General features: G+C 31.3%; 5 protein-coding genes and 2 long non-coding RNA genes across 10 annotated transcripts in view; 2 read left to right on the top strand and 5 right to left on the bottom strand.

Annotated features, from left to right (window-relative positions):
• Positions 1-6,051, bottom strand: part of LOC143045853 (NAD-dependent protein deacetylase-like) — an 18,790-nt gene extending 12,739 nt beyond the window's left edge. The window contains exons 1-4 of one of the 2 annotated variants that reach the window (XM_076218651.1): positions 5,934-6,051; positions 5,633-5,733; positions 2,932-3,156; positions 138-377 (exon numbers count right to left, since the gene is read on the bottom strand). In XM_076218651.1, the coding sequence (XP_076074766.1) occupies positions 138-377; positions 2,932-3,049 (358 nt within the window). In that variant the 5' untranslated portion in view covers positions 3,050-3,156; positions 5,633-5,733; positions 5,934-6,051. Of the gene's footprint in view, positions 1-137; positions 378-2,931; positions 3,157-5,576; positions 5,734-5,933 lie in introns of those variants that run through there. The other variant, XM_076218652.1, reaches the window with a different exon arrangement.
• Positions 6,052-31,253: 25,202 nt separating this feature from the next.
• Positions 31,254-72,696, top strand: LOC143045852 (uncharacterized). Its single transcript, XM_076218650.1, has 5 exons — positions 31,254-31,434; positions 54,388-54,648; positions 56,268-56,385; positions 68,785-68,933; positions 70,300-72,696. The coding sequence occupies exons 2-5, from the start codon at positions 54,440-54,442 to the stop codon at positions 70,331-70,333; spliced, it is 510 nt and encodes a 169-aa protein (XP_076074765.1). The 5' UTR covers positions 31,254-31,434; positions 54,388-54,439; the 3' UTR covers positions 70,334-72,696.
• Positions 72,697-88,597: 15,901 nt separating this feature from the next.
• On the bottom strand, positions 88,598-97,285 carry LOC143045851 (uncharacterized). The gene is made up of 9 exons (XM_076218649.1): positions 97,125-97,285; positions 96,131-96,309; positions 95,516-95,581; positions 94,793-94,898; positions 94,483-94,598; positions 94,050-94,147; positions 92,006-92,091; positions 91,533-91,569; positions 88,598-89,290 (listed from the first exon to the last, which is right to left on the bottom strand). Exons 1-9 carry the CDS (start codon positions 97,161-97,163, stop codon positions 89,196-89,198), a joined length of 822 nt encoding a protein of 273 aa, XP_076074764.1. The 5' UTR covers positions 97,164-97,285; the 3' UTR covers positions 88,598-89,195.
• A 4,238-nt stretch (positions 97,286-101,523) lies between these two features.
• Positions 101,524-103,579, bottom strand: LOC143047039 (orexin receptor type 2-like). The gene has a single exon (XM_076220026.1). It carries the CDS (start codon positions 103,574-103,576, stop codon positions 102,542-102,544), a length of 1,035 nt encoding a protein of 344 aa, XP_076076141.1. The 5' UTR covers positions 103,577-103,579; the 3' UTR covers positions 101,524-102,541.
• A 4,807-nt stretch (positions 103,580-108,386) lies between these two features.
• LOC143045848 (AP-4 complex accessory subunit Tepsin-like) lies at positions 108,387-126,311 on the top strand. 3 transcript variants are annotated; one of them, XM_076218647.1, is made up of 13 exons: positions 108,387-108,433; positions 110,242-110,350; positions 111,029-111,101; positions 111,957-112,048; positions 112,452-112,545; positions 114,886-114,953; positions 115,491-115,581; positions 118,200-118,271; positions 122,172-122,354; positions 123,712-123,829; positions 124,483-124,672; positions 125,150-125,284; positions 126,130-126,311. In XM_076218647.1, the coding sequence occupies exons 2-13, from the start codon at positions 110,324-110,326 to the stop codon at positions 126,208-126,210; spliced, it is 1,224 nt and encodes a 407-aa protein (XP_076074762.1). In that variant the 5' UTR covers positions 108,387-108,433; positions 110,242-110,323; the 3' UTR covers positions 126,211-126,311. The 3 variants fall into 3 exon arrangements, with proteins under 3 accessions (XP_076074762.1, XP_076074760.1, XP_076074763.1); XM_076218645.1 differs by having other exon boundaries at positions 122,172-122,366; XM_076218648.1 differs by lacking the exons at positions 108,387-108,433; positions 111,029-111,101; positions 111,957-112,048 and having other exon boundaries at positions 122,172-122,366.
• A 372-nt stretch (positions 126,312-126,683) lies between these two features.
• Positions 126,684-128,159, bottom strand: LOC143045849 (uncharacterized). The gene is made up of 2 exons (XR_012969034.1): positions 128,041-128,159; positions 126,684-126,990 (listed from the first exon to the last, which is right to left on the bottom strand). It is a non-coding gene; the product is annotated as an uncharacterized LOC143045849 (long non-coding RNA).
• Positions 128,160-130,493: 2,334 nt separating this feature from the next.
• On the bottom strand, positions 130,494-132,113 carry LOC143045850 (uncharacterized). Its single transcript, XR_012969035.1, has 3 exons — positions 132,020-132,113; positions 131,031-131,185; positions 130,494-130,656 (listed from the first exon to the last, which is right to left on the bottom strand). It is a non-coding gene; the product is annotated as an uncharacterized LOC143045850 (long non-coding RNA).
• Between the last annotated feature and the right edge of the window lie 1,772 nt (positions 132,114-133,885).

Below are 133,885 nucleotides of genomic sequence, written 5' to 3'. Positions count from 1 at the left end.
TAGCAGCATGGCTGCCTTGGTCAATACAGACGAACAAAGGCTATATTCAGGCCGAATTGTTTCTAAACAAGCCTGATGGAAGTGTTATACCCCCTCCCACATAAAAGCGGATGTTACCTAAAAAAATATTTTTTTACCTGTGAAACCTATGCAATAAGCTGAATCTCTTAACAATGCAGCGATACGTAAAGCCTCTTTTTGAAAACATTCTTCTGAATCATGAAACTCTGCTGTTTGTTCTGCTTCATATATCAAGTCTTTTTCTTTCTTGCATAACTTAATGTTTGGAGTTGTACCCTGAGCAAGGTCACACACTCTCTGCCAACACGTCATATGGAAAAACGCAGAGCCATCACCTGTCCAATCTACCACCATTCCTTTCAGAAAAAGATGAATGAAATAAGTGTTAAAATCTAAACATATATCTTTATTATGTCTTCATCATTTTTGATTTTGGTCCAGAAGTAGGTCTCTTTTATGTAACTTTATTTATTGTAATATACGGATTTTTTGAAAATTTTATTTTGAACTGCATATTATAAAAAATAAATGGTTAACTATCTATAAACTCATGAAAGATGTCAGGCTCATCATTTTGTATCCCGGACGTGCTTTTTGTCCACTGTTACAAACCCTCATACAAACCAATACAAATTTGAAGCTATAATTTCGGATATTGCAAGTCACAGACTTTTCAAGCCAGTCCGCATTGGAAAAGATGAAAAAAAGAAAAGATCTTTCCTTAATCTTTCCTTTGCCAACAAAGGTCTCGATGGCGTCAACTTAGGCAATATCCTTCATTATAAATTAGTTCAATCGAAAATACCTCCTTATTTCAAAGACCAGTCTGTACCAATCATTTCTTATACCTATACCAAACATATTGCAACTAAAATTTTCAATTATAAACACGTTTTGCAGGATCTCGATATTGACGACTTCAAGTCTAAACCTCCTGATTGCACTTCCCAGTGCTAGTTCCCAATTCACATATAATCCTGCTGGCCACGTTATTACCGGTGACCTCAACATTGTTAATAACACTTCTCTACAAAATGTGTTATCAAAAGGTCCGAAATATCGTGAGCCTAAATCCATCAATTGGAAATACAACTTTAAAATTTGGATGGATTCAGTTGAGAATTATGCCAGGCAATGGGTTAAGAAGGAAGACGTAGACACTCTTTCCGAATGGATTAAGACAGTAAGGTCGTTGATACAAATCAGAATTAAGAAACTGAATGGGTCTAACAATGCCCATGCTACGTCAATCTTTAAAGACCCAAATTTAGCAAAAATTATTAACATCTATTTTATCAGCAATCAAAGACGGGCTTCAAATTTATTGTGAAACTGCCTATTCTAGAGGTGGCGTGAATCAGATGTGGATACTTAAAAATTCCAAAGATCTTTTAGAGTACATACAATCTAACTCTCTTTCATCTTGTAACAGTATTAAAACATTTGACTTTTCTACTCTTTACACAAGTAACTAAAGGACAAATTGAAAGAGTTGGTATTGCTTTGCTTCATAAAAAAGAATGGCCAACGTAGATATAAGTATCTTGTCTTAGGGAGGGATAAATCCTACTTTGTAAAGGATCACTCTGATTCAAACCAAAAATTCTCTGAAACTGATATTATCAAGATGCTTGATCTCTTGATTGAAAACATATTTATTACGTTCGGAGGACGTGTTTTTCAACAGACTGTCGACATTCCAATGGGAACAAACTGTGCCCCTCTACTTGCCGACTTGTTTCTTTCTTATTATGAGGCTGACTTCATACAGGAACTTCTTAGGAAGAAAGATAAGAAGTTAGCAATATCCTTTAACTCTACTTTCCGCTATATAGATGATGTTCTTTCACTAAATAATTCAAAATTTGGTGACTATGTGGAAAGCATCTATCCCATCGGGCTAGAGATAAAGGATACTACAGATACAGTTAAGTCGGCCTCATATCTTGACTTACATCTAGAAATTGACAATGAGGGTCGGTTGAAAACAAAACTTTACGACAAAAGAGATGATTTCAGCTTTCCAATTGTGAACTTTCCATTTCTAAGTAGCAACATTCCAGCAGCACCTGCATACGGGGTATATATCTCCAAATTGATACGATATTCCCGTGCTTGCATTTCCTATCATGATTTTCTTGATAGAGAGTTGCTGCTCACAAGGAAGCTATTAAACCAAGAGTTCCAAATGGTGAAGTTGAAATCATCCCTTCGTAAATTTTACGGACGCCATCACGAGTTGGTTGACCGTTATGGAATAACCGTTTCACAAATGATATCGGATATGTTCCTTACGTCGTAACTACAATCCCCTTCCCTTTCATGAATGTGACATACCGAATTAGACTATTTACCTGATTTGTTATCACATAAGCATCACGACGGGTGCTACATGTGGAGCAGGATCTGTTTACCCTTCCGGAGCACATGAGATCACCCCTAGTTTTTTGGTGGGGTTCGTGTTGTTTATTCTTTAGTTTTCTATGTTGTGTCAAGTGTGCTGCTGTTTGTTTGTCTTTTTCATTTTTAGCCATGGCGTTGTCAGTTCGTTTTAGATTTATGAGTTTGACTGTCCCTTTGGTATCTTTCGTCCCCCTTTGTCTTCCGACGCTTGAATAAAAAAAGTTGAAAGAACAAATAAAGTACGAAGTTGAAGTGCATTGACGACCCCAAATTTCGAATAATATGGAAATACAGCTAAGGTAATCTATTCCTAGGAAAGAAAATCCATAGTATTTTAAAAATTTTCAAAGTTTCCTAACAGTTATCTAATAATTATAACAGTACATAATAGTGATCAATCGTCATCTTCGACCGAAAAAAATAGTTTTGAAAATGTATAAAATGTCTTTTTGTATAAGTCTGTATAAACATGATTTTAAAGATTGACATTTTTTTAAAGTGTTATACCTTTTCTTTTTGATTTAGGAACGTGGAATCCCCTTACGTCAACTCTAGCTGACCATGGGGGTATAACGTGTCCTTGATCACAGTTTGTAAATGAACATATGATATTTTCTGATGTCATTGTCGTAGCTATTTCCTCTCCTGGGAATTTATGAAATTCAAAGAGATTTCTCACAAAATAGATATATTAGCAGTTTATATCTGATATTCTTGTTGATACTGTTACATCTGAAACAAGAAATTACACCTTATTATAATAAGGTTACAATAGTTGTAAAATAAATAATTCATTTTCTTTATAATAATTTTAGTACTTAACGGAAAAGTTGATCATGTCATAGTACAATTTAGTCATTATGAAAATTATATTCAATATCAAGAGTTATAAAGATGATTATTATCTTTAATTGGGAATATAAAATATATATCCATTGGGTAATAGAAACAGTCCTTCTGCTGAAATAATTGACTTCTGAAATAACTTTAAAGGTAAGGTTGCACAACCAGAACTACAAAACTGTATATAAATTAAGGCAATTATAGTTAACCGATGTTCAAATATCGGTAAATCATTTAAATAGAAATAAAGTAAGGTAACGCAGAACAATTGAGGGAATCGCATGAACTGCAAAATGATCGAGAACAGGTGCGTCGACAACGTACACTTATCCTAGTATGGATGAATTACCCCCCATTCCAATGCACACTGAGTTCAAAGCCACACTATCATTAAAATTACAGACTGGAATACCGCGAAAACATGTTGCTAGTGAGAAGAGACACGGACACAATCTATCGTTCACCAATTATTTATGGTGAAAGTAAAACTCATGTTTTATCAATTTTAATCGTTCTTCCTCATAACTCTGTTGAAGCACAGTTTTTGTGAAAAAGAACACACATACTAATGAAGTTCATATAGTGTGAACATACACGAGCTTATCTTATCAATTGGGACATTAAACGTATTACGATGGAACAACGGGTATATATGTTAACTATGGTGGCCGGTTAAGGCCATTTCGCGTTTTCGCTTTTTTGAGTTTTTGCCCTTCATATTTTCAAGGGCGAAAACGCGAAAACACGAAGTCGAAAACACGGAAATGCGAAGTCGAAAAGGCTAAATATTTTTTCTTTAAGATTTCGCGTTTTCCACTTCTCGATTTCGTGTTTTCGCCTTTTCGCGTTTTCGCTTTTTCGCGTTTTCGCCTTTTTCCGCGATTTCGCCTTTTCGAGATTTCGCCTTTTCGCTTTTTCGCGTTTTCGGATTTTTCGCGATTTCGCCTTTTCGCCTTTACGCCTTTTCGCGATTTCGCCTTTTCGCGATATACATTTTATTATAACATAACATTTTAAATATAATTGGAGACAAGACTACAAAGTATAAGTCATTCAAATGATTGTCATATAAATTTCATATCTGTGATGTACTTCAAATATTTGCATAAACTAGACAATTCCTTTACATATCTTTGCTAAGATCAGCTTACCACAGTTTTGAGGCAATGTCTGGGATAGTCCAAAGACTAATGACCCCTGGAGCAAACTGAAGAGAAATTTTGAACTAAATTTCTGGATTCCATTTCAGAATCTTTCATAATAATGGCCAATACAGTCAAATCATACAATAACTGCCAATCATGCTGTTGCCTCAATCCCTTAAAATCTGACAAAGTCAAAAGATGAAGCTAGTAATATACATCATTTGTCCCTTACTTTTACACAATTAAGGTTGATTTTTATAGCGCGCAAAAGTGACTAAAACCCTCAAAATCCTAGCTGAAACCCTGCAAAGAGGATCATAAGGCATGTCATAAGATATTCTAGTATCTTATGACAGGTCTTAGGATAGCTTCGAGAAACCGTCCCAAGTTTTATTTGACAAACATCTTATCTCCACAATGTATTTAATTCTAAACTTTTTTCACACAAGCTAATTCAGATATTGAAAAATTTAGATTCACAAAAAGAGCATAAAATGAAAGATTATGTATCTTAAGTAACCATGGCGATAATAATGATTAATTTCATTTATTTTAAAATGTCCAAAATATAACTTAAGCAAATTGTATATTCAAAGGTATTTTATACAAACACATCTGTTTTTAAATTTGTTCAGTCACCAAAGAATGTAAAGTTGAAAATATCTAAAATACGTCACAGATATGAAATTTATATGACTATCAAAATGTATATCGCGAAAAGGCGAAATCACGAAAAGGCGAAATCGCGACGAGTCGAAAAGGCGAAATCGCGACGAGTCGAAAAGGCGAAATCGCGAAAAGACGAAAAGGCGAATTCGCGAAAACGCGAAAATGCGAAAACGCGTTTTCGCGTTATAGAATATGAAGGGCGAAAACGCGAAAACGCGAAATGGCCTTAACTGGCCACCATAGTTAACTAACTAAACTCTTCATACATTACAGAATTAAAATTTTGTACACCAGACGCGAGTTACGTTTACTAATGACTCGCAAGTTAAGCTCGAATCAAACAAGGTACATCAAGTACGTAATTGAAGAGCATTGACAACCAAAGATTCCGAATGAGTTTGAAAAATACAGCTTTAGAAAACTAGTCCTGGGGTAGGAAATCTTTAGTTTTGTTTTGTTTTGTAAATATCTATTAATTTATAATTATGACCATACCAATATTAATTCATGTCAATGCAGAATAGATGAATGCTGTGGTGGTACGAACTTACTGTGCTCACTTCACATACGCTTGTGGTCATGCACCTCCTTCTTTTCTAAATATTTCTGTTTTCGCATCTCACATTTTTTAAAGTGAATATTTTATATTATTCTACAATGATAAGAACAACAGCACATTAGCTAAAATTAAGATATTACAGATAATTGGAGAAAAATAAAAACCACTGAAATGCGTTCAAATATTTAAAAAAAATGTCATTTCGTGATGTACAATTAATTACTTATCTGACGCGCTGTATGATAGTTTGCACAATGACGACCTATAATATAAGGTAATTTCATATAATTTACATTTTAAATATCGACTAGCCTGCTTAATCCAGTATCAGTTCCCGTCAAGTTACGTGCAATTTTGCCGGTTTCCTACTTTTATAGTCTGACTTATCCTTAGCCACTCCCCATTTCTTATACATTCTTTTTAGCGTATAACATAAACTATTTATAGCTACAACCAGGAAACGACATTTATGATTATTAAAATACAGTATACAGACACACCGCGACAATATCCGAAATTGATCTAGGAAATCCCCATATAAATCAAAATAGACAAATCATAATTCCTATTTATAAATATTGTTTTGCGTCTTAATTTGACAACAGCACGTGATTCATCACCCAACGTTATAGATCATTATAATATTAGCCGGCAATAGTGTTCTATAATGCAATGATTCTCTATAATTTTAATTTAATTTAGCATCGTCTGCACTCATTGATGATTTCCCTTTTTTATGCCCACCTACGATAGTAGAGGGCATTATGTTTTCTGGTCTGTGCGTCCGTTCGTCCGTCCGTCCGTTCGCCCCACTTCAGTTTAAAGTTTTTGGTCAAGGTAGTTTTTGATGAAGTTAAAGTCCAATCAACTTGAAACTTAGTACACATGTTCCCCATGATATGATCTTTCTAATTGTAATGCCAAATTAAAGTATTGACCCCAATTTCATGGTCTACTGAACAAAGAAAAGATAGTGCGAAGCTCAGGTTGAAACTTAGTACACATGTTCCCCATGATATGATCTTTCTAATTCTAATGCCAAAATAAAGTATTGACCCCAATTTCATGGTCCACTGAACAAAGAAAAAGATAGTGCGAAGCTCCGGTTAAAGTTTTGGTTAAAGTTTATGGTCAAGGTAGTTTTTGATCTAGTTGAAGTCCAATCAACTTGAATATTAGTATACATGTTCCCTATAATATGATCTTTCTAATTTTAATGCCAAATTTAAGTATTGACCCCAATTTCACGGTCCACTGAACATGTAAAATAATAGTGCAAGTGGGGCATCCGTGTACTGTGGACACATTCTTGCTTAACACTTCAATATTTCTTGTGACAACTGCATACACATATGATCATATATAATCATCTTGTAAAATCATTATAACTAACAAAAAATAAAAGCATATATATAATCATATCACTAGACATGCTAACGCTATTGTGAAATTTTATGCCCAAAGATTAGGTTAATATGCTTAGCTAAAGTATCATAATTTGTTCACTAGCAAACATAGAAAAAAAAAAGAATGTGTCCATAGTACACGTATGCCAACTCGAACTATCATTTTCCATGCTCGGTGGACCGTGAAATTAGGGTCAAAACTTTCATTTGTAATTAAAATTAGAAACACCATATCATAGGGAACATGTGTACTAAGTTTCAAGTTGATGTGACTTCAACTTCATCAAAAACTACCTTGACCAAAAACTTTAACCAAAATTTTAACCTGAACTTCGAACTATCATTTTATATGTTAAGTTGACCGTGAAATTGGGGTAAAAACTATAATTTTGCATACAAATTAGAAAGATCATATCATAGGGAACATGTGTACTAAGTTTCAAGTTGGTTGGAATTCAACTTCATCAAAAACTACCTTGACCAAAAACTTTAACCTGAAGCGGGACAAAATGACGGATGGACGAACAGACGGACGAAGGAACGAACGAACGGACACACAGACCAGAAAACATAATGCCCCTCTACTATCGTAGGTGGGGGCATGATAAACCTAGGAAGCAATTGCCCCCTTTTTTACGTACATGTATAAGTTATAGTAGACGAACTTGAAAGAGACGTACTATCTCATAACCTTTTATGAGTTCATATATTCAACCATTTGGTAAATAAAGGCAACAGTAGTATACCGCTGTTCAAAACTCATAAATCCATGGACAAAAAACAAAATCGGGATAACAAACTAAAACCGAGGGAAACGCATTAAATATAAGAGGAGAACAACGACATAACACTAAAATGTAACACATATAGACAAAATCCCACGAGAATAACAAATATAACATATATATATAACATCAAAACCAAATACATGAATTTGGGATAGACAAGTACCGTGACACGTCTTATCGCAATGTGAATTTACACTAAAAAATAACAGAAAACAAACGACACAACGAAACGTATAATGTAATACACACAGAAACGAACTATAATATAACAATGACCATATTCCTGACTTGGTACAGGGCATTTTTAAAGGAAAAAATGGTGGGTTGAACCTGGTTTTGTGGCATGCCAAACCTCGCACTTTTATGGCCATGTGAAATATAACATCAAAATGACAACACAGGACTACAATATAAATAAATTGGAGAACACAATTGACAAAGAATCACACGAACAACAGCCAACAAAAGGCAACAAGTTCAAAATTTTAATACGCCAGAAGTGTATTTTGTCCACACAAGACCTATGTGTGACGAACAGATACAAAAGTTTGAAAGCCGAAACGAGTACAAAGTTGAACAGCATCGAGGACCAAAAGATCAAAAAGGTTGTGCCAAAAACGGCAAGGGTTTTCCGTTAAGTTACCAGAAAATCCCTATAATTTAGAGTAATTTATACTTTTGCAAACAGTAAATTTAATAAAATGAATATTCAAAAGATGTACATGATAAAGCTGAAGTATTAACTAATTACAGGAAACAACTGAAATACATTTACATAACCAGACATTTGAAACACAAAAGTAGACACATCCGAATACGTTTAAACCTCTACGCCAAGTGACGTCCTATTTGAAACTGAAAAATGACGAAAAAATGACGTCATTAGAATTAGTAAAACAGAGCATCAAAAAATGAAAAATGACGAAAAAATGACGTCATTAGAATTGGGATTAATTTAAGATTATATATTAGAACTAAATACTGATATTGCATTTAATAACAAAGCACATTTTAATTCTTATTAATATAAAACTGAGGTAGCAATTAACTATATTATAAAACTATGTCAGGTTTGTTATGAATCTAACTTCAAACGTAAAATATCGTACTGATTACTTTGAACGAAATCAAATCTGATAAATGAAGGCGGTGATTAATTTTCTTTACCATAACACAGAAATATAATAGAAAAGACGTCAACACATTTGACAAAATCCGATGAGAATTACAAATATAACATTAAACATTTAAACTAAATACATGAATTTGGGATGTATAAGTACCGTACCACGTCTTATAGTAATGCGAGTTCACACTCGGCAAAACAGTCACAATCGGGAATAAGTCACGTTTGGTAATTAAAAGATTAGACGACATTACGTCATGGTAACATACGGTTCATTTATGGTTTACGAGTCGTTAGTTAGCAAATGTTTAGTCAATAATGTTTTTCTATCCTTGTGGTATGTACAGATACAATGGAATTTTGCAAATTTTAAATTTGAAACTGTTTGATTATATCAGTACTTTTGAAATATATTATCTGTACTTAGAACACCAACACATTATGTTTGCTACTTCTGTTTTATTTTCCTGCAGTTGTTATTTCCCTAACACGTGGATCATTTTAATGATAAACATCCTTCTTACAAGTGTTCTATTGTTTTCTTCCACTTGTCTAATATAATGTAAAATATCTATTTACACTTAATTTTCAATCGTTTAGTCCATGATTACAACCAACATTTCATCTATTTTGTTGTTTGAACATAGTATTATATATGAATATTATGTTATGATTGCCAATGAGACAACCAAAGTTCAAATGAAGTGAAAGTTAACAATTGTATGCAACCGTACTGCCTTCAACTATGAGAAAAATACATACCGTATGGTCGGCTTTAAAGGGCACCGACTTGCAAAATATGAAAACTAACGACCTTATTTATAACAAAACTATTTTCGAAAAACAGAAATGACATGAACCAATGACAGCCACTTAACTAAAAGCATCGGAAGAGGCACACCGGGGATATGGCATGGTTTAATATGTTTGTAAGCGCTCAAAACTTAACATGGTCTGTATTATTGCAGAATAAAGTTCTATTGAAAGGGGAATTATTTCATCAGAAATCAAATACCTCGCCAATATCATTGTTTATCACTATATTCACTCAAAATAAGACATTGCCAATATATGTATACTGACATGGTAAAATGTTGGAAATATGTGAAAGGTAAAATCACAAAAATACCAAACTGCGAGGAAAATTAAAAACGGATAATCCCTAATCATATGGCGAAATCAAAAGCACATACACACCAAACCAGGAACATATATACTGTTCCCAGATCAAACCAATTGATAACAATTGTCATATTCCTGATTTGTTACAGGCATTTTCTTATGTAAAAAATTGTCAATTTAACCTGGTTTTATAGATAGGTCAACCTCTCACTTGTATAACAATCGCATAAAAATTTCATTATAATGACAACGATGTGTGGACAAAACAAAAAGACACAATATGTATCAAATATGTTTTAATCTTAATGGCTACAAGAACAAACACATATTCAACAAAAAAAAAAAAAAAAAAAACAAAAAAAAAAAACACACACACAAATAGACATACAGACAAAGCACATTAGCAACAATGGAAGACAAGGTTTTTGGTTATCTGTTCTTTTGTTTGTGTGTATTTTTATTTTTTTTTAGGCAACAGTTTTTTTTTTTTTTTTGAACTTGTGTCGTCTTGTCGACCATTTGTACCTGAAACGTTTTTTAGAAATCAAAACAAAATGTTTTATCACATATATTTTGGTGTAAAATAGATTTCAAATCTAGTTTAATGATAGAAAAAGAAAACTGTTCCCGCCTATCTTGCACGGCTATATATAATTTGAATAAAAAATTCTTATATTTCAGTAAATTTATGTCGTGAAATTAAAATTGAATTGGCATGATGACGCAAATGGTCTGGATCCTTTTGTAGTTTATGCATTTCCATTAATTTGATTGTCTGTTCTTAATCGATTAATGAAATTAGAACATCAGTGAACTGCGGTCGCTTTAATTTGCCACGTATACCTTGAGTTTTACACAGTAGTTGGTATTTTTTTTTTGTAATTTGACCACTCCTGTTGCTTTTTAGTATGATTAAAGGTATTTACAATTTTACATCAGCGGAACGGACAAGTTAACTGGTATCATTGCTTATGTCACGACCATAAGGTAGGTATTGGTGCTGATAGACGATAATTTTAAGAGAATAACATCTATAAACTACCACTGCTAGGTTCTGACATGATTTACATATATATTTACTATTTATGAGTAAATTAATAGTTAATAATAAATTATATTGTTCATTAACTAAGCCTTTAATTCACGCAATAAAAATTTTCCGTAGACGATTTTGTCTATTAGAATTTTATAGAAGTTTTTTTTTTTCTGTCTCGTTTGGAAAGTTAAGTGTAGTAACAATAGTCTGACTGATGGAATCAAGTTTGTTTAATCCAAAATTTGATTCTTTTATCAGAATTATCTCCCTTTTAATGAAAAAGAAAAAAAAACAATAACATTTTGGAAAAATATCAAGCGATATGCAATATGCTCTAAAATAGAGTGTAAGAGTGTAATTATTCAAGATATTTCAAAAGTTGTGAACATGTAAAAAAACCCTGAAGATAATACAAAACACGGGAACGATGTAACGCCGTGGAATACTTGAGCTATACCATTAACATAGAATCTAGGAAACTAAAAAAGTATTGTACTAAATTGTCAAACATAAAATTTGTTAAAAGTTCGGTGCAGTGGTCACACGAGAATTTATTGGTTAATTGGCAACAGCTGACAGCACTAAAAAGTAAATCATGTGTTTGTTTTCTTGACTTTTCTCTTCCTAATTGGGTTACGAGATTTGAACATTAGTAAACTACTGTCGCCTTAATATACACAAAACGGTTTAAACGGTTGTTATCCAGTACGTTAAACATTATAAAACAAAACACATAGCTCTCGGATAATAGAGCAGATTATTTTCGAGGGTAACAATATGCTTTATCACTCTCACAGCTTTGTATCATTTAATCTGTTGTATTGAATGTTCTGTAATTACTAACTTACAAATTTCAAACTCAAAGTAATAAACAATGATGTCTTCTACATAACAACTATCCGTATTTGATAAAGTGCACATTCGATGAAGCGTCTCCATGAAGGGTAAAATAGTATTAAGCCATGAGATAGTTTATATAAATAACGCATAACTAAGAGGGTGATAGAGCAGATTGTAACCCCGAGAAAACATTGTCAACTGAGGCGAAGCCAAGGTTGAAATTGTAGCAATTGGCTCTATCACCTTTTCAGATATTTGTTATCTAATTTATCATAACGAATGTTCTGTGATTACTATCTCTATTAAAATTCAAATTCCATTTCTTTTAATCTAGATTTTAAAAAATGTATACCCTTTCATATATTACGTAGGTTAAAAAGTTACCTTTTCCCATGTTGTTTGGGTTTCGTGTTAAAAGTGGAATACAAATTTGTTAAAAGAGAAAACATTTTTTGATAAAAACACAGCCATATTGAGAAATATCAACAGAGATGACAGACGAAAAGAAGTTATGGGAAGTTATGGGAACTTTATTGACCTTATTATATATTTCTGAAAGTTTTCCCGACCTATTCACATATTTTCAAGCTTGAAAAGGTGGCCTATTCCAGCAGCACATCCTATCAACTTGTATATATGTTTTTAGGGAGATATATCGGTATAATATTCATTTTGTTTTGTTCGTACTGGTCCTCAGATATGATATCTATAATTCATCTCAGAGAGACATATTTTGGGTACGTGTGTCTGACGTATCAAATTATTATCTTGGTACCTTTGATATCTATTTACACCATTGGGTCGGTGCCACTGCTGGTGAACGTTTCGTCCCCCAGTAGACAACACTTCGGTGTTGATATGAATCTCAGTTATATGGTCATTTCTATAAATTTCCATTTACAAAACAATAACTTTTTCGAAAAACCAAGGATTTTCTTATCCCAGGAATAGATTACCTTAGCCGTAATTGGCACATCTTTGTGGAATTTTGAGTCCTCAATGCTCTTCAACTTTTTGCTTACTTTTTCTGAAACTGATATTATCAAGATGCTTGATTTCTTGATTGACAACATATTTGTTACGTTCGGAGGACGTGTTTTTCAACAGACTGTCGGCATTCCAATGGGAACAAACTGTGCCCCTCTACTTGCCGACTTGTTTCTTTATTATTATGAGGCTGACTTCATGCAGGAACTTCTTAGGAAGAAAGATAAGAAGTTAGCAATATCCTTTAACTCTACTTTTCGCTATATAGATGATGTTCTTTCACTAAATAATTCAAAATTTGGTGACTATGTGGAACGCATCTATCCAATCGAGATAGAGATAAAGGATACTACAGATACAGTTAAGTCGGCCTCATATCTTGACTTACATCTAGAAATGGACAATGAGGGTCGGTTGAAAACAAAACTTTACGACAAAAGAGATGATTTCAGCTTTCCAATTGTGAACTTTCCATTTCTAAGTAGCAACATTCCAGCAGCACCTGCATACTGGGTATATATCTCCAAATTGATACGATATTCCCGTGCTTGCATTTCCTATCATTATTTTCTTGATAGAGGGTTGCTGCTCACAAGAAAGCTATTAAACCAAGAGTTCCAAATGGTGCAGTTGAAATCATCCCTTCGTAAATTTTACGGACGCCATCACGAGTTGGTTGACCGTTATGGAATAACCGTTTCACAAATGATATCGGATATGTTCCTTACGTCGTAACAACAATCCCCTTCCCTTTCATGAATGTGACCTACTGAATTAGACTATTTACCTGATTTGTTATCACATAAGCAACACGACGGGTGCCGCATGTGGAGCAGGATCTGCTTACCCTTCCGGAGCACCTGAGATCACCCCTAGTTTTTTGGTGGGGTTCGTGTTGTTTATTCTTTAGTTTTCTATGTTGTGTCGTGTGTGCTGTTTGTTTGTCTTTTTCATTTTTAGCCATGGCGTTGTCAGTTCGTTTTAGATTTATGAGTTTGACTGTCCCTTTGGTATCTTTCGTCCCCCTTTGTCTTCCGACGCTTGAATAAAAAAAGTTGAAAGAACAAATAAAGTACGAAGTTGAAGTGCATTGATGACCCCAAGTTTCGAATAATATGGAAATACAGCTAAGGTAATCTATTCCTAGGAAAGAAAATCCATAGTATTTTAAAAATTTAAGTTTCCTAACAGTTATCTAACAATTATAACAGCACATAATAGTGATCAATCGTCATCTTCGACTTGACTGTCCCTTTGGTATCTTTCGTCCCTCTTTTACTTGTTTGGCTTTATAACTATTTTGATCTTAGAGCCACTGATGAGTCTTATGTACTTGAAACGCGCGTCTCGCGTATCAACTTACAATCCTGGTAACTATTTACAAGGATATACACACACATGGATAGCAGCGCAATTAAATTCTGAGGAAGACCCAAAGACAGGAGACGAGTAGTACAAACTTTTAGTATAAATTTTAACTCTGAGAAGTCCGGGGCATATAAATGTTGACAATATTTGAATAAAATAGTAGTGCACATATACTTTTCATTCTAGGTTATAATCATTTATGAAACATATCATAATTAAAGTAGCACATAGGAATTCCTATGGGAAATTGCATTATCTATATTTACAGATTATAAAAAAAAATCTTTAACTCTGATTTCATATAGAAGTAATTAGAAAATATTAATATGGTAAATGGTATTTTGCAATGCCAACTTTAGAAATTGACCGGAGTGCAGAATTTTCAAAGAAGCATTAAAAAGATAACCAAATAAGACTGATTTATGATTTTTGCATGACGTCCTGTGACAAATAACTAAAAAAAATTGTAAAATAACAAAAATACCGCACTCCGAGGAAAATACTAAACGGAAAGACCTTAAGCAAATGGCAAAGTCCAAAGCTTAAATACATCAAACAAATGAGTATCAACTGTCATATTCATGTCTTGGTACAGGAATTTAATAGCAAGCCAGTTATTAAAATTAAAAAATAATTTCAAATTTCAAAGCACTTATAACAGTAATAAAAAGATAATTTGTTTGGATATAAATAATAAGTGAAGAGACATTTTTTATTCTTTTAGTGCATCATTGATGTCGTCACAGAAAAGTCATTGCCCTATTCCAATTGTGATCCATTACAGATCAAACAAAGTTAAACGAAATTGACGTTCCCTGCAATTTAATTTTGTTATTGCTTCTCAAAAAGTAATTGAACATTTGTTTTTCATTTAGTATATTTAATTGATTGTTAAACTCGACCTACTTAATCAAAGGAAACATTCAACAAAATATTGTTTTATAGAAATATTGAATTTCAAAGAGGTCGACATGAGTTCAAACGTCCATATACAATGTATCCCATTCCTTATGTCAGCGTTAGGCACACACAAACACCATGCACATACTCACTAAAATAGGATAGAAAATGAAAAAAATCACTCCATTTTCTACGAACATCGTGTAACTGCTTCATAAACAGTCTAGGAAAACATGATCTTGTGAAAAGCAAAAGAACACTGTACCGACAATATTTAGGACAATGTTTTCCTAACGGAATATTTTTGTTGTTAGGACTGATAGAAACGTTAATTTGTTCCCAATAAAATAATTATTTTTAATTAGGATCCATGTGAAGGAGAACATACATATGTAAAGCAGCATCAAGATCGAGTAAAACCAATAACACGTACGTGGGTACAATATCTCAAGATTGTTTTTATGTAAAATGGCTTGATTAATCATTAAAGTGATAGGGAATGAGTTCACCTTTGAATTCTGATTCCGAAACCTGGCAAGTCTTACATATATGTTATAAAAATTACAAATGTAAGAAAGATTCATAGTACGTTAAACAAATTAAAGGTCGGGTTTTTTTTTATTTCATTCCAGGATTTAAGATTACATAGCTGAAATCGGATCGACATAATTTAAATTATATAGATTACCACTTTTATTTTTGTCCATCTGATGAGTTAAGCCTTTATCAACTGATTTTTATAGTTCTTATGTAGTACTGTTATACCACTGTCCTAGGTTAGGGGGAGGGTTGGGATCCCGCTAACATGTTTAACCCCGCCACATTATTTATGTATGTGCCTGTCCCAAGTCAGGAGCCTGTAATTCAGTGGTTGTCGTTTGTTTATGTGGTACACATTTGTTTTTCGTTCATTTTTTAACATAAATAAGGCCGTTAGTTTTCTCGTTTGAATTGTTTTACATTGTCTTATCGGGGACTTTTATAGCTGACTATGCGGTATGGGGTTGCTCATTGTTGAAGGCCGTACGGTGACCTATAGTTGTTAATGTCTGTGTCATTTTGGTCTTTTGTGGATAGTTGTCTCATTGGCAATCACACCACATCTTCTTTTTATACCTCAAGAATTTGGTTAGATTCATTTTTCTTAGTTTCTAGTTTTCTATGTTGTGTCTTGTGTACTATAATTTGTCTGCTTGTCGTTTTCTTTTTTTAGCCATGGCGTTGTCAGTTTATTTTCGATCTATGAATTTGAATGTCCCTATTGAACCTTCGCCTCTCTTTTGTATCTAAAGAGGAACATATGACAAGGTCACTTTTCCACCGCTCAATATTTTTTATTTATTTTTCCTTACTTGCCTTAGGCATTTAACTTCTAAAATTTAGTGCAAAACTGCAAAAACTTAAACAAAATTGTAATCTCAACATTGTTTAGGCTTTACTATTGTTTAGCCTTGAATTTGAACCTATCGTACTTACAAATGATAATGCATAACTTTCAATTTCGATTAGATGGATTCAATCTTTCGCATTACATGACAACGTGACTTTTGTAGATGTCGATTTCCAAATACCTTTGCCTGGTAAACCATTCGTAAAGTAAAAGTTTGATCAAATGCATAACAATATTCGATATTTCAATTTCATGAGACATGAAGTATCTTCGTAAGAAGATAAAAATGTTCAAAGCGTAATGAAAATCGATTCTTCATCAAGAAATAACTATTAGTTAATTACATTGCCTCATGGAATTATATGCTATTTTGAAACTATGTTGTACTGTTAAGAATTTGATGTTCAAATAGTTTTTTTTTAATCAAACAAATGTTATTTACCGTTCGCCTGTAAATGGACATTCAGGTGCTTTTCGATTCAAATATACAACTTTGTATGTAATTGTAAAATTCTTGCTATTATTGTCAATCAAACGGATATATAATAATAATAATAATAAATTCTTTATTTAAAGAGGGTAAACTCAGTTAGTTACAATATCATTCTTAGACAAATACGAAACGCGTTTAACTATTCAGAGTTGTCGGTCATTATGCTTTTAATAGATTAATTGAGGTTATATGAATAAGGTTTTGTTTTTAAAAGATTTTTGTTTAGCCAATAAAATTGAAACTCCTTGATGAAAAATAATTTTCATAAAAAAGAACATTAAGTTTGGCACCAAAATACTTTTCATTCGTATTCTAGATACATTCTTTTAAAAATTCTTAACGGCAACATACAGAGTTTAATCTATTTACAACTATTCTATCTTAAAATATATAGAAAACAAAATAATACATCAATTTGGAGAATTGGTAAGGTATAAACACCAAATGGTACAATTTGGTACCCTATAAGATACAACTTGTTCGAGATTGAACAATCAAACTTGATAAACTGCAACATCTACACATCCGTTACTTTATAACAGAAGTAATTCTATGTTAGAAACTTCAACCTCTAACATCTTCGTACCGCGATGAGGTTTTCGACTATCTTGACTGCTAACAAATGACAACCAACAATATATCGAATCTGCTTTTAAACGACTATATGCTGTTGTCGTACATTTCCTGAAAATGAAGTGTTTTCCTAAGACCTTCATTGCTTATATTGAAGTTACCATTAAATACTATATTATATGTATATTATAGGTGACCTTATGATAATCTGTCAAACATATTGTTCCTTTTGACATTTTATCTTATCATAAATAAACACTTAAATAAAGCTTAAGCTGAAAGGAAGACCATTAATTTAACCTACTTAAATGCATCAGATTCTCATTTCGGCAGCTAATATATTTTAATTGATGCTGAGATATTAACCGTTAAAAAGTATGAACATGCTGACTATGCGGTATGGGCTTTGCTCATTGTTGAAGGCCGTACGGTGACCTATAGTTGTTAATGTCTGTGTCATTTTGGTCTATTGTGGACAGTTGTCTCATTTGCAATTATACCACATATTCTTTTTTATCTGTATAGTCAAAACTTTACAAAGATTAAAAGCTTTGTATTGGGATGAAAGTTCTTGAAAGATACTTGCTGTTAACTCACTATCCTAATTTTGCTTTTTCACTACACAATAATGACACTGGTGATTGTTCCATCTTCTATCAGGTTCATGAATTAAATTCCTTTTTGCTAATGTGCTTACTATCATATTTTTTTTTATCATCATGCAAGAATGAATAAAGGCAAAAGTAGTGTACCGCTGTTCAAAAGTCATAAATAGATTGAGAGAAAACAAATCCGGGTAACAATCTGAAACCGAGTGAAACACTCTGGTTATAGGTTTATCTTCATTCAAGTTCAAGAATTAAATGCAAAGGATGCATAGAACTAGGAATGTATATATCAAAAGTCAATAAAGATGAAGAACACAACGTACAGCAGATAGTCAGCCGAAAAAAAGTGAACATTCAGGATGCAAAAGTTTATCAGATAAAACTTTGTTTTATCAATTAAGTATCTAATTGAATATGATATCTAAAGCAATTTTTGCAAATAATTACTTACATTAAATTTGAAATAAGAGACTAAACATTCAACCAGAATCAGAATGCGTCCATACGTGAGAAAGCGTATTTTGACTTTGTATTTCAAAATATTTGTTCATTCAATGGGATCTAATTGAAATGTTAATTGGATGGAGAAGATAGAAAAATAAAACCCATTTAAGTGTGTATCACACAGTGTTTAAAGAAATATCCCATAATAGATATATCCAAGACGAAGTCAATCCTTTAAAATTATGTATCGAGGACTTATTCTATAGATAAGAAAAATGGCAAGAAATTACCTAGCTGGCAGTAAAACACAAATAGACCAATTCAGGGTGGTCTGTAAGAGAGACGAAAAATAAAAAAAGGGATATTAAAAAAAGTCGGAAAAAAAAATTGACAATACCTTGCAAAAAAAGTAAAAAGACAAAAACGAAAAACAACAGTCTACAAAACTCAGCATAGAAAAGAACTAACATAGCAAAATAAAGATCCTGCTCCACATGTGACACAGAGTGGCAGGTTGGACAAGAGCGCATGATGCAATTTTAAGTTCATGATATGTTGAAATCTGAAATTGAAAAAAAAAAACACTTTATAAAGGAATTTTTGAGATTCACCTTCAGAAATATTTCTATCCTAAATAATTTCCAAGCCAAAAAAAATGACTGCCTATACACTTGAGAGATATGGGTTAAAGGAGGGTCTATAAGAATAACAAAAAACGTAACCAAATTTATACAATTAAGCTTGTATCATATTTTTGGAAAAAGTGTACACTAAAATCTCATTGAATACATTTAATGGAAAAAGAGTTATACACACTTCTTAGTAAAATTAACATCGTAAATAAAGGCAACAGTAGTATACCGCTGTTCAAAACTCATAAATCTATGGACAAAAAACAAAATCGGGGTAACAAACTAAAACTGAGGGAAACGCATTGAATATTAGAGGAGAACAACGACACAACATTAAAATGTAACACACACAGCAACGGACTAAGCATTAGACAACATCCGATGAGAATAACCAATATAACATCAAAACCAAATACATGAATTTGGGATGAATGAATGAATTTAAATGTGTCCGTCCAGAGTATATTTACACGAAATTTTGGGTAAAACTGTCATTTGTCAAAAAAATCACCAGATCCTTCTGAAATTCAAAAACGACTACGATGTTTAAAAGGACTCACAAAGTCTTTATAGGTTAAAATCGTTCAATATAATACCGGAATATATATATTCCCATTCTGTAAAAAAAGAAGGTTAATATTTTTCAAAATAAAATTTCATGAAAAAAATATGATATAAACTTTTAAAGGATACTATTTCATTTTTTTGTAACATGTGGCAGAGTTATCTTGCACCCATTGAACATTGATTAACTAAATATAATCACTTAACTTTACATCCCTGTATCTTCATTCAAAATATATTTTATATAAGTTCTTTGTCATAATTACAGACACGTGGAGTTTGATGACTATTAAGAACTATATACCCGGTAATTGAATCGTATCAAGGTCACCACGCCATTACGTTAACCTCCGCTTTCTTTAAAAATCGGATCTTTCCTATGAAATTTACCACCGGCTATCAGATCATTAATTGGCTTTCTTTAATGTAAATAAAGATGATCGATAATGCTTGCAATGCCTAGAAAGAAATTTAATTGCCGTCTTAATCAGAAGAAACAATAAAAGGATTCTTACTAATGAAAGTAAGCTATTAAAGGAATAAAATGTTTATAGGAAAACATATTTTCCAAGTCATTACTCGAAATCATTTAAGTCAGGTTGAATATATTCTAGGTTTGTATAAACTAAAACTTACACTATGTTTATTCCATTCTTCGTACAAATTTAAGAAAAGGATATGCAACTTTATATGGACGAAAAATTTCAAAGGTATTAGGAGTAATCAAAACTATAAATCGAACAATACAGGGAACTATATGAAACCCATGAATTTAAAAAAAAAAAGGTCCTAGACCTAATAACCTAAAGTATATGAAGTAGAAATATCTATACGATATAATGTGTATATCCCTAAAGGAAATAGAGAAAAGGATGTGAAATATATGACAATAATTTATTGATATTAAATACATGATTGTGATAACATGAACATATTATATTAATCCCAACGTTCATATGAAGTATATGAACGGTTTAATATTTCATTAATTATTCCTTTTCAAATGATTATATATATATATATATAGTATACAGGTTGCGTTATGTAAGAGTGTATGGCAACTATATGACTTTTTGTCATTTAAGCGTCATTATGATGTAACAACGTTGTCTGTGTGTTTCAAACTTATGACATTGAATATCCATTTGGTATTTTTCGCCTCTCTTTTAATGCAAAATAAAAGGTTTTCACAGTAAGAGTATCCATGTAAAGAGTTATCAAAGGTACCAGGATTATAATTTATTACGCCAGACGTGCGTTTCGTCTACATAAGACTCATCAGTGACGCTCAGATCAAAATAGTTATAAAGCCAAACAAGTACAGGTTATGCTATGCTTTCACTTACTTAAACATCAAATGTCAAATTATTTTGTTCTGTAATGTGTCAAATTATGGGCATATTTTAATATGATATGAACTTGAAAAAATAGACTTTATTTAAGCCATAACTTGGTTGTCTATAGTGCCTAACAAGATTTTGTGAGGGAATTCGATGTTTGCTATACCACTGTTCATTTCAACGCACGTTATTACATTACCACTATACCAATCGAAATGAAATTTTTTGCAGTGTTTTGAGAAATGATTTTACTTTGTAGTCACGTATTGTTTGTGAAACATTTTATGCTTTAAAAGCATGAATTTTCTGTATAAAGTCAATAATTATGTGGACTTTTAGAGCCCAAACTTTGTTTTGCCTTAAATACATATATGAAAGTTCCGAAAACTTTACCAACACAGAACGACATGTTTATTGAAATGATAGCAAAACTTTTGGTTGACAAATTTTTATTCGTTATTGCAAAAAAATTAACTTTGAATATCTTACATTTTCTCCCTACCCAGTTTACCCCTATTACTTATTTTGATGTGGACCGGTCATTGTTATTGAAAATTACGCAATTTGATTGGACTAAATTATTACAGTTTACCTCCAAACTGTTTATGCTTTTCATACATGACTATTGATTAAATCAGAACGTGCATGAATGTGACAGTAACTAAAATGACCTTCAAACTGGACATTGGATGAGTCCATGTTATGTTTATCAATGAAAGTATAGGTAAGAATTGCCAATTCTCCTATTTTCACAATTTGTCTCCAAATACACAGTAGATAGATTATTTTTTAATAGGCAATTGCGGAGAAAAACAGAAAAAGTTTACAAATAAGAAGTTTATTCCAATCAAAAAGTCATTTTTCGAAGAGAAATGCCAAAATACATTTTACGCACGGCTACGCTAGGTAAAAATATTATTTATCTTACAAAAAATATCATTTTTCAGTCTCATAGGAACATACTAATTACAATTAATCCCAAACTAAAGAAGCCAAGAAATAAAGTCAAAATATGTCCGATTTACCTATTTTGGGACCCATAAAGTGAATACGATCGTTTTGAGGTCAATTTCGTCTACCTCACAAAATCTTGTTAGGCACTATAAGTGACAATTCATTTGATGTAGATAACATCAATTTGTCTCGAAGTATTTTAGGTTCATTTTAAATTATCTCAAAAGAAAGATATCTGGGTCCATCGAACTTTTTGGGCTTTTATTGCATTACATAAAGTATTGATTTGCTCATATTCGAATGCAATCTGGTGACCTGCAATTGTTCACAGATTTGACATTTGGCTTTAATGGAAAATTATTTCCATTTCACATCTTCGTACTGTTCAAACAATATGAATATTTCAATTTAATGATCTTCTATTTGACAAAGCGTTTTCCCTTTTTATACGGCAAATAAAGGAATAAGTTTGGGAAAATCTTTGTTTCTTCCATTAAGCTATTACTGAAGCAAGACACCAAAGAAAAAGAAAAAAAAAAGAAAAATCAAACGTCGTCAACAGAAGATAAAACAAAGAAAGACTAACTAAGCCTTTAAACCGTTCGACTCAAATGAACGACTTCAAACTGGGATATATGACAAAAGTGATGAGTAACAATTGTCAACTTTCCATATTTCAGCAATTAAAAAAGAGGGACGAAAGATACCAAAGGGACAGTCAAACATACATACCCTCTGTCCCTTTACTCACAAGCAACATACTATTGCGATCCTTAACCGTTGTACACAAGAATAAGTGTCTCTTCATCAAATTGCCGATTGTATCATATTTTCTATTGTGTCCTATTCCCCGAAAACATCCTTCTCCCTAACGTGGCATTTGACAAATATAGCATAGAGGCTGATACACGTATGTTTACCCTTTCTGACACATTCTAGCTCCATCCTTTTAAAATTCATTTAATTCCATGATTTTTGTTTTGTATACTATGAGCGTTAAATATATACCGAAGTGTTATTTAAACCCATCAATCGAACTTACAATGCCATGTCAAAAATACTTAAAACGAAAAAGACCACAGAGAAGACTTTATCCAGTTCTAAAGGCGAACGATAAGAAGTAGAAGAAGGTATGTATTGGATCCGTGTGTTTATAATTAAAAGGCAACAGTAGTAAACCGATTCATGATCTTATGTCAGTGAAAATTTTGTCATGATAAAATTATTTTATATGGACGAGAATTCCATTGTTTGATCCTGAAAGTCTTGGAATATTTTGTTTGAAATTAAGCAACGTATTTAATCAAATTCAATGGTTGGCAATAATTAGTCCAATTAGGTCCGTGCGTCGGGTTACTTACTTATGTCATTTCATTGAAAATCTCTTAATACGAAATAGAAGATGAATTTCGGTCTCTTTAGGTAGTGATCTTATAAAAACTCAATTTTCAAACAGCCTCCAAAGAGATTTTTTTCAACCCAAACTAGGTAACCGGATGTGTTAAAATTCATTTACACAAGGTCGATTTCTATTGAATGCAGCTGATAAATTACCTTCATTTGTATCTTCTTGGTAGACTTATTATAATTGAACATTTTAAACTACTGTTACCAAATTTATTAATACGAAGAACATACTTGAATAAAATAGTAATAAAACTTTAAAGAATTCGATAACACACCATACATTTTATCTTAATAATACAGAAATTACGTTATAAATTTATAGGACAAGTTTTCAATAATTATCAATGAGGTCAATTGCCTGCCATTTTTGGCATAGCATATTTGAAAGATATGATATTATATTCAATATTCATTTATGCCGTAGTCACATGGGGATTTTTCATAAAATGTATATAAATGGTTTCAAATCGAAATATATCAATCGCATTCAAGGCTATTTTGAACAAATTAAAGACCCCCTGCCCCTATTAAACTAACTTTATTTCTAACAACTTTGTTACTTTGTTTGCTAATGCAATATCTTAATCAATGTTTTATTCTTTTCTTATTTGCAGAAAATGAAGTAAGTTATTATATATGTATATTTAATTAAAATAGACCGATGACAATTCTCGGCTTTTATGGAAATACTACCCCATCAATTTGGCAGACTTATTACTGTATTATACCTACAAAAAAAAATCACAAAAACAAACTGAACTCCGTGGACTATTTAAACCGTAAAGTCCCTAATCAAATGGCAAAATCAAAAGCTCAAACACATCACACGAATGGATAACAACTTTCAAATTCCTAACTTGATACAGACATAAGAAAACGATGGATTAAACCTTGTTTAGAAATAGCCAAACCTCTCCCATGTACTGGCATCATTGCATCTTTGGTGTCTATATTATTGTTCAGTAGGCGAAAGGAAAAATATTGATCATCTATTTGCATCCTCTCTGTTAGAGTAACATTGCCTGAAGGATTAAAATTGAGAATGGAAATGGGGAATGTGTCAAAGAGACAACAACCCGAGTTTATCAACTTCCTCGTTCTGTGATAACACTTGCTATGGAATTCTTCATATTAATCCAACAACTGTATGTAAGGAGTCTTCTGGAATACCTATCCTACCAAGCTCTAAATCATTCTTTTAAAAGTTAGCATATCAACAATATCTTTTAAGATATTCTTTTTTATATATATCATTTTGGTTCCTTGCCATATATACACACGTTCTGTAGCTGTTTTCAAGTGTCGAGAAAGTAAGTTGAAATGTTTTGAACAATAAAAGCTTATAACAAAAATACCGAACTCCAAAGAAAGTTCAAAAAGGAAAGTCAATAAAAACAAATTAAATCCAATCATAAATCAACAGAACACTGCAAAATTCCTGACATTTTTCTTTTCGGTTAAACTGAGATTTTTAGCTAGCCCCCGCCCTCCCCAATACACACTTGTGTAACAGTTGTATGTAGTTTCTTTTGTGTATTGACAAGGTGAGCGAGCAACCAAAACAGACATAATAGGTTAACAACAGACATTTTCCACGTCAACTGGTATTTTTATCCATCGGATGAGTAAAGCCTTTTCAACTGATTTTTATAGTTCGTTCTTATGTTGTACTGTTATATCACTAACATGTTTAACCCGGCAATATTCTGTATTTATGTGCCTGTCCCAAGCCAGGAGCCTGTTATTTATTGGTTGTAGTTTGTTTATGTGTTACATATTTGTTTTTCGTTCATTTTTTGTACATAAATTAGGCCATTAGTTTTCTCGTTTGAATTGTTTTACATTGTCATTCCGTTGACTTTTATAGCTGACTATGCGGTATGGGCTTTGCTCATTTTTGAAGGCTGTACGGTGACCTATAGTAGTTAATTACTGTGTCATTTTGGTCTCTTGTGGAGAGTTGTCTCATTGGCAATCATACCACATATTCTTTTTGATATAAAATATTAATTCGACTATAATTGGTATCCAGCAGCCAAAAATGTAAAATCATACATCATAGTCAAGCAAAACAAGTTACTAAATAAACAAACATACAAAGACGCCAGCAAAAATATACGGTGACCTATAGTTGTTAATTTCTGTGTCATTTTGATCTCTTGTGGACAGTTGTCTCATTGGCAATCATACCACACCTTCTTTTTTATATAGACAGTACATTTGACATGGTAAATTATAAATTATGTTCAGTCTTTCAGATAATTTGAGTATTTGAAGTTCAGTACTGGTCACATAATTAGCTTGCTGTCAATTATGATCTGTTAGGTCTATTATATTAAACATTCCTATAAAAACACTAGCCTTGGCTCGCCACAAAACCAAGTTCAATCCACCTTTTTTTACTTAAGGTAGATTCATGGTATACCGACATCTTGGATTGTACAATCACAGTACAAAATCGGTCTAGTTATTTGCCCAAATCAGCAAATTTGGAAACAGATTTGTAATTCAATGGTTACACTGTTTATTTATATAAAAAATAACTTGTTAATTTATTGTATTAATGAAAATATTTTAACAAATATCAAACTTTTTGATTTTTAAAATATTTTTTCAAATGAGCCATTTAAGGGGAGATAACTCTTTTAGACAAAATTTATACTGGGCTAGTAGGGACTTTTTTTATTTTTACTTGTGGCAAGAAAACAAATTCGGTGACACCATGTTTTCTTTTTATTTTCTTAAAACATATTATGAAACCTATCTTCTCACAATTTATTTCAAAATTCTATCTCATAGAATGTTTTTTATGCAATCTTATGTGTTTTTTCATGAACAAACTAACCAAATTTAGGCAATTTTCAACGACTCATAGCTTGAAAAATAGCACGTGACCCATACTTTTTATGATATTTTTGAAAAAAGCATAGTAAAATCTTCATTTTGGCAAATTATAAGAAAATTCTGTCTCAAAAAACATTTACTTATGGTTTACCTTAAAATGTCCCGTACCAAGTCATGGAAATTGCAATTGTTATTTTATAGTTCATGTCTTTGTATATTGCATTGTTGTTGCACTTCAGTGTTTCTGTTTCATGGTTTCCCTCTTATAGTTGATGTGTGTCCCTCCGTTTAAGTTTGTTACTCGGATTTTTTTTTCACGCAATCGATCTATGACTTTCAAACAGCGGTATACTACTGTTGTCTTTATTCTGATTGTTAAGTACCTTTTATTCACTTGCACGAAAAAACGATACGCTAGATTGTCTGAAAGGGTACTGAATATAACTGGGTTGACTGAAAGCAAAAGCTCTGAGCAGTTCTGAAATATTTGCCTACAGATGATATTAGGACCAAAAGTGCTCGTTTAAAACTTAAATTCATTTACTAGTGAACGCAAAAGCATTGAAATTAGAAACACCAATAAACAATCCACAAAACGAAAAAAGGAAAAGATCTTACATTTCCTTTACTAAAACACTCATAAAAAGTAAAATCACAAAAGTACTGAACTTAGAGAGGAAAATCTAATCGAAAAGTCAATAGTCACATGACAAAATCAAATATCAAAACACATCATAAACGAATGGTCAAGAACTGTCATATTCCTGACTTGGTACAGGCATTTTCAAATGTATAAAATGGTGGATTAAACCTGGTTTTATAGCACTAAACCTCTCACTTTGAAGACTATCTTATCAAATTCCCTTATATTTACAATGCGTGAACTAAACAGACATAATAAATAAAATAGTCAAAATATGGGTACAGCAGTCATCATCGTGTATCAATTTTAAAAGGAACAATTTAACAGAACACAAAAACATATATATACAAACACATTCATTGATTCGCGTGTCTGACGTCAGAAAATTTTATACGTCACATATAACATATATATAACACCTAGTTATATCACTGAACACAAACTCATGGGTACCGATCCTGCTCTTTATTTGTGAAACACATATTATGTGTCAAACCTAGTTATTTCACTGAAAACAAACTAACGGGTTCTGATCTTGCTCCTTATTTGTGAAACCTATAAAGAAGGATTAAGGACGGAATGTAATTACATACAGGATACTCATTATTCTCAATATATTGAAGTGAAAAAATATTTTGTAGAAAAAGTCCTATGCATATAATATGTAAATATTTTAAAAGAACATAATGATTTTTTTACTTTAAACGTATTCTATTTCAATAATTCATGTAGATGTAAATACAGTAATACATTAATACACAAGGATTTTTTTGGAAAGCTTTTTTCGGTTATCGCATGAGATGAACTGTAATGTTCATACCGATTAAATGTCTGTAGGCTTATAAAGTAGACGATATCGTTTAAACACATCATAAATATACAAATATGATAGATTTGCTTTACCATTATTTTATTGTTTTCACTTATTTTATTCTATACTTGCTCTTGTGTTATCACCAACATATTTGATTTATTTTTAAAGAAAAATATTTAATTATATCAAATGATCAGTGTATTAGCAATCATAATGATAATATTTTCGATAGTTTTATTGCATTTATAGTTTAGACAGGCAAAAAACGAAAAACAAAGGTAACTATTTTTTTTCTAAATCATTAAAACAAATTTATGGTTGTAATAAGTAATATTGAGAATGGAAATGGGAAATGTGTCAAAGAAACAACAAGCCGACCAAAAAGCAGACAACAACCGAAGGCCACCAATGGATAAAAGGCATATATTTGAAAAGAAAAAAAAAACAATTGACAAAGTAATTGCAAAGTCGGAACCCTTTCATTTATCACGTATGGTAATGTCACTTTCTAGTGTATTTCGCGAAGACCATAGGAAACAAACAGAATTCGAGGGCAAGATTCATATCTTATTCCCACAAATATAATTTTTTTATAAAATGTCTAGCTTTTAAACAATGGTTTCAAAAAGTGACATTTTGTGATTAACTGTTTTTAAAACGTTGAATTTTTGAAAATACAAAAGATTATTTTTACTTCAGTAATAGATAACTCATCGTTAACAGAAAACACTTTCGGAATTTTGGATTCTCAACTCCTCAGCTTTGTACATTATATGGATTTTTTTTAACTTATTTAACTCGAGCGTCACCGATGAGTCTTTTGTTGACGAAACTCGTGTCTGACATTAACATGTTTAATCTTTGTATCTATGATGAGTTTACTGTGACAATTAAGTATGGAACATTTACTGTCCTGATATTTTGACTGTCTGGCTGCAATTAACCGAAATCTACAGATTAGAATCGTTGAAGATAGATTAATCAGTCGGAATTTCCATCAAAAGAAACCCGATTTTGCAAAGATGATTAGAAAAAGAACTGGAAATTAATGACATGATTTGCATAAAAGGATTACTACAACTATTGGATAATCTACTCTAAGCATGATATAAACATGCCGTGATATGGTAGATAACAAATTTCCCTTTGTACTCGAAAATCACATTAGGATTTTATGGCTGTAAAGGTTTTACGTAAGCGGAGATAGTACGTAGCTTTAGATGATACGTACATTGTTTTTTCATCCACTGAGACAATCAATAAAAAGAAGTTTTTCCGTTGTAATAAAGATGTTCTTACATTTTAGCCTTGTTGACATATGTAATAATGATGGGGCAATCAATATCTGCTTTAGCTTTGAAGAAAATTGTAAATAAATGGCAATTTTTATATTTGTACCATTACGAACTATTCTAATAATTCTCAAAAGATGTAGTATGCTCCCCAATGAGACAACTTTTATATATACAGACGCAAAATGAACTGACTTACTGTTATGGATATTATGTTTTACAAATCACGTATAATGAGGGATAGTAAAACCATTATTTACGATAACATGGAATATTATCCCAGTTAGGGCAACCAGTCCGGTACCCACGAATGTAGTTCTTTAAAAAATATATATATAACTTTTGGTATAAATTGTGTAGTGTTATTATTTCACTAGTTCTGTAACTGAATGTAGATTTATTTGAATGGGTAGGCTTTCTAGTTTGAATTTCTGTAAAATTGATTGATTTAAACGTAATCTGGCGTCAGTACATAGAGTAAATTGCCTAAATTCTAGCCTTTATTTTTCTCCGGAAGTAGACCGACTGACCCTGTTGTCAATAAAAACAATTTTTTGCAATGGAATGCCGGTCATGAGGCACTGAGATTGTACTCAGACACTTCAAAAGGAATTCCTAACATAAACAAGAAGTCCAAAGCTTGCTATCAAAATTATTTATTGAACAGGACCCTATGTCGGTTAAAAGCTCATTAGAATTTATGTTTGTCTATGTTTGTATACCTTGCCGACTCTAAATAAAGCTTATTTATTTATTTATTATTATGTATTTACTCTGATTTTCAATGCGTTCCAATGGGGCAAATAATTGGGTTCCCGTTCCACATCATGTACTTCTTTCTTTAGGTTATATTTTTTTTCTTTTTCGAAGTAAAAATATTCAAGTAGAGGATCGTATCATATCTAAAAATCAATATATATACAATCTTAGATAGGTTGCTTGTATGTTTACTGTTTGTTTTGGAGACGCATAAAGGGAAGCTAGAAAACTAAGAGTTCAAAGTGATGAATTTGAAATCATTTCTTCGAAAATTCATGGGCACCATCAGAATTAGGTTGACCATTATTTGATATCAATTTAAAAAAAAATACGACGTCTATGTTTCAATTGTCAAAACAAAAATTCCATCCTGTTTCCTCAAGAATCCATTTTATCACTACTACAAAATTAAGTATGTACCGTTTGTTTGTTTGTTTGAGCGTTTATATTTCTGTAATTCGTATTTATAGCTGCTAAAATAAAAAAAAAAAAAAAGCAAAATTAAAGATAAGTTTTGAAACATTTGGTTTTGTGCATCTCCTTTTTTATTCGTTTTTTTTTTTTTTTTTTTTTATTTTTTAGATTTGAATGGTCTTAATCATATCATGACAAAGTATGATACGCATTGGGTTTGAGTAACTGCTCTATCAGTGAATGGATTTTTCAGAAATTTAAAACGGGGAATATTTGATTAAATATCTGCCGACAATTTTGTTTTGCTAACGTTTTCATTGCTTTCCAAATTGAACTAAGAGTATATACTAGATATTGACCAGAAAAGGTGCTTCAGATTGGAAAAGTTCAGTTAAATAGGAAGCAGTTATATTTTTAATATTTCGTTCATAATACACTCATCATAGATACCAGGATTGATATTTTAATATAAGATCTTACACTCAACATAATATTCCAGGTTTACACACTTAACTTGGATAAAAGTCTTCACAAATCATGAATCGAAAATAACAAAATAGTAATTATCAGGAATTAAAATCTTCGAAAAAACAAAATTGTGCTCAAATACATTTCAAGTATTGCAGTAAAATGGGATTACTCCTATTTGTTTAAACACTATACATTTTGTTGCCTTAACCTAATAAAAAAAAAAGTAATATATACTTTAATAGAAAAAAATCTCAGAGAGCTAACAAAATGACTTTTATTGATAATTAAAAGCTGCAACGGATATTTAAATGTCGCCTAGAATGTTGTCACGTGTGATTTGTATTGTTTCCATGCCGATCGATTCCACCTTATTTACATGTTATAACATCCATTGATCTAGTTCCCTGCTTCAAATAGTGGATACCAGCAATAAGGTTAATTTGTTATTATAACAGTCATATGAACAGCAGAGGAAGAAAAAAAAGTAACAAATTGAAAATTTAGTGAACACAGGGCGTTGACTATTATTGGAGGAACAAATATATGCTGGCAAGATTCAGTTGGGACAATAGATGTAATGTAAGTAAACATATTTTTATATTTTTGTAAATCTTTATTGTTTATTTTTATCTTTTATTAGACAATTGTTTGCCGTGAACATTTCATTGTGTACATGTCTAATTGGTCAATGATTTTTTGTAATGGTTATATATTATGTTGTTATCAACAGAAAAAAAGTAAGAACGGGAACATTTAGCTTTATTAAAAACAATGTTTGAAGAAGAACCAGCTTAATTGTCTTTTACTATCTCAATCAGTTTGTTTTGAAACAAACAACTTCTTTGAAAATTTTTGTTACCGAAAGAGAAAATAAATATAAATAAATGACGTTTACTCATATCGTTAATCTTTTGAAGTAATAACCGACAACTCTCAAAGTCAATTTCAAAAAGTTGTTAAAACATAATTGAAAGTGAATATTAAACATAAAAACTTTCCCCACAACCATTTTTTTTTGTCAAAAGTATCAAAAATAAAACCGGCAAGTATATTTTTCAGAAAAAAAAAATCATTGAAATCGAATGAATTCGAATGTTTAAGATATTTTTGCAGTGATAGAAACTGAAACCAAAGTGACTATTTAAAATATCCTTTGTATGAATAGTTTTAAGAGTATTTTGATTTTGGCATTGACATATCTTACCATTGATTTTTGATAAGCATCACAATTTGTCAAACGTTACAATGTTGTTGTATATTGAAACATAAACTGGTTCATCTTATTATCAGAAGTATGACATAATGTTGTAAGTTATTCTCTAATAACATAAAGACTTACAATTCTGTGAATGTTAGTTAACATTAGAATCACTCTTTTCAAATAACTTGGGTTGTAAATTAGAAATGACTGACTCAAATCAATCATGCGACGAAATATATATATATATATCTGGTGTACTAAAAAAATATTGACACCGTATGTTTGTGACATAACATCGTGGCCACAAGTTAACTTTTTTTTCTGTTTAGTATTAAATTTATATTAAGATCCATTTTGTTACATCTCGTGATCAATTTTATTTGGCAATCGCCAATGGCAGTCAGCAGGGTTAAAGAACATCAGTTGTTCGACTTGTTAGTCAAATGCGTTTTGTTTAAATATACTTTTTCAATTTTTTGGTTTTTGGAAAATGTTGTTTGTGCTGTTTTTAGACCCTTCTACAACGAAATTTGTTTTACATGCACACGTATAAAAATTGCGGTTTTTATCCAACGCAATCATAGGGTTTGAACGTAGTTTTCAATTTAGACTCGTTTATATATATATATGTATGTATCTAATTTTATGTTTTGATAAATATGCTTTATTTGCTTATTTTGCATTGAATATTTATCTAGATACTTATCAAATCATATATTATAGGTTGCTAAATTTTTTGCCAGACTAGCGTGTCGTCTTCAAGAAACTCATCAGAGGCGCTAGAAAAAAAAAACACAAATGGTCGAATAAAATATGAAGTTTACTAGGTTTATATTTTTTTTCGTCAGATTTACATCTGTAAACAGCTGGAAAGTCATATCAAATACGAAAATGAAGAGCGCTAAAAAATTAAAAAATCCAAAAACTTGGGGGAAATAAGGCTAATATATTTTTCATTAGGGATAGAAAAACCTTAATGTTTAAAAAAAATCAACAATTTATGAACAGTTTTTTTACAGGAAAATAAACGTTTCATTGATTTTTCATGTCAACACAAATGTGCTGACTACTGAGGTGGTGATACCCTCGGGAACAAATAGTCTACTGTTGTAGCAGTGGCAACGATGAAGTGGATGTAAAAACTAACCTAAGATACCAGGTTTATAATTTTTGTAAGCAAGGCGCGTTTTATCTACAGAAGACTTTTCAGTGACGCGTGATTGATAACAGTTGGTAGGCCAAACCCAATGCTAATAAATATTTTAAAGCATGTGTGTATTGTTGTGTGTTTATTTTTTCTGCATTGGCTAGCCTAGAGATATAGGGGGAGGAATGAGATGTAACAAAAACATGTGTAAGCCCGCCGCATTTTTGCGCCTGTCCCAAATCAGGAGCCTTTGTTAGTCTTACATATTTTTTTAATTTTAGTTTCTTTTACATATATAGAATTTTAGTATGACTTCAATTGTCACTGAACTAGAATACATTTTTGTTTCGGGGCCAGGTGAAGCATTGCCATGTCCGTTCTAAATCTTATGCATTAGCTGTACCGCGACTGGTTGGGTGTTTAATGTAATACCTTAAACAACATGATTACAATATGAATCAAAAGTCATCTTAGTCTATCATTTGTATTTCACTGAATGAAAATATTAGGACAATTGACTGGCTGTTGTGATCAAAATCTGTAACACACGTTGTATAGGTTAAATTGTAAAATATATATTCGAAACATTATGTGCACCTTTTTTATTTGTTGATTAAAAATTCTCACACAAAATGTCTGTATTCGTATAACATTTACAAAATATAGGTTATAATTTTAGCTAACCCTATTTTTTATTTTGAAAGTGTGTCTATTCCTTGAAGATTTTTTAGGACATTTAACTCCTAAAGTTTCTGCGAATTTATTTATCACTGCCTTTCAAATCTCTAGGTATGAGCGTTCCTGCTGATGAATTAGGGAAAGGGTGTCGGATGCACAACAATTGTAAAGTGTAATTTTCATTTTATGGAATTCAAACTGACTGTAATGAACGTAATTCGAGGAACTTTAATAGCTACGTGAACATGTCGACATATTACACGTAATCAATTCTTATAAAGTGGTAACATGGTCAATATAAAACTAGTGTCATGATTTGAAACAAAGGTTTTGCCCTGACAAATAGAAACAAAACAGACTACAATTATTTAAACTTATTACTCAGTTATATTTGCTTACAATTAGTGGAGACGGATTAAACGTCACAATAGCTTGTCACTTCAGTTCCATATTAATCTATAATGCAGTAATACTGGTTTTTCCAACAGAGTATTGCTTCACCTTCAATATCGATTTTCTATATTTATAATTAATAAGAACTGTTACATTTCATAGGAACATATGATAGGTGAACTTATATACAGCAGTATATGGATTACATATACATATTTACAAACGGGTGCTTCCGTTGACATCTCAACCGGTCTCTACATATACATATTGAATTTGATTCCCCGTTTAACATAATAAATTGAAATTCCATTATTATCTTAAATAGTTAAATACATAACTAAACTATTCATTGATATCCAGGTTATTACATTTTTTTTTCATTACGGAACAGCAACATGTCTTATTTTTAACGGATAGATCATTGCGTATTTACACTTAATCCGTTGGAGTTGTATTGTCTGATTTTTTTGGTCTCTGAGAATATGGTTGCCTTAAAGGTGAGATTTAAAATGAGGCGATGTCGTATGAAAGCAAATTAGACAACTGTCAATTAGAGTCTAAATCACGTAGATTTTAGCAACTATATGTCGTTGTACGGGCTTTAACAGTGATCGTGATCAAAACCCATGCACAGTCAGTTAAAGAATGCGCCGAAATGTTTTTATCGATTTTTGAGATTTGAACAACGATACTTCAATAATTTCAATACAGTACACAAGTTAAACAATGCATTTATATTCTTTACTTTAAATCAATTAAACATTTTCTTTCAATCATTTCTCACATTCTTTGAGTCTGCTCGATTATTTATTTAAATATATAATAAGTTTCGTGTTAATTTGCACCAGCAACTAAATTATAAATGTGCTAGTCTTTGTCGCTTACTTATCTATTTTATTGCATATTCGTTCTGAATAACTCCTAGTAAGCTTCACACTTACGCCAGTAGTACACAATGCCTTAATATATACAATCAGTTGAGAAATAAAAAAAAAGGTTAAGGTGATATGGGTGTCTTTCGCCATCTTGGATTGTAAAAAACAGAGAACCTAAGGTCCATATTTTCTATCAAGTTAGCAAAATGTTATGCAGGAATGCAGATATTTAATTTGAATTTCATTGAAAAGAACAGATTTATACGAATATAACTTATAGATAATAATATTTTTACAAGTGTAGATTTTTTTTGGTCGTTTTTAAATGTTTTTTTAAAATGACATTTAAAGGGGAGATAACTCTGAAAAAGTGCATTGTCTGAAGAAATCTACATGGATTTTTCCTATTTGTATTTTAGCCGGAAAAAACGTACGGTGACCCTATCTTTTCTTTTGATATTCTCAAAGCATTGTCTGAAAGATACCTTTTCCTAATTTAATTTACAATTCTATCATTTTGTTTAGTTTCTAATCACAAAATGGTGTTTTTTTCCTGTATAATCCATACACAATGTGTCATTTTGTCATAACCTGTAGCTTGAGAAAATGCGCGGTGACCTATCTTTTTTTATTATATTTTTGAACATATATCAATAAATACTACGTTTTGGCAAAGTACAAACACATTCTATCATTTTTATTTTAGACTCCCATACCACCTTAAGTTAACTTCATCACGAATCCTCAAATCCGAAAACGGTAAGCCAATGATGTATACTTAAGTACTTGACAACGCGACGAGCTATTTGACAAAATGGTGCTATAAAACACAGCTTTATACTGCTTTTAGGAAAAGGTTCTTTCTGCATTGAACATAGAAACTATACTTTTCATATGTACATTGATCAGGTATGTAAGATATACATTCATCATCAGATGCTTAACAAAGTATTTTTCTGTAAAAGTTTCACTTCAATGATGCAGAAAATTAATTTACATGTTTTTAATTTATTAGTGGTGGTGCTCCAAATGTGTTATGTAATGTTTTGTTAGCACGCCCTCTGCCATTCTTTGTTTGATAGTCTACGATCAAAACGTCTTGTTCATCAATATATGTCTAAATTTTCCAAGGAACATTATTTCAGATTATTGCTACGAAGTCTGATCTTTTATCTTGTAATTTATTTATTTCTACATAAAGACATCCATTAGTCATTTTGTTATAAGAAAATATTTTAATAAAGGAACACTAATAGAATATCTCCCAAGGGTATTCTATTTCATATTTATTATAGAGTTTTTAAAATACATACATCGTGAAAAGAATGGGTTGATTAAAGATATTACAGAGAGTTTTCGCTTGAGATTTGACTAACATTTCGCCAAATGTTCTCTTTAAGAACTTCTCAAACATGATAATAAAGTTGAATGATTTACTAATTAATGACTTAATAGTTAAAAAATAAAAGGTCGATAACCGGCTTGCTAAGGAATGTTCTTTTACAGACATGGCGAATACATTTTGAAAAGAGAATGGAAAGATAGTCATAACACGTGATCGATATGATATCCGATATGTGATATTCTTAAAATGAATATCCACTGATATTATTTCTATCGGGTCAGTAGTTTGTTCAAAATCACAATATTGAAACAGTACAATAATTTGTTGAAAATAACTGAATAAGATTATGAGTTACACTTAAACGTGGTCCGGTTGTTGTCTTTTTTCATTTTCCCCATTTCCATTTTTAATTTTTAGAATTTATTAATTAAGTTTTCAAAGCTAATTTGTAGCTTCTTACGTGTTTTGATTAAACCGGCAATTAACATAAATTTGATAAAAAGAGAGAGAAGAAAACACATTCCTATTTTTATTATCATACAAACATATTACGTTTGTGTCAAAATGAAATACAAACATGATATATTAAAGAAATAACAGTTCTATAATAGATGAACACATGGGGACAAAAATGTAAAAAGACTCATCCCACCGTTATAAAGACTATTTTTTTTTAAAAGGACCAATATTTTTTTTAAATGTCCCATAGTAAACGGGGGTTATCACTCCTTTTACCTAATATTCTTAAGTAAAAGACATAAAAAGTAAAATAACAAAAATACTGATCTCCTAGAAAAAAATTCAAAACGGAAAGTCAAACACATCAACAGAAACGAACTAAAAAAAGAGATGTGGTACATAACAAAAAATGTGATAGTGGTAATAAATGAGAAGATGGAAGAACAAGCCAAAAGACAAAAATTAATAACAGTTAAAAAAAAGGAAGGACGTAACGATACAATTAATTTTAAAACTCATTTTTGTTCAGTTAAATGTAAGATATTTTTTTGGGATATATGTTATTAAATTGAGATTGTAATAAATGGCTTATTTCACAGATTTTATAAGTTTTTTTTTTAAATAACTTCAGCATGTCAAACTTGACGCTTTGTTGGACATTTTTTAATTCAGCAAAAGCCTTAACTTTGATTGTTGCTGACAAAAATTCGAAGTCAGGAACACTATTATCTAATGAGTTTGTGAAATATATAATTTTGAAATAAGGAGAGGTGGTATAAAAGCTAATAAAACAACTATCCAAGTTCAAATGAAGTTAATGTAAGCAACTAAAGACAACCGCGAACAACGAGAATAACCCATATCGTATAGTCGGCTATTAAAGGCATCGACATGAAAAATTTGGAACATTTAAATCCAGAAAACTAACGGCCTAATTTATAACAAAACATTTTACGAAAACCAAACCACTCAACTTCAGGATTTTGACTTTGAACTGTCACATAAGGAATGTTACTGGGTTTAGCATGTTTGTGAGCACTAAGTCTGTTTCTAGGCCTTTATTACAATTCTTGATTGACAATATTTGTATATTCCGAATGCATACTGGATGTTTTACGGAGGGAACAAACCTAGTGAGCGCTACACCATCTCCCTAATTAAGGACAGGGGTATTATAGCACAACATAAGAACAAACTATGAAAATCAGTTGAAAAGTGGTTATATCATCGGATCGACACAAAGCAGAAAAACTTCATATACACAAAATACAGACCGGACGTTACAGGATATTTATCCATCCTTTATCCCTAACAGCAAAACAGACAGAAAGTACAGATCTGAGAGTACTTGCAGTTACTGATAGCTGTTTCAGAGACAACTACAACTAATAAAAAAATCAAGTAAATAAGATAAAACTATCATTTAGAACATATCAACCATCCAAAATATGGATTTAATGTAAAGACGCCATTAACAGTCATAGAAAAAAGGACTTTGTTTGATGCCAAAATATAGGTATCGACTAATTGTAGTACCGTAGTGAAAATGTGTATAACAATGAATAATATTTAGTTTGGTTATAATTTACTAATACAAAAATCATTATTAATACCAATAACAAAAATAATCAATCCGATGATTTTTTTAAATATTCATTTACTGTTTATGTTGTATGCAAAATCTAACAAAAGACACACATTTAGAGCTCTTTGATCTTCAATTCTAATCAATATTATTTATAAAATAAATAAAAACTTTATATTTTGGTTTGCAAAATATTTTAAATATATACAGCAATCATAAACATAAAATACAATTACACAAAACCAGATACACATACGAAAAACAAAGCATATCTAGGTATAAGCTGTATATATAAACCACAAACACATATGACACAGAATAAAAAGTCAATTCAGATTCTAGAATGAAATCAAATTTGTGAATAATTTTTTTGGTCTATTAAATCTTAATATGAATCGAAAACACTAAAATTATCAAAACGATTTTGGGCCTCCTGAAGTAAATACTTAATCATCAGCCTGGTATCTTTTTTGAGTTTATTCTATATAGGTGTAGGAAGATGTGGTATGAGTGCCAATTAGACAACTCTCTATCAAAGCTATAAAGGGCCCCAAAATTACAAATGTAAAACCATTCAAACGGGAAAACCAACAGTCTAATCTATATAAAAAAAAAAAACGAGAAACAAGAAACATTACATAAACAAACGACAATTACTGTGCATCATATTCCTGAATAAGGACAGGTGCAAATATTTGCAGCGGGATTAAACGTTTTAATCCTTTATGACTTTATATAGTTTCATCTCAAAGAGATCTATTATCAACAATTCATATTCTATAAATCAATGACTACATTAAATATAAAAGAATTGTAACAGTTATCAGTCTATGGAAGAAGCGAATCGATCAAAAACTTTTCTTATATCAACGAGTTGCATTATGGGAAATTTCAGACGAATGTTAGCATTTGTACGAAGAAAGGCAGATTTCTCAGTATAAAGTAATAACTCAATTCTTAAAACAGGGTGACACTTAACACGACATACGTCTGTGTATAATTTCCATGAACTATTGTATGTAATAACAAACAAGATGTATTTAAACGAGAAAATTGAATTGTTGAATAAATGAAACATAAATGCACGATTTATCATTTGTAGATGTACACATTCAATAAATATCATGTAGCAAATTCAGTGGAATGCAATTGAGATGAATTCAATTGTTTGCTAAGCCAAAATCACCTATAAGTCAAAGATACTGCTATATTTTATTATATCAAAGCGATGTTTGTCTTATATCATAGCGATATTTTTTTAGTATCAAAAATTTATGAATGCGATTCTTTTCAAATGTAACTGCTATAGTTTTCTAATATAAAATGAATACGATGACACGTCACAATGCATGTCAAGAAAACCACAAACATAATCACAAACTTAGTTCATGACCGGCTTAATGTTTGAGGATCAATATCACTAAAATTTCGTACCTGTAACAAAATTAACGCTTACATGAACTTATCATTTCGAAAATGTTGCTTGACCTTATTGATAGTTGAAAGTGTTAACAACCTGTTCAGTCTATTGTTTTCAATCACATCGTTTAACCGACTAATTCTATTTGAAGTGATGATGCAATGGCGGAATTTAAATGCGGTTGTAAATAGTCTACCGACCTATTAGATTCTAATATAGGTCGAGTTGCGGATTCGGGGGGGGGGGGGGGGGGTCCGGGGGTTTGAAACCCCCTTTTTTTGGCCGATCCATGCATTTGAAGTGGGACATATGGTTGGAACCCCCTTTTGAAAACGGCTGGATACGCCCTTGAGGTCACACTGCTATAGCCTATCCACATGGGTAATATCGAAAACAAAAGATATCATTACTTAAAAGAAAAAAAAACATTTATTCAGCTCCAAATAACAATGTATATTCAAATGGTAAAATAAATATTCCAAACAAATTAAAATGTACAAATGCTGATGTCCCGAACTTTGAAGATACCAACTGAGTAGCCTCAGACTATAAATTGAACAACTTCAGATACAACGAAAATCAAAAATCTTGTCAAACAGAAAATGTATTTATTATTAACATAGAAAAAAAATATTGAGATGGAAAACAGTTCTTTTTGGCTATCAAAGACTTTCCCGTTGGTAAATTGATATCTCTATGAACATAATCATCTCGCCGCGTGGACGCTCTTTTACATCGTGATGACCGTGATCATACGTGAACATTTCTTAGTGCAATATAACAATTCGTATCGCTTGTTATAAATTTATTTCTTCAATGAATACTAAAAAAAATGTTAAGAAAACAAATAGATAAGATGTAAATGTCTGTTGACGTTAGAAATGTGTATATATCTTTTCTATCTATACTACTAAAATTACGAGGTCCAATTTGTCAGCCGTCATCACGTAAAAACGACGAATCAAAGAATTCAACTTTATATATAACTAATATAGTACAAAGGTGTAGATTAAAAATTACACCACTCCAGGCCCTTTTGTTTTCCACGTAATTAATATTGCCAATAATTAAGAAGTTCCGGGTCGAGTCCGATACCGATACCAATAGTATATTCACAAGTTACCGATTACCTTATCTGTACGTTCCGCATCTGACAGGTGCACCACCAAACGGTGTATTCAGGATTAATATGCTATATAGTATTACACGGGTCATAATCACAGGGTTGACACTACTTAATTGTCAAATTGTTACCTATTGTAGTATTTTAATCAGTTAAACTTTCTAAGATAACAATACAAATCTATAATACTAAAATTACGAGGTCCAATTTGTCAGCCGTCATCACGTAAAAACGACGAATCAAAAAATTCAACTTTATATATAACTAATATAGTACAAAGGTGTAGTTTAAAAATTACACCACTCCAGGCCCTTTTGTTTTCCACGTAATTAATATTGCCAATAATTAAGAAGTTCCGGATCGAGTCCGATACCGATACCAATAGTATATTCACCTGTTACCGATTACCTTATCTGTACGTTCCGCATCTGACAGGCGCACCACCAAACGGTGTATTCAGGATTAATATGCTATATAGTATTACACGGGTCATAATCACACGGTTGACACTACTTAATTGTCAAATTGTTACCTATTGTAGTATTTTAATCAGTTAGACTTTCTGAGATAACAATACGAATACTAAAAATCTGGACTAAAATAAGGCGTATAGGTACAGTTTTCAATTTGTTAGCGGGCATGACGTAAAACAGCGAATCAAAGAATTCAACTTTATTTATAACTAATATAGGACAATGCTGTTGATTAAAAAGTACTCCATTCCAGGACCTTTTGTTTTCCAAATAATTAATATTATCAATAATTGATAAGTTCCAGTTCGACGGGTTCAAACAGAAAGATTTGAAAGCAGAGAAAACTGTGTATCTTATAATCGGCATGACTTTATCAGATGACAATACTAATACTAAAATAAGGCTTGCGCATAGTTATATACTTTAATTCAGTCACGTACCCGCGATATCACGGGTGTGTTCTAGTATTTATAAATTTAGATCGTTCAGTGCTGTTTATTTTGTAATTTTAGTGACGTAATCTTTCTTGTACCATCATAACTGTCGTTACCGTTAAAGCTTTAGAAGTGTGCTAGTTCATAAATGCACTTTACAACATGACGTTTTTGGAGGACTAAAAAGCAGTTATTTATAAGGGGGAATTTTAAAGATTTATAGATATAAGAAGATGGTGCATGAGTTCGAATGAAACAACTTTCCATCAAAGTAATAATTTGTTTCAAGTAAACCATTATAGATCAAAGTAGGGCCTTAAACACGAAGCCTTGGCTAACAGCGAACACCACGCTATATAGGAACCAAAAACTTACTAGTGTTAAACCATTCAAACAGGAAACCAACGGTCTAATTTGTATAAAAAAAGGAGATTCAAAAGTACAGGACAGATTTTGTCGAATCAATCTGAACGAGGACAGTACGATTCATCTTTGTCACAAGTTAGTTTCATTTTTATCAGTAAAGAAAGTCTTCCATGCGTGCTTGCGAGCATATCAGATATATATTATTTCGGTGCGTTCATTATAAAATTTGCTAAATGTTATATATGTGAACAATAATTTTGATACTTAGCCATCGGTACAGGAATTTTCAAATTTTGAAAATGGTGGATTGAACCTGGTTTTATAGCGCTAAACCTCTCACGTGTATGACATCCTCATCAAATTCTGACATATTTACAACGATGCGTGAACAAAAAAGACATATCATTTTGGTCTCTTGTGGATATAAAGTAAAATCACAAAAATACTGAAATCAGAGGAAAATCAATTCGGAAAGTCCATAATCACATGGCAAAATCAAATAACAAAACGCAAGAAAAACGAATGGACAAGAACTGTCATATTCCTGACTTGGTACAGGCATTTTCAAATGTAGAAAATGGTGGATTGAACCTGGTTTTATAGCTAGCTAAACCTCTCACTTGTATGACAGTCGTATATCACATTCCATTATATTGTCACCGATGCTTGAAATAGGGGTACATTAGTCAACATTGTGTTATCTTTTTAATCACTATAAAAACAACAAATGTAACGAAGAAGCACACATCAAATTAACATCCTCATTTTGATTATATTATACGATTTTATTTGTCTATGTAAAATGCACCCATCAAGGAAAGAGGGTTTTGAGTACTAGTGTAAAATTGCGCGTTTGAAATTCGCACAGGTAGACATGAAATAATTTTGTCGTTCAAAGTATGACGGGATGCATAAATACAGTCACGCAAAATAGATATAACAAAAACTGACTAAACAGTATAAAGTAATAATAAATAAAATAATAGTGTGGTTCAAAGTATGACGGGATACATAAGTACAGAGTCACGTCAAATGTATATCACAAAAAAGTTGGTTAACAGTAAAAGTACTATTAATAAATAAAATAATTTTGTCATTCAAAGTATGACAAGATACATAGGTACTGAGTCACATAATAAAATAATTTTGTCGTTAAAAGTATGATGGGATACATAAGCACAGAGTTAAGTCTCATTGGCAATCATACCACATCTTCTTTTTTAAATATATTAAGTACTAATATTGATATAACAAAAACACCGCTATGATATTTTAAAAGTATCGCATTGATATTAGAACTAATAGCATTTGTATATTTATGTATATAAGAAAAACACAGCACTTCAAATTTTACACGGACATAAACGTTTGCTTCTAACTAACTTCTGAATGTATATTTAGACTCAATTGTTGTTTATATTTGAACAATAAGATTTAAAGATAGTATTTTCGTAATTTTTCGTTGCCCAAAACAAGATTTTCCGAATGGAATGTCTGCATATTTACAATTGATATTAGACAATTTCGCTATGTAATATAAGAAAAGTTTTTATCGATTCGCTTCTTCAATAGACTGGTTATTTATATACGTTTCCGAATAATGCAAACCGACAAAGAAAGACAAAGAATGATACAAGAGTATAGACCGATAATCGTGCAATTTCTATGAAATATTGAGTCATTACAATAAAAGGCCACATCTTTCCCCATAGGATGATGTCAATTTATGAGCTAGTTTTATAATGTCAAAAGTAGATTAGTAGATTTAATGACGTTGTAATGTAAGTTGCTTTTGTTTGATTCAATATAAAATGATAAGAAGATATTGCCCCATAAAACATAATTAAGTACAACTCCGATGACAAAAACTATTTGTATACCTTATTTACCAAACTAAAAGTACTATTAGTCGACTGAAAATTTCAGTCATGTTGACAAGTTTGGAAATCTTGTTTTTTGATCCTTTTCTAATAAAAAGTATTTCTCTTCTCTATTAATAACGGAATACAATGCAAACAACGGATGCAAATATGTCTTCTCGTATGAAAGTTATTGTTTCGAAAAAGTATTGAAATATTGTGCATTTACGTAAAACATGCAAAAAGTAAAATAAAATAATACCGAACGCTGCAGAAAATGCAAAACAGAAAGTCCTTAATAAAATGACAATTTCAAAATCTCAAACACATCAAACGAACGGATAATAACAAATTTCAAACAGAAAAGTAATTTATGAAGATATCTTTTTCTTTACAAATTTCGATAGTGCAAATAAAACTAGACTATGTATGGCCATAAGTAGTATCACCCGTTAAAAAGAATATTAAACTTAACTGCTGTGGTATATTTGATATCAGTTGTATATACCGATGAAGGTTTAATAACTTAATAGTCGGTGCTTCAGTACTGGCTTTATTCATGAAAACTACTTATACAAGTGAGAGGTTTAGCTAGCTATAAATCCAGGTTCAATCCACAATTTTCTACCTAAGAAAATGCCTGTGCTAAGTCAGGAATATGACAATTGTTATTAATTTGTTTAATATATTTGAGCTTTTGATTTTGCCATTTGATTAGGGACTTTCAGTTTTAAATTTTCCTCGGAGTTCAGTATAGTTGTGATTTTACTTCATATACATTGCTCGTTTTTTAATTGAGAAATGATAAAGAAACTAACTCAATCCGATTTAAAACTATTTCTGATCATATGAGGTAGAATAAAAATGATTGATAATTGTGTCCTAAAAATGGAAGAAAAATCCTGACTATTGTTACCGTCGCGTGTCAAAGAGTTGAAATCAAAATAAACGTATGCAATCAAATTAACAAAACGTGAAACAGTACAGTTAAAAATGATAGCGTACAGGTTGGCATTATCAATAAGTGTTACCAGTGCAAAGGAAAGACAGAATTAAAGCATTGCCAATCTGTTCTATCTTAAGGCTACCAATGATAGAATTAATTCTTCTGTATCTAATCTCTCATCAAGACTAAATTGGCAGTCTGTGTATGGATTCGAACCGTCTTTTTTGTCTAAATGTGATTTTGTCAAGAAAAAGTGGATTATTGTTTCGTTAATCTTAACATTCTTGACAAAAAACGCTTTACAAGTCAGACTACGTAGGTGTAATGATCTGCTGAACTGTATCAACTATACCTCATATGAATACTAAGGTTATATACAGGTATCATTGAAAAATTGTTAAATTAAACTGCCGCTACATTGATCAGGCTGTTACACATCGGTCGAAGTAAAACTGAACCAAGGGGACATAAGATAATAAGGCAACAGTAGTTTATTAATGTTCAAGAGTTGTAAATCTGTTTAGAAGAGACCAATCAAGGTTTAAAAAAAATAACTAAAGGAATACGGAATAACAAGATACAGGGGTACGAACTATAAAAAATAAAGAATATAAAAAAAGATCTAGAATAATGTGTAAAAGATTAATAATATAGAAGAAAAGAACAAATGATAGGATTTTATGTACATACAAGACATGTATCGTAACATAACATTTCAGGGTTAGGTAAACAAAAGGTAAAATAACCAATTTTACCGAACTCTTAGGAAAATATAGAACGGAAAGTCCTTCATAAGATCTTTTAAGATATCAAAACCAAAAGCTCAAATACGAGCTAACGAGTGGAAAACAACTGTTATATTCCTGATTTGGTACATAAATTTCCTAATGTAAAAATAGTGGATTAAACCTGGTTTTATAGCTAGCTAAACTTTTCACTTGTATGACAGTCGCATACAATATCATTATATTGACAACAATGTGAGAGCAAGACAAACAGACAAAAAAGTGGAAAATCGAAAATATAAAACAATGCAGAGGATGTAAATAGCATTATTCAATACGACAGACGCGCATTTCGTCTGAATAATACTCATCAGTGACGCTCAGATAAAAAAAATATGAATTCAAACAAAACGTTCAAAAAAGAATCAATCATGACGAGTAAATTATGTGCGAATTTGTAAGGTTATGTGCATGTGCTATAATGGATATACACAATATGCTGAGATTGAATTCCATTTATCATTCTTCAAAATTAGCAAATGAAGCAAAAAAATGTACAACAGCAATTGCACTTAACAAAAACCGCTCGCTTAATGACGTTGACACTTATATTTACTTTCTTCTGGGTCATTCAAAACAAATAGTAAATTGAAAAAGTTACCACTGTAAAGTTCTTTTTATACCCACTGATGGTAATTATTATTATAATTTTTTTAATTCATTATTGCTAAAATGAAACTTCAAACATATGCAGATTTAAGATGCAGTCGGTTGCTGTAGCTCACTTTTGCGCTATTGTTTACAAATGGAATATTGACGAACCAGAAAAAAAAATATTCATCCCTTAGAGAAATGATTTTTATTCATTAGCAGTGTCGGTCACATAGAAATAATTTGATTGCAAACTGATATTTATGTAAATTACTATGACAATACATTCTTGTATTTCTAAAATGTGCTGTAATCAATGCTTTCTAAACAGTATTTGTCGTGTTGACACGGATGTAATTCATTTATGGACTATATGTAAAGATGTGATAGATTTTATAATGAGACAGTAACCAATTATGTATAAAATGGAAAACGTCGCACAGATTTACGTAACTGTGCAATATCCTTCATAACATATTAAAAAGAAAATAAAAGCATTGTCAGGGATACTTCTAGAATACAATTTTGATATAACACTTAACGAGTAGTTTCTGAGACAGCAATTTCCATTCAGAAAAAAATATTGACATACTTGAATACCTATCAATCGGAATGTAACCACCATTGAGAATACTGGAATATTGATTATAAAGTCCAGTTCATTTTTATGCTATTAGAATATTACATTTTTTCTTCATTCGTTCATTCTTGGCGATTAAAAGGAATAATTGATATGCGAAATTGTTTTATCCATGGTATTTTTTCGGGTTCGGTTGATGACACGACGATTTAGGGAACCTAGCTAAATTTATTAAATACATCTTTGTCATTACAATTTCTAATTTATTATAAAGAATGGAATTCGTTATTACGTGGTTCTTAATCTTCCACTAGAAATCTATTTGTGTATTAAACAAATTGTTCCGACGTGCTTTCAAATTTGTGAACATGCAATCTGACATAACCATATGCAGCAAATGTTGCAATTTAATTTCCATAGACTTTTCTATTTCTTTTAACATATTATATTTCCCTTTCTTGTTACAAAAACCCATTGATTCAAAATGTCAATTTGAGATTACATTGCAATAAAAAAAAATCTATAGCTTATTATTTAGTAAAGATAAATTTCTTTTATCTCATAACCGATATGTTTTTGCAAAGACAACTTTCAATAGATCATTTACTTTACGTGACTTAATGGAACATTTTCGTATTCGCAGAATCCTGATATATATTCAAGAATACTGCATGTATATTCAGCAGCGATTACAGTGAAACCATATTGCTCTATCTTAAGAGTTGTGTTTTTTTCAATCGCATCTTGCACTTTTTCCACAAAGATGGAATTGAATTTCATTTTTATAAATAAAGATAAGTGACTTCTCGTTGAGAATTAGACGTGCCTACAAAACATTCTCGATAAATTTGGTTGAATTTCCCTAGAAAGTTCTGATTCAGAAAACACAAAAAAGATCGATCATAAACAGCTTTAAAAAAACACAATTATCGTAAAATGACACTTAACATCAGCTTTTACTGATAGAATAAAGAAAGTTACATGATTAGATAAATTAGGAAAACAAAAGGTTTAATCCATCAGGTTATAACTGTGAAAAAAGAAATCAATGTTACTATTGTTATTGTTGACATTGTATAATAAATGGGCATTAATAAAAGCATGATATAGCCTCAACAGTTGGCCTTTCCAAGATCGATATCAACATGTTCTCATGGGTCATACTGGGGACATTTATAAATAAAAAATACAGACTATAGGATCAGTTAATTATAGAAGGTAAGAACTCTTTTGGATTTATTTGTTTTGAACAAACAAACTTAGAGAAATATATATTAGTAATTATCTAAATATATTTAAGATTTGTGCTGTTTAAAATATCTTAGCTTACTTCTGTAATCCCTTTTAACAAAAGCCAAGGTTGATAAACGTTTCTTATACATTTGACAATATAGATATATACACGAAGAACACCGAATAAGTATAAGAGATTTTATTAAATGGTTGGATTTTTGGTTACTTTTTTTTTAGTGAACACAATGTTTGATAGGTAACATGATGTTTTTAAGAGGACAATCATTTGATGTTCTGCAGTAGGAGGAGGAAAGAGGGGTGAGGTGTCTTGACAGAATATTCAAAACTGTTGCTTGAAGGGCTTACATACTTGGTTTTTTTTAAACAGTTAAATATTTCATATTGCTGGGCACATGTTCTTGTAAATACCCGATTAAATACTTATTGCATGCTACACTAATGGGTTATCTCTAGTTTATCTTTTGTGTTATCAATTTTGAAATACTGAATAAAATAAAATCCTATTTTCAACGAATATTAAATTGTCTTATATACATTTGAGGATAAGATTGGTAATTGATTTGTTTACAATCATCGTTAAATATTTTAATTAACTGTTGAATATTTAAGCTTCTTACACATAAGAACTATTGTCGTTGTTTCTAAAATTCAATACATAATTAACTAAGAACAGTCGTACAAATGAATACCTTCAAGGTTGTTAAGTCTAATAAAGCAATTCCATATACAATACACTAGTTTAATTTGATTCAAATAGGACCGTCAAACACAACATTGTTGAAGGTCTAAAGGTTAATTCAGCCGTCAGAATGACAATAGGCAGACTGGGAAAGGCTCACTTGTACAACAAACTTAGATATAAAATTGTAGTCATTAAGGTCTTTCTCCTACGTAAGGAGCGGCCTTATTGTTTATTGTGCTTTTTTTAACCTTGAAATGATTGTTCACTGAACATATATATTACTTTCTAATGCATAGATGCTAAACTATAGTTTATTCAGTTGTAAAGATATTGATTTTTGTCTTTTTCTTGGAATGAAATATTAGTTATTATACAATCATAACAGAATAGCAGATACCTGTATTATACTTTATTCAAAACAAGACGATTCGAGACGACTACATCTGATTTACAAAGAAGTGATTAATAATTATTTTATCATTTCATTTCTTCTTATAATAGTTATCAAAGGTACCAGGATTATAATTTGATACGCCAGACGCGCGTTTCGTCTACATAAGACTCATCAGTGACGCTCAGATCAAAATAGTTATATAAAGCCAAAAAAGTACAATGTTAAAGAGCATTGAGGACCCAAAATTCCAAAAAGGTGTATCAAATACAGCTAAGGTTATCTTTTCCTGCAAGATTATTTATGTTTTTGATTAAACAGGAAAAATTGTCATTATTTTATAATTTTCCAGATACAGTAACACTTTCAGAAGATGTTTAATTGTTATGGATTTAAAATTAAATCTTTATTGGGTTTATATACAAATCATAGATACCAGGAATGCAGGATTGAAAATAAACATATATATTTGCACCAGACGCACGTTTGGTGTTCATAACACTCAACAGTGACTCTCGAATCAAAAAGTGTTAAAAAGGCAAATAAAGTACGAAGTTAAAGAGCATTGAGAACCAAAAACTACTGACAGTTTTGCTAAATACAGCTTAGTTTATGTTTTCAAATTGATACTTTATAACTTTTAAATGGCAATATAAATCCCTATAATATCTCTCTTTTTCTGTTTTTTCATGCCACAAACTAAACTGATAAATAATAACACTTCTATGGAAAGTCATTTATATTTTCCATTGATATAATTGTTCTATCAAAGAGATCTGTCAAACACAACAGGTTAATGTTTTGGTATACATTGTATCGTCAGAATGACAGATGGCTTACTGGTATTGTTATTGTAGATATGAAATTGATAAAGCTATAGGGTTGTTTCCATTGACATGAATATTTTTACTGAATACATATACTATATTGGAATCAATAAGTCATAAACTACAAATTGTGATTTTACTAATAAGATATGGTGTTTGTTTTTCTTTTTCTTAGAATCATGTTAATTCCGAAACATGATATGAAAACAGAAATCTTTTCAATGTTGTATTAATGTCAACCTTAATCCTCGTTTTTTAATCAGTCATAAGTAGAAATATTGAAAAGGACAAATACAAACAAATTAGAGATAAGGGGTCGTTGAAATATCAGCGTTTGAAAAACATATCTATTTATGCAATGCTATTTATGAATAACTTCTCTGAGTTTATAAAAATGTATCTGATTTGCAGAACGGATATCCTTGCATTCATGTAATAAATACTTTAAAAGCTGCTTGTTGAGTATGCAAGTATTTAGGTAAATGTTTGGAGTATTTTGCTCTATTGCCATATATCTACTATTTAACATTAAATAACAAAAAATGTAAAAAAAAATCAACCCTCACGGTATCAACATCTTTAATACCTGACAACTGACACTTCCTGTAATCTCTTAATATAAATGGAAATGTCCAGTGTCTCTATGATCAACAAAATTTCTGTGTGTGTTTTTTTTTTTTTTTTTTTTTTTAAGAAATTGAAAATAGGAAAAGAATATTTAATTGGTATCTAATCAAAAATCAAAAGCTTGCTACATTATGTTTTACAATAGCCATTTAATAGAAAAATAAAAATACACGCGTACATATCTATTAACCCTAACTTATGTATATCTATAGGAAAGCTGTGCTGTCCATCGAATAAATCTATACCATTTCATCTCAAGGATACATATTTAGCCCGGTCAATAACATTGTTGAGAGTGGCTGAGTACATATGGAACATTTGATCCAATTTATTTTTCTATTTAAGTAGAAATGTCTTCTAGTTACAAATGGAGATAAACTACACTTCTAAATCGCAAAAAGAAGTATTCACTATAATGTCAAAAGCTTCTACAATAACAGTTGTATTTACTTGCGCTGTTTAATTTCTTCAAATGCTTTTTTTTTTATCTTTCTAATTAGATTCCATTGATAAATATACTAATTCACGTATTAGATAACACTGAATTCATTTCATAATACTTTTTAAAGGTTGTCACTGAGACCGTTTGTAGTTTGCCTGTTTATTAACGTCAGTTTTTAATGAAACCACACATTTGCCTCATTTAAAGAATGTCACTGTTTAAACTTCTTCAAATATTTATTTATTTTTGTTTGTTTATAAATAGGGTAAAAATTGACACAACACGCTTAATAATTTCATGCGTCCGAAGCACTGATATACCACCATCAGGAGCGTTAAATATAATTGCACTTTAGATGATGTTCTGTTGAGATCATTGTGGATTTTGATGACTAAGATTAATAGATTTGGCTTGCCTTCCAAAACCTTTGTTCTCAAAATTGTTATATATGGATAACGAAACAAATACTTTGAAAATGCTTGCATTCAAACCGCTTTCAATTTGTGCATTTATGTTTTTATTAGAAATGCACCTTTGTAATGATTTTGAAGCCAGCATTGAACATGCAACGTTATGAACTTTGTGACTTAAAATGACATAAATCAAATACTAGTAGCCAATTCATCTTGTTATTATAGTTTGATTAAAATTTTTGTAGTGGTCAATTAATTCCTACAATTTTTGTTCAAATATTGATGGGGTTGTTATCATTTATAACCCTATGGTATCATATGTAGAGAAATACTGCTTATCCTATGCAGGTAATATCATATCTATATTTCTAAAGACATATATAGTATAAAACATGATGAATTTTAATGTATGACATCGTTAATGACAGAAATTGTGCCATGCAATAGTATACAGTTATTTAATATGTAACTATGCAATAGATCAAATTCTATGTCCCGAGGTATGAAGATCAGCTCACTGTTCTATTACCCGAAGCCAACGCCTGAGGGCAATAGAACAATGAGCTGATCTTCATACCGAGGGAAATATATTCTGATCTATTGCACTGTTACACATTCAATAACTGTTTCATTATTTAATACATACTGAATCAGTTCTAACAAATTCTTAGAAATAAAACACATGACAGTAACAACTATATTAATTATAATGTTTAAGGAGCATACATGTACAACCAATACTTTAGAAGTTCAATAAAACGAACAAGAAATCAGGATCTTTCAATGTCGAACACTTTCTTTCTTGGAGACCCTTTCAAAGTCATTGAATCATATGCATTTTTTTTTAATTTCTAGCGTCCCTATTCTCAAGTAAATAATTTAAGTCTCCATCATCAACATTTGCAAACCGCTCGATCGTGGAATTTTTTGCAGACAATTTAAACAACAAACCGAAGAACGTTTAAAAAACCCAATTTGATGGACAACATGAATACCTTTCAACTAATCAGATTTCAGAATAAAAGATCATAACAGGTCAGTGCAATAGACTGCACACAGGTGCAATAGAACGATAATTTTCAGTGCAATAGACCTTGGAACAAAAAAATGGCAGAAAAATAGCAAATAATATAGAAATAGTAATAAAACAGTAAATACTCTTTATTAGGTAATAAAATAAAATGTCGTATTGTAGTAAATACCAAGACTGGTAACACGACAAAAACAAGTAAGCATTCCAGAAGACGCAAAGGATCATTGACGGTGATCAGTGACAGACTAAATATCAAAAGATTGCACTCGTAAATTCCAGTATTTCTTACTCGTAACTCTGCATGGTTTAGTTTTTGTTTTAAAAATATATCTCTATTAAAAAAATCACTATAATGAGAATATAAAAGTGTCAATATTTCTTTATTACAATATCAATTATTCTTCTTATTGAATATGGCATGGTAACTATGATTTTCTAAACCCGTTTTATAATTGTTTCTAATTTTATTGTCGTCAACGCTCCATGCCTCGTTAGGTACATTCTAATTGTGTACTAAGTAACAAAGTTGTCGCTATGTATGCTTTCCTATAATACCTATTTACACTTCCAACATGGTGAGATCCTCACCACATCATCAATTTAAAATAAGTGATTGTTCTTCGGGCCTAAGTGCCATGATTCCATTATCTCGTGCTACATAATTAACCGTAATTACATCAATAAATGTCAATTACGTTATACAATTGCTTTTCGATTTTTTCGCTTTATATAAGTACAATAAATCGTGCTAAGATTTTCCATGGGCAAATAGTATTCTATAAACAGGTGCACCATAGAGATTAAGTTCACTGCAATGGAAATATTTCTCTTTTAGTGATTTCTAATACCTTTATCACATATATTTTGTTTGTCAATGGATGGTTCAGTTTGAATAAAAGACGAATTAGTATTGAATATGAAACGAATTGATATTATGCGAATTGCAACAAAAGGCTCCTTTCTTTCACCCAAACTAGACCATTCATTGACAAGCAAAATATCGGTGACATTGTTAAAAAAAATCCTATGAGATTATTGTCAACTTAATCTCTATGGTGCTATATAATAATAATGATACCTGTTCAGAATATATAAGAATAGCTAAAAAAAGGGGGGGTGCAAATCAATAACTTTTTTTTTCCAACTACCTTTTACTGCAATTCATATAATATCAATGCTGACTTTTTTCATATTAATACGGATTTGCTTTAACCAAAAAATTGAGCAAACCAATTTATCTACACTCCGCGATGTAATTTTTAAAAATACAATTTCAAAACAAAGAAGTCGAAATTTATTTATACAGTTTCCTTTTTTGAGCACAAAAACGGACATTGTTTCATACATGTATTTAGATACTTTGATTTGGTTTATCGCAAACACTTTGCTCCTAATAAATGAGTGAAGTTCTGAATATAAGTTTCGAAAACTTTATTTCAACATTATATCCAATAACCAAAAAATACTAGGACATCTTAACTAAGAGAATACAGTACTTTTTTGTGGTTTAAAATGTATGATTAGTCATAAAATATTTAGATTTTTTCTTTCAATATTTTTCTTAGTTCTTGTTCTGATGAATCTTTGTGTTTATTTTTTTCAGAATGGATCATTCTTTAAAGGATCTGAATACATGATACCGCTATAGCCTGAAAATGAGACCGGCAGTTATTGCCAGCGTTGCCCGGAACCGGAAGGGGCAAGGGGCAAAACGTATCCGGTTGATGTCTCCGCAGTTTTCAGGAAGGAGATTTATTGTGATGATATTTGTTGGAACATTAATTTTTGCCCCCGGTGTTGCAATGACAATATTAGGCATAAATAATGATGAGGATATTGATAATTTGTCTCCAGCACATGGCGTGTAAGTATGAATTGAAAAAAACATTCCCTCATCCTGAAATATAAATTAAATTTATCATTTATTCATTCAACCCCACTGGTGTATAACTGTGCATTAAATTGAAAAGAAAAACGTTATGTATTTCACTGTGCTTTTGTTCATGAACTTAAGTCTGAGAAAAAATCAACTGTACCTATAAAATAAACAATAAGCAGCAATGGCAAAAAAAAACCAAGGAAAACTTAAAAGATAGAAAATTAAAATACAATTACGAAAGATTTTCGTTACATTATTCAGTAAACAGTTATCAAACGTACCAGGCTTATAATTAAATACGGTCCAGACGCCCGTTTCGTCTTCATCAGACTCATCAGTTATGCTCAGATCAAAATAGTAAGAAAGCCAAACAAGTACAATGTTGAATCATTGTCAATCATTATCTCTTTATTTTTACAACATTTTGCATTTTGATTTTCCCATATTAATCTTAGAAACGTTTAACTACGTTCAAACCGATGATTTACAAGGCAGTTAAGACGATGTAACATAAGCCGTTGTACTTTCCGCCTCTGTGACGTCAAATATCATGTTTTTGTCTGGTTTGGTTAGTGTTCTGGGAATAGTTGTCATTTATCCTTCAACAATCCTTTAACAGTGAATTGATAGTTAAAAAAATGAACTAGGTCATAATCAGAGTAGTATGCAATGAGATGCATTTTAAACAATAATCCTTGTGAAGTTTGATGTGTTTAAGCTTTTGATTTTGTAGAAACTTTCCGTTTCGAATTATCCTAAGAGTTCAGTATTTTTTGTGATTTTACTTTTTATTCAAATTTTGGATTAAAAAAATGTAGTCAAATAGAAAATATTCCTAAATACAATCGGAAAGTCTTTTATCAAATGGCAAAATCAAATGATAAAACGCATCAAACGAATGGACAACAACTGTCATATTCCTGACTTGGTGCAGGCATTTTCAAATGTAAATAATGGTAGATTGAACCTGGTTTTATAGCGCTAAACCTCTCACTTGTTGGAAAGTCGCATCAAATTCCATTATATTTAAAACGTTGCTTGAACAATACAGACATAATAGGTAAAATAGTCAAAATATGGGTACAGCAGTCATCTCTGAGTCACAATCTCACAACAAACAAATATTTAACAAAAAGCACAAAAAGCATCTATCAAATTTAAAAACCACATTCACTGCTTCGCGTGTATGACGTCAGAAAATGTAAACGTCACTTAGGAAGAAATATAGAATAATTTTGTCGTTCAAACTATTTTCAAGAATTATAATTTCACATCGGGAATAATACTATATACAGGGTTAAGAAAAAAACAAAAATTATGTTACAACTAATTTCAGAAACAAAAACTGGTGTCAAACATTTCTACCTGTCGATAATTATATAGATATAGTTCTTGATGTTCCAGACGTGTTTGTTTACGACCATGTCCATTTTGTGTTTTTTAGGATTTTAAATTTTATTTCCTAATTCTATTGAACAACTAGTTTGACTTTTTAATTATTGTGGTTGTGTTAAAACACAAACTTTTATTATACATGTATCATTACATTTCTAGATAACAGCACCGTCATATGTTTTTACGTAATGACAACTTAATTATTTCAGGCTATATAAAGTAATAGGTCCTGCGGCTTGTGGTATAGGGATCTGTGTCTTAATTGCAGCTGTTATGTATTATTTTTGTTATGGTTTGGCAAATACTACAAGGCCTCGTCATCAATCGGTAAGTTATGTTCTAGTTTGTTATAACTTAAACCCGGAATAGGAAAACAGTCTGAGACCTTGACAGAGATTTCAAAAGTTTTGTAAACAGGAAATTTATAAAAATGACCTCATAATTGATATTCATGTCAACACCGAAGAGCTGATTACTGGGCTGGTGATACTCTTGGGGACAAAACGTCCACCAGCAGTGGCATCGATCCAGTGGTGTAAATAGTAAATACCAGGATTATAATTTAGTACGCGCGTTTTGTCTTCATAAGACTCATCAGTGACGCTCATATCAAAATATTTATAAACCCAAACAAGTACAAAGTTAGAGAGCATAGAGGATCCAAAATTCCAAAAAGTTGTGCCAAAACATACTATTAAAAAGTAAATTAACAAAAATACCGAACTCCAAGGAAAATTCAAAACAGAAAGTCACTTACTAAATGGAAAAATCAAAATCAAACACATAAAACGAATGGAAAACAACTGTCCTATTCCTTACTCAAACTTGTAGAAAATAGTTGATAAAACCTCCTTTAAAGCTAGCCAATACTCTCACTTGTATAACAGTCTAATAAAATTTCATTATATTGACAACAACGTGTGAACAAAACAAACAGACATAATAGTTTAAACCTAAGTGTACATTAGTCAACATTGTGTTATAATCCCAATCACGATAAAAACAAACAAATATTTTAACAAAGAAAAACGAAATGCCACGGCATATAGAAAAACACATAAGCCGAAATAAAAGACAAGAAAGCAAAAATTTACCATAGGCATGGCCTAATAACACAATGATGGAATGTATACTGAGTCATGCCAATGGGATAGTACCTAAAATAAATTATACAGTAATGGTAGTAATTAACAAAGACAATGAAAAGAACACTATAACACATAATATAGATGACAAGCAACGTCAATATCTTTTATCTATACTTTAAGACCTTCATGTATTATTTGTGAAGTTGTAATATTTATCAAAATGGTCTTGATATATTTCGATAAACTTTTAGATAAAGGACGAGCTTTTTAAAAAACCAAATACGCATTAGTCTAAAACTGCAGAAGAAATGTCATATATTGAGATTTAAGGGGGAGGGATTTCTTAGTAGTACATATATTATATAGATATATTTGTTTAATTACACAAATATGATATGTTTATTCAAAAAGTTCAGTGTCCATGACAAGTGACTCATATATAGCCTTCATCAAGTACGCTCCAGAAAAATTGAAAAGACAAATAAATGTTAGGAGAACATCAAAACTATAAAGACATAAACATAATACCCAAAATAATTATAGCGGTTAACTTTGCCTCACGAAGTTTCCATTTTAGTTCAAATTCATAAAGCTGATAATGTGTACTCATTAGTATTTCAAAAATAAGATGTGGTACGTACGTTTGCCAAATGAGACAACTTTCCACCAGAGACCAAATGACAAGCAAGACAATTTTTTAAATGACAGTTTATAAGTTTCATCTGAAGTGTTTTTCTTGTTTTCCCTTCATCGGGAATGCTCAAACCTTAACTATCGAAAGTCAAAAAAGAAGTGTTAAGAATTGTATGACCAAAAGGGACATTAAAAGAGTAGTTCATCTTCCATAAACTTTTTGTTAGTGAAATGGAACTCTGATTTTTTTTTTTTTTTGATTTTTCAATTTCGTTATTTATCAACAAGAAACTTAAAAAATGTATGTTATAAAGTATGTCAGTACGAAAGCACTCATTACTGAGCTAATGATACCCTCGTGGACTGGCTGTTTAGCATCGACTTAGTGCTAGGAAATGAAATTAACACTTTATAAATTTCGAAGCGGTAGAGATAATATAAATCTATGAAATGTTATATTAGTACCATAACTCACAGTGATTTGTAATCGTGCAATCTTTATCGGATCTATCCTACTTACAAGGTGGGGTCTTAATATATTCTACAATTACATAATCGGTTTGTCTGGAGATCTATATTTTAAATCATGTCTGAAATTCTTTAGGGAAAATAAAGCATGACAGACATTAAGATATATGGTAAATAAAGTTTAACTCTACGATCAGATAAGATAGGATTTTCAGATTATATTTGTGCTTTCAAATTGACGGGATCACCATATGTTTACGTATAATCCGGCAAAAGGTTGTGCATTGTGTTAGAAATTTAAACTCACAGCTCTCAAGAGTCTTTGGGTGTTAACGTGGTAAATTTAAAGTACAACTGATTTTATATTTTACAGCTGTTCTATAAAAGCATGCAAAGCAAACCTTTGATCAACTTGATTGCTATGTTTGCTTGGAAGTTTGCAAACAATCGATAGGCAGAGATTCTGGTTACTTATATATTGGGATTTTATTGGACAATAAAAATTGACATGAAATGACTCAAACAGTCTACCTACATGTTGTTTACAAACATCCAAATAAACATATCAAACAAGTTGATCAAATGTTTGCTTTGCAATCTTTTATAGAAGAAATGTTACTATTTCTTTTAGCCTTTCATTACAAATTTGTTCAGTGAACCATACAGCAAGAAAAACAAAAACTGTACAAACAATTAATATGATTTGTGACACATTTTATAAATACTGCGTTTGAAAACGTTCAATATTAATGACAGATCAGTATGAATGTTTGTACTTTAACCATTTATTTCCATGGTAAAACGCAACCTTATTTTTCATTTTTCTGACGTAAGTCTTTCAGTAGAAGGAGATGTTGCATATGACAAAATCCAAACAATATTGAAAAAAAAAACCACTGACATAAAAGTGAACAACAATCTACGAGTGTCCAACAAATATAAAAAGCTTTAAATCGCGTCCTTCCCCTTCTAGAAGAGTTGACAAAAATTATCAATTGCCATCCCCAACAAATTTCAACCACTGAAAAAGTTCCATTTAATCGACATCATAGTTAACCTGAGTAAATATAATGTATTTCAATCACTTAAAGGAGAAGATATTAGATCGATATTATCGAGAACAAATTATTGTTATAATATTTATCGAGAACGCCTGTCAATAAATGACAGACAATAGAAAATCGATCGATTTCATCGACATTATATTTTGTCACCACGATCCATGTTATCGAGAACACCTGTTAGTCAATCATTAACAAACATTGATGAATCGATCGATTATGTCGAGAACATTCTCAAACAATTAAAAAAATAAAAATGATCGATATTATCGAGAATATCATATTTTGACAATAAACGGTGCATATCATCGGAAACACTGGTCAATCATTTACAAAATATAGTAACTCTATCGATATTATAGATTACACTTTCGCTCAAAATTGAATTAAGTTATACCTATTTTTGATAAGAAAATTAACTTTAAATTGTTCAAAACTTCGAAGTACAAAATGTATATCTATAAACCAATGTGTTCATTTCCGAAAGATTTGGTGTGGCTGCTATTTTGAATTTTATGTTGGCATCCACATGGGGAAGTCAATAATCGTAGCATCATTTCTACATATTACCCTTAATCGTTGTATTTTCAATAAAGCCACGCGATGAATTAAATTCTACTATTACAGTAATCATTGTTACCAATTCAGATTCTAAATTATAAACTGTAAGGAAACCCATTTGTCATCATCCATGTGAAGTAGTCCTACTGCCTCAGTCTGCGCAGTGGTATTCAAAAGTATAACTTTTTCACGACATTCCCATGATCTTATCCAGATTTTAAAATTATTGACCGCCGTTTCGGTCGCCAGCTTGCATTTTGAAACGTTATCACAACTTTGAAATATTACCATAAACATGATAAAAGGATTATTCAAATGATAAGAAAATTGAACTTGTAAGTTCTCTATTCATTTTTTCCACCCTCCATTGGTTGATTTGTTTTTGTTCTTTTGAATATGAAACTGAAACTGAAATTTCAGTGATCGGGATACGTTATAACTAGTCCTGAATTTTACAAAAATACAAGTTTTAACATACAGAGATATCCATAATATAAAAAAAAAATAGTATAGTGAAATTGAAATCATGAAAGAGACGGATTAAAAATCCCATGCATCAAAACCATTTAATAAGGATTTTCTTAAGATATTATGACATGAACACCATTACACAACTTTTCAATTTGAATTTGTACTAATTTCGAGAAAACACGTTGATCAGTCCTAAACTGACAACCGAGCTGCAAATTGCTTATGAATAATATATCGACATACTTGTTGACATTTAATGCATGACAAAACTGAATTCTCTTGTGATATGTAAATGCACATTATTATAGTCTGTTATGTTTAGAATTATCTTGTCAGCAACTCTCGTTAAAAACCCATTTTTTGCAAAGGCATGAAAGCTGGTCTTAAACATCATTTAAAGTATATTAATATGAATAATGGAAATCATTTTTGAAGTAAATCATGCCAATTTTGTGTTGAAACATGAAAAATAAAAGATACAAATGTTTTATCAAAATATGCTTTACACAGCGTCGATGGTTATGAAACCCTTTTTGTCGACAGCACTTACATAACTATATTGATCGTATTATTATAAATTGAAATTAATAAAAACAACATCTACCATAGATATTTCCAAGCAGACCGATATTTAAAAAATATGTGTTAATGATACTGAAATTGTACTTAGATTTTCAACCAAAAAGATAGCTAAGAATAGTCCTGACGACATTCCGGGAAGGTGTTTCTATGGACTTTGTTGTTCATGTATCAGAAAACACCATGATCCAGACATTGTAGACCACGTTAATGACAGGAAACACCGAATCTGTTTCTCTTGTTATATTTTGTCGTCATAGAAAATGCATCGTTAGTTCTGCGAAATATTAAAGATTTAATTACATTTCTGCATGATTTTGATATGTTTGCCGATCCAAATATACATGTAAAAAGCTATCAGTTCGAATAATCGGGATTTATAGATAATCATCTTTGATTAAAACGCCTTTTAACATATTCTATTTTATAACAATATTATTCCCGTTTCCGATTTTAGTCATAACCCAGTTCCCATAATATAAGCATTTTATTCCTGTTTTTTTTTCAATCCATGGAGTTATGTTTTAAAAAAAATGAACGACTCGCTGACTTTCGGGGCGATCAAAAGCTTGAAACGTTTGTAACACTTGTTGATATTTTGACCTCTAGTTTTTGTCGTTTTACTTTCTCAATACGACGGATGCTTCACTTTCTTTGAAACAAATTTACTTTTGCTTTTATGAAGTCGCCTGATATAAAAAAAAAAAAATTAAAATGAAATAATTGATAAGAAAAAATAACAGTCAAAGGAAATTGAAAAAGTTAAGAAAATTTTAAAACAAAATCAAAAGACCTGTGAGAGAGCATCCTTATACTGATTTAATCCATCAATTTGTAACGTTTTCTTGCTGTCTAATGAACAAACATTCCCCATCTCCTTTTGTTCATGTTAAAATCTTGACATTGAAATGTTATACAGAAGTAAAGCATAATGTATATTTTAGTGAACGCGATAATTCAGGCTGAACCGCTCTAGTATCTTGTTTATTTGGTAGTAGTCATCTGTACTGGATAACTCATGAGGCAGTTAAAGGAAGTTGAATGAGGACAACTACCACGTCACTTATTCAGAAAAGGTGATTACTGCCTTAAACTGCCTCGTAGGTAATCCAGAACAGTTGAAAACTGTCAAAAATAAACATAACCTATCATGTCAAGGTTACAGATCCTGTTCAGCCTTAATTATCGAGTGTTGATCAGGAAAGGTGTCATCTGTCTCATGATTTGTCATGGAAAGATGACAACAGCCTCAAGACTTATCAAGTTAAAAAGACATATATATTAAGGATAACAACTATCTTATGACTTATACAATAAAAACGACAACTACCACATGACTTGACTGGATACTAGTAAGTCATGTAACAGTTGACATCTTTCCTTTATAAGTCATGTCACAGTTGACATCTTTCCTTTATAAGTCATGTCACGTTGACATATTTCCTGTATAAGTCATGTCACAGTTTGACATCTTTCCTTTATAAGTTATGCTGTCGTACTAAATTATAATCCTGGTACCTTTGATAACTATTTAAACCACTGGGTCGATGCCACTGCTGGCGGACGTTTCTTCCCTGAGGGTATCACCAGCCCAGTAGTCAACACTTCGGTGTTGACATGAATATCAATTATGTGGTCATTTTTATAAATTTCCTGTTTACAAAACTTTGAATTTTTCGAAAAAACTAAGGACTTTCTTATCCCAGGCATAGATTACCTTAGCCGAATTTGGCACAACTTTTGGGGATTTTGGATCCTCAATGCTCTGCAACTTTGTACTTGCTTGGCTTTATAAATATTTTGATATGAGCGTCACTGATGAGTCTTATGTAGACGAAACGCGCGTCTGGCGTACTGAATTATAATCCTGGTACCTTTGATAACTATTATGTGGCAGTTGCCATCTTTACTGGATAATTATAACCTAACTGGTACCAATTTTTCTACACCAGAAGAGCATTTCGACAATCAATGTCTCTTTAGTGATGCTTGAGGCCAAAATATTTCAAATTTTAAGCTTATTGAAAGTATAAAGAGCTATAAAACAAAAACGACTAACAAGTATGCCAAAGCCGGGCAAGGAATCTGAGGTCGATTTCACAAAAAAAACTTACGCCTAAGATTTATCTTAAGTATACTGAATTGTTCATGACTTTCGACAAATCTTAGTCGTAAGTTGTTTTGTGAAATCGACTCCAGAGTTTTTAATGTAACAGTTGACATGTTTCCTGTATGAGTCATGTGGTAGTTGAAATCTTTACTGGATAAATCATGTGGCAGTTGACATCTTTACTGGATAAGTCATGTGGCAGTTGTTATCTTTTCTAGTAAAGACATTCGGAAGTCATCGTACTGAATAGCTTCTTTGACAGTCATTTATAGTTACACAGTCACCAGGAGTTGATTATTTTCTATTTTGTTCATTGTGAAATATAACTCAACATATTTAAAACTATTTTACAATGTCAATGCGATATTTTTAAGCAAAAGAAAGATACATTCGCAAAGTACCGATTAGATTTTAAAATTCACTTGAAGCACGCAACGAATTTAGCTAAGATTACGATGTTGATAATGTACAAATCAAAGTAATAAATACAGACTGATTTTATTGGTTTTCTTGCGTTTTATTGTTATTAAAGTGTTTTATATAACGGTTAGTTGTAATGACAGATGTAATAACCTGAATGGAAAATAACGACTTTTAATATTTCTGATAGCATAAATAATCTACTATTTCCTCTCCCATGTATTCCGTGTTATTATACAATATAATTAACTGCCTCCGCTCTTATACAATTTAATAATGTGCCTCCATTTATTCTTATACAATACAATTATGTGCCTCATTTTCTTTAGTTATACAAGATAATTATGTGCCTCCGTTTTTTTAGACTTCAGTTATTCAACTTATTATAACTAGTTCTTTGTTCTGGGTCGATGCCACTGCTGGTGGAGTTTTTATCACCAGCCAAGTAGTCAAAATTTCTGTGTTGCTTGAGTTATCATTGATATTGTCATAACTATAAATAAATTGTTTACAAAACTTTGAATTTTTTAAATTACAAAGGCTTTGCTACCTCAGGTATATATACCCTAGCTTTATTTTGCAAAACTTTGATGAATTTTAGGTCCTTAATGCTCTTAAACTTCGTACTTTAAGTTGCCTTTTTAACTTTTTTTTATTTTTTATTCTCAGGGTCCCTGATGAATCTTTTGTAGACAAAACGAGCGTCTGGCACAAATATAAAATTTCAATCCTAGTTTCTATGATGAGTTTATATACAATAAAATTATGTGTCTCCATACTGTGATGATAATACATTACCGATTTCTTACCTTGTGAAGCCTCGCAAAAAATATATTTTACAATTATACGTATACATTTATCAATGGCGATTTTGATATTGAAAACAAAAATTTTTGGCTAGTCACAAAACCAGGTTCAACCCACCATTTTTTTCTCAAGGTGTTACCAAACACTTTCACTAAAATTAATTTGGCTCGTTTAATTTTCATAAAATTTTGTCAAAGTATTTACTTTGAGACTTCATTAAAAATATAAAAATTAAATTTTTTTTGAACCAACTGTTTTGTCAGAAAAAAATACACTGGTTATATAGCAATTTGACAAAAACCAATTTTGATCATTGAGAAGCTTAATATTCCTTTTACAACACAACGTAATTAAAACGTTTAGCTTACTTTACAGAGTTATCTCCCTGTAGTGTTAGGTACCACCTTAAAATGTCCTGGAAATGACCATTATCATACTGTAGTTCGTTTCTGTGTGTGTTGCATATAAGTGATTCTGTTGTGTCGTTGTTCTCCTCTTATATTTCATATGTTTCTTTCAGTTTTATTTTGTGACTCGGATTTGTTTTTTTCTCAATCGATTGATGAATTTCAAACAGGGTATACTACTGTTTCCTTTATTTTATTCTTGAAACTATGAAATTTGAGGTCCTGTTATTATATTTGTTGTGGTCAGATTGATGCAGGTTACATTAGCACAAGACCTAGAGGTTTTGAGATTTTCTTTAGGGACAGAAATGTCGAGAAACAAAGAAGGTTGCATTAAAGTGTTCGATTATTGTATTGACTATTTCAAAAGTTACTTCAGGTATTTTAAAACTTTTCTGGTGTGTTCAAAGTTCTTTGGAAGTCTCGGGTAAACCATGATCGTTAACTTATCTTTTTTAACAGTTCACAACTATTGATATGATAACTCATGTATTGTAAGTGATGGAACTTATATAAAAAAATACACTTACTGCATAAATATGCACAATTTTTATTTAACGTCCTCAGCAATTTCCTCGATAATATTGATGTTTATTCTGGAAATTAATTAATTCATGAATGAATTTAAGGTCAACTATAAAACGCCACTCAGATTTTAAAAAAATACTAATAAAATCCTTTCCCAGACATCGATTTTGTTGTTTTTGATGATACTCTTCATATTTAAGAATAAACAATTAATGACATAGCTAAAAGGATAAAATTATCTTAAATCCTTCAGGGTTATTTTTCATGTGAATCATTCAAAAATAAGTTATATAACGGCTAACATCAGTCATTAGCTTCAAAAACTAATATAGATGGTTACTATTTTGATAAATAACCGTAAATATAAAAAGAAAGTACACGAATCCCGGGAGACATCAATACAATCATCAACCAAAATGAAGACCGGAAATTAAAGAATTCCATAGTGGATTTAAAAGATAGTATGTAGGTAGTATCATCTGTATTAGAGATGAATCCTAATTGAATTATATTTTTTTTCTCGGTTATTCGCTTTATATATCCTTTATTGAAACAATGACATTCAAGTTTGAATCGCATTAAATATAAAAAAAAAAAATCAGTTACAATTATTTCATTAAAATATTCAATTTCTACAGTAATATTTAGAATATGTCTTTAAAAGTCATAATATTCCTTTATATTTGAACAGTGAGCAAAACATTACACAAACACCGTCTATTCCTCAAATATATCTCAAAACAATATTGAAGAAAGGGTCTCATATCTAGCTACTGATGTCTAATTTAGAATATATTTTAACGCAGCCACACCAATAATGGTCAACTGAAAATTACCACTTTAATTTTGTTTAGTCTTTTATTGAAATATAAATCTTCGTATCATTTGGGTATTTCAGTGCTTTTTAAAAACAGTCAACTAAATGTATAGCGCGGGAAAAAAAAGACCTTTCAAGGTTTGAGTTCAGAAAAAATATACTGGATTATGCTGTTCATATACCAGAAATAAAAAAGTCTTCACGCGCCTTTTAGTGATCAGTATCAACACACATAAGAAAATGCCTGTACCAAGTCAGGAATATGACAGTTGTTATCTGTTCGTTTCATTTTACCATTTGATGAGAGACTGTCCTTGTTGAATTTTCCTCCGAGATCAGTATTTTTGTGAATTTACTTTATAGGATGAAAAAAACTTATCTATGAATAATGTTGGGAATGACTGTTTAATTTTGAACCGAAAGTAAATATTTTGACAGTAATGTCATCTTGAGTCCGTGGAAAAATCGAATGAGTTCTGCCATTCAGAAGTCACTACAAAATAAACTCATCATAGATACCAGTGTAGAATTTTTATATTTGCGCCAGACGAGCGTTTTGTCTACAAAAGACTCATCAGTCATACTCGAATAGAAAATAGTTAAAACGGTCAATTAAAGTATATGAGTTTTTAAAGTCAACATTTGTGTGTTCTGCCTCATTGTATTTTTTTTTTTTTGGGGAACAGAAACATGTTCGCTTGCATTTTTTACCGCTGTCTTATGACTTTGTGTTTGTCTAATGTGTGCACAATCGTAACTTATTGACCAAGAATGGTTGAGATGTTACGATTGATTTTTCTCACACACTGTAGGTCTACAACACGACCAAAACACAGCTAGCCCATATAATCATTTGTGGTTGTCCTATTGTTACCTCATATCATAATATTTAATTATGTATACTTTAAAGAATCGTAAGCTTTTATCGCCTAACCTGTTGGTACTTGTAATATTTTGTTCACATTATGAAAATATAATCTATGATGTATTATGTATAGGTTGTTCATAACCATCCTAATATCTGTACCTTGTCGTACAGCGAACAGGTTTGTAAATGTTCAGTATAGTGGAAGGGTGACATTCTAATCTTACTGATTATTCCTGTGTTTGTATTATATAAAATTTTGTCCTTTGCATGATGGAAATTCCTCATTATTCATTCCAAGTAAATTTTCCCTTGTGGATGATTTAGAGCATGCCATTTATAATTGATAAATTTTCATAATAGTTGAACTAGAGTCATGATTATGGTTGGTTTATTTTATCATCATGTTTATAACTTTGAATTTAATATTGAGCAACATGAAGTTTTACGTTAAATATTACAGGTAAACATGTTATGCAAGTAAAAATTTAACTAAGAATTTTCTTTTCCCAGGAATAGATTAGCTGTATTAGGCACAACATTATAGGAAATTTTAGGTCCTCAATTCTCTTCAACTTTGTACTTGTTTGGCTTTATATCTATTTTGCTCATAGCGCATCTGGTGTATTAAATTAGAATCCTGGTACCTTTGATGACTATATTAGACATACTCTCGAAATAAGTTATCCTTTTTTATTTCATGGCCATATCTTAAAAACATTTTATTTTAACCAAAAGAATCATTCAATACATGAATTCAGCAGACATTCTGATTGGAGTATCTCTGTTCGTTAAAATTATCATTATATCTTATACTTGGCTTGTAAAGAGCAATTTGGGAATGACTATTCGATATGAGGGGGGGGGGGGGAGTGTAATTGGAAAGTAATAGTCTGGGCTGGTAGGAGTTGGAAATGAATTTTTTAGCACAAGATAAGGTAAAATGAATATTATAGAACACAAAATGCCATGAAAATGAATAGTCCTTCAGAAAATATCAAATGCTCATCCCCTTATGTTGTGGTTGTGTAGAAGTTTACCCTTAGGGATTTTTAAAATGCCAAACAATATCTTTATTTCAATAAATGTTATAGCATGTCTGGGTTTGGTATTTTGATCAAAGTTACATTTCATCAAATCATGTCTAAAAATACCTCATAAACGATACTATGCTATAAACTTACACGGCAGACACGCGTTTCGTAATTAAAATGCAACATTTTGATTATTAAAATATTTGTTCTTCTTATTTAAATGGCTTTGAAACTTGAGAATGTGGGAGTTTGACCTTTCCAAACTGTATGAGAAACAAAAAAGAAGAACAAAGAGTTATGTAGTAGTTGCATGGTAAAGATATAAATGGCTTTTGGTATGGTATAAACTTTGAAAAAAAAAATCATGCCGTGTAGTGATGATAAAAATTATTTTCTATCTGTTTATGAGAAAGCTAATTCTTAAGTCTCAAACTGTGTACAAACGTGTTGCATTTAAACATAAGCCCACGCTGACTGGAAATACAAAAATCATTCAAAGAACAGAAAACTAATAATATGATAATAAGGCTGTCCAAAACCCAGAGTGAGTTTTGTAAGCAGGAATAGAAGTGTCAAGGGTCCGTGTTGAAGGCCGTACTTTCACCTATAATTGTTTCTTCTATACATTAAGACTTGGGTGTAGAGTTGCTGATTGGCACTCACACCACATCTTCTTCTTATTTATACTCTGTGTTATATACGTTTTATAGCCAAATAAGTTTTATGCATTGAGTAAGACACCTAATAAAATTTTATTTTCTTTCCCTATCTATTGTATATTTATTTTTTGGTAATTATATATGTATAGTTCAGTTTACTATGAATTTAATTATTTATACCTGGATATTATTTCGTTTATTGTGTTGCTTTTTTTCAGACAACTTCCTCCGGAAGTCACCATAATCGTCAATCGTCCCATTCCAGTAGTCATAGCCATAGTCATAGCCACCCACAACAGGATGCCTTAATAGAAAACGAGAAACAACACCGACATAAACAACATCGTCATCATCATAGTAAACAAAAGTAAATATAAATTATATCAAATAATTTATTGGGAGAGAGAGAAAAAAACGGCATTAAAAGCAGCATCGTCAACAATGCAAACACAAGGAATTATTAGTTTGCTTTGTCGATTGTATTGTTTTGAAAACTTCACAAACCAGCACTAGACAAATCTTCAACACAAATGAATTTAGGTATAGATAGCATCAAAATAGGGGAGGTTTACATAAGGCTAGAATTGGCGCTTAGATTTGTTTTAAATTAGGCCAAAATATCACAAATTTCATACAGCTATAACAACGATGAAAGGTAATGTTTAGGGGATAAAACGGGATCTGAGCTGCAGGATCCATACTAACGTTTAACGTTACATATCAGGAGCTTTGGAGCCAATGCTATTACCCTACTTTGTGTGGATTTGCCTATCAGTTCATAAGCTTAACCAAGAACAGATTTTTTTAACATACTACAATAAGTATGCAAAAAAACTATCAAGTAAATATATTTGTTAGATAAGCTTACACAATAAGAGAGTAAAACTTTCGTTTAATTTAATATTTTAATTGGTTTTAATCCTTTGGTTGAATAATTGTGTACGAGAATGTATGATATATGATGTATCAAAATACAATTATTGAATCAATGATATAATACACTGCTGATACTTAAATAATTATTTCTCTGTTTTCAGAAGCATCCAAACAACCTTTCTGACTGAAATGATTTATAACAAACCTTTATAAAATTGTCCGATTATAGATTTTGTAATTATAAAGAAACAAAAGTTTCAACTCCCTCAGGCAAGTTGACCTCAGATGGATTTGACTATTTTTACTCCTTTTTTGGTCATAAAGCTCTTCGCATGTTTCGATTCTTATACATTCTTGGCAACCAAATATTCGGCTTTTAGCGTTGACCGATGAATATAAATCTGGAAAAGCACTTTCGACGCATAAAATTTACAATGAGTTTTTTTCCATTCCTGACTAATACATAAAATCTGACATACTTCAAATTAATTACGTTCGTAGAGCTTTTTCTTGGATAATCTTCCATAGAAATTCCCTGGCTCAGAAGTTTTTAAAATATGCAAGAATTATATGAGAAACAGATTTATAAAAAGAAACCTAAACACCAGAAGGTCGCACGAGTTAAGTAAGAAAATCTAAAAAGACGTTATAGGTAAAAATGTACATTGGCTAAAAAATCAAATTTGACATAGACACATTGTGTGCTTAGCTTTGTCAGAGGAGAGTAATAAAGTTTACATTGCGTTATTGTAAAACAAATGTAAAAATGTAATAAACCAAGAGATTTGTAAGTCATAGAAATTAAAGTTTTCATCTATATTTCATTATTGATCTGCTAATCTTTATTTTTTTTTTAGAAAAGTTACCCAGGAAGAAACCAATGAATGTTGACCTTCGAACAAAGTTGAAAAACAATTGATGAATTGAAACATTTTGACTAAAACAACGATGAACTCTATTTGAAGAAGAGACAAAAACATGTGAAAACTATTGAATAGCCGAGTTGTATGTTTTAGCAGTGAGGATTTAACTTCATCCAATTTTTTTTATGAATTTAACCGTCATTGACTATATGCAAAAGGATTACATGTCAGAGATGTGTGTCAATGTAAGGATATCTGCAAATGGCGGGAAATTTGTAATAAGAAGAGTTTATGTGACTACTATACTCAAGAACTCAAATTTAATCATTTCGCATTGGTTGTGTTGTAGAACGAAAACAGACCGTTGGACTAATGTTTTTAAAATGTTAACATTGATGTTAAACAGCTTAATGACTGTGTTTGATATATTTTCTTAATTGTTTGTGGAGCTTTTGTCAAAAACCTGTAAATATATCAAAATCAACAACAGAACATAGATTTCCAAATGTAATTTGATTGTATGGTGAGACTTACAGATGTTGTAAGATTGTCTTGTTGTTCAGAGTGAATGTTATTTTTATAAGGTTGATTGAAAATTTGATATTTGAGTGTTGTGTAATTAGTTAACTTTTTTGAAAAATATAAATATCAATAACACATTTTGTGGAAGATCCTAATCGATAATACTGTTGGACTGTAATGTAAAGTGAAAAAATGTATGATTTCCGAGCACAGGTTCAACACGTGATTCTTGGAAGACCTCCGTCAGGCTAGTTTCCTACCAAAAGTTTTCATACATGATATAATGTATATAATTGAGAGGACAAAATTCGCTGGAAAATAAAACAGGCAAAAAGTCCAATTGTTTGCAGGAGATGCATCCTTTTAGCGTAACTACACTATTTCATGAATTCGAAAAAAAAAATTACTGGGCTGATGGTACACCAGTGGACTGATGTCACCAACTGTGGTACATTCCTAGTGTTGTTGACACACTAGAAGAAAAGAAAAAAATATGTTTGTTTGCATGTGTGTCAATCGACCAATAATTGACTTTATATACATACTGATATGTACTTACCGAAGGGGTAACACTCTGTACATTTAGATCGCAAAACTACTCTATCAATTATCAAAGAAAGTACAATCTTACTAACAATACATTGAATTGAAATCTTAAAATTATCATATCCACGAGTATATTAAACAAATTACAGTGAACAAATCTGCAAAATCAACAATAGTTTACGACTGTTCAAATAAACGTTCGTCAAGTATTGGTATCTGATCGTGTTAATTCTTGATCCGATCGGGAATGTTCTTGTTAACTGTTAGTAATAATCTTGACAAAACCTTCATTCGACAAGCACTGTAGAGGACATATAACCGAGTGTCAGAACTTATGACGACATTGTATCTTTACAAACGTTAAACCATGCAAACATTACTAGCTTATCGCTTAGACATAATATTATATTTTTTAATATAATATTACCAGCTTGTCATAAATATATGTAGGGCTTTGAGATGCGATGGTCACGCTGAAGTTCGATAGTGGCGCAGTGTGATGGTCCTGCCGCTGATGTGGGATTGTCTATAAAAGATACGTGATGGCTAGTTGAAATATTCAGATGTTTAATTATTCCGTTTATTATGAGAACAGTTATCATTTGGTCTTTTATTAGTTAGAATTTACTAGTGAATACCAACATTCAAAAATTTCTCCAGTTGCAATAACAACAAATTTGTTCCTTGTTCTTATTAACTGCATCCGTATAGATTTCCGCGTATTTTGTTCAGTTCTGACTAATCAAGTTATATTTGCATTTCAAATAATTGTAACTGTCATTGCAATAAGTACTCATTAAAAAGGAAAATTAACCTTTTATTTTGCGTTCATAGAGGTAAATATCTAAACGATTGTATGAACTATACTAAATAATTGATGTTTGATTGAAGCTATTTACAAAGGACACTACAAAATAACATTATAGACTGGAATTACTCTCGATGTTCTAAGCAACGTCCAACAAACAATTGACTTCTTCATTGAAACGTGAACAGTGGTTTATGTAATCCATAGCAATTTAGCGTTAAAACCATCGCAACTCGGCGTAGAAATCAACACGATAGCGTCACAATCTCACCATCGCACTTCAGCGTGACCAACAACGCACTTCAGCGTCAACCATTGCACTTCAGCGTGACCGTCGTGCTTTGGACTACCATGGCGATTTATAGAGTCCTATATATATATGCAGTGCAATGAGGATATCGTTATCAGCCGTGGTTACAGAGGCTTTAACAAACTACTATTGTAAATTGAAAATAATATCTACTTGAGGTAAATAACTACTTTGAGGTATATTATATCATAAAGTGTATATGTTATGTCTTTTTCAATATCACACTCCGTATCAACCCTCTCCCAATATAATACCTCGAGTTGAGCTCTTGAGTTGTTGGGGAGGTGCCTCTGTGACACTTTCCCAACATCTCCTTGTATTTGTTTTTTTTTAATCAATTCTAAAATAGAGCTAACCTTTCATGACTGTGTTATGATAAAACTAATGACAAAGCTTCAAAATGAAGTTTAATTGAAAATGTATTTTATGAAATTATGACAGACACTAAATGTTAAATAATACTATATTAGTCTTGAAAGGTATCTCTCAAGAATCAGTTACTCGGCTCTGGCCTGATTCATTATGGCACCCTCAACGGAGTTGGGGTGACATATTGTTATTCTACGTTTCTTTTTTTTCTTATTATTATTATTATTTTTTTTCTTGCAACAAATTTTGTCCAGGTGATTTCTCGAAATCCAATGGACCAATGTTGATGGAACTCTACTATAGTAAGGACCCCCAGTTGCAGAGTTGCAGGAAGCATGGAATGGTTCAAGATGGCTACCGTTTCCATGGAAACAGAACAAATGTGAAAAAATCCAGTTTTTTGTTTTGGTGAACTGTTTGGATATGCTTTATCTCAGAATCATTATATGTTGATACAATGTAGGTGCCCACTATATACAGGTGTTGGATGATTTTGGTGATCATTGGAACTACTATGTTGCCATGGAAACTACACCAAAAATTTCAAATTTCTCAAAATGCTCCAAACTTCAGGAAACTTCACAGTAACGATGAGCAACATTGGAAGATGTGGAATTTGGCGTTGGAATTTCCAAAATATCTGTTGTTACCTTGGAAACAATGCAAAAAGGTCAAAACTTTGAATTTTCACAGAACATTCTAGAACATCAATGTTAAATTTATTCTAGAGACATTAAATGGTATATGATTATGGAGGGAAAAAATAGCAGCAGGGGTATGTCTTTGGAATATTCAAAATGGCCGCCGTTACCATGGAAACAGCAAAAATATCCAATATTTCAAAATGCTTCAAACTTAATGAAACTTTGCAAAAATGTTACTAGACATCTGTAGATGCACTATTTGACTTTGGAATTTTCAAATTGGCTGCTGCTCACCTGGCAATGGGGGAAGGGTGCCATCTGTTATTGCTAGCAATTACAAATCTAGTTGCATATATTTTCATGCATTCAAAGTTGTTATTGTGTAATTTTAATAAATAACAAGGTTCAAACTCTCTCAAGTACAGTTTACCTAAAACAATCTTAGTTTTGTTTTATCCTGGCAACACTGTAAACAACTTTTTCGCTCTAAAGGTATATGCATAAGTAATATATAAGCTACGTTCATTTTATGTTCAGCTTGTCTTGAGGTTTCTCTAATCTGTTTACTACACAAACACACAATTCCAATCACATGGTGAACTATAACGAATATTCAGAAACTTTACAGCAACACTGACTGGCGTTGTCAGTTTATTTTCAATCTATGAGTTTGACTGTCCCTCTGGTATATTTCGTCCCTCTTTTTTGGACGATACAGTTTCAAATCAACACAAACGTCCGTGTTTCATTGCATAAAATAGTTAAACCACAAAAAGAAATAAACCTAAGGAAAATTCAAAAAGGAATTAGAAAATAACAACTGTAATATTCCAGACTTTGTACAGCATTTTCTTATTTAGAAAATGGTGGATTAAACCAGGTTTGAAAGCTAGATAAACCTCTCACTTGTATGACTGTTGCATCAATTCCGTTATATAAACAACGATGTGTGAACAAAACATACCGACATAAAAGGTAAAAATGCCAAAAATATGAGTACAACAATCAACGTTGTGTTATAGTATTAATCACTATAAATTAAAACAAGAAAATATGTTACAAAGAAGCACACAATGATATATAGACCAAGTGTATTAGCAAAATAAATGAAAGACAAGAATACAAACAAAAAACAATATAATACAATGACACAATGACGGCATGTATAAGTACAGATAAAAGTAAAGTCACAAAAATACCGAACTACGAGGAAAATTCAAAAAAGAAAGTCCCTAATGAAATGGAAAAATCAAAAGCTCAAACACATCAAACGAATGGATAACAGCGGTCTCTATAATCAAAGTAAGGAAATGGGGATACTTAAGAAAATCGTTATATATATATATATATAGTGTTGCTGTTTAAATGTTCTCCGTTCGACGTGTGTTTTGTACATTTGACATTTTAAAAGAATGAAATCCAACGCTATTGATAGTTTGGTTTTACATGAATTATAAAATGAAAATCTGTATGTTCATAAAATAAGTAACCATCATTGTAATGTTTTGCCTCTACCTAGGATTGCTGTCTTGAAACAAGACATACACATATCAGAAAATTGTTTTTCTCTTTTTATTGAAAAAAAATGTTATATTTAAGGATAGTGTAATACTATGGTTGGGTCGTTCATCAGGATTTTCCGTTCAATATTTCCTCTCAAAAGCAAGTGGGTTTCGATAAAACAAGGTCAATAATAATTTCTTACAAGCGAATCGCTTCTGTCTTTTTTTTCTGTTTATTGAATATCGAAGTGACCACGACTATAATTTTACCATATGTATTTAGAAGAATACGAGCTGGCTATCATTATCTACAACTTTTCAAAAATCAATAGGAGGATGTTAGGAAAATCTACATACGGTCTTGAGTCTTGAGTACCGAATACCACTCTAACCTTTCATTTCAGTATTGGTCATAGCAATTGAATGTTTCTAGTAACAGACCACCATCCTTGAATTTTTTCTAATTATAGCAAACAAAGGCACTTGTATCTGAACAATAGTACCAGGATTATAATTTAATACGCCAGACGCCTGTTTCGTTATTTATTTTTCAGAGATAAGTACCTGTGATAACTAAGGAAGTTATCAACATCTTCTTTTATAACAAAATGTCATTAAATGAAGTTAGATATCATGCATTTACCATGCTTATCATTAACATATGATTAAATTAACGGAAGACCCGGCCTCCCCTTCCTGAAATATTTAAAACTATCAGTCTTTATTGACAATAATATCTTGTTGATTTGGGTCAGACATAAGAAATACCTAATCAGTTATTTCAACATGCAGTTTTGCGTATGAATAAAATGGAATGTTTGGTTCTAGCCCATTGATCAGAACTTCTGTGTTGACATGAACTATCATGGAGATGTCATAATTAATTTATAACTTAACTGTTTACATATCTTTGAATTTTTGAAATACTAAGGCTTTTCTACCTCATGAATAGATTACCTAAGCTGTATTTGGCAAAACTTTGAAGAATCGTTGTCCCTCAATGCTCTATATTAATAACTTTGTTCTTTATTTGGCCTTTTCAACTTTTTTTATACGAGTATCACTGGTGAGTCTTTTGTAGATGAAACGCGCATCTGGCGCATATACAAAATTTCAATCCTAGTATCTATGATGAATTTATTTCCTCAGTGATTTGGGTCAGACATAATTAAGAACCATTTGTTTGATTCATCTAGTTGTTTGAGATTTTAGCATTCCCATTTTTAATTTCAATAAGTAAATAAATAAAGATACACTAAAGAACATATATTGCCGTATTTTGCAACTTGGTTGCATATTTAACCTTCACCATTCTCGTTTTGTATGTTCATTGACTTGATGGTAAACACAATACGTTTTTAGTCCTAAATATCAAGAAAACAGGCGTGCACACGCTTTTTACATATAGTCTGTTTAATTGATCATGTATGATTTAATGTTCATTGTCATTAAGACAAAGGTTTTATTAGTATCAGACAATCTCAACATATTATGATGATTCAGTTTAAAGAGATCGAAGTCAGATTAACTCCGTCAATAGGACATGCACACCTTACAATCAAATAAAGTTGATCTACTGCTTAAAGTGTGTGTAAAACTGAGTAACTTGACCACCAAAATAAATGTCATCGACAGAAGTAGTATGAAGATGATGTCAATATATATATAAGAAGATATGTCAATAAGACAACTCTCCATCCAAGTATGTCCTAATATAAGGCATCTATATACAAGGTTAAATGCACTTATTTTCCACCTTTTGAAAATATAAAGCTTTATACAAATAGTTTATTGGAATTCCAACGTCACTCATTCTGTATATTTCGTCATAGCCAAGACAAAATAAAACAGTGCATAATAATCTAAACAATAAACACTATATAAAATCAAACGCTTAAAGAAAAAGCTTGAGTCATGACTTCATTTGGCCAGTTTGTATAAAATTATATAAACAGTTAATTTAGGGCAAAAAAATATTAACATGGTGCATTTAAATTCCAACAAGAGATTCCCAATGGCAAATTTGAGTCTTGATTTACATTATATTTTTTTGTTTGTGTCTTGATTTGCTTTCTTTCTAGCAGGATTTTAATCTTGCTTCTTATTTCTGCTTATACATTTGCTATGTTTTTGAGTGTGTCTTTGCTATTAGGTATGCTTTCACTATACTGCATGTGGATAGGTTTTATTGTTTCCTTTTATCGTGCTTGTGTTTAGACAAACTCCACTTTATTTAGAATTTTTAGGTTTTTGTTTTGAGAGTCACTTGTATGTCTTTTGTAGACGAAATGCGCGTGTAGAGTACGAATTGATAACTCTAGTATTTTTTTATGATTTTCTTTTTTTACGTACGAAAAAGAAATGTTTATAACAAAAATAAATGCATATATTCAACATTTTTAAGCCTACAAATTGCAGAAATTTTACTGGTCCCAATTGGAATTAAATCTTTTCCAAGCAACATTTATCAATAGTATTAAAAATGCAATGTCTATTTTTCTCTCTCTCTACAAATGCATGAACGGAACTATAAAGCAAACATCTTGTTTCCCATCCCTGATAAGATCTGAGCTAAAAGCAAACACAGATAAATTACCGGTATTAAAATTTACGGTAGCAATGTTATTGCACCAGATGATGCGCATTTCCACAATTAATGTTTCCTTAGTGATACTTGAAGCTAAAATGAAACCAAATCTCCACTGTATTAATTATTAAGATCACAGTTGTAGGAGTACAGTATGTACAAAGTTGATCATTCTATTTGTTTAACACATCGAATACGTACTCAACTATTATATTTGCAATACTGACAAAGAGCCAAATCCCAATTTTAACGCAAGAGAAGGTTACAAAAGTACCCTTTGTTTTTTAATCAAGTCGTCAGCATTATGTAAACGTGATCCCATAAAATCTTATGCTACCCCGTTATTGTGTGATATTGAATGGACTAGTCGGTCAACAAATGAACTTTTTCTCTTTGATTTTTATATGGATTTTTATATGTATTTTGTTCCAGTAAGTGAATGAGTCACAATATAATACTCTCTTCTGTGCATCTTATGTTGCAATAATGGTACGGTATGTCATAGTGATTTATAATGTGATAATTTTTATAAATTTCCTGTTTACAAAACTTTGAATTTTTCGAAAAACTAAGAATGTTCTTATTCCAGGCATAGATTACCTTAGCCGTATTTGGCACAACTTTTTGGAATTTTGGATCCTTTTTGCTCTTCAACTTTGTACTTGTTTAGCTTTAAAAATATTTTGATAACAGCGTCACTGAAGAGTCTTATGTAGACTAAACGCGCGTGTGACGTACTAAATTATAATCATGGTACCTTTGATCACTATGTACATCAACAATACTCTTATGGTGTATCATTATTACAATGCTCATTGGTCTTACCTCACATTATATTATTATCTACATAGTCTTATATTTTGACACATGGTATATTATGCATAGAAAAATGAAAACAACAAGAAATGTTCATGCATCCGAAGCTTTATTTTGGTTTTTACATTATTCGGAAACACACAAAGCCAAAGGATGGATAAGAACCTGTATGTTCGAAAAGGACATGAAAAAAATGGTCAACTTTGCCTGAGGGAATTGATACAATATCTCTATGGTCTTACAGTATGATATATAGTATATTATGCAGTGGGCGTAGCTTGCCTTCGGATTATACCGAGGCAGGGGGTCAGGGGGGCGCAGCCCCCACTAAGCTATCGAGGTTTTTACAATTTGAACAAGAAAAAATAGTTAAAAAAATTATATGCCTTACTATCTATACTCAAAGCTATAAAAATAACAAAATACGTGAAGGTATCACATTAGACAACCAACGAAATGTCAGTTTCCTAACTTGCTAGCAGTTACAGAAAGCAGGAACATATATATTGACATACTGTTCCCAACAGAAAGCCAGCTCAAATGCCTAATGGCTCCCAATATATTTCCAAGCTGTAGTACACTCTAATATAGTTGGCTGTACCTCACTGTGACATGAGTTAACCTCATATCACAAGAAATCATGATCTTGCTCGGTGGATCTAGAAGAAACCTGTATAAAATGTTCAATACAGAAAAAACAAACGCAAATAAAGAGGGGTTTATAATAAATTTTGTGATGATCATTTAGTTGGTCGTAGGTTACGAATCAACGAATTATAGATAATCACCACAAAATGACAGCTGGATTGAACAAACGATTTTCAGGATAAACTAGGAGAAAAACATATGCTACATCTAAAGTGTAGCACGGCACTTGTTTTAGTGGTGTATTCCTTCGAATGTCTTGAAATTATATATTGAATGATTTCTAACCTTTTTTTTTTCATTCACGATGAACATGACAACCGGCGAATAACTAACTTTTACTTTATTCTGAAGTCTTCATTATAAATGAACAGATTTTGGTTGATTTTTTTATATATATAAACTTCCATTATGTATTAACTAACAGACATATTTCTCTGGAGTTAGTGATTCCTTTAAATATTTTAAATTCCCTGCTTGTGAAAACGTACTATGAAATTAAAATAGCGAGAATAAAACTTGAGAACCACAACATATAAATTATTTTCTGTGCACCATGATATATATACATGTAGATGCATATTTTGTTTTGTTTGGTACCAGAGTCAATGAACATAGTCGTAGGGGAACATGTCAACGGTTATAATTGAGGGTTTGAATGCTTAGAATGGGATTATCAAATATTTATTTTTTAATCATTGTCGCCCATAATTTGATTTTCCTTTATTTTATAATTTAGCACCATTTTAAATCCATATTCTTTTAAATTTAAATTAATTTCATGGCCGATTTTTGTTTTCTTAAAACCTCACCCAGGCCCTCATATACTAGAAATTATTCTGACACAAAATTAACTTATTTACCTAATTCAATGGTAAAGTGATTTGATTGAATGACTTGTGAGCTGCATCCTCATCTATTCTACTCATTGTTTTCGCTTGCAATGGGGTAGGACAAAATAAATCTGTTGTCGATTTCCTTTACTCTGACAAACTTGAATTACAGAAAACTACCGTACTTTAAGGGTTTTTCCAAGTAGAGGAGAGAAAATTAGTTCAAATGTTCCCATAAGTCTTGAAGAATTCGTAAAGGGTATGAATCAATAACCGCGCCAACAAGACATAACAAGTTGCTATATTATTGTTTAGTAGCCAGTTTGCTGCAATAATCATTTGAAAGAAAATATAGTGAAGGATTTTTTTTTTTTTGTTTGTTTTACCGAGGCAACTGCCTCGGTTGCCTCAACGTAAGCTACGCCCCTGTTTAAAAAAATATGCAAAGCACCAATTCCCCAAATGGTTCATCAATATTATAATAATAATCAAATCAGCTTACATGATGACAATTTTCCCATGGGCTTAAATTATGACAAATGGCATATTATGCACATCAACTGAATGTAGATTCTTTATCAAAAATATGAATCAAGTGCTCAAATAGCTTTGTTGAACAGATTGTTTGTTTAACCATGGATGATGGTATTTACTTTATAATCAAACTTATGAAATATAAAATAATAAAATATGTTTATACAACTCAATAATGGAAGATGTACATCAACCTTAATAACTTGACGAACTCTCCTTGATCTACAAAAATCTGGGTTGTGGTCAAAGTTAGGGGCCTGCAATTCAGATGTTGTCGTTTGTTGCTTGATATCATATTTATTGTTCGTGTATTGTTCTGTAAATAAAGCATGCCGTTTGTTTTCTCGTTATAATTGTTAGGTTAGTCAGTTTTCAGTTCAAATATAAAAAGAAGATGTGGTATGATTGCCAATGAGACAACTATCCACAAAGGACCAAAATGACACAGACATTAACAACTATAGGTCACCGTACGGCCTTCAACAATGACCTTACCGCATAGTCAGCTATAAAAGGCCCCGATAAGACAATGTAATACAATTCAAACGAGAAAACTAACGGTCTTATTTATGTAAAAACAAGAATGTGTCTACAGTACACGGATGCCCCACTCACACTATCATTTTCTATGTTTAAAGGACTGTGAAATTGGAATAAATTCTCTTATTTGGCATTAAAATTAGAATGATCTTATCAAAGGGAACATGTATACTAAGTTTCAAGTTGATTGGACTTCTACTTTATCAAAAACTACCTTGACCAAAAACTTTAACCTGAAATTTGCACTATCATTTTCTATGTTTCAGTGAACCGTAAAATTGGGGTCAAAACTCTAATTTGGCATTTAAATTAGAAAGATCATATCACAGGGCACATGTATACTAAGTTTCAAGTTGATTGGACTTCAACTTCATCAAAAACTACCTTGACCAAAAACTTTAACCTGAAGCCAAAAACTTTAACCTGACATTTGCACTGTCATTTTCTATGTTCAGTGAACCGTAAAATTGGGGTCAAAACTCTAATTTGGCATTTAAATTAGAAAGATCATATCATAGGGCACATGTATACTAAGTTTCAAGTTGATTGGACTTCAACTTCATCAAAAACTACCTTGACCAAAAACTTTAACCTGAAGCCAAAAACTTTAACCTGAAATTTGCACTATCATTTTCTATGTTCAGTGAACCGTAAAATTGGGGTCAAAACTCTAATTTGGCATTTAAATTAGAAAGATCATATCATAGGGCACATGTATACTAAGTTTCAAGTTGATTGGACTTCAACTTCATCAAAAACTACCTTGACCAAAAACTTTAACCTGAAGCCAAAAACTTTAACCTGAAATTTGCACTATCATTTTCTATCAGTGAACCGTAAAATTGGGGTCAAAACTCTAATTTGGCATTTAAATTAGAAAGATCATATCATAGGGCACATGTATACTAAGTTTCAAGTTGATTGGACTTCAACTTCATCAAAAACTACCTTGACCAAAAACTTTAACCTGAAGCCAAAAACTTTAACCTGAAATTTGCACTATCATTTTCTATGTTCAGTGAACCGTAAAATTGGGGTCAAAACTCTAATTTGGCATTTAAATTAGAAAGATCATATCATAGGGCACATGTATACTAAGTTTCAAGTTGATTGGACTTCAACTTCATCAAAAACTACCTTGACCAAAAACTTTAACCTGAAGCCAAAAACTTTAACCTGAAATTTGCACTATCATTTTCTATCAGTGAACCGTAAAATTGGGGTCAAAACTCTAATTTGGCATTAAAATTAGAAAGATCATATCATAGGGAACATGTGTACCAAGTTTGAAGTCGATTGGACTTCAATTTCATCAAAAACTACCTCGACCAAAAACTTTAACCTGAAGCGGGACAGACGGACGAACGGACGAACGAACGGACGAACGAACGGACGAACGAACGGACGAACGGACGCACAGACCAGAAAACATAATGCCCCTCTACTATCGTAGGTGGGGCATAAAAAATGAACGAAAAACAAATATGTAACACATAAACAAACGACAACCACTGAATTACAGGCTCCTGACTTGGGACAGGCACATACATAAATAATGTGGCGGGGTTAAACATGTTAGCGGGATCCCAACCCTCCCCCTAACCCGGGACAGTGGTATAACAGTAAAATATAAGAACGAACTATAAAAATCAGTTGAAAAAAGCTTAACTCATTAGATGGACAAAAATACAAGTGGACGTGGGCCGGCATTTTATAGGTTTTATGCGATATGGAGTTTGCTCATTGTTGAAGATTGGACAATGCCTTATAGTTGAGAACTTCGATTTAATTGGTTTATAGTGGAGTGTTGTTTTACTGACTATCATACCACACCATCTTTTATTTATTCGTAACTATCTTGGGAAATTTTGATGGAAATTCCAAATTACCTTCAGTAAATGTTCAAACAAATCAATAATAGCAGGTGCACAACTTTAATGTTTGTGCAATAAACCAATAAATGGATTTTCAAGTATCTTGGTTGAAGTTGTAGGAGGAGTTGATTACACAGATTTAATACTAATTTTTCAATGAGAAATGTTGGTTTATTCCTCATAGGACAACATTGATTGGTTTTTTTTTCATATTTTCAATTTTTTCAGAGAATTTAGATATTCTGACTAACACAAATAGATTATTATAAAAAATTAATGGTAAAATTCATGGTCATATTGAATCAATGATAAATGGAGTTTACTGTGCTATATATAAGGATTATGAATTTTTGATTCTCTTATCTAGACTATGATGAGTTTAAATACAACCACTGGGTCTATGTCATTATGATTGAGGTAACCACCGAAGGGTGTCACAAATCCAGTAGTTAGCATTTCTGTGTTGATATGAATCATCAATGATAGGGTCATAATTATAAGAACTGTTTACAGAATAAACTCCGTATTATTTTGTTGTTTCTAAAATAGATTTCATATTTTTTTTTTAAAAAACAAAGGATTTTCTTCTCCAGGAACTTATCACCTTATCTGTATTTGACAAAATTTGTAATTATAAGTCCTAATGCTCTTGAACCTCGTACTTTACTTGGCTCTTTTATCCATTTTTTTATTTTATTCGAGCGTTGCTGATGTTGTTTTTTCTTTTGTAAAAATACGCGGGTCTGACGTACAACATGTTATCTGATGTCTATGTATGATGAGTTATATCATCATATACAACAACGTGTTTCGGACACAAATGTTAACCTTTATGTCCAACTTGTCACATTCGTTGAATGGTATAATTTATTTATGCATTGCTTCGAAAAATTAAAGCATAGAGATTTTTTCGACTTCAAAATCCTAAATAATTGCTACAAATATCTTAATTCCTTTTTCTTCTGAGAAAATCCAATTCATTTTGTATCACACCTGACTTTTATACACAATAATGTCTTTATAAATATATATGTAAACGCCCTAGCACATTGTCATTAATGTTTCATCCCAGTGTCATTTCCACCTTCCAACAGATACCGTGACAATCCTCTCCATAATAAGTCGTTCTGGGCCAATTACCTAATCAATTAATTTCTTTCAAGGTTTTGAGTTTGAATATATTAGTCGTCATTGGTAATATATCACCGTTGAGGGGTTTTAAACATCCTTGACTAGTTGTGGGCGTTTTTATCGAAGGAAAATCAAGCAAAAAATTAAAAAAAAAATTAACAATGTTATTTGCATCAATTCAAATTGTGGAATCATTTCATTATATGAGAAAAAGTTGTTACTTAGAGAGCTCTTGATCTAGAGGTGTTATCATTTCAACTCTTTCAAATAATGACTAAAATTTGATTCCGTCGAGGAAAGTACTAAAATTATGTTAAATTATGTTTTTTTGTTATAGTCCAATGAATATGAATAAAATCCACAGTATCATACAAACTGTGTCACACTATATAAATGCTAGAACCAGATGTTCCACAGGGCGCAGCTATATACGACCGCAGAGGTTGAACCCTGAACAGTTGGGGCAAGTATTGACACAACATTTAAGCTGGATTCAGCTCTAAATTTGGATTGTAATTAAATAGTTGACACAGCATAGGTTTCTGACACAGAATGAATGTGGTCTAATGAACTTAAAATATTTTTTTTGCCTTTGAGCAATTCACTATGCTGTTGAATATGAATCCTCTCAAAAAAATGTTCGAAGACATTTTCTTTTTATTTGTTATTTGTGAAATCTGAAATGAGAAAAATTTAACCCCCCCTTTTTTTTCACATCCCCCTTTCCTTTTTTCCAAAACTGATCTCAATTCAAATTCTTAATGGAGTTTGCAACAATAACTACTCATTTAAATACATCATAAAATATTAAAATGTAAAATAAAGTGCTTGTTATCACTGAATGGTAAAGATTGTTTTAATTTATCAGTTGGTAGTAAAAGTGAATATACATTGTATATTGTATAAAACAATGATTTAAGTTGATTCAACTACTATTCTGGACAAAGAAAGATAACTCCAATTGAAAATTTCTTGCTTTTGCACAATATTGTGCAATTAGATATTTCTTGCTATTGTGCAATACTGTGCAATTGAAAATATTTGCTATTGCACAATACTGTGCAATTGAAGATTTCTTGCTATTGTGCAATACTGTGCAATTGAAAATTGCTTGCTATTGCACAATACTGTGCAATTGAAGATTTCTTGCTATTGCTGAATACTGTGCAATTGAAAAGTTCTTGCTATTGCACAATACTTAATATAATAATTTTGGATCCTGATTTGAATCAACTTGAAAACTGGGCCCATAATCAAAAATCTAAGTATGTGTTTAGATTCAGCATATCAAAAAAGCCCAAGAATTCAATTTTTGTTAAAATCAAACTTAGTTTAATTTTGGACCCTTTGAACTTTAATGTAGACCAATTTGAAAACGGGACCAAAAATTAAGAATCTACATACACAGTTAGATTTGGCATATCAAAGAACCCCAATTATTCAATTTTTGATGAAATCAAACAAAGTTTAATTTTGGACCCCGATTTGGACCAACTTGAAAACTGGGCCAATAATCAAAAATCTAAGTACATTTTTAGATTCAGCTTATCAAAGAACCCCAAGGATTCAATTTTTGTTAAAATCAAACTACGTTTACTTTTGGACCCTTTGAACCTTAATGTAGACCAATTTGAAAACGGGACCAAAAATTAAGAATCTACATACACAGTTAGATTCGGCATATCAAAGAACCCCAATTATTCAATTTTTGATGAAATCAAACAAAGTTCAATTTTGGACCCTTTGGGCCCTTATTCCTAAACTGTTGGGACCAAACCTCCCAAAATCAAACCCAACCTTCCTTTTATGGTCATAAACCTTGTGTTTAAATTTCATAGATTTCTATTTCCTATACTAAAGTAATGGTGCGAAAACCAAGAATAATGCTTATTTGGGCCCCTTTTTGGCCCATAATTCCTAAACTGTTGGGACCAAAACTCCCAAAATCAATCCCAACCTTCATTTTGTGTTCATAAACCTTGTGTCAAAATTTCATAAATTTGAATTTACTTAAACTAAAGTTACAGTGCGAAAACCAAGAAAATGCTTATTTGGGTCCTTTTTAGCAGCTAATTCCTAAAATATTGGGACCAAAACTCCCAAAATCATTCCCAACCTTCATTTTGCGGTCATAAACCTTGTGTTAAAATTTCATAGATTTCTATTCACTTTTACTAAAGTTAGAGTGCGAAAAGTAAAAGTATTTGGATGACGACGACGCAAGACTTTTCAAGACGACGACCCAAGACGACGACGCCAACATGATAGCAATATACGACGAAAAATTTAAATTTTTGCGGTCGTATAAAAATTATACATTAAAAGTTGGAATTGATTTTTATGTGTATGATATTTCATGGAAAGTCAGGAATATGACTGTTGTTATCCATTCGTTTGATGTGTTTGCGCTTTTGATTTTGCCATTTGACAAGGGACTTTCCGTTCTGAATTTTCCTCAGAGTTCAGTATTTTTGTGATTTTACTTTTTCTTATGAAGAAAATGGTGCATTGACCTAGTTTTATAGCTAGCTAAACCTCTCACTTGTATGACAGTCGTATCAAATTCCAGAGGTATGATCAATAAGATTTATATAATGCCATTTCGTATCCTTTAAGGAAAACATTCAACAATTTTCCTATTTGTTAAGAGGCATAACTCTAACTAGATGCTCGGCAGGGCGTAGCTTTATACGACCGCAGAGGTTGAACCCTGAACAGTTGGGGCAAGTATGGACACAACATTCAAGCTCTGAATTTGGATTGTGATTAAATAGTTGACACAGCAAAGGTTTCTGACACAGAATGAATGTGGTCTAATGAACTTAAAAACATGTTTTTGTCCTTTTGAGCAATACACTATGCTGTTGAATATAAATCCCCTAAAAACAAATATTTGAAGAAAAATTCTTTAATTTCTAAAATTTGAAAAATTTTACCCCCTCCCAAATTTTTTTTTCACCTCCAGACCTATTAAAATATTAAAATACAGAATGACATACAGTCATGGTTAAAATTAATATTAATTAAAAGTAACTTCTAACAATAAATTTACTACTACACATCTCAAGACAATCATTTCGTAATACATAATTTTCAAGCAGTTTAAAGGAGGTAATCAAAAAATTAAACATATATATAACAGTGTTCTTTAATTTTTAATTGGATTACCTCCCCTTCACTGCTTTTAAATTGTCTATATTGTCCTTTAACCAGAAAAACCCTTGTTTTCCCCCTTTGTTGTACCTTATTCCATAATGAGTTGAGCCATAACCCCCCCTCCCTTTAACCATCGCTTTGTAGTATGAAAACTTGTGCTATAATTTCAGAGAGATTTATACACTTAAACACAAGTAATTGACTAAAAACTAAAAAAAATGCTTATTTGGGCCCCTTTTTATGGCCCCTCCCTTATTGAAACCCCCGGCCCCCCTTGAAGCGAGAACCTGAAAGCTCAATTCCAGCCTTTCCTTTCTAGTAAGAAACCTTGTAGTATAATTTCAGCAATATCCATACACTTAAACACAAGTTATTGTCTGTAAACTAGAAAATGCTTCTTTTTGGTCCTTTTTGGTCCCTTATTTCTAAAATGTTCAGAGATATAAACCCCAATCTGAATCCAAACCTTCCCTTTGTTATAAGGAACCTTGTGGTACAATGTCAGAGAGATCAATACTCTTAAATACTATTAACATCAAGAAACTAGAAAAAGCTTTAGTTTGGCCCCTAAATACTGCATGAATTGAGCAATTACCCCCAAACTCAATCTTAGCCTTCCATTTCTGATATGGAACCTTGTGGTACAATATCAGAGAGATCGATAAACTTACACAAAAGTTATTGTCCAGAAACAACAAAAATGCTTGTTTTTGGCCCCTTTCTAGTCCTTATGGAACCTTGTGGTACAATATCAGAGAGATCGATAAACTTACACAAAAGTTATTGTCCAGAAACAACAAAAATGCTTGTTTTTGGCCCCTTTCTAGTCCTTAATTCCTAAACTGTTGGCAACATAACCCTCAAAATTGATCAAAACCTTTTTCTTGTGGTATTAAACATTGTGGTATAATTTCAGAGCAATTGAAATACTTGTACACAAGTTATTATCCTGAAAGTAGAAAAATGCTTGTTTTGACCCCTTCTGGGCCCCTAATTCCTAAACGGTTGGGACCATCATTCCCAAAATCAATCCCAACCTTCCTTTTCGGGTATTGAACCTTCTTCTTGAATTTCACAGAGATCCATTGACTTAAACTCCAGTTATTGTCTGGAACCAAATGTGTCTTCGGACGATGCAGATGATGACGCAGACGACGACCCAGACGACGACAACATCATACCATTATACGACCCGTCGTAAAAAAAGGTTAAAGTGACGCAACCCAAATTCAAATTTGAACTGTATGAAGTGGTAATAAGCATTGTGAATAAGTTTCTTAACATAAGATCAAGGCAAACTGTTGGAAAAAGGAAACCAATTTCGGGATGTATGTATGTACAAATAAATGGATGTAAGATTGTAAGAACGTACAGAGGGACATAGATAAAACTTAATTATGCCACCTCTGCTACAGTGGGGCCTTTAAAAAGTTAACAGCATAAATAGGTGCATATATTCAACTTCATTATTTGGTCAAAAACAGAAAATTTTATTCAAATAAATCTTATTTTAGAAATAAATTTTCCCCAATTGGGACTTTCACCTTTTCCATACAACACTTGTTGATAATATGTATTACCTGAGATAAATTACATATAATATATATCTAATATAAATAACAAAATTGTTGTAAATATTAACTGCCTATATTTCTCTCTCTCTCCACAAATGTATTAATAGTATTAAACTGAACAACCGATCATTCATCTTTCTATCCATTCATAATAAAATTTCATCTACAAAACAAACATATATAATTGACATGTAACTTAGTAATTCACATTCTCAATGTGATGTATAAAATCTAGTAGAATAAGAAAAATAGCACATATTGCACAATTCAAAACAAAATCTCTATTTAATATATTATGATCACAGTTATGTGGGTAAATTGTACAACATTGATTATTTTCAAATAATTGAATAAAATCAAATCCAAACTCAGCTATATGAAATACTGTTAAACATGCAAAAAGGTGTTAATGCATGAGTTTATATCACAGCTGCCTTTGTATACACAATAATGTCTTTATAATTATTCATGTGTTTGTCCTAGAAGCACATTGGCAACATCAATGCTTCCATCCAGCATCATGGCCACCTTCCATCTGAGGCTCTAAGAATCCTCTAAAGGATGAGCCATCAGCTGTCCATCTGGCCCCATAACCTAATCAATTAAAATGTATAATAGTTAAGTCAACTTAGTTCAAACTCCCTAGTCTTGCAAACAATGCCTAAGATGAATATAGATGTACTTTTCGAGTTTTTTGGGGGGTCTTTTTTTTATATTTTTGCTTTTGTTTTGTTTGTTATTTTTGTTCGAGTTTTTTTTGGGGGGGTCTTTTTTTTTGGTGTCTTCCTCGAATGCCAACATTTTATATGGTACCTATTCCTTGAATGCCAACAAAAATATTTCAATAGATGTTTAAATAATAACAATAGGTGTTTTTATAAGTATTTAACTGTTAAAAATAATTAATGAACTTTATAGAAATGCAACATTTTATCACTTTCAGAGTTTCTCATAAGGAAAAATAGAAGATTTTAGGGGTAAAATTATTATGAATTTTAAAGAAATAAAGAAAATTAAAACGTTTTATTACTTTTTTTAAAAAAAAAAATGTTTGGAATGAATATATGTTAATAACATAAGAAATATTAAAAATTTATATCAATAAAATTTTAGAAATACAATTATTTCAAACTAAATAAAGGATATTAGAGATTTGTTTAGTTCCATATCAATTTAAGTATTTTATTAGTTAATATAAACTATATGAAGATTTCAGTTGTACAATTAATGAAATTAATTAAGTTAATTTGATAACTTCTAAGCGGGAAACTCTACAAAAGTTTCAAGAAATTTCATGAAATATGTTAAAAAGAATTCAGATGAGTTGCGAACATGACAAACAACTAAACAATGTTTTTTTAGGAATCACTTACAATAAAAAAAAAAAGGTGTAATTGTATAACCAAGAAAAATATCCTGAACAAACTGAAATAAACAAAATAGTAATCTAACACATATACAAAGTTTAAAGAAATTTAATCAGTAATATGGTAGGATATTACAGCTAGCACACACAACTATAGAAATATTGAAAAAAAAACCTTCAAAGTCCAAAGAGTCTATTGTAGAATTTGTGCAAACTGGAATCCTTACAGTCCTGACTTTGTGATGCAAAACGTTTGAAGGTTTCATTTTAAGAGAATCCATATTTGATCAAGCAGGAACAGCAAAATATAATTTTTAACAACTTAACAAACATGAACTAGATTTAGCTACCTGTATTTACCTATTTGTTTAATTAGTATGATTGTTTTGATAAGCATGCACTTTTGTTGTGATAACTACTTGCACCTATTCCTTGAACGCCAACATAATTTTACAGGTAAATTGTCGGTAGAACAAAGGATGTTGGCATTCAAGGAATAAACCAAAAAACCTGTAAAATTATGTTGGCGTTCAAGGAATAGGTGCAAGTAGTTATCACAACAAAAAGTGCATGCTTATCAAAACAATCATACTAATTAAACAAATAGGTAAATACAGGTAGCTAAATCTAGTTCATGTTTGTTAAGTTGTTAAAAATTATATTTTGCTGTTCCTGCTTGATCAAATATGGATTCTCTTAAAATGAAACCTTCAAACGTTTTGCATCACAAAGTCAGGACTGTAAGGATTCCAGTTTGCACAAATTCTACAATAGACTCTTTGGACTTTGAAGGTTTTTTTTTCAATATTTCTATAGTTGTGTGTGCTAGCTGTAATATCCTACCATATTACTGATTAAATTTCTTTAAACTTTGTATATGTGTTAGATTACTATTTTGTTTATTTCAGTTTGTTCAGGATATTTTTCTTGGTTATACAATTACACCTTTTTTTTTTTATTGTAAGTGATTCCTAAAAAAACATTGTTTAGTTGTTTGTCATGTTCGCAACTCATCTGAATTCTTTTTAACATATTTCATGAAATTTCTTGAAACTTTTGTAGAGTTTCCCGCTTAGAAGTTATCAAATTAACTTAATTAATTTCATTAATTGTACAACTGAAATCTTCATATAGTTTATATTAACTAATAAAATACTTAAATTGATATGGAACTAAACAAATCTCTAATATCCTTTATTTAGTTTGAAATAATTGTATTAAACTAAAATTTTATTGATATAAATTTTTAATATTTCTTATGTTATTAACATATATTCATTCCAAACATTTTTTTTTTTATATATTTTTGCTTTTGTTTTGTTTGTTTTGTTATGGGGAGGGGTAAAAGATGCATGAGATTTTTTTAAGGAATGTACACTTTGCTCTTCTCAAGTCAACATTTTTTAAAAGCATAAATGTACATGTATCGAATGTTAAATAATGGTTATTTTATCAGTGTTTAAAGCTCACCTTCCTTATGTCTGGCTTCTAAGATGATGATATCTTGCTGAAAAAAAAACAACAATAGATAAACATATTTTTATTCAAAAAATGTCCAATGTTTTACCAAATTTTTACAGATCAGTGTTTGCTTTATTTTTGTTGGCAATAATTCATATTATGCAAAAAAAATCTTTAGTAGCTTTTATTTTCCTTTGTTTTTGGAATCAAATGTATCATTTTTCAGAACAATTTATTTGGGAAAATTAACTGTAAGTATTAAAGTGAGAGGTTAATATTTAAACTAAATTAGGAATAAAATGACAAAATATATTTTATATTTTTTTTTGTTATTTCAGGTTTCATTTCTTTACATTTATTAAAAACCGTAAAACTGTATTATTCATATTAATTTTCCCAGGATTTATTTTGTAATTCTACATCCTTTTAAAATTTCTTTTTTTTTCTGACTGGTTTATAGTCAAATCTTAACAATAACTTACCGGTAACCAGTGAGTGTTTAACCAAGTGGCATTATCTAAAATCTTGTTCATTATCTTCAAGGCATGCTCATTTTTTGCCTCCTCAGCTGAAAAATATCAATATTAAGATAGTATTAGTAATTTAAATATAATGCAAATAAAAAAAAGACTAATTAAAAACCAATTGTTCAGAGAACAATTGAAGGTCTTTCCACAAAAATAAACAAGTACTTTGAGATGAAAATAGTAAAAGTTCACTTTAAAATGTCACTAACAGCGTCAAATGATAGCTGATTCCAAAAATATATGGTCACTTTACAATATTTTTAAAATAAGGGTGATAATTTGTTACTTCGGGTTTAAAAAAATATTATTTCTGGTAGTATTAAAAAGTTTAATTGACACACCATTGCCAAAAATATCTGGTTCTATAATTTTTTATATTAATTAAGTACCAAAAAAGCTACTTCCGGTTTACACAAGATCACTTCCAATTGGCTTGAAACCTAATGCAAAAAGTCCCATGGCTTTATCATGTATATATTTGAGGTAAAAGCAAAGGTCAAAATCTAGAATATCAATTTAACCTATGACCTTGAGCTCAATTTCAAGGTCATCAACAAAGGACCTCAAAACAAAAGACTACACTTATATTATATTTGGTTCATGAGTTATATCACTATCTGCATATTTTTAAATAAAAGCGGGGAGAAAACTCTAATTTAATGTAAGCGTACCCTTTAAACCCACATGTATGTGTTATGACATGTCCCAACTCACAGTTAAGTAAAAACATGTTGTCAATACCTCAAATCAAACGACTCTAGGTCTCTATCACTTATGGTTTACCAATTACAATTACATTTTACTTATTCTAAATAAGGGGAAATAACTCTCATATGGAGTTTCCGTACCGCTTCAGTCAAAATTATTTTTAAGATCCTGAGGATATAACAAGTAAATTGGTGAAATAATTTTGTCGAAATCTTTAACGGTTGTGAACGAGTTTTGTACACAAGAAAAACAGTGTTTGGGGAGATAACTCTCACAATAAAAAGTGTTCGGCTTAACAGGGTCAGTTTCAAAATTGTAATAACTGTTCGATATCATTATAGGTATAGAACCACTAATTCAAGCCCCGCCGGAAAGAACAAACAAGAAAGTAGTACATATTTTAAACAAAATAGTTCCTAGGCAAAGCTGTATCTTTGTCAATATTACATATATTTAGGTATTTTTTTGTATCAAAAGAAAGCTTGGGGACTTGGGATCACTGTAGAACCCTTGTTAAACAATTCATTTGAATAATAAACAAGTTAATGAGAATATGATAGGAGGATACATTTGGCCTGTTGTTCAGATTTGAAGTTCCTGTTTTTGTACTGTCAAACTGCCGGGAACCAGTACACTCTTATATGCAATTACATGTATGTTGATTTTTTCACCACAAGTCAGGATAAGGTACAGTTTTGACATGAAATAACTGCCACTTTATTTGAACTTAAGATAAAGTAGCCACTAATGCTTGAAATTGCAGAATTTAACATAGAAAGCAATGGGGCTATGAATTAGTGGTTTTATACCTATGGAAAAAGTCTAAGCCACATTTTGTGAAACAAAAAAGCACTGTCAGAAAAAAGTGGCGGAAGAAGAAAAAAATAATAATCAGAAGAAGAAAACCAATAGGTCTTTCCACAGAAAAGTAAAAAGACATAATAAGGGAAGAATTTACTAATAATAAAGGCTAACATCATCAGCTTCTTTGATTTAAACATATCTGGTTTAAGAGTGCAAAACCAGTAATGTTGATAATATTTGTTGTGGTTATCTTTTTATATTGGACAAATCATTTTAAATTAATAGGAACTATGGTTTATTATTTGGAACTGAAATTATTTTAAATTGTTTGTTATCACACTGATGTTTGTCAAACATTATGAAGTCTCTAGGAATTTAGAATGGTGTACCAACTTTACAGGTGTGGTAACCTTTCCAAAAACATGAAGAAGTTTGATAAGGTATTGAGAAATAAATATATTTTTAATTTGGACTTATTTTTACATACTTCCAGTGCACACACCCCACCAAGATGTACTCATGTCTCTATGAGAGTGCTTGGCTAATGCTCTGGCACCAACAGACAGCTTGGAACTGGAATCTGGCCTGTAAAAAAATAATATGAAAAGTTAAATTTCATTAACTTGGTGTAAATGTCATATTACTTTGATGCACATATTTATTCTCTAAACTTGATGTCTTCTTTAATAATCTGGGACTTTGACAAAAAGAAATTAAAAAGCAGAAGATAAGTGCTGTCATATATGTAAAACAACAAAACAAAAAAATTTACTTCCTTGTGTCCAATTTGACAGGAGATCTTTTGGTGGGTTTCTGTCAAACTGGCAAGTACACATTTACTGTGTATATAATCAATCTAAACTATTGACAAATTACAAATTTTTGAATAAGTACTCAAGTAAGCACTTTTTAAAACTTACGAATGTTTTGCTGTAAAACAATCCTCCAACACTTTCCTGGAACACGGCAAGATCTCCTTTGTTCCCACTGTCTTTCTAATGCCCAATAAATCTAATATTCCTCTCTTTCCTAACAGCTATTCAATAAATTAAATAAAAACAACTGTATAGTAATATATACTGGTATCCTAAAATTAAGTTCACATGTTTTCTAATCTGTTGAATAATGATTAATTTTGAAAACATTTAGTATTTCAATATTTCAAGTATATTTTTAGTATAGAGTAAAATAATCATTCTTTTTATTGTTTGTTAACTTTTAAAGACTTACTGTTAAGATAGATCTGATTCTGTATTTCCTTTCCTCCTCACCCCAGTGGTCCCACAGTGACGTCATACCATCCAACATTGGTGTAATGGTGGCAAATGTTGCTGTCCTGCAAAAATCATTCAAATTTTGATAATAAACAGATTTGGAAAATATTCATTATAACCCCTTATCTTAACTCTCAATAACCATTGATCTCTAAACTAAAATACTAAAGTTTGGTTTTTACACAAGTGCTATAGTACATATATATTAAAGGTACATCAATTTGCGGTGATCATGATTTTGGTTATGGATTTACCCAGTAATTAGAAAATAAATTGATTTTTTCTTGAAATTTGGTCTTTTCTATACATGTTTTTATGATTTCAATTTTCTCTTAGAAAACAGTTGTAGCTGATATTCAGATAAGCCAATCTTATGTTTGACAGTAAGAACATCATCAAGTTCAAATGCAAAACATATCAGCTTGTGCTGACATTAATCAGTCAGTTGACATTTGATTCAGGTGGTAAAGCCCAGTTTTTATTTCACATTTTTCCAAAATGGAAGACTGTAAATCTAAATTCATAGCATTTGATGCACATAAATTTGTTTGCTTTGTTCAAATGTTAAATCATGATTTTGTTCATTATAAAATTTTATTCATAATTTTAGTATTTCAGCACACACTTAACCTCTTCATACCAATTAATATTTCTTGATGTGAATACAGCAAAATCTTACCTTGATTCAACATACACTTTCTCATCCAACAAATCATACTTGGGCAGATTCACAACTGGACATTCTCTGTAATTACCACATTCAGATGAAAATTATTGAATATTAATTGTATTTTAAAATTAATATTGTTTACCATGATCATTGGTTTTTATTGTGATAATGCACACCTTCAAAAGTTTAAAGGCGACCACATATAATTATATTGCATTTGTTTGCATAATAATTTAGGTGAAATGAATAGTACAAAGCAAGGACATAGAATTTGTATCTAAATATCAGATTGTTGATTTACTTTTCTCAAATTATTTATTTAATTTAATTATCAATAAAAACTACTGCAATCATAAATCTCAGAGCACACCTTGAAGTGCTGATGAAGTATAATGCAAACATGCAAAGTTAGAAAACATTACAGTCTAATAAAACCATAAAAAAAAGTATCTGAAATTCTATTTGTATTTCAAAGTTCAATGTACAATGTATATAATATTGCAACTGCATCATTTGTCTGTTAAATATGAGAGATATAATTGTACAAACTTGAAACAGAAGTAATATTTTATCACAAGCAATTAATATGAACTAAAAAATTCTATATACATGTAATGTTCATACTTGTTTTCCAGCCACTGATAAAGCATGTTTCCTATCTCTCTGTACAATGGGTAAGTAGGGTAACCAACAATTGTCTCCCTTGGATTTGAGCTACTTTTATCATCCACCAGTATAGTGTGTAAATCACTTTCACATAAAAACTGGTCACCTGTTACTCTTTTTACTTCATCTTCTATAACCTACAAAATTACAAAAATATTTATACAGGCTAGAATTAATTGAAAATAAATGGGGAATATGTCCATGTGATATCATGGACACAGATGATGCACCTGCTTGCATATAATGTTGTGAAGGGACATTATGGACACAGATGATACCCCACTTGCATATAATGTTATGAAGGGACATAACTCAAGACCTGTAAATGACACTACCAAAATTCAAACTTGATCTGTATATTGTGGTAACAAGCACTGTCTATCAGTGTTATATCATTTGGTTGATGCAAACTAAAGTTTGGGAACAGAAAAATGAAAAATTCAGCAATGGGGCATACATGTAACTCAGTAAAAAAGACACCACTAAAATTCAAACTTGGTTGACACTAGACACTATATACCATATAATTCAGATCTAAATAAGAACTCTTTCTTTGTAAAGTGCATTCCATTCATTGGAACCAACTGGAAGACAGTATTGTATACACTGATACAGTTTGTTAGGGCTTCAAGTCAGCTGTCCAACACTATCAATTTCAAGGTGTATCTCTCTCCCATTGGATAAAAACCAGAATTGTTTTACAGATAAGGACAGATATAATTGTTAGTAAAAAAAAAGTCCAAACTCAGTCTGGAATATTTATAAAATCAATCCGAAATCATGGTGCAGATATTGGCAGTTGTAAAGCATTAGAAACTGACATCATTTGGAACTGACACCTGATTTAATACCAAATCGCGGATCAACTAAATAGTAAAAAAAACAAGTTGTTTTAAAGTGTTGTTGTTATTTTTATTTTTTTTTAAACTTGACGAGGCGGTAGATTACTTACCAGTTTTACGTATTCGATCACTGCTGCTTTATCCACCATGTTTAACCTGTTTCAAACTAACACAAGATAATGAAGAAATCAAACTAAAGCTCTTTTATCTGACACATTAGTTCGATTTTTCTAGACGATACCTTAGATGCAATGTTGTGCAATCTTCACTGTTAAAGTGAAAGTAAAAACCGAAAGTACAAGGTTAGCAATATGTTTTTCTCTAAATACTATAACTAAAAACCAAAGATCGACTATTTCACAACGCACAGGTACATCCCGACAGGCACCTAATTATTTCTGAACAAAAATACCTTTACACTATATAAATATGCCTGACTTTTGATAAATCCCACTTGTTGAAAGCTAGAAAGGCAGTACAATTAAAACGTTCCCAATGTAATGTAACCGGAGGGGTTTTTACGTTGTGTATTTTCCGTGTCATCTTTTACATATTTACCCCAGACCGTATAAAGAGTAGATATCGGAATCCTGAGTCTCTGATCCTTCATATTTGGCTTTGCAAAACTTAACACTAGCAAGTTTTCATAGTTTATTAGCAAATTACAATTCGACAAATATCAACAATTTTGTAAAGATAAAAACATGAAACATGTATATGAAAAGCAAGTAAAAATTCACATAAAAGTGACATAGCTCCATCTGTCATTTTAACCTTTGTCTAGATGCATTATAATGCTAGACACAATAGCGACATTGTGTCTAGATGCAGTGAAATGCATTACACCTTTCGTGTAGACTGTGAGTGAGGTCTGCAAGACCAGTTAGTCAGTGAAGTCTGTGTTAGACCTATCGTGTAGCAGTCAGGATCCTACTTCGTCAAAATTATCTCCCCATTACGCCAGTTCATTTTCACAATCGTAAAAATGGAAGCCATTGTAGCGATGACGCGCTACCAATTTTGCTCTTGGAAACCGATAAATTTATCCACATTGCACCAATACGATCCTTATATGTCAGTTATATTTTAAAAGACAAATGTATCAACTAGCTAATGAGCTTCAGTTAATGATATTGTCTGCATTGATTCAACTTAAAACTATTGTCTGATCGGTTGTTAGGTGGAATTTTCGAAAAATCATAAACATTTAAAAAAAATCTAATTAAATATTTCGTGGAAGGGCAGACTAGATTTTTTTAGTGGTTGAAGACTATAAACCCTAGTTATCACACACAAAAAATTAGAATTTTTCGAAGATATGCATTTTCATCATCCAACTTGTAAGACTGTCGTCAAGTACTTTCAGTAAAAAAATAGCTATTCGAACACACCTTCCCTGTTTTTGTGACTCATTAGATAGGTATTTCACTTGACCCATATATTTCATCTTTTAGTACTGTTATTTTTTTGTGTTATAAAGTCAACATGTAGCTTTAATATATAAAAATGATAGAATCTGAAGCGAGACGATGTATGAAATATTCTTACTTTGAACGATATCAAGACAAAATACTCAACTCAAACACGCCCTAACATAAAAAGGTACACTCGATTTTCTCTTTTCGATACAATTGTTACCTATTTTTTGGAATTTTTTCTTCAGTCACATAATGGAAGGGCAGACACGAAAATTACTGAACTAATAGATTGATATCTTTTCCGTCCGTGGTAATTTTTTCAAAAAAATCGGAGGTTATGCATTTTTGTCATCCAACTTGAAAGATACCCATGTCGTCGACTTGATATCTAATTGTTCTGCTTAACTATGTACTAGATAAATTGAAAACTTATGCAAATGGTGTTTTTGAAATAAAACACCTCGTAATTGAGAAGAAAATTGCAGTTTTGTTTGTTTCTATTAACTTTTTAAAAATTTGTCACTATAGTAAACAATACAGTAAACATTTATCGCCTTCTCTAATAGAGAGCTTCGATTCTTTTGTTCTATTTCAACCTGGTTTCCGACTGACTGTTGGGAAGACAAGTATTGTCAAATAAATTGCCAAGAACACCTCATATTCCATCTTTGAATTAAGTATTCAAATATCTGCAAAGGCATTCAAAGTTTTAAGCAGTCCATGTTTAAGTTTTAAATTGTAAGTTCTAATCTCGATTTATTTTTATTTTTTGTAAAAAAATATGATTTTAGAAATAATTAACAAAAATTTTAAAAAATCACGTTTTTGCCTTAAATGTAAATGAATTTGTTTGACAAGAAAATAGCACTCGGTAAAAATTAGACCAATTGGGATATTATTTACCTTGGTACAGTGTGCCCAATTTCAATAAAATATATATGAAAAATGCATTGCCTTGTATCGTTTCTTTTGTATACTAGTATATATTGTACAGCCACTGGCCACAGACCACAATTAATTCCTCTATCAGTTCTTTATAACCTTTTGCATCATTAAAAAAATTGCACCATGCACTTTTGTCCAATTTTTTGTGTGTGTAATGTATTGTCCTAGTCCAAATATATATCCAAAATTCAGAAAGATTGAAGCAATCACTTTTACAAATTTAGCCAATACACATCCATACCCCTATTGACAAGTCAAGAGATGTTCCGAAAACTGTAAATATCACCTTTTTGCACTTGACCTAATCACTCATTCCATATCAAAATCAGTTAAAATACAACCTCCAAAAATTTATTTGACCTCTCTTCTTTCATTTCCACCCAAAAAGATTTAAGGAATGAGTGGGGAAAGGAAAGAAAAAAAATTAAGGAAAAATACACTCTAATTAAAAGGAACTATATTCGTGGACAACGAAAAGCGGGGTCATTAATTGTGGTCTTGGGCCCACTGATCAGCGACGCATAATCAAAACTTGATGTCTTTGCTTGTATATTGTTTTGATACCAACAAGAACAGCCCATCAAAGGGACGGTTTTTCGTTACAGATTGTGATTTTTTTCTTTTTAAGACGGTAATGTTCCTTGTGCCCTTCTTACAGGGTGTTATATTCCACAATTTGTTCGTTATGTCTATGTCTGCAGTCGAGTTTTAGGTTTCAATGACTGCAGTTTATGGATCAATGGAAAATTCATGGCCATGATTTCGTTACCATAAATTACTGATCAAAAACTTACCGAATTGTTTCAAAGATACAAAAATGTAATCAGGAAATTTGGCAGTACCTGTTGAAAACTTTTAAAAATGAGTTAGCACATCCTAATCTTTTACGGTGATGTTGCAGTTTATAAAGCCCGTAAACTTAGAGACGAACTATGTTACCTCATTGATCATTTGAATAAACTTATTATTGAAGGTTATCAATTTAACACTTATTGAAAAATTGTTAAAAGAAATATTGTTCTATCGGTACGTACACTGAATTTGTTTTTGAAAAATTTAATTCGGGCAAACATAGATCGCTATCTATAGCAGTAGGCAGTGGTGAGAACTCATAATCCTACATCATATCGATACTGTTTACTCATGTTTTAACACTACATAAGACAGCCATGCGTTTCTCCTACTGTCCATGACGTCTTTATGTTCATCAGTGCTCCGTGTCTATTTGGTTTTTTTTTTGCCCTGGATATTTTGCTTCGTAACAATCAGTGAATTTTTTGAGTTAACACCAATTGCAACAGATGTTTACACTTTGTTCTTAACTTGTTTTTTTCAACTCCGCCACTTTTTTATGGTCCTGTTCCAAGTCAGTAGCCTGCAGTTCGGGAGTTCTCATGGGTTCCATCTGTCATTTTTTTATAAATTGTTTTGTTATAAATTAGTATAATGCATACATTAGACCGTTGGTTTTCCCGTTTGAATGGTTTTACACTAGTAATTTTGGGGCCCTTTATAGCTTGTTGTTCGGTGTGAGCCAAGGCTCCGTGTTGAAGGCCGTACTTTAACCTATAATGGTTTACTTTTTAAATTGTTATTTGGATGGAGAGTTGTCTCATTGGCACTCACACGACATCTTCCTATATCTATTTACGGTTTGGGGCCCTGGTTTGTTGAAGGCCGTACGGTGACCTGTAATTGCTTATATACACCTGTTTGAACTCTGATGACTATCTCACAGGCAATTAAACCACATCTCCTTTTTTTTATTTTCAACTGTCACCAACACCGATGTTCATTGAAATACTTACAACAAAATACAAAATTATGGTAACTTGTTTGATATTCAAATTATATTTTGTAGACATGTGACCATGATCATTAGCTGTCATGGTCAGTTCATGCACCCCATCAGTTCGCCTGTTATTGTCTTTGTCTATCCTTCACTTTTAAACACAATGGATATCTTCTTGATTATATACGTTGACATATAAGCATCTGCAGATATACCAAAAAACAGTATGTGATCCCAAGCTTCAATTTTATTAAACTTTCAATAATGCAGATGGGCAACTGATTAATTTCTAAAGCTAGTATTTACTTGTTAAGATTACTTAATTTTAGGACTCTCGTGAAACAGTGATTTCCGTTGGTTTTCTAGATCTCGTGTGAATTGTTTTACATTATAAATAGTACCGACGCCCTTTATTTAGCTTGTTATGCCGTATGGGTTTTGTTTATTATTGTAGGCCATATGTTAACCAATTCAGTGTTTCTAACACCTATGTCATTTAGATAGTTGTCGAATTGGCGATCTTACCACATCTTTTTATCTTATTTTAAATCAAGGCAATAGTAGTATACCGCTGTTCTATAGGCATAAATCGAATTAACTGAAACAAATCCGGGGCACAAACAAAAACAGAGCTAGGGAAACAAATCAACTATAAGAGGAAATCAACGGAACAACAGAAACACTGAACTGCTACAAAAATAAACGCCAACCTACATAGAAACGGATTTTTTTTTTATAATAACTGCCATATTCTTGACTTGGTACAGGAAATTTTAAGAAAAAATGTGGTTAAACATAGTTTTATGGCTAGTGAAACCTCCCGCTTATATGGCAGTGTTAAAATACCACTATTAAAATGACAACATTGCATGACAGGAATACAGTACAAATAAATGGGAGGAAATTCAGAACATAAAAATACACAAATAAACAAAATGGTAGTACATTTCAACGTTTTAACTACAGTATAACAACTATCACATAAGATTAATTTACGACAGTATACAAATACAGCACACAGAATTATGAACTGTGCGTCACAAGAATATATTTCAACGCCACAAAAAGTGACGTAAAATTGTCGATAATTTCTCCTTTCATATTGTTAATTTGTTTTCTTTAAATTAGAAAGCATTCTTTGGGAAAATGTAAAGTCCCAGTTGATCTTATTAAACTTGCTCTCTTTCCCATTCATTGCTTCTTTACTGGAAGATTAGTAAGAAGTATTTTTTTTTTTCATCGCTAATTTCTATTTTCATATTGAACAAATGAATAATTTCTCGTTACAAACTAACTGTAATAATGTTTTCAATAGCCTGAGAATACACAAATATACAAAAAAAAAAAAAAAAAAGACTGTATGTACAAAGAATCATGAGCAACGAAAAAGACTGACAACCTCTTTGCGAAATTTCAAGTCATAATATCCGTATATCAACGGATTAACCACGTGGTTTATCACATAAAATCTTTGTAAAATAAAGTAGATTATCATCTCTGTTGTAGAAATATTGTACCAAAGTTTGTGGTTTAATTTACTTATGATTAGAAAAACACAAGTTGGTGTGTAAGAAACGAGATAGAATATAATAATAGTCAAAAACATGCTGTTGAAATTGATTTTGCTTGCGTGCATAGTTTTCTTGCGAGTTATTTCGCCTGTGCTTCCATCGCTTGGTTTGGTTTCCGATATAGATTCAAATTGTGTAGAAGCAATGTCCATGCTTGGTCGTCGTAAATCCTTTAGTTTTATATGTCGATATAGCTGAAGTCCAATAGGGATATAGAGAAATGAAATAGTAAGTATGTTTGCAACCATTAAAAAGAATATAATGTAATAATAAATTGCTTCATAGTCTGGGTATTGCCCAGAGCCAGTAAAACACGTCCATCCGGTAACGTTCAAGCCATTGAATTCTCCTTCGATATATTTGTTTCCAGAAAAGAGTAAAACAGGACACGAATTAACAATAGAAAATATAACGATAACAGTTAGACATATTTTTCGTTTTGCTTCGTCCATTTGTTCTCCTAGCGGCTTACATATTTTCAAATATCTTTGAACAGCAATGGCTATAAGAAGCAATGCCGATAAACTGGAAGTGCTTGTCATTGCAAAAAGAAGACCTTTACATAGTCCTGACGATGGAAAATCCACAAAATATATAGATTCCAATACATAAAACACAGATGCAACTGTACCAGATATTAGATCAAAAACTGCCAAGATCGGAATGAAATAGCGGTCGTCTCGATTTGCTTTCATTCGAAAGAAATATACCATGAGAACAATTATGTTTCCAATAAATCCAAACAGAAAGATTACACCTTGAAGAAAAACACTCGGAAGTAGTTTGTCGTAATAATCTTGATTCCACTGTAGTGTAAGATTATAATTAGAACCCATGTTAAGTATTATCAAATAAAAAAGATCCACAAAATGTTATAAAATACCACTCAGACAGAAAAGAAGGAAAGGCCTATATAAAATAATGTCGTATAAACTTGGTCATCTGACCTAAGAACTGAAATGTAGGTAGTATTTATAAGTATTAAGTATGTATAAAATGTGAATTTAAATACTTTTCGTCTAAATTGTTAAATCTTGACCATGTAGCGTAAAATTAAAGAAACCTTGGGGTGATTATAACCAGCTACTGCTGTGATTAAAGAGCATTAAATATCATTACACGACAAAATAACATAATATTACCATAGTCCTTTCTAGGTTAATAAGCGCAGATAGGTCATTTTGTAGTAATTTTTATAAGTAGTTCAATGGACTGGCTATCACAAATTGACCTGACATGGAAATCCCTCATAATGAAATGATTACATATATTTTATGAGATTTATTAATCCTATATATGTCGACCCTGATTAGGTTACATAGAGATGGTAGATTAAACAGGAAATGTATGTCCTCTTGACATTTTGGTAAATTAAGATAACTATTGCTACTGTCTATTAGTAAACAGGAAATAATTTACAGCAATGTTAAATTGGAACCAAAGTGCATCTTTAGAAAAAGTATCGGGACAGAAACGAATCAGAACCTATGCGGTATGGGTTTTGTTCATTTTTGAAGGCAGTATGGTGACAATTCGGTCTCTGGTGAAGGAGTTGTCTTATTGTCAATTAATCTTCTTATCTTTATATTTCATTGTATTTATTGTAACCTTGGCCGACAGATATGAAAACATGCTTAATTAAAATTCCATTCAGTCCGTCCGTAGGAAACGCAGAGGATCGAACAGGTTGGTGCATATCAAATCTTTAGCAGATTTTTGTGTTTGCCTTCTATAGAACTTAATCATTGTTGTTATGAGTGTTATAGAGGGTTCCAAGTGTTTTCATCTCCATCTCCACGAATTGCCATCAACATTATTCAAACTGTGCACAGTGATTGATCGTTCCACATATGATTGAAAATGTACATATGTAATGAAGGAGCGCTCTGAAAAGTGGAACGGGCAAACTTCTAAAAGTGACAAGGGAAAAAAAGAGAGTGAAATCCCTTCTATAGTCAAATAGTCAGTCACGTCCCTCTATCATTTTCATTTTTATTTGCAGTAAAAAAAATACCACAAATAGGGGTGGCGCAAATACATTGTTTTTTTTTATATCGATTATGTTATATTAGGTTTCGCATGAGTGGGAATTTGTGTTTTATCTTTGAATGTTTCGTGTTTGTGTCATTTGTAAGTCTGTTGTTGAATGTATTCATATAGTTTAAGTATATGCCTTTAGTTTTCTCGTTTGAACTGTTTTCCATTTGTCATTTCGGGACCTTGTGTCGCTTACCCCGAGGGTATCTTCAGCTCAGTAGTCAGTACTTCGGTACTGACATGATATAACAAACTTTTCTAAAATTATCCGTTTATAGATTTTGAAATTATTAAGAAACTAAGGTTTCAACTCCCTCAGGCAAAGTTGACTTTAGATGAATTTGACTATTTATTTTAGGTATTTTTTGTCATATAGCTCTTCAACGGGTTCGGTATTTATACATCTATGGATTTCAAATGTTTGGCTTTGAGCGCTCCTGATGAAGGTAAATCCAGAAAAGCGCTTCGGACGCATGAAACTATTAAACGTGTTGTTTTCCATTTTTTACCATGCGGTACGGGCTCCGTTCAAGGCCGTACGGTGAGTTGTCACATTGGCAATCATACCACATCTTCTTATTTTCATATATTTATGCATTTTGATTGGTTACAACTATAACAAAGAATAAATTTGTCCACGTAGGATTTTTTGGCACCGGAATATGTTCTTCCAAGAAGCCCGATTCAAAACAGGCACAAACACGGTATTGTTCTTGTTTGATATTTTTTGTTCTCGCCCTGTATTTATTTCTGGGCCACTGACTCCTCAGTATACAACAATCAAAATATTATAATAAATAAACATTTAAATCAACATGTACCATTTAGAGCACTTTTTATAATTGTTTTCAGAAATATATATATACTTCAATTCTTTACTAAGTATATACACTGTATATTTTAATTAGAACAGACTTTAACTTTTTTGATGACGCATTTATTTTAATGATCGAAATGAAAGGGTCTTTACACTTTATATGACTGGACATCAGAATGAAATATTTTATTAATTTGTATAAGACACGGGCCTGGAGCTATTGAATACCAAGTGTGTATACATCTTTTATCAGAAGTTGGATTAATTCACCATGTGATTGTCCATGCAGTAAACATCTTCATCATTTCCCTCCAGTCATAAGTTGTTTATACTTTATATTTTTATAATACAATGTTATTGAACCACTATAGCTGTTTGTTCAACTGTTTGTCGCTTCTTATTACTTCTATATTATTGAACCTTGTTTTTAGGGGATGAGGGACAGTTTGCTGACTTGTCCTCAGTACGACATACACAAAACCAAACCTTGTGGAATTTGGGATTTAGAAGGCATTGTAATTGTGTAAGCACATCGAAAGTACCGTGTGCATAAGGGCAAATGTATATGTAGAATTTATACTTCTATGAATAAATTATAATCATGAAATCAAGACATAAAGGTATGAAATTCACATAAAAGGGAGTTATTTCGCTTTAAGTTGCAATATATCTTATTGTAATCTTAGACTTAAGAAAAAAATACTTTTAAAAACTTTTCCACAAAAGGGGTCCCCTTTACCCTTAACCCCGCCTCTGTATCTGTATCTGTATGGGTTTCGTGTGAGAACCATACGGCATTCAACAATGAAAAAAACTCGTACGTTATATTCAACTATAAAAGAATGTTCAGTCTACAGCGGGTCTGATTAACTGAGTAACTGATTAAAAATGGGGTTTTTTTTATTGGTCGGTGCATGAATGCTGGATTTTGGGTTTGTTTTTATACGGGATTTTTTTTTTCTATCTTTTTCGGTTTATTTGGCTTGTTGGTTTTGAAGGTGACATCACTGGTTATTGGACCTCAACTAATCTGTAGAAAATGTTACTCTCTGTTGTTTCTGTCTGTCTTTTAGTGTTTATCATCAGATCTTTCATTTTTTGCATCCGCATCACTTGATTGTAGTCATTGTTGATAAATATTGCTGCCTTTCTTTCTTTCTTTCTTTCTTTCTTTCTTTCTTTCTTTCTTTCTTTCTTTCTTTCTTTCTAGTTCGTCCTTCTCTTTTAAGCTCAACTTGCCAAACTGATATTTGCAAGCTTTTCCCCATCACATCTGAAACTACTGAGCAAGATTGAACAAACTTGGCCACACTCATCCTTATGATATTTCTCTTTAAAAATGTGTCAAATGACTCACGGCAACCTGCCATGCATGGTTAAAAAGGGAGATGGGATATAATTGATCAGGAACATATATATTGACATACTGTTCCCAGAATTGATGTATTGTCTATAAGTTATCTTGTAAACTAATATAACTTAAGAAAATCATTAATCATACAGGACACGCATGTTCAGAATGTCAAGATCAGCATAACATTCATTTAGACCAAACTGTCAGACAACATTTCATAAGGAATTATTGCACTTAAATGACCATTTTCACCTTTTTTATTGCGAGCTTGCCTTTTATCTTCAAAACGATTTGCAATCAGGCATAAAAATGATCAGCAGGACCTGAGCTTGAAATATATTTGCATGGCCAAAATCGTCAGTTGACCCCCAAGAGAGGTTATATATTTCCCTTAAAAGCAAATTTTTAACCTTTTTTTTTTTTTATTTTAACCGAAACTTTGAAAGATTGAAAGAAACTGCAAAATTTACCAGAATTATTAGCTGATTTCTTAAAGGAGTTATTGTCCTTGCTTGATTATGTGTACTCATTTTTAGTGTTTTTGTGCATCACCTTTATCCGGCATGACTGGAACTCTTGTAAATAGCTTTATCAACGGAAATCCTTTCACATCTCTCTTTATTTTTGATAAGCATTTTATCAATTTTATGCAAATTTGACAGGTGAGCTAATCAGGCTTCTTGGAGCTTCTACTTTGCATATGCTCTCATTATCCCTGATTAATCATACTACAGATACGTATTCGGTTTTTTCCTCCATATTTTGTTACTTTGCACACCAAAACAAAAAACGGTGAGCCTACTTTCAGTACACTTTTTTGAATCATCTGTATGGAAAACATACTATTAAGGATGTTGGCTCCTCCATTTTTTGATTTTTTGCCAGATTTTCAGAATCCTCTGGTTTTATCCATGTATTGTCATTATAAAATTTTGCCCACTAACCCCTACTTTTCTTTTCATAATTTTATAACATAAAGTTTAAAAAGCCATATTTTAAAATTTTATAAAATTCTTGTTATTTTTTCATAGTTTTTGAAACAAATAAGGTGCCAATGTTAAATATATGAAAAATCTAGAGAGAATTATTTCCCGCCAAATTTTCAATGGCTTATATCTCGAAAATGAACACATGGACCCTCCATTTTTTTCTACTTTTTGAGTTTCTTTATTAATATACTATCAATTCATAATAATCTTTTAAAAAGCTTGTTATTTTTTAACAGAGTAGCGAACATCCTTAAAAAGCTAACATTACACATCGGACCCTTTGAACATTTTGAGTTTACTGGTTAACACAAAACTTAAAGCTTATCCGATTAAAAAACTTTTAGGATTGAAAGTAAAAACCTCCGATAAATAGAACGCGAAATAGGTTAATAGTGGTGCTTTGCATTCTTATAAATTTCTTACGGTTTTCGAACAAACCATTAAATCAAGCGGTTGTTTGATAAAGATTTAATATGAACATAAACCAAAAGAAAAGGTATATTGTAAATATTATTTGTTTTCATAATTTCAATACCCGCCTTGGTTCTGGTGATCAGATCATCATAGGAATTTATTTGATCAAATATCAACATAAAACATTACAGCAGTAGCATATAAATGCTTTCTCTTTTTTGTGACAGATAATATCTTTATTCTCAAATTAGAGTCTATTTTCTGCCATAAATCAAAATCTTTTGCTTAATCAAGCTACTACCAGGTCAAATTATAACATTACTAAATAACAAAATTGCACATTCAAAGATGTTTACAACAAATGTCCTACCACAATGTGGGGTGATCTGTTTTGGAAGGACATGAGGATAATTTAAGCCGATCATGATCTAGTCCAAATAATTATGATGGGGTCTCATTGGGGGGTTCTGATCCCGTATCCCGCTTATTGTTTTGTCAGATTCCCGTATCCCGCTTACACTATGTACGTAAGCAATTCTCATTTTTTTCTAATTTCCTGCGACCTGCTAGACTTCATTTCACGTTTTCACGGCACAATAATTTGACTTTCACGTGTCACGCTTAAAAAAAATCAGCAATCCCGCGTCACGCTTAGACCCCAATGAGACCCACTATGATGTCTTGGAGTTGAAAGGCAAAAAATTGAAATATAGCCTTACAAGACGTTATAATTATAATGTATTGTCCCCTGAACAACACTTAGTTGGGGGACATAGAAATACTGGGTGTCTGTCCATGAGGTATTATCGCTGCCAAGTGCCTGTGGGTCTTGTTAGCGCTCTCATCAAAAAATTTAAAAGGAGTTATGCCCCTTGGAATTATCAATAATGTGGAAATTTACCTTACAAGCACTGTAATGGGTATAATTCTTGGCAGATTTTTATGAAATATATATAATATATATATAACGTAACGGTACCCAAATTGCAATGAGTACCCAAATTGCACCTATTTAGCAAATATAGCAGTGGAAATCTTACAAGATTTCCTAGAGACTAAACAAGTTGTATTTTAATGATCCGATAGTATGCACGTCTTTCAACGTAGGTAAATATATTTAGATATACAAAAAATGTACACAAAACGTTTACAGTATTTATCAACAGATGAAGTGGTTACTGAAAAAGCAAAATACTGAAACGTCGCCATGCGACGTCATCAAAACGTCATCTTTTTAAAATTAGCAAATACAATATGTTTCAAGTATCCATTTCTTAAAAAAAGAAGAGTCAGCATGGACAAATATTCAATTGTTAAAAATATTTGAAAAAAGTAAACAAAAGCTCTGTTATTCGACTTTTGACGATGCAAATTTAAGCATGGATGCAATTTGGGTACTCCTCATATACAGAATCATTGATGGTTTGGAGGTTAGTTCAGACCAATTTTTCTATGATTCCATATGAATTGAAAATCAAATTGATGAACCTATATAATAAAGAAGCATACGGCTAAAAAAATAAACACAGAATGGAAATGTTTGTCTTGATCATAAAAAAAACGTAGTTGAAAAAACTGTCAAAATAGATGCAATTTGGGTACCGTCACGTTATGCCCTTGGAAATATTGATTTTATGTAAAATTGCATTGACAGAATTTTATGAAACTTATAGGTTTATATTGATCATGCATGCAGCAATGTCGTTGACACTTTTGAAAATAAGAGATGATCAAATATTTTTATGAGTGTTGCCACTATTTATTATAATGGAAATCACATTGCATTTGCTCTGAAGCCTTCATTTCTCTAAGATATTTATGAAAAGTTTAAAAAAAAAAAAAAAGTGCTTTGTTTAATAGAATTTAAATTTGTGTTACATACTTCTTCAGATTTTCATATTGTTTGGAATGGAGAAGATATGAAACATTCTACAAAACTTCAGTTCTGTAATGTGAAAGCGGTGCCAATATCATGGACAAAGTTTCATTTGTTAATAAGGTACATGTACATGTTTCATTAATTTAAGTTAAATAAGTAATATATATTATGGTACATTTTTAAGTGCTTGACAAAGGTGTATCTGTGTACATGGTGTATGACATACGAAAAAGGGTATTTTTTGGCACATAAGAGAAGGTCTAGAGAAAATTTATAAGTTGCTGTACATTTGTCTCCCCTTGATTAGAGACAAAGTTGCCTGAAATTAAAACTTTTTTTTCAAAATGCCTACAATTTACAGAATTTAATCTATTTACTTAATCATTGTCATTTAAAAAAAACATATTGGTCAATAATCTCTGCTCCTATAAAGTGACAGTTAAATGTTTTGAAATGGCATATTTGTACAAATGTTAAACAACTGTCTTGTCTATTCTGAGTGACACCTTTGTTAAAAAATATTTGTACGACTATAGTGAACACTTTAAAATGAATGATATCACATGTACAAATTGTCAGGAAAAAAATTACATACATTAATGCTTGATTCAATAAACATAGTTGAAAAATCGTGGAACACAATCCTTTGAAAAGATTTACATTTGTATATAAATGAACCAAAAAGATGATGAAAAGTGTTCTAAAATTAAATATAAACTAAAATTCTATTTTTAGAAAAAATTGCTTATAAATGCTTTATACATATATCCACACCTAATAGTTGAGTACTGCTTTCAGATAAGTATATTGATGAAAGCTACCTCAGATGATGCCAACCCTATACAAGGTTATCTATATCAGGAAGTCAACAGTATCCTTCATATTGTGAATAAAAGTTATCCCAAAATTACTGAATGCAGATATATTTATTTTTTAATGATTTTAACATTTTTTGGTTTTAAAATGTTAGATTATTGCTTATTAGGTAATAATATGTATGTTTATGGAATAATCTCCATCCATTAATGATTAATCTAGAAGTTTTGGAGGTCAAATAACAAAATATTGCTACATGACCATTTTGTAACTGGAACTTTCAATCTTATTTTAAGTGCAATTAAGTATTTAATAAATTAAAAAAAATATATATTAAAAAATGATAATTGAAATAAACAATTTTAATCACACCAGTAACAAAGTGCTGGTTGTCAGGAATATGGCTGACTCAGGTAATACAGTAACAGCATCAACAAAGACAGGCAAATTTATCTAATTAAGGGAACTAAATTTCTTTAAATACTTTTATTTTTTTTACATAGAATACATGACATATCATAACATAAAATATCATACCTGCCAACTGTCACTATTTGTGGGGGATTTCCCCCATGGAGGCTCCCAAGTTGAAATTTTGAAAGAGCAATTTTGTCCATAATTTTAAACAAAACTATTAATTTACAATGACTTTAGGCTAATAGAAGTATGAAGAAGCCAAAAAAACAACATAAAAATGCATTTGAAGGCCTCCTAGAAGGTTTTTTAGGACTATGACAGCCATCTTGCACGCAAAACCCCAATGGGGATTTAGGAAAGTTGGCAGGTATGAAATATTCCAATATTTTTGTTATAATTATGCAAAAATAAAATAACTGTTCTTGTATGTTGTTCGTTTATGTATCAATTTAACAAGCAGTGTTATCATTGTTTTCTTTAACATTAAAAACAGAGATTACATTTGAATCTGATGGGTACCGAGAGAGCACTCTAGAGTTTCTGGTAGACAGACTTAACAAACAATCTTGTCATGTTAAATTTAAGGTAAGATCAAGGGAAGTAATCCAGTATTCAATACAATTTAAGATAAAACTTTTACAAATTAGTTTTGTAATCTCAGAAATTATTGCATGCATTTGTTTTTTGCATGCAAATTTATGAAGAATGGACAAAAATGGAAGATTAACTATTGCTATTTCAGGAAAAGCAGTCTACAGGTATATGTATCCAATATCAGATTGTTAGCTTTTATTATTTCGGTATACTCATTCATTTTGCATTATTCACATGAATAAAAACCTCACAATGATATCTGCATTTACAGTATAAAATTTTTTTTATTCTCCATTTATATTTAGTTGTTTAACTATAATGTGTCATGTACATGAAATAATTTTTGGAAAATATATACTTCCTTTTTGAGGCTCCTTAGTTTATTTATGTTTAGGTGCTGAAATTGCTTAAGTTCATAGTAGAGAATGGACCATCAGAATTTAGACTTGGATTGATGAAGAATTCTCATGGCATCAGAGAAGCTACAAGTAAGTAAAGATCATATTGAGATTTTAATGATTTAGGGATGAAGATGCCCCATAGCAGTGACTGTTTGTCTAGCTCTCATCTGATTAAAAGTGTGATGGATACCAAAAGAAACAACTGCACAAGTTCAAATGAAGAATGCTTTGTTCATTGTTGAAGGCCATACATTACAGTGACCTATAGTTGTTAATTTCTGTGTCATTTAGTTTCTTGTGGAGAATTGTCTCATTTGCAATTATACCACATCTTCTTTTTATACGACCGCAAAATTTGAAAAAAATTTCGTTGTATATTGCTATCACGTTGGCGTTGTCGTCGTCCGAATACTTTTAGTTTTCGCACTCTAACTTTAGTAAAAGTGAATAGAAATCTATGAAATTTTAACACAAGGTTTATGACCACAAAAGGAAGGTTGGGATTGATTTTGGGAGTTTTGATCCCAACATTTTAGGAATTAGGGTCCAAAAAAGGGCCCAAATAAGCATTATGCTTGGTTTTTGCACAATAACTCTAGTTTAAGTAAATAGAAATCAATGAAATTTAAACACAAGCCTTATGACTGCTAAAGGAAGGTTGGTATTGATTTTTGGAGTTGAGGTCCCAACAGTTTAGGAATAAGGGGCCAAAAAGGGGCCCAAATAAGCATTTTTCTTGGTTTTGGCACCATAACTTTAGTATTTATATATAAGTAAATAGAAATCTATGAAATTTAAACACAAGGTTTATGACCATAAAAGGAAGATTGGGTTTGATTTTGGGAGTTTTGGTCCCAACAGTTTAGGAATAAGGGGCCCAAAGGGTCCAAAATTGAACTTTGTTTGATTTCATCAAAAATTGAATAATTGGGGTTCTTTGATATGCCGAATCTAACTGTGTATGTAGATTCTTAATTTTTGGTCCTGTTTTCAAATTGGTCTACATTAAGGTCCAAAGGGTCCAAAATTAAACTTAGTTTGATTTTGACAAAAATTGAATCCTTGGGGTTCTTTGATATGCTGAAACTAAAAATGTACTTAGATTTTTGATTATTGGCCCAGTTTTCAAGTTGGTCCAAATCGGGGTCCAAAATTAAAATTTGTTTGATTTCATCAAAAATTGAATAAATGGGGTTCTTTGATATGCCAAATCTAACTGTGTATGTAGATTCTTAATTTTTGGTCCTGTTTTCAAATTGGTCTACATTAAAGTCCAAAGGGTCCAAAATTAAACTTAGTTTGATTTTAACAAAAATTGAATTCTTGGGGTTCTTTGATATGCTGAATCCAAACATGTACTTAGATTTTTGATTATGGGCCCAGTTTTCAAGTTGGTCCAAATCAGGATCCAAAATTATTATATTAAGTATTGTGCAATAGTAAGAAATTTTCAATTGCACAGTACTCAGCAATAACAAGAAATCTTCAATTGCACAGTATTGTGCAATAGTAAGAAAATTTCAATTGCACAGTATTGCGCAATAGCAAGAAATCTTCAATTGCACAGTATTGTGCAATAGCAAGTATTTTCAATTGCACAGTGTTGCGCAATAGCAAGAAATATCTAATTGTACAATATTGTGCAATAGCAAGAAATTTCAATTGGAGTTATCTTTCTTTGTCCAGAATAGTAGTTGAATCAACTTAAATCATTGTTTTATACAATATACAATGTATATTCACTTTTACTACCAACTGATAAATTAAAACAATCTTTACCATTCAGTGATAACAAGCACTTTTTTTACATTTTAATATTTTATGATGTATTTAAATGAGTAATTATTGTTGCAAACTCCATTAGAAATTTGAATTGATATTGGTTTGGGAATAAAGGAAAGGGGGATGTGAAAAGAAAATTGGGGGGGTTCAATATTTCTAATTTGAAATTTCATAAATAAAAAGAAAATTTCTTCAAAATTTTTTTTGAGAGGATTAATATTCAACAGCATAGTGAAATGCTCAAAGGCAAAAAAAAATTTTTAAGTTCATTAGACCACATTCATTCTGTGTCAGAAACCTATGCTGTGTCAACTATTTAATCACAATCTAAATTTAGAGCTGAATCCAGCTTGAATGTTGTGTCCATACTTGCCCCAACCGTTCAGGGTTCAACCTCTGCGGTCGTATAAAGCTGCGCCCTGCGGAGCATCTGGTTTATAATTAGTGTACCAAACAATGCTTGTAATTACTTAACATGCTTAAAGCAAGCTCAAAATACTGCTGAAATGAATTATATTACTCTACACTATAATATTGGCAGTCCTACTTTATAAAATTAAATATGTACCATTGGTTTATTTAGAATAACAGCAGCTAGCACATGTGCATGTGATTATCAAGAACTGTTTGATTTTAAATTTACAGAATACAGTGGTCCAGAAGATCCACTACATGGCAATGTACCAAATAAAGCTGTTAGACGGATAGCACAGGTACTGTTACAAGTGTCAGACAGATAACTCTTCAGAAGGTAGTATAGCATTTGCTTGAAAATGTAACATGTCCCATAGATTAAAAAGGTAAAAACAAGACCTTAAAATAAAAAACCCACACAAAACAGCTTATTGACAGAATGTTTTCACAAAAAAAGGTCTTTGTCAAGTGATGATTAAAACAGAAAGGATCTATTGAAGATTTTAATATAATATGTTTATCCTGAGGAAATTATAAAAGATCAGTATTCATAAAGTTAATGTTTCAACATCAAAGTATTTAGTTGGAGGCAAACTAAGTTAATTTAGTGTTTGCAAAAAAATCAGAATGAATTCAAGATTTCAATCATTTTTTTGCAATATTAGAATATATAAATATGTTTTGGGGATGTATGGGCCCACGAAAATTGCTCTCATGAAAATGAAAGAAAAATTTTACAAACATAATGAATCTATAACAGGTTTTTGTTGCAAAATAATATAATAAATGTGGACAACCCCTGAAGTCATCACTACAGACATGCTTTCTATCTTTAGGAGTTATCACAGTTGTTATTTGACACAGAAGTAAAACAAAGCCCACAAAAGCAACAAGAAAGGTCAGAACGAGACAAGTCCAGAATTACAGGTATCTTTTTCAAACTTATTTCAATAATTCTCTAATCATGTTCGCAAAAGAAATATGTTATTGAAAAAAATCATGTAAAAATCAGTCATACAAAAGCTGGTGTTGTAAATGACTTTTGAGTCTTATGTCTTCTTTTTGTGTATGTGTGACATTTTGTGCTATCTCATTTATGTATATCCTATACAGCTTCTTCATTCCAAGTTACAAAGACTATATTTGAATTATTTTTATACGACCGCAAAAATTTTAATTTTTTGGTCGTATATTGCTATCACGTTGGCGTCGTCGTCTGCGTCGTCGTCGTCCGAATACTTTTAGTTTTCGCACTCTAACTTTAGTAAAAGTGAATAGAAATTAATGAAATTTTAACACAAGGTTTATGACCACAAAAGGAAGGTTGGGATTGATTTTGGGAGTTTTGGTTTCAACATTTTAGGAATTAGGGGCCAAAAAGGGCCCAAATAAGCATTTTCTTGGTTTTCGCACGATAACTTTAGTTTAAGTGAATAGAAATCTATGAAATTTTGACACAAGGTTTATGACCACAAAAGGAAGGTTGGGATTGATTTTGGGAGTTTTGGTTCCAACAGTTTAGGAATTAAGGGCCAAAAAAGGGCCCAAATAAGCATTATTCTTGGTTTTCGCACAATAACTTTAGTATAAGTAAATAGAAATCAATGAAATTTTAACACAAGGTTTATGACTACAAAAGGAAGGTTGGGATTGATTTTTGGAGTCGAGGTCACAACAGTTTATGAATTAGGGGCCAAAAAGGGGCCCAAATAAACATTATTCTTGGTTTTCGCACAATAACTTTAGTATAAGTAAATAGAAATCTATGAAATTTAAACACAAGGTTTATGACCATAAAAGGAAGGTTGGGTTTGATTTTGGGAGTTTTGGTCCTAACAGTTTAGGAATAAGGGGCCCAAAGGGTCCAAAATTGAACTTTGTGTGATTTCATCAAAAATTGAATAATTGGGGTTCTTTGATATGCCGAATCTAACTATATATGTAGATTCTTAATTTTTGGTCCCGTTTTCAAATTGGTCTACATTAAGGTCCAAAGGGTCCAAAATTAAACCTAGTTTGATTTTAACAAAAATTGAATCCTTGGGGTTCTTTGATATGCTGAATTTAAAAATGTACTTAGATTTTTAATTATTGGCCTAGTTTTCAAGTTGGTCCAAATGGGGGTCCAAAATTAAACTTTGTTTGATTTCATCAAAAATTGAATAAATGGGTTCTTTGATATGCCAAATCTAACTGTGTATGTAGATTCTCAATTTTTGGTCCAGTTTTCAAATTGGTCTACATTAAGGTCCAAAGGGTCCAAAATTTTTTTTTTGGTTTGATTTCAACAAAAATTAAATTCTTGGGCTTATTTGATATGCTTTATCTAAAGATGTACTTTGATTTTTTATTATGGGCCCAGTTTTCAAGTTGGTCCAAATCAGGATTCCATATCAAGTATTGTGCAATAGCAAGAAATTTTCAATTGCACAGTATTGCACAATAGCAAGAAATATCTAATTGCACAATATTGTGCAATAGCAATTAATTTTCAATTGGAGTTATCTTTCTTTGTATAGAATAGTAGTTGATAATATATGTTGGAAATTTGCCAGACATGACTATGATGTCATTTTCTATTTTTATTTGCCAATAACTTTATGTAAATAACTTTATTGGAAATTTGCCAATATAAAATGTTGCTGATGAAGCTTTTTTTCCTTATCTTATCTAAAATGTTTTTAGATAGTGTATGTTGGACATTTGCCAGACATGACTATGATGTCATTTTCTATTTTTATTTGCCAATAACTTTATGTAAATAACTTCATTGGAAATTTGCCAATATAAAATGTTTCTGATGAAGTTTTTTTTATTGTTTTATACACTAAACAATGTATATTCACTTTTACTACCAAACAATCTTTACCATTCAGTGATAACAAGCACTTTATTTTACATTTTGATATTTTATGATGTATTTAAAAGAGTAGTTATTGTTGCAAACTCCATTAGAAATTTGAATTGATATCAGTTTTGGAAAAAGGGAAACGGGGATGTGAAAAAAAAGGGGGGGTTTAAATTTTTCTCATTTCAGATTTCATAAATAAAAAGAAAATTTCTTCAAACATTTTTTTGAGAGGATTAATATTCAACAGCATAGTGAATTGCTCAAAGGCAAAAAAAAACTTTTAAGTTCATTAGACCACATTCATTCTGTGTCAGAAACCTATGCTGTGTCAACTATTTAATTTTAGATTTAAAAAGTTTGAAGAAGAAATCTTTAATTGATTTGTAAAATCTTGACATTTGTTTTGTGTAAAAAAAACCCATGTATTGTCAAAAATTTGATCACAATCCAAATTCAGAGCTGTATCACGCTTGAATGTTTTGTCCATACTTGCCCCAACTGTTCAGGGTTCGACCTCTGCGGTCGTATAAAGCTGCGCCCTGCGGAGCACCTGGTTTTAAAAGCAAACAAAATGTAATGATACATTTTTTACTATATTACTATATTATCACAGAGGTAATGATCAGTAATACACAAAGCTATCATGATGATGTATGTAGTTACTAAGAATATATGTTGTAACAAAAACTTTCAGGTCTTGGTAATGCTAATGTAAGTCCAAAAGGAAGCATGCAAGGATTTGGAAACTCCCCAACCAAAACAAAAAGTAAGTTAAGAAAAATATGCATCCTTTATATATGTAAGAAAAATATTTTTTGGTTGTACATGTATAGTTAAAAACAAAATATATGAATTAAGATAAATTTTCTATAAAATAATCACAGAGTATATTGCATCGGTTCATTCTCATTTATCCAACTTTTTAAAATTATAGGTAATACAGGTTAAAAAAAAAAGTTGGATAGATGAGATCAAAGGTAATCAAGAACAAAGGGTTTTTCAATTAGAGTTTGGGTTGAATGAAAGGTGAAAAATAAGACTGAAAATAATACCTGGATTATATTTTCTGTATTATTATTTAGCATAGCATGTTAAAATGTGCAACTGACATTTAGTTAATGTAATGTAAATCATTTGAAAGTATTTTTAAGTTTGTTAACCGTTAATTAAAATGTGAATTGGATCGAAAAATATCAGTTGCAATTTTATTAATGAAGAGATTTGCCAATGAGATTGAGCTTTTTTGTGTAATAGATCCTCTTCATTAATTTTTTCCTGTTCTTCTGACCCGAAATGATCCAAATAAGACAAAATATAAGTTGAATACGTTTTACTACACAAAGACTGAACAGAACAAAATTCACATAATATATAATCCTAATATTTTTTTTATATATATATATATAAACAAAAGCAAAGCACAAGGGTTAAAAAACATAGCACAGAAAGATCCATAGCACACACTAAAGGAATGTTCAGTAGATCTTCATCCTAGTTGAAGTAGGTGGGATACGGCATCAGTGTAGTCATATACGTTGATCTGTCCTTGCTGTAGTCTATCCTTAAGTTCGGTCAGTCTGTTGTCTATGTAGGTTTAGGGGCGTTTCAAGGATATTTGAAAGAGGGGGCGGAGAATGAAAAAATTTTGGACCTTATTTTTGCCAAAAACATAAAATAAATATGTAATGCACTAATGTTACAGTTCTAGACTTGGAGCATGTATATTTTATAGTTAAAGTGTCAGGGTTTAACATTTTTTAATGCCGAACTTCCTCCATTAATTGTCTATGGTGTGTTAAAATGATTGGATGGATCTTAACAGCAGAAGACCAATAACGAGATATTCCAAATCATACGGTATAACCGTTACTAAACATTTCAATAGTCCTAGGCCAGGATTTTAAGAACATAAGGCGTAATTACGGTTGCCCTGGTAGAAGGTCCATGGGGAAGCTCAGAAGCTCCTGGGTTTCAACAATTAGCATCAAATTATGAAGAAGCCAGACTAATAAATATAATTTTCTCTATCTAAGATTAGATTCAGGGGCCGTGTCAATGAAAGTATCGTAGGATATGTCCTAAGATATGTCTTAGGACATTATTTAGGATGGTCTTAGGACGTGTCTGAGACATGTCTTAGGATGTAAAACAAAGCTGTCTTAGGACAGTCCTAACTACGATGGTCCTAGGACCATCCTAACACATTTATTTAATTGAAAATATATGTAGAGATTTGTATGACATAGATTAAATTATATTTTAGAACCTATATGTAAAGAGAGGTATGATGACTCTTATATAGAAAACAAATTAACGCAAAATAAAAGTTAGTTTTTACGGAATACTAATAAATACTTTATTAAATATGATAAAAGATATACATTGTAAATGAATCTAATATGAAAACAAAATTAAATGGTCACAAAAGTTTGTGGTATTCGTGCTGCAATTTTAGTACATCAACTAGTTTTGTCCTTAGGTCCACTCGATTTCATTACATGTATCGAATCAGAATTAAGTAAAAAAAGAAGTAAACTTTTTCCCATATTTGAATTATTTAAAATATGAGTGTTGCTTATGCTGATAGTATTGTTTAGGCTTCAAAAAAGGCAGCACGAAATAATTTATTATAATACAATTAAATCTTTAACAAACATTAAACAATATTTATTTTTTATTAATTTTATCTAATGATAGTTTAATATTGTATTAGTATTTTAAGTATTGAGTTTATGCCATATTTGTTATTTTTATTATGTTTTAGGACAATGTAACCTTTATGACTATTCTAAGACACCTTATTGTATATCCTAACTTTAGGACCAAATTTAGGACGTATCTTATTTTAGGAGACTTTCGTTAACCCGACTTAGGACTAAGACGTGTCCTAAGACCATCCTAAGACATGTCTTAGTCCTAGGAGAGCTTCGTTGACACTGCTCCAGGTTTCTTTGAACAACACATGATACAAGACAAACACATACTGAAGTATAAAGTTTGTTTGTTTTAAATATTGTTGGCTTTAATGTGGAATACATGATTGCATATGGAAAATTGACTTTAGTGTACAACAGTGCTAAATTAAAGCAATCATGTCACTGTCTAGTTCTGATAGGTGGTATATGGTACATGAATAAATATGGTGCTTGAACTTGATGGCAAAATGTAGGTCCGATGATGTGACTTAGTTGCTAACTAATGGATATTGAAACAATATGATACTTCCAAAGGCTATCTAGATTGGGAAGTAAAAATGCTATACCAAATATACATGTTACTAGTATAAATGTTAATTAACGCAGAACCTCAAATGAACAAATATTACTGATTTGTGGGTTTCTTCTGTATAAATGATGAAACATTTATTTATTATTTAAAATATACTAAATTTAAAAAAAAATAGTTTACATTTTATGTATGCCTATTTTATATTATTCGTTGAATACCAATTTTCGCGGATTTCATAGGTATAGATGAACACAAAATTAGATATTCACTGAATGACAAATTTCTTATTGGTTTGTATGCAGATTTTGTCAAAACCTTGAAATAAAATATCCATAAACATGAAATTTTCCTTTAGTCCACGAAAATTGGTACCCACGAGAATAAATGAATCTACGGTAATTATTAAAAAAAAAAATAGTGAATGTTTAAGTTGAAGGCACTTACTGTATATTTGAATATTTGTTGTTGGTGTAGCAATTAGGATATTTAGATATCTAAATGACTTGGGTTACCTATTCAACTCTGTAATAAGATCATTGAATATTGTTTTTATTGGTATAAATATTGACTTTGTTATCAGTAGATTAAAAGCTAACTAAATATTACTAGTATGTTATATACATATACATTTTTATGGATCTACAATCTGTCGATACCTGTATCTTGGCATTGCACAAGGTCATGTTTTTCTCTGGCTGTTTATGACGCCTTTACACTAAATCCATTGTATGTTGGATGTGTACGGATTGAGTGTTTAGTCTTAGAGGCATGATTTTTTTATTAGTTGTTAATGACTTTGAACTAGCTGTCAGATAACTGCGAGTACTCTCAGATCTGTTCATTGTGTCTTTTTGTGTCGGGATGTATAAGTACCCGGCCATGTCCACTTGTATTTTTTGTCTATCTGATGAGTTAAGCCTTTTTCAACTGATTTTTATAGTTCGTTCTTATGTTGTACTGTTATACCACTGTCCCAGGTTAGGGGGAGGGTTGGGATCCCGCTAACATGTTTGACCCCGCCACATTATTTATGTATGTGCCTGTCCCAAGTCAGGAGCCTGTAATTCAGTGGTTGTCGTTTGTTTATGTGTTACATATTTGTTTTTCGTTCATTTTTTTACATAAATAAGGCCGTTAGTTTTCTCGTTTGAATTGTTTTACATTGTCTTATCGGGGCCTTTTATAGCTGACTATATGCGGTATGGGCTTTTCTCATTGTAGAAGGCCGTACGGTGACCTATGATTGTTAATGTTTGTGTTGGTCTTTTGTGGATAGTTGTCTCATTGGCAATCATACCACATCTTCTTTTTTATATTACTAGATATAGCCTTTAAAAAGCACCACATTTTCTATAGAACAGTTCTTCCCTCTATGTTCACCATCCCAAACTATTTATGTACACTTAATATACATATATATTTACACTGATACTTGTAGGTAGTTTTATGAACAAATTAACTAAATTTGCCACTGGATTTCAAGACAGAACCAAAGAGCAACAAGCAGCCATTTTATCTTCTATCGAGTCATACGGTGATTACAAACCACCACCGCTTCCTGTGGTGTACGATGAAATGGCAGCACCACAACAAAAAGAAAAAGAAGTCAAAAGTCATGAAGGTGAGAAACAAGGTCAGTATGTCTTCTATCAAATCCCTTTATACTATTACAATCCTCAGAAGCTTACTTTGTTGTAAAGGCAGTCTGAACCATTAGCCACTAGTCTGATGCCTTAAACTACTAAAATTTTATTTGGTCAGATTTTTTCTGCCTAGAAAGGATGAGGGTCATAATGGGGTAACTTCATGACGAATAATGGTAAAAATTTTTGCCAAATGATGTTAACGGTAATTTTTTATGCATGACGATAAATATACACTTTCTTTCAGACGATAATAAACTGATTTTGACGAATCACATTAATTTTTTTCTAAAAATAACAATAACCATTATTATTTGAGATCTCTTACGAATCACAAAAAGGATATTTTGACAAATCACTGTAAAATTTTAACCAATTTTGTCGCTAATGGTAACAAAAAATGACCATTTGATGCTTCACCGTGAAGGGCATTTCTACCCTCAAGGAGTTATGGTGATATTCCAAGCTTTCATTACTTACCGTTTCATATCATGTCAACAAAACCATCTCATCCAGCATAACAATAAATAAATCTTCAAGTCATATTTATTTGGTTTGTCTGCTTGTTTGATGATGTGAATTGCATTATATTGGCATCCAAAATATTCAATCAAGACCTTTTTTTCCGTGAAAAGTTTAAAAAATATTTGCGATGAAACATACTAGATGTATATATGGAAAACAATTGATTTTTTGGAAAAATTGGCCAGTTTGTGGAAGATGTACACTTGCCACTTGGTATAATGTTCATGATATTAAATTTAGGATATTTGGTAAGATTTCCAATGAGACAAATATCCACCAAAGTTCAAATGAAGTGGATTGAAGCAATTATAGGCAACTGTACGACCTTCAATAATGAGAAAAACCCTTACTGTATAGGTATCTATACAAGGGAGGAGCAGCATGAAAAACATGAAGCAATTCAAATGAAAAAAACTAATGGCCTAATTTATAACAAAACAATTTACTAAAAGCAAACATGAAAGAATGAACCAAGGACAACGACTTTACAACAGGCTTCTAACTTGGGACAGGCACATACAGAATGTGTGTGAGCTCTCAACCCTTCCCTAACCTTTCATTGCAAAAAACCTGTGATGTCCTACTTGAAGAAATTTTCAATGTGTATTGCTGGCACTTACAAGATTTCTTGTTTTTTTTGTTGTTGTTTACCAGTTAAAAATACTTTTAAATTATAAAGTACTAAAAACATTAAGTTTTCTCAGTAATAAGCATCCAAGAAATGAAAATTAATCCACACATTTCCACCACTTTGAAGGAAACTGTCAGCACTTTTTGTTAATTTATGATGACTTATCATATATTTTACAGTCAAACCAATCCAGCATATCCCAGGAAAGGTGGGTGGTGGCTGGGATGATGAGGATGAAGAAACTGGTAACCAGACAACCAGTGTTTCTAGTCAAGATGGGGATACAGTTTTTGATGGGTATTCTTACAATTTTAACAAAATTTGGCATGAATGAATTTTGTTTTGATACATTTGATGATCTTAGTAAATTATGTAGTTGTGGTTAGCTACAATAAATAACATAATATCCATACTTTATTATACCCCATGAAAAAGTTTAGAGGGTATAATGTTTTTGGTCTGTCTGTTCGTCTGTCCAGTCCTGTTCTTTTAAACTCTCCTGTCACCATACAACAGAATTTCATGAAACTTTGTACAAATTAAGGACATACAAGGAAGATGTGCATTTCGACAGAAAATGAGAAATCATGATTCAAATTTTTCTAGTAGTAATGCCCCTTTGAACCTAGAATTAAAACCTAAATATACTACTGCAACAGTTTTTTTTTATAAAACTTTGTAGATAATAAGGGTATAAAATGAAGTTGTACATATCCACAAGATTTTTTCTCTCTCAGTTGATGTTTGTTTATTTTACAATGAAGAGTAAATTGCAAAATATCCTGTCTGGTTTATTTTATCTTCAGAGAAAATTAAAATCAAGAGGAATAGGGAACAAAAAAAACAAAAAACACCATCTTGGGTCCAATAAATGTGAAAATAAACCTCTTTAAAGTTAAGCTTTGATGTAATGCATTTTCACTTTAAAATTTGCTTGTATTTCATTACAGAACTGATCATGCAGACAGTTGGTGTGAGGAAGAGAACTTAGTAGAACAAACGTTAGCTAGTAGTGATGATACATTACTGACTGTGGGAGAAATTAGACAGTTTATATCATCTTGTCAGAATCTTAACTGTGAAAAAGTTATAGAATTGTTAAATATACAACTCAAATCTACTAATCAGTGTGTGGTTTTGGTAAGTAAAATAAGAAACTCCCCTTACAAATCTGTTATTCATGGTTTATCCATGGATGATAAAAGGAATAGATCAGCCTGGACTAATTAGTGTGTTGTTGTTTTGTTGTTTTGTTTATTTTTTGTAGTTGCTGATATTTGACAGTATCTCTATTCATGAAACTTAATTATTTTACCAAATAGTTTTTCGCATATTTTGTTTTCAAATATGTAGTGATGTATACAAATATCCTGCAATTTGTTCACTACCGAAAGGGAGATTTTATAGCTTTTTTCTAAAAGTAGTAACTACATTTTTCATTTTGAAGATTTTGAAGTTGTTGTACTAGAGTAATGGATCTTTCACCTGTTTTCAGTAACCAAAAATAATGAAGATGATCACATGACTATTTCATAGACCACAATCAACATTGAATAAATAACAGAAACATGTCATTTTTTCTCAAAATTGTTCCACCATTTTTTATTTGTTTTTCAGAAATCACTCTTATTGATAGAGTATCTAGTCAATACTGGTTTAGTTAATTGTGATTTCATTTGTAAAACCTGTCAGAACCAATTACTACAGCTTTCTACAGAAGAATCATCAGTATCCTCTACGAAAGCTAACAAGGTATGATCATAGATATATATTGTAAGGAAAGGGAGGGATACTGATTATATATCTAATTGTCTGCAGTGAAAGTTACAATTTTAAATGTAGAGTCTTACAAATTTTCTATCCTAGAACCATTGATAATAGAGTGACAGTAAATAATGTAGCAATTTTAACCTGTTTAATGAGGAATATTTTTAAATATATAAAAGCTGGTAAATAGCAAAACATATCATACATTTATATCTAAGTGTGGATACATTAAATACATATATATACCATACATAATTGATAGTACACACTGCCTAACAAGGTCATTTTTAAGTGGGATAAACATCAATTAGACATCAACTCAAAGAAGAAATTAGAAGTCAACTTACAGAACTTTATAATGACAGACAAAAAACAAAGACCCATACGTATACTCTATGACATGTGAAGCTGTCTTCAGTTTACATAGATTTGAGAGGAAGCTTAAAAGCTGGGACTATAATATAATAGTCTCATTTGAAAGCAGTACTTATTCATACCATTGGCATCTCCATATTTATTATCAAATATCTTTCTAGATTTATCTGGTAAACAATAACACAACTTGTACTTTACAATTTCTATATATTGAATAGATTTGAATCAAACCAATTCTGAGAAATTGGCATGAAAGTTTTGTGCTGGTCAAAGAATGTTTGTAAAATTGTGATGCTGGGACATGATAAAGTTAATAATATTGTTCTTTAAATTTGATATTTGTGTTTAATTATTATCAGTTTATATTTTCTTTCTTCAGAAAACAAAATATTTAAAAAGATGTCTGATTTCTCTTAGCCTGAAGTATATCTTAAATTTCTTTCTTTGTCTTTCAGATTTTATTGTGTTTTGAAAAGCTGTTGAATATAAGATTACTTCCCAAGGATGATACACAGCTAATGTTAATGGAAGACTAGTATGTCAAAATTATATTGATCAGATCATATGTCACTTGTTCATTCTATCTGCATTATAAATTATTAAATTTATGTTATATCATATCTTTTAATGTGCTCAATATGTTTTATCTTTTTTATTGTAGAGTTGAGTAACTGATATTTCCAGTACCCCAACCTTTACATATATATTTTAACAAAAGAACACATATAACTTCATATAATGCTATTTCATTGAGAGTAAAAAAAGATTTGCCCAATATCTCATGTCTTTATGACTGCGGCTCTAATTGCATTTTTAAAATGCAAAAGCATACTACAATATGTAATAATAGTATCAACAAAATAATTACTACAGAAAAAACTAGAACCTAAAGAAAACACGTAGAAATACTAAACTAACTCCTACAGTTGATGAATTTCTTCAATTACAAATGTAGTAATTTTCATGATGATTTATCCATACAGTTGTAACTGCTATCATAATATTCTACTTCTGCCTAATGATTTTATTCATGAAAACTTGAATCTGGACTGAAATTGAAATATTTGGAAGTAAACTAAGGATTTTTTTTTTCACATGTTGATTATGTGTTTGACACCACTAAAGCATTTCTGTCTGAATGGATGAATCAGTAATGGTTAACTGCTCAATGTATGTTGTCTTCTATTTCTCCTCTTTTAGTTATAAACTCTATTATTGTACCCCGAATCCTCCATCTATCCTGATCCATTCACCATTAGTCATTGCACTTTTATCACTTAGAGTAAAAATTACTGTGTTAACTATATCATCAATCTCTGGAAAAATAAAAAAGGTAAATGCTACTTTCTTCGCAGTCACTAAATAAAGTTGATTGTGGAGCTGAGATGCAAATTTGTCAAAACAAATCACCAATCTTACGATTTTCTACCCTAGGAGCTGCATTTGTCAAAAACCTTTGTAATTCATTTGTCCTTTTAACCTTTTTTTTTTTTATTAAAATGTGCATCTGTTGTACAAAACTTGAACATGGTATATTTGATTTTAGTCACTTTAACACTTTTTGAAAATAACAGGTTATTTACTGGTGGAAGTTATGCATAGAAATGTCTAGAGAATGAGTATCATTGTATATTTATCAACTTGAAAGACATTTCTGTTCAAGAATACGAGATATTGCTGTTTGGCATCAGTTGACTAATGTTCTTTCTTTATTTGGACACTCATGACAATTTAATTGTAACTTTTAATTTGGATGAGTCCTTTTATATTTACTTAATATTGACAGGGAAACCCAGACAATTGTCCACACTTCAACCGTCTAAAGTCTATGAATGACAAAGAGGTGGGGCCGATTTCCCCTGAATTTTACTTCACATGGGGCCATTTTCTTTTGTTCATTTTTCACAACAATTGTGTATAGCCCTGATATATATAATAATTTAAATCTTATGGATATGCTAAACTTAATCCACAAATTGTTTGTGTGCATGATTTTGGTTCTTTGTTCTAGTGACCCTGTAAGGGAAAGAGCCTCTTTTAACTAGTTTAATAAATCTTGTTTACTTTCTGATATCTGAATTTTTTTCTTAAGCGAATTAAGCATTTTTAGCTATAACAACCACTCTTTCACAAAATAGAAAGTGAAAATTCATTTCATATCAAGAAAAATTATAAGTAGATGTACATATTTTTTAGTATTTAACAAATCAAATTTCTTGCTTAAGTTGGATTAGCTGAGAGCATTTTCATAAACATGCTTTTGATTTCAAAGTCGATTTTTTTACACAAAATGTTGAGTTTTCCTTAAATTTACCATAAGTGCTGAGGTAAACATAAATTGAACCTTTTGATACCTAGTAAATTACCTGCAAATCTGCCTAATGGTATCCTAGCTAACATCAGTCCAGATTTAGCAGGATCACTCCATGCCTTTTTACCAAATTCTGTGAATACAATTGTTGGGAGTATGCTGTTAACTCTGATATGAAATAGAGAAAACAAGACATCAATAGTCAATGCCTAAATTTTGAGGAGAAAAAAAAGATACGTTACTCAAAGCAAAACTGTTGACAAAATTATTGAAGAATCCCATGTTATGAGTAAATATGATTCCCAATGCTTTAATTCCAGTTGTAAACCTTTATTAGGGCTTCAGTGGCAGGGTGGTCTAAATATTTCATCTACTGTATCACTAGCCTGTCAACACAGACGTTTGAGTTGAAATTAAAATTTAAATAAACTTTATCATCATGGCCTTGACCACTTAACTTTTTGTATGTTTTCCCTATCCCTAACTGGCTGTGCTTGAAGTCGCAAAAAGGCAGTAAAATGTACACCGTCTAGTCTGAAATCAATGATGACTGAAAGAAGTTTAACAGAATTGTAATCAATTGTCAGTACAGTCAGTATATCTTAAAGACAATTGAGTTCAACTTGTTAGAAACGTCAGGACAAAAGAGCTAGAAGGTTTTTGCACGAATGTCAGAATATCGGCATCTGAACTAATGTAAAGTGACTGAAAGGACAAAACAGTTGAAATGGTTGCGAGTCCGACTGACTTCAGTGATGTAGGGACAACTTGGTCAGTTTTAAAGCGTTCCAGCTCTTGTTCAGATTTTATCTTCAATGAACCTTCATAGCCTGACACATTTAAACAAAAACTTAAAAAATCTCTAACATGTGTAGGAGATGCAAGTCTATAATTTACAGTTAAACAAAAACTTTTTAAGGGATATATATGTATATATATATATATATTTATACTGCACTCGTTTTTCATTGACCGTATTTTTCTATGTCATATACAGTCACTGACCTGATATCACACTTCCTCATGAATATTTAAATAGAAATTGCCGAAACTTTATTTAATTATTCATACGACCTCTTCAACCTGTTCTTGTTTCCAAAGTATACAACGAATCAAAATTATTTCTTTTGCAATTTTTAGAAGAAAAAAACATATTTCACTTGTTATTTTTTTTGGGTTTGCAAACTATAAATCATTACGTTTTGTGCTTATTGTTGATATTTTAGTTCATTCTCAAACAAATTTGTTCACAATCGATTGCGGGTTTCAACAGGTAATGTACATTTCATTGTGTTGTACATATTTCTCCGCCTGCAGGATATGAGGCCTTTTTATAAAAGGAGGAAGTTTCCCAATATTTAAATCAAATAATAACATTAACACATTAAACAACAATTGAACATGTTTTTTTTATAGATTGCAGTATAAAGACAATAATAGTGCATTGACTTGACATATCAACGATATAAGGATTCGGCCCGAAACGGGGAAAAAGCTCGGCAAAGCCTCGCATTTCCCCGTTTCTAAGCCTCATCCTTATATCGTTGATATGTCAAGTCAATGCCTTTTTATTGTCTATTTGACACATTATATACCAAATAAGAATCGTAAGCATCCTAGACATTGACAAATTTTCTGGGTTTCAACGTTTTGAAACATTAATTCATTGCCATTGCATCATGTTATTCAATGGATAAAAGATAAACCAGCAACAACGACAGACCATGCATGAGGAGCAGGAAAAAAATCATCTCCACCAAAACGAGATGCGCCAATGCTAATGCAATGGTATATACCAAATATCATCGACTTACTATTAGTGGTCCCCTTATAAAAACAGACCATATCATAAACTTTAAAAATGTATTTACGACGCTGCCAGCACGCCTATGTCTTGCATCCTAGCGATGAGGGTGACTTACCTTTTGGACCAGGTAATACTAAAGAGAGGGGAGCTATTCTGAAAGTTTACACCTAATGGTAAGTACAACGAACAAGGGTTTTATTTGGTATAAAAATGCTAGGTATTGAAAGGAGATTTTACCTTATGAGGTCCAAGTTCCAAGGCCATACACTTTGTCAACATGTCAAGAGCAGCTTTACTCGAGCAGTATGGTGAATGATCGAATAAGGCATCTTGTGCTCCACAACTAGATATGTTGACAATACTTCCCCCTTCACCTTTTTCAATCATTGCCTTAGCTACTACCTGAAGTAGAAATATGAACAAGAAAAATCAATTTTTCTACCGTTGCAAGAGCTGTATAGCCAGCCAATGTTGTTAAAAACTCCCATTATCAGCAATCCGTCTAAATTTATTTCACAGTATCATATTGAATTTATGTTTATTCTAGTATCATTGACCAACAACACATATTTCACGAAATGTACATCATTTTGATTAGATAATAACCTTTCTAAACCATACTGTGGAGTTTGTGCACCTGATTATTGTAAGTCTTATTTGCTTTAAAAATTAACCAAGTTTGGCAAACCAGTTTCATCATTTATTACATGGCTTTTCCTGACTCACTTTGATCAGACATTTTAGACCCGAAAAGCTTTCGCAAAGCACATGTTTCTCTTTTAATATTCTACAGTTGAGAGATGTTTAAAATAAACACTAACCTATGACACATTGAAGACAGCACTAAAATTGAAATTCATAACACTGTAAAAAAAAATAGGTGGCCCAAATATTAATTTTCTGCGATTCAGTTTAATTACGTACATTTATACTTTCAAAGTATATAGATTGAGATAACAGACAGCTTAAACAAATATGTATCAGTTGTTTTTTTAAAGTTCATTTAAAAACTATTTTGAGTATCATAATTATGTTTTTTCTTGTTTGATTCGAAACTTTTGGAAAAGATAAGCTTTTTTGGTGATGACGACCAAACACAGTAAAGTCTACAAATGCTTGCAATTTTATACTCTCTTACTCTCGCAATAACAAAAAATGTATTTCATGAAGTCAAGGAAAACTACTTCCAAATTATTTCCAATTTAGAAAAAGGAAAATGATACATGCTAACGTCGTACTATTCTATATCTTCTTTTTTAATCTCTGTAAACTTCGCCAACCTAGATACAGCAGCATTGTTAATCAGTAAATCAACTGGTCCAATCTTGGTAACGATCTCTCTTGTTTTATTCCAGTCTTGTAAATCAACATGCAAAATATGCATTGAGGGCATCTGGAATTCAAATGTCGTAGATGCCTTTAAATTGCAGTTTTGTTTTTAAGCATACAATGTATACATGTTCCTTCTTATATCCAAAGACCTGTTTTGTTTTTGGAAAGTTAAACATCTATCCTAAACAAAAATCAACACATATATTTCTCTGTTATTTAGTCTATTTTACAATGATTATATCACATCTTTTTTATAAATATAATCAAAATTAACGTCATCTTTGCTTTTGCATCTTTGTTTCTTTTGTGTCGTAGTTCTCCTCTTATATTTGATGCGTTTCCCTCAGTTTAAGTTTGTAACCCGGATTTGTTTTGTTTTTTTCTCAATCGATTTATATATTTCGAAAAGCGGTATACAACTGTTGCCTTTATCTTGTGTTTCTATTATGAACCAATCTGATTGAAATACACACCCTAGATCTAGATTATGTATTTCAAATTTGTTAGGTTTCGTTGATTTTTCCCTTTTGTTTGGGATACTTGTTTAGATTTGGTCAACATCTACCAAATTTCAGTTTTGAGCCTTCTATGTACATTTATAATTTTCATAATCAAAGAAAGGGGATAAAATGTTGGAATCACATAGTATAAGATTATGTAAAATTTGGAAGACTTTATATGATTCAAGTCAGGAAAATGACCATTTATATATTATAGTCTTTTCTGTGTGTGTTACATTTTAATGTAGTGTTTCTGTTGTGTCGTAGTTTTCCTCTCGTATTTCATGCGTTTCCCTCAGTTTCAGTTTGTAACCCGGATTTGTTTTTTTTTTCATTCGATTTATGAATTTCTAACAGCGGTATACTACTGTTGCCTTTATTTAGATAACAAATACCTCTAATTTTAGTGTTTCAAGATCTGCCATTGTTCTACTAAGAGCGTATGTCTCAGCGCCACATTCCACTAATTTCTTGGCTATGGCACGACCAATCCCTGAAGAAACGAAAATCATGCAACCATTATTATTCTTTTATAAACTTGATAATTATATTCCACCACCGGAGAAGCCATGGAAATAAATTGTGCAATTAGATATTGAGTATCACAAAAGACTTATTGAAAAGGATTGTGAAATGAGTAGTAACGGTCTTTGATAACTCCTCTATTATCTTATACTTTCATTATTATTCACTATAAGTACTCTTTCGAATAAAAAAAGTATTTATACACTTTATCAACAGTTTGGCAACACCTTCAAACAATTCTTCTTGTTCAAAAGGTGCTTTAATTCTCTATTTCAAGGTAAAGAAATTTGCCATCCAAAAAATGTAAATAATCAAAGAAGTATCATCATATGAAATACAGTGTATATCCATTCAATTGTAAATAAACAACTGTTGACTAGTTTTGATGAATTACAGTTGTTAGTAGATAGATATTTGAAGATGTTGTTTGTTTACATCTAACGGGAGGCCATAACAGGCGCTTACTTCTCTCTGTAAAAATACCCTATAATTTGATTAAGGTATATAGGTATATTTTTTCAGGGACAAGTGCATATGAAGGCCTGCATATATTTACTACTGTTATTAAAATATCGCATAGTTAAAACCAAGAAGACATTAATTCGTAAAAGGGGCACTAGCTTCTTGAAATAAAATAAATATAGGATATGATTTTGTTTATTTCAATCATTAATTTAATAATGAATTAAAAAATCGCTTTATGGAGCCAATTTGGTACAATATTGTCAAAATAAGCAAAGAAATATCGGTGATTAGTTATTCACTTGCAAGTGAAAAATTCGACCTCATTTAATCCGTACGCATGTGACCTTCAATTCAGAAGTAAATCACAAAGATACTGATCTCCGAGGAAAATTCAAAACGAAAAGTCCGTAATTACCTAGAAATTGGTTGCGCATGAGTTAGTCATGTCCAGCCACTAAAAGAAATTAAATAAGTCGTGTCCAGCCATTAAATGGAAGCATCATGAGAATATTAACATGGAAAGTGAAACAAAGGTGAACAGTTACAAACGATAATTAACTTCTTTTTTTTTTTTTTTTTTTAACTATAACACGAAATCAAACAGATCTAGAAAAATCCAATTGCACAAGGTCGCTATATATATCTGTTTATATGTATGTTTATTTGCATATTGGGTTATGTGACCGTCGGTGATCTTCGGAGATCATCAAGATAGTTAATTAGATGGCATCAAGACTAAAATATACACAACATTCTGATATATTTTATTGAGTACATGCAAACTGTTTATTTCTGACTTATTTTAATTTGGATTTTAAATTGAATATCGGTGAACATGAATTTGACAACTAGTGCCCTTTTAGAATATTTAAGAATATATTAACCCAAAAAAGAATTCTATATAAAAAAATATTAGCAAGTGCCTGTGACCAAGTATCACTATATATAAATCAAAATATACAAACAAATTCAACAGAAATTGCATGCAGACTGAGAGTTACAAATTCGCTCCTACAATTTTGAAGGGTTTTGAAAAAAAAGGTTTACCAAACAAATACAAAGTTGAAGAGCATTGAGGATCCAAAATTCCAAAAAGTTGTGCCAAATACGGCTAAGGTAATCTATGCCTGGGATAAGAAAATCCTTAGTTTTTCGAAAAATTCAAAGAGTTGTAAACAGGAAATTTATAAAAAATGACCACATAATTGATATTCATGTCAACACCGAAGTGCTGACTACTGGGCTGGTGATACCCTCGGGGATGAAAGGTC

Source organism: Mytilus galloprovincialis, chromosome 9 (genome assembly GCF_965363235.1).
Source record: "Mytilus galloprovincialis chromosome 9, xbMytGall1.hap1.1, whole genome shotgun sequence".
In the NCBI taxonomy this organism is placed as follows: Eukaryota; Metazoa; Mollusca; class Bivalvia; order Mytilida; family Mytilidae; genus Mytilus; species Mytilus galloprovincialis.
The sequence above is the reverse complement of the archived record's forward strand: the minus strand, read 5'-3'. Positions and strand labels throughout refer to the sequence as shown.

Excerpts from the sequence above, each read along its gene's own strand:
- LOC143045848 (XM_076218645.1), top strand. The coding sequence starts at position 110,324 with ATGGACAAAGTTTCATTTGTTAATAAG. Across the intron at positions 110,351-111,028 it reads AAGTTTCATTTGTTAATAAG|ATAAGTATATTGATGAAAGC; the intron begins GTACATGTACAT and ends TACTGCTTTCAG. Across the intron at positions 112,049-112,451 it reads CTTGTCATGTTAAATTTAAG|GTGCTGAAATTGCTTAAGTT; the intron begins GTAAGATCAAGG and ends ATTTATGTTTAG.
- LOC143047039 (XM_076220026.1), bottom strand. The coding sequence starts at position 103,576 with ATGGGTTCTAATTATAATCTTACACTACAGTGGAATCAAGATTATTAC.
- LOC143045851 (XM_076218649.1), bottom strand. The coding sequence starts at position 97,163 with ATGGTGGATAAAGCAGCAGTGATCGAATACGTAAAACTG. Across the intron at positions 94,148-94,482 it reads TGTTTTACAGCAAAACATTC|GCCAGATTCCAGTTCCAAGC; the intron begins GTAAGTTTTAAA and ends ATTTTTTTACAG. Across the intron at positions 89,291-91,532 it reads AGAAGCCAGACATAAGGAAG|GTTATGGGGCCAGATGGACA; the intron begins GTGAGCTTTAAA and ends TTAATTGATTAG.
- LOC143045852 (XM_076218650.1), top strand. The coding sequence starts at position 54,440 with ATGAGACCGGCAGTTATTGCCAGCGTTGCCCGGAACCGGAAGGGGCAA. Across the intron at positions 54,649-56,267 it reads TTGTCTCCAGCACATGGCGT|GCTATATAAAGTAATAGGTC; the intron begins GTAAGTATGAAT and ends TAATTATTTCAG. Across the intron at positions 56,386-68,784 it reads CAAGGCCTCGTCATCAATCG|ACAACTTCCTCCGGAAGTCA; the intron begins GTAAGTTATGTT and ends GCTTTTTTTCAG.